The following is a 136226-nucleotide window of genomic DNA, read 5'->3' as shown; positions in this document are numbered from 1 at the left end:
GCTGTCTCTGCTTCCCCTCCAGGCTCACCCTCTGAGGTGCTGGTTTGTGAGGTCTCCAGAAGTATTTGTCAAGCTCAGGGTAGGCCCACCCTCTTAAATTATTTGGGAAATGGAAGAAGAATAAGCATTTTTACCACTGAGGAGATAGTGTATAGAACACGGTACCCAATGCTAGAGTGGCCTTGAGCTGTGGGAAGGGGCAACATGGGAAGTAGAGTCACTAACTATGTTCCTCCTGCTCCATGTCACACTGTCCTGCCTCTGGGCCTTTTGCCTGGAACCCACTTCTTCCCCCTGCTTCTCCATGTCCAAATTCTCCTGTCCTCTGGGTTCAGCTTTTAAAGTTATGGTATTTTATCCTATTTGTGCATACACCTGCTCCTAGCCAGGACTTGACATCTGTATCACTCAGCAGGTGTCTGTCCCATGAACACCTCTGCTGGTCTTACCACTCTGACCACTTCCCACCTGGAATATGCTTATGTGGACTGTCCACTGGACTGTAACCTCAGAGAACAAGGCAGGCTCCAGGTCTGATGCTGCTTGAGGTTCATACAACGGCAAGCAAAGGCTTTTTAATTGCATGAATGGTGAATGATGAGCAGATGTGTTTGGTTCCTGCCCTTGCAAACTTACTCCTAATTAGAATGAGAGTATGGATCCTGCTGAAAATTCACAAAGTTAGAAACTAGCTTTTATGGGATGCCTGGATTGTGCCAGGCTTTTACAAATCCCATTTACCAGGATGAGACAAAGGCTTGGAGAAGTTAAGAAACTTCTCTAAGATGGGAGGGCTAATAAGTAGCAGAATTGGAATTTAAACCCAAGTTTGTGAGAGTGTGGTGTGTATGTGTGAGAGAGAGAGTGGTGTGTGTGTGTGGGAGAGTGGGGGTGTGTGTGTGTGTGTGTGTGTGTGTGTGTGTGTTCACGTGTGTGTGCTCGTGTGCAGTGGAACCCTGAGCCCTTTAGCTCCACTTGGGAAGGGGGGCTTTCTGAGGCTGATCAGCTGATCGTTATGAGTCAACAGAGCCTTGGCGACCTGTCAGTGACCCCCAGAAAGAGAGGAAACATCTGTAGCTGGAGCTGTGTGGTGGGGCCTGCTGGGGGAGCAGGTTGTGGGGACTCAGCCACGGTTTCCCACCACAGGGAGACCCTCCCTGAAGCAGGTCACAGAGTCCCTGCCATGTGTCCCACGCACCCTCTTCTCCTTTTGAGCCCCAGGTCCCACAGGGGGCTGCAAGCCTAGGGTGTCCTGTGGCTGGACTGCCTGACAGGTCTGAGCTACCTCTCTGTCCCTTCTCTCCCGCCTGTTCTGTCTCCAGGCTTTCTGCCATGATGGCCCTGAGCAGGATGATTTGAGCTGCTTTCTCGGGATCGTTGTGGGGCTGGAAATGATGGAGGAGCCAGGGCTGGATGGGAGGGAGGAGGGTAGGCTCGGCCTTCGAACTTGGCTGTGAGTCCAAGAATGTGAACATCGCAAGGAGCCAAGCACGTTCCCAGTTCTGGGCAGAACTTCTTCAAGAACAGGGAGACTGGGCTTCACAGCCTCCTTCCTTAGTGTCTTCCCTCTCTGCTCACAGCTCCAGGCATGTGTCTCCCTCTTGCCCCTAATCACATCTTTCCAGCTCTGTCCTCCTGGGGGACCTCAAACTATTCCAGTTTCTTTCCCTGGCCCCAAACTGTGGTCATAGTCTGACTTCTTGCCTCACTGCATGCCTGTGACCACATCCCACCCCCACCCCCCATGCCTCACATCACTGCCTCCCCTACCTCACCTTCCACACAGACCCACATCACCTCTGTCATTGTACAGGAGAGAATGTAAAATACTGTCCAAAGAGTGTGGGATTTAGAGTCAGACAAGCTTGGGGTTGAATTTCAACTCTGACATCTTCTAGCTCTGTGGCCTTGGACAAGTTACTGAATGTTTCTCAGTTCCTTATTCATAAAATGGGGATCATATTGTCTACGCAATGAGGCTGGTGTGAAGAATATATATTATCACTGAGGGGAGATAAGATGGTATAATTGGTAGGAATAAAGGCTTTGGAGTCAGGCTGATGAGGATTCAAATTCCAGCACTTCACTTATTAGTGGTGTCACTATAAGTGAATTTCTGAACCTATTGAACCTTCATCTCCCTATCTGTATCTTATATATAGCATTGCTGTAGTAAATGAAATGATACAAGTAAAGTGTTCACTTAGTGCTTGACCCATAATACATGCTCAATAAATGAGAGCAATTGTTACTATTATCATAACAGCAGTAAATGTCTTCTCCCTTTTTCTTTCCTAATTTTCTTAAATTCCTCGCCCACACCTCCCAGAAGAATGTCAGGATTCCCAATTGAGAAAGGAAGGACAGTAATCAGGGTGTTCTTTTTCCTAGTTTAGGGTCAGAGGGAAAGAAAAAGTCCAGCCCATGAGAGCCTTACTGGGGATGGATAAAGCGCTCTTGAGATTCTAGGGAGTGGTTGCACTCATGGGGGACAGCGATTTGTCAGGTGACCAGGAAGGCAGCTGGGTCACCCCCACCCATGCTGTTGTTTGAACAGGCTGGTGCTGGTGGTTTGATTCCCAGTTTAGGGTGGAGGAGCCCCTGATAGTTGGGATTGTGAGGACACCTCCATTTCTACCCCAGAAAGCTCATTGACAACCTCCCTTTCCCTGCAGAGTGGTGAAGGAGGAGATCTCAGATGACAATGCCAAGTTGCCCTGCTTCAATGGCCGGGTGGTGTCCTGGGTAAGGATCCTTTCTCAACCCTCCCTCCGTCCACAATCCTGCCATGGGCTGGACGGAGGAAAGACATCGCTAAGGTTATAGCTGATGGTTTTATGTTTCAGTATCTGAACTGTCCCTGAGTTTCTAACTGAACAGTTTCTGCCCCAAATTCTATAGCCTTGGTGAAAACTGGGGGAGTGGTGTGAAAGGGAAAAGGCAGCTACAGAAACATACATAGGAGGCAAAACTGGTTCCTATGCCCTTGGAGGCACTTTGCCTCAGGTTCCCTTCTGTCACCTGCTGAACTCTGCCTTGGACCCTTACTTTCTGCCCCCATCCCACTTCACCAGCCCATGCCTCCCTGACACCGTCCACCTGGCAGTGGGTCTGCTCCTCAGGTCAGCTGTCCTTGCATAGTCCTGTCTCTTTTCCCTCCGTGTCCCCAAGTCTGCTTCATTCTCCCCAAGTCTTCATGCCCTGCCAGAAGCCAACTATCCTACTCTCCCTGGTGCCCTCGTGCCATACTACCTACCCATTTCTCTCCATCAGCTGGTGTCAGCTGAAGGCTCACACCCAGAGCCAGCTCCCTTCTGTGCTGATAACCCATCGGAGCTGCCACCTCCCATTGAGCGCACAGGAGGCATTGGGGACTCCCGGCCGCCATCCTTCCAGTGAGTGTGACCTGAGGGTAGGCGGGGCCTGTGGGGAGGGCCAGGTCAGCTCAGCCCAGGGCTGGGGGAGGGAGCCCCCAGCCTGCCCCCTCCCCCACCAAGTCCTATCTTCCCTGCAGCCCTCATGCTGGTGGGGGCAGCCAGGAGAACCTGGACAATGACACAGAGACGGACTCCTTGGTGTCTGCCCAGCGGGAGCGGCCTCGCCGGAGGGACGGCCCGGAGCACAGTGCGTCTTCCCTGAACAGATGCCTTCCCCATCCCGGTGCCCTCCCCACAGCTTCCACTCAGCTGACACCTCTTTGCCCAACTTCCTGAGCTCTGGATAGGACTGGCCCCAGTGCAGCCCCTAGCCTGCCTCTCCTCCCTTCCCTCCTACACTGGGCACTGTGAACCCAGCTGCCTCCATCCCCTGCAGCAACCCGGCTAAATGGAACTGCAAAAGGGGAGCGGCGGCGAGAACCAGGGGGTTATGACAGCTCGACTACCCTCATGAGCAGCGAGTTGGAGACCACCAGCTTCTTTGATTCCGAGGAGGATGACTCCACCAGCAGGTAGGGCCTTGGTTTCATGAGGACTGGTGGGCAGGTGATCCCTGAGGAGCCCTGAACCCTGAGGATACTGGGCCCCTGGGAGGGATGTGGGCTTTGTGCTGGGGACCTGGGCCCTGCAGTGCCTCTTACGGGGCAGGGCTAGGTCAGCCTGGTGGGGAACGACTGTGGGCCCCACAGGTTCAGCAGCTCCACAGAGCAGAGCAGTGCCTCACGCCTGATGAGAAGACACAAGCGGCGGCGGCGGAAGCAGAAGGTTTCCCGGATTGAGCGGGTATGGGACCTGGGGTGCTAGGGATGAGTGGGGCAAGGCCAGGGCTTATCCGTCCTTAGATCCCCTCCCCTGGGTCAGTGTCTAGAACCTTAGAGGGAAGGTGGTGGCTGAAGGCTCACCTTGAGGAGGAGCTAGGGGAGAGCAGTGAGTCCTGCCACCCCTGCCTGCTGCTCAGAGTCTCTATCTATTCCAGTCCTCATCCTTCAGCAGCATCACGGACTCCACTATGTCACTCAACATCATCACGGTCACTCTCAACATGGGTGAGTCTGGTGAAACAACACTCTTGAGTGCCTACTGTATGCCAGACACTGGGCAGACTCAAAGAGTTTAAAGAGACACAAGCTATGTTCCCTGCCCTCAAGGAGCTCTCTTTCATAAACCTAAACTGATTATTTCAGTATCTCATGATCAGGGCTATGACAGAGAGAAGCACACAGAGCTATGGAAGCAGAGAAAAGCATCAGGGAAGACTTCCTGGAGGAAGTGATTTCTGATTGCTTCCCATTTCCCATGTTTTATCTGTTGCCTTCTTGTTCTCTGATTTCTGCCCTACCCACTCTTTCAGGAGATAGCTGGGTATAGTGAAAAGAGCCCCAACTTTGTCTGGAATTTAAATGAATTTGAATACTGGTTTTGCCATTTAATGGCTTAGAAGAGTCACTTAAATCCTCTGAACCTCAGTTGTCTACTCTGTAAAATGAGACTGAGCGTCCCTGCCTCACATCCAGCAAGGATTAATGGAAGCCTATTGAGCATGCTGAACCCAGTGCCTGGTTCCAGTTCAATAAATGTTAGCTCTTGTCGCTTTCCACTCTTTCTAATAAGGGGCTCAGAATTTGGTTAGGAACCTTGCTCCCATCTCAAGGTCTTATTACTCCCTGTAGAAAAGTATAACTTCTTGGGCATCTCCATTGTGGGCCAAAGCAACGAGCGTGGTGACGGAGGCATCTACATTGGCTCTATCATGAAGGGTGGGGCCGTGGCTGCTGATGGACGCATCGAGCCAGGAGATATGCTGTTACAGGTACCATTGTTCACTGTGGCTGGTGGTGTAGATAGGGAGTTGGGGAGATGTACCCTCTGTTCCTTCTCATTCTTCCTACCCTCTCTACCCTATTCAGAGGCCCTTTCTTGGTGGGGAAGACCTCCTGATCCACCAAGTTTCCCTAACTCCCTCCCCAGCACAGCTGCTTATCCCATTCCTGGTCCTATTTCCCAGGTAAACGAGATCAACTTTGAGAACATGAGTAATGACGACGCAGTCCGGGTACTGCGGGAGATTGTGCACAAACCAGGGTATGGATGGGCTGAAGCATTACGGAGGAGGTGCCAGGCATTTCTGGCTATCAGGCAAGGGGCTTGGTCTCGCCTCCATACATCCTGCCCTCACTAGGGACACCCTTGCTTTCAGGCCCATCACCCTGACTGTAGCCAAGTGCTGGGACCCAAGTCCACGTGGTTGCTTCACATTGCCCAGGAGTAAGTGGATGGGGAACTTGGCCCTAAAACTGGTGTCTGGCATACACGAGCTCTGTCTCTCCTGCCTTCTGTGTTGCCCTGAACCCTCACACCTACCCTGTTGGGCCCAGCACTGGGCAGGGTGGGCAGCCCCTAACTCCTCATCCTCCCTGCAGGCGAGCCCATCCGGCCCATTGACCCTGCGGCCTGGGTCTCCCACACTGCAGCCATGACTGGCACCTTCCCTGCCTACGGCATGAGCCCCTCCCTGAGCACCATCACCTCCACCAGCTCCTCTATCACCAGCTCCATCCCTGACACAGAGCGTGAGTGTCCAACCCTGTCCCCTGGGCCCAGCAGACAGGGCCAGGTGAGAGGGACTGATGAAGGCCCATGTGGAGACTTGCTTGAAAGGCAGAGGGGCTGGAGGGGGCTCGGCTCATTCCAGCTACTCCACACTGCAGCTTCCCTCAGGGGACACCCGAAGCTCACTAAACAGTGTTTGGTTCTGAACTGGTATTGAGCACCCAGTGAGCCTCAGTTTCCTCTTGTAAAATGGGACTAAAGATGTGCACTTTACCAGGCTCCTGGAGGTTAATGAGAGGATATAAGTGAAGCAGTTATCACAGTGCGTGGCATAAAGTAAGCACGTAATAATGACTGCCATTTTTATTATCATAACACTCGTTATGCACTATACTAGGCACCTTCGTTTACATTATTTAATTATCTTCAAACATCCCTATAAAGTAGACGTGAAAGTCCCTATTTTTACAGGAGAAACTGAGTGTCCAAGAAGTCAATAATTTGTCCAACACTGGTCCATATTTATTAGGCGGTAGAACTGGAATGCAAACTCCCGTCTGCCTACCTCCACAGCCCCTTTCTGCCTGACCATTTTGCTTCCCACCCCCAGGCCTAGACGACTTTCACCTGTCCATCCACAGTGACATGGCTGCCATTGTGAAAGCCATGGCCTCCCCTGAATCCGGGCTGGAGGTCCGAGACCGCATGTGGCTCAAGATCACTATCCCCAACGCTTTCATCGGTGAGAGGGCCCCATGGTGGGATGAAGGATGGGGTGGTGGGCAGTGAGGGAGCAGGATAGGCTGGGCGCCCAATAACTCCCTTGAGCTGGAACCAGGCCCACCCTCATGGCTTCTGTGAGGCCAGATGAGCCCAAGGTGGGCCTCCCAATCAAAGGTAGCCTTGCTCCCAGGCTCGGATGTGGTGGACTGGCTGTACCACAACGTGGAAGGCTTTACTGACCGGCGAGAAGCCCGCAAGTATGCAAGCAACCTGCTGAAAGCTGGCTTCATCCGCCACACTGTCAACAAGATCACCTTCTCCGAGCAGTGCTACTACATCTTCGGTGACCTCTGCGGCAGTACGTGCCTCCCCACTTCCTTGCCCTGTCTTCTGGCTGGGACTGGGGCGGTACCCAGGGGTGTGGCAGCAGATTTCAGGGAACCCAGAGGAGGGGGCAGCAGAGCTGGGCTCCCAGCTCAAGGCCTGAGTTTTGTGGTGGAAGCAGAACCCAATTCAGCCTCTTCACCTTCCTTGCGTCCCCTGGAGGGGCTGGCATTTTCTAAGTGCCTGGCACCATGCTGATTGTTTCTAAAACATCATCTCACTCTATCACTCCTCACAACCTCCTCTCTGCCCTTCGGGAGATGGATTACTATCCCTGTTTTCAGATGAGGCAACTGAGATATATAGACAGTAAATAGTCCACCCCAGGTTTCACTACTAGAAGCAGAGAAACTAGGCCATGGTTCCAGGTCTTTCTGGCTCCAGAGCCCTTGTTCTTCCCACCATCTGGGTTTGACCAGGTGTGTAGTGGTGCAGAAACATTGTGTTAGCAAGGCCAGAGTTCCTATCCTTGGGCCCTGCTTAGCTTCCCAGCATCAAGCAGGGTCCACCAGGGTAGGACCTAGGATTTGTCTGAGGCCCATGTCCTCAGCTTCCTCAGACCTCTGTGGAGGGACTGTGCTTCAGGATGGAGCTAGAGAAGCTATCAGGGCCAGGTTGTAGAGAGGGGTGGGGAATGTCCAGCCTGTGGGTGATATAAGGCCCTCGAAATCATTTGGTCTGGCCCTGCCAAGGCATTAGGGGTGAGTTAATGAAATGTTTGAGTAAATATAACAGGCTAATTTTTAAGTTGATAATTTTGTATGGCCTGTGAATGATGTTATAAATATCCAAGTGGCCTTTGGCAGAAAAAAGGTTCCCCACCCCTGTTGCAGAGGATTCTACAAGCTATAACAGGAGCTGGACTTGCTCTTGAAAAAGTGCAAAGCCAGTTGGGGTTAGTAAGCAGGAGAGGTCTGCGTGGAAGCCCTCTTCTCTTTCTGAAGCCCTTTGGAAGGGGAGTCTTCGGAACAGGACAGCATCACTCAGTGTTGGGAGCTGAAACCCTCACCCAGCAGCCACCTCTACCTGAGGGAACCTTCTCTGAGCCCAGTGGTGCTATCTGGAGTCCAAAAACTAACTCTTAAAATGCTTCAGATTAGGTTCTAGGGACCAGAAAAGCTGTTTCTTCAGAGCACAAGTCCTGGTGGAGGGTGGGTCCCTGGCCCTCAGCTGCTCCAGCATGGCCACATGGAGTAGATGCACAGAGTTTTGGAGTTAGACAGTTCTGAGTTCAAATCCTAGCACTACCCTTACTGTGTGAACATGAGTGACACAGCCTCTCAATGCCTCAATTTGTTGATCTGTAAGGTGGAAGTAATAGTGGAATCTATATCATAGAGCTGTTTTGAGGACGATGTAATGTATATAATGCTTTCAGCACCATGTTTAGCCCACAGAAAGTACCCTTTAAAAAGTTGTCCATTCTTCATATATTTAATTGATTCTAAGATGAACACTTACCACGCATTTCAATGTCTGAAATTGGAGTGCATCTTACAACCAGTGGCTTCTTAGACTCAATCAAGTGTGATATTGTCATCCTTAGCAGAAGTCAGCCCTGATCCCAAATTTCCAGAGACACATAAAGCTTTTCAGAAGAGCTCTAGTTTTTGCTCAAGAGACATCCTTCCATCCCTGGGTCCTCCTGGATCTTCTACCCATGGACCTGGCACCAGAGGCCCAGCTCAGGGAGATACTGACATAACAGGTCTTTTCCTTCTCACTGACTGAGGTGTCCTAAGCTGGGAGAGTGGCAAGCTCAAAGGGAAAAGCCGAGGACCTGGGTAGCCCCAGGAACACATAGTCACTCCCCTTGGGATGATAGCCTGGAAGTTGAAATAGTCACCAGCTCTTGGAACATGAGCCAAGGCAGGCCCCTGCTTACTACCACCACCACCACCCTTCATGCTAGCTGCTGGCCGTGACAAGTTCATGGCTTGGCTGGAAGACTTCATTGGCTGCTTGGGCCCCCTTGGGCCCCCTCTCCTTATCTCTTCTCCCCTGGAAGGTTGGGCTGGCTTACTTAAGGGCTTGGAACAAAGGGCTCAGTCTATATCTGGCAGGCCTCTGGGACCTGGTACAGATGGGGTGTGAGTAAGGTGTGTCCAAGGCAGGTCATTAGTCCTAGTGGCCCCTTAAACTCCCTTCCAGGTAGTTCTAACATTAGTGGGGGCATCCTTATCCTTAACATTTACTGGGGGAGCCAGAGTCGGGAAAGAAGTAATGTTAATACAATGAAGAACCACGCCTCCCTGGGAATGGGGTGGAGAACACAGACGAGGCACCTAACTTGTTCTCTTTCTGGGCCCTTCCCACCCCACTTCCACCCTCCCCAGCAGCACCAGGAAATTGATTCTCCCAATGGCCTTCTGTATGGGAAGGTTCTGAAAGGCCCTATGTTCATTCTGATTTTTAATGGGTATTTTTTTTTTAGTGTTAGGTGAGAGGGGAGGGCACAATTTCACCAAACTGCTCCCTACTCCTTACTAATTTCCTCATCTGGAAATGTAAAAAAGTTAGCAGCTTTTAGCTTCTGTTCTGGCTGCAGTTTAGGTTGAACTCAGGCTGGTCATTTAACCTCTCTGGACTGCACTTACTTCATGTGGAAAAAATGTGCCTAGCACCTTCTTCATAGGGTTGGGGTAATATTTGTATGAGATAGTGTTTTGTATTGTGCCTAATGAATTGCAGGTATGCAGTACCTACCTGATCGTTGTCTGAGGTGTCAGCCTCCTACATTCCTCTACCTTTTACCCTCTAAAGTCAGCAATTTTCAGTCTTTTTCATCTCATGGCACATATAAGTTAAATACTAAAATTCTGTGGCGCACACACACAAAAATTGTTTTGCCAATCTGACAAAAAAGATCGGTATAACTTTGACTCACTCACATGGGACCGTTATTGTTGTGTTGGCCACTCTTTTTATTTGACAGTCTAAGGAAAAAGAGGTCAGAGCCCCTCACTAGTCAGGTTCTGCCTGTTTTAAAAATTCTGGTGGCACACCAGTTGAAAATCACTGCCCTAAGTGAACAGAGTGGGATTTGTCCCTTCCAGTCCACTTAGGAAGGAGGAGAAACTGCCAAAGGCTTTTCTGGGAGGTGGGTGTCAGGATTTGGCATTGAGGCTAGGAATGGTGACTGGGGCCTCCCTGAGAAGGGTTTTCCCCGGGCTGTCTGCAGGGGCTCCCTCTCTACCACCTCTGCGGGGTGGTGGAGAGGGTTTAAGAAGGAATGTGAGCTCTCTGGCCTATGCCTCCTCCATAATGGTGGGAAACTACCACTACTGTTGTTATCTCATATGCATTCAATGCAGCCTAGGCTGGGACCTCCCTCCTGACAGAGGTGCAAAGGTATGGGGGAGTCCCAACATCCGGCCCTCTCCTGCCCTCCACAGACATGGCCAACCTGTCCCTCCACGATCACGACGGCTCCAGCGGTGCCTCTGACCAGGACACACTGGCCCCTTTGCCGCACCCGGGGGCTGCCCCTTGGCCCATGGCTTTCCCCTACCAGTACCCGCCACCCCCGCACCCCTACAACCCGCACCCAGGCTTCCCGGAGCTGGGGTACAGCTACGGCGGGGGCAGTGCCAGCAGTCAGCACAGTGAAGGTAAGGTGGAGGAGACAGGTAAGGCGGAGGAGACCCAGGCTTCCTCGGCGAGCTCTTGAACATCCACCACCCTGCCCCTGCCTGTCCCCTACAGGCAGCCGGAGCAGTGGCTCCAACCGCAGCGGCAGCGACCGGCGGAAAGAGAAAGACCCGAAGGCTGGAGACTCGAAGTCAGGTGGCAGCGGCAGCGAGTCGGACCACACAACCCGCAGCAGCCTGCGGGGGCCCCGGGAGCGGGCGCCCAGCGAGCGCTCGGGGCCTGCCGCCAGCGAGCACAGCCACCGCAGCCACCACTCGCTGGCCAGCAGCCTGCGCAGCCATCACACGCACCCGAGCTACGGCCCCCCTGGCGTGCCCCCTCTCTACGGCCCCCCCATGCTGATGATGCCCCCACCGCCCGCGGCCATGGGACCCCCAGGAGCCCCCCCAGGCCGTGACCTGGCCTCGGTGCCCCCCGAACTTACTGCCAGCAGACAGTCCTTCCGCATGGCCATGGGAAACCCCAGTGAGTTCTTTGTGGATGTGATGTGAGCAGGGCCCCTCCCCCACTTCCATCCCACCTCTAACCTGGCTGGCTGCGTCCCTCTCTCCATCTGTCCAGTCTTTTTTACTTTGGTACCTGAAAGGGAAATAAACGGAACTAAATCCAGGCGCGCTAACTGCTCGCTGAGCTCAGCGAGGGTGGGGTGACCCACATAGCTATTGCAGCCCCTAACCTGCCAGCAGCCCCAGTTTGTCCCTCTGCCCACTAACTGCTGCACGGGACTTCTCAGGATCCTTCATGTCCCTGGGACCCGACTTGCTGGTGCTGCTCCTGACTTCCTTCACCTGTGCATACACTTCAGGAATTCAACTGTGCCCTTGAGGGCCTGCCCAGCCCCTTATCCCCACCATTTCCCCACCTCAGGTCCCTTTCACCATTCATTCAGCTACACCATCTCCCTATTAACCTCATCGCCACAAGCATGTGTCCCATCTCTGAACTGCTCCACACACGCAATACTGACACCAAAAAAATACTTGCTCCATCTGCCCCTCCTCATTGTTCCTTGCCTGCTGCCTGACAGTCTCTTGCCTGCTGCTTGCACCCTAGAGTTGTGGGTCACCTTTAGTACATATCCATGCTATCCCTTCCTGCACTGAGCCCTTACCAGGAGCCCAGTGGGGGCCTTCCTTGCCTGATCTCTGCCCTACCCCACCCTTTGCCTGCAATTGTGTGCTGGTTCCTTCAGACCCCTAACCCTACTAACCAACAGGCTCATCTCACCTCTGGGCCTGAAACATTTCTTTTCTTTCTTTTTTCCTCCCCAATTTTTCCTGGGCGTGGAGCAGCCAAGAATTTCGGGCTGTTTGACTTTCTGTGAGCCCCCAGCGAGGGGAGGCCCAGCCTCCGAGGAAACCAGGAACCCTGCTTCAACAGCCCCTCAGGGCTTCTCGAGGATATGCAGCCCCCACACCCACACTTCAGCATGTTGAGTCACTGGGCTTCTGGGGAGGGCTCCAGCCCTTTGCCCATATATGAGGGATTGTTCGCCTTTCCAGAGAGTGTGCGTGCTCTCTCTTTCTCTTTCACACACGTGCACACACACAGGTGCCTATGCAAGTCCACTTAAGCCTCAGGGCTGGTCCCTGCCCAGAGGGCTGGCCTCTCTCTCCCAATTTTCTCCCAGGTTGTGGGGCTGGTCCCCTGACTTACCTCTATCCTTTCTCCCCTTCCTCATAGCCCTTAAGCCTCCCCGACATGTCCCTATCATCATCCTACCTAGATAAAGCCCATATGTGGGGCTCATCAGAGGGCTCCCCAGACAACAAGCAGGCTGTTCTCACCTTGCCCCCTGCATTGCACACTTTTTCCTGTTTTCACATCACCATGGTACCCCAGAGCAGCGGTTCTCAACCTGTGGGTCACAAACAATGAAAATACATCCTGCATATCAGATATTTACATTAGGATTCATAACAGCAAAATTACAGTTATGAAGTAGCAACGAAAATAATTGTATGGTTGGGGGTCACCACAACATGAGGAACTGTATTAAAGGGTCGCGGCATTAGGAAGGTTGAGAACCACTGCCCCAGAGCATGATTGGGCAGGGGGAATTCTGCGAGTGCCAGGTTTTTGTTTTTAACCTGTTTTCTACTCTAAACAAATTATGACTGTAAGCCTCTTCTATAAATTCTTTTGGCTCACTTGGGCTCCCATATTTTCAGAACTGGGGTGTTAAGAGATGAAGTACTAAATTCCAGGCTTTGGGGCAAACCAGGGAAGGGGCATTTGGCATTCATTTAAATACTTCCTGGGTTTTTTTGTGAGTGAAGGCTACCTTGGAAATTTGACTCAGTCTTGCCTGCCTTCTAGCAGCTCTAGTTTGCTCCCAACCCAGACCGTGGCTTCTAGCCACTGGGAGGAGGGCTGCCTCCTATACTTCTCTTTTTTTTCTGACTCTGCCATGTCCAACTTTCTTGAGAATTCTTCCACTATTGCTCCTGCCTTCAGTGTTGGTGCTCCCTGTGTTCTGTCTTCAATCCACTTCTCTTTCCTATTTACTCCCCAAATGGTATCATCCATCAGGAGGTCCTTACCTGCCTTTGATATGCTGGGGATTCTCAAATCTATCTCTCCATCCCCAATTTCCCTCCAATCTTTAGATTTGTGTTTTTATTATTCACCGGACATCTTCATGGACATGTCCATATGGACTCAATGCATTTCCCCCACTTCATGAATTCCAATTCTAGTTACTTTCACAATCTACATAGGCTCATCAACTAGACACATCTATGGACTTAAATCCCTTCCCAAATCTTACTATTCAGCAGAACATATTCATTCTACTCCAACAATCTTTCTTAAATTCAGTCCTTCTGCCCTCTGCCTCTGCTCTAGTTCACAGGAGCATGGGATTTGGAGTCAAGTTGTTCTGGGTTTGAATCCTAGCTCTACTACTTTTTGGTTGTGTGATAGGAGAGTTATTTAATCTCTCTGAGCCTCAGTTCCCTCATATGTAAAATGACGATAATAATACCTACCTCACAGGGTTGTTGTGAGGATTTAAATTAGATATTGTACGAAAAGTGCCTAGCACAGTGCCTGGCACACAGTAGAATAGGTGCTCAATAAATGGTAGCTATTATTATTATTATTATTATTATTATTATTTGCTCTAAATTGGTAAGGATTTAGGGTATTAATTGAAGATAAATTTTTGGGAAAGGTTAGGAGTGAAGCCTTGTGTGCTGATTCAAGGATCAGAAATGCCTGTATTTGGTCACTTGATGGCTTCAGGTTATGACCACGGTTTTAATGAAGGAGGCCAACTCTTCATCCTGCCACATCTTGGCTTCTGAAAGAGGATGCTAGGGACAGTAAGGCTTGCAACCAGGTTCGCCCTTTCTTATCCTTCCTTCCTCCCATGACGGGCTCAGCCCTGACTAGCGAAGGCATCAGGGTATCTCTCTGTATAGAAAGAGAAGAGCTAACATATTTCCTTCAGGTCCTGCAAGAGCCAGGCATGCCTTTCATGTTTGAGGGTTGGCTCTGTCTTCTTGGCTTGGATGTGAAGATTAACTCTGTTCAGAGAGGGAATTTCAGATCCCATGTCCAATTAAATTAAATTCACCAATGGTTTTCTAAACAACATATCTGCCTCTCACTAGAAGGCACACAGGTTCTGGCCTTGAGGAACTGACAGTAACATAGGTATAGATGAAGTAGAACACGGACATAGTTTTGAAAAGATTTATCTAGTTTCTTCTGAGTATTTTCCTCTTCACTCCCTGTTTTCCTTCCTTGGGTCTTTCTTGATCCCTGGAGAAAGGCTCACGTCTGGCAAATATATACGATGAAAAATTAAAATTTGGGAGAGTCAGAGGTGGTGTGAGAAAGCAGTAAATTCAGCACAAACACTTCTACTGCCAAGTCGTGTGTTGTATGGAAAGTGAGGACAGCCGGTCCTCGGACTTTGGAGACACTAAAGGCCTACAACGATCCAAGACTTTGAACAGATGGACTTCTAATGGTAGTAATCCTCTGAGGCTCTCCGAAACACTGACATAGGAATGGGAGGGACCTCAGAGACTACAATTCCCAGAATGCTCAGTGGGGGGGAAAGGAAGCGAGCGGAATCGGATAGGCTGGGAAGTGCTTTTCGGCTAAGGCTGGATTAGGCCACTCCTAGCCCTCCCCCAAGGAACTCCTACTCTCCTTTTCGAAGGTTCCCGAAGGCAGTCGGTAGTTGTAGTTTTGCTAAATCTTGAGAGCTTAAAATTGTAAGCGACAAAGCCCGAGGACCTGACGGGATTTGTAGTCCGTGCGGGAGACCGGCGCGCAGGCGCAGCCGAGGCCGGGGCGGGGCCGCAGCACTGCAGTGAAAGCCGAGGCAGCGGGCAGGCGAGCAGGGGGCGGGCGGACATCTTGGGATCCGGAGAGCGGCCGGGCGGGCGGAGCAGGGGCCGCGGACACCAGGTAAGCTCGGGGCCTGGCCTCATGGGATGAGGGAGGACGCCTGCCCAACGGCAGCTTTGCCCTTGCCTTCCCTGCACAGCGTCGGCGGAAAGCTGCCCACACCCGGGAGCGGCCTCAGCCTCTCAGATCCCGGAGGAGCTGACGGCGGGCGGAGACGCCCGGGGCGCGGTCGCAGGACGGGCGGAGAGCGCGCCCTCCACCTGACCCGCCCTGCGCCTTCCTGGGGAGGGAGATCCACTAGAACCCTCCCAGGGCAGGGACCCCGCGCGGCGCCCCCTCCCTGGGGCGGCGACAGCGCCCCTGCCGCTCGACGCCGCCCCTCGGCGCCAGGACTGTCTCCCCACCTCCCCGGACAGTGACACCCCCCGGGTCGCCTCCTGTGACAAGCCTCCCCCCCCCCCCCCCCCCCGTGGAGTGACAGCCCGAGGCTCTCATTCCTCAGGCCGGTGACAGCCCCGCACTCCGCGCAACCATCTTCTTCCGCGGTGTCGTCCTTCCAGGGCAAAAGCCCATCCTCCGTCCCCTCATGCCTCTACCCCTGGACCCCGCCGCGGGCCCGTCTCCCAGCGCCCCCAGTCGCCATGCCGGGCTCCCCCTGCCGTCCTTCCTCCGCAAAGCCCCGACCTTTGCCGTCCGAACCCGCTCCCTGGGCCCCACCCGCTGCTGCCGTGGGCACCTGAGCATTCTGCCCGCCGCCGCCGGGTCCCCGGGTCCCCGCTTAGGCAACATTCATTCCGCGCCTGCCCGGGGCCCGAGCTCCCCCCGGAGCCTTGATGCCTGGGAACTTGGTTCCTTGCCCGGGCTCCACCTCCATCTTGCCTTTCCCCTCCTGGACTCGCAGGGACCGAGGCCTGGGTCGTGTCCGCCACCTCCGGAGACCTCTCGCCGAGTCTGGGAGACCTCGGTGGCCATAGGAATGGGCTTTATCTTACAGTTTAGAAAAGCCTGCTGAACTACCCCCTGTGCAATGAACACCAGGGCTCAGCCGGGACATCTAGAACTAAACGAACCCTTTTTGCCCTCGCCAACAGCCTGCGATAGTTTGACCCGAATAATTGGATAGTCTGGGCATCCTGCCCCTCACATGTAGGCACCCAGGCCGGAAGTGGGTCTGGAATCGCAGAATTCCCGCTGGAAGGATCTCTTTAACTTTTCGGACCTGCATTCCCCCCACTCCCCCCCCCCCCCCGCCTTATTTTTATTGTACTTGGGAGCTGAGAGGGAGCCTCCCTTTTTGAAAGGCGGGGAGGTCGCCAAGAATAACTACTAAGCAGCTTGGGTCGTGTAAGTGTCGTCTGCAGGGCCGGGACCTTTCTCCTCTGCCCTTTCGCCTGCTTATCTGACTGCCTGGGGGAGGCTGGATCCACACTGGGGTCTACTAGTCAGTCAGGGCCTAAGGCCGCCCCTTCTTTCCTCCTCCGCCCACCCTGCACACCCTTCCAGGGAATGCCTAGATTCAGGCCCTGCCCCTTCTCGGAGGGTAGTGTAGACTGAGACTTGGTGCTCCTGGGCTGTCCCTGAGCCCCAGGCCTGCCCCACGGGAGTCCTTGCTGCCACCATTCCTGCTGCCACCATTTCAGCAGCCACGGGCAGGCCTTCCCGTGGACTCCCTGTGAGAGCCTGAGAGTCGGAAAAGGATCCTTGCTGAGCTCAGTTCTGTGAAGAGGGGGCGGGGCCACTCTCTGGGCTCAGCCCCAGAAAAGGGAGGATCAAAATGGCCTTAGTATCCTGGGCCCAAGTCCCTCACCATTTCTTTCTCCCGTCCAGTGTGGGATAAACAGGAACTGGAGCCTGGCTAAGGGGAGGAGCATGCCTGCAAGGGCTGCAGGGTCACTTGCTGGAGGTTTGAGTCAGGAAAAAAAAACACAGATTGTGACCTGCACAGCCCCACGGTGGATGTGGGCAGGGGTTCTGAGGCCTTCCTTACCCTGCCTCTGCCTGTCCTAGGTCTGTTCTCAGAGCGATGGGCTGTGGAGACTGAGCTGCCGCCATGATTGGAGGCTTATTCATCTATAATCACAAGGGGGAGGTGCTCATCTCCCGGGTCTACCGAGATGACATCGGGTGAGTCCCCTGGCTGAGCCAGCTGTGCCCCACCTCCGTCCCTCCTCCCCAGCATGCAGGATTAGGTCTGTTCCTCTCAGTCACTTGACTTGGACCACCCCCACCCCAACCCCCACCCCTTCTGCATCATGGAAGCTCAGCATGTATGGCCTGGCTCCCATGAGGTCTGGTAGTATTGGCCTGGCAACCAGTGCTGGCCCCCAGGGGGGACCTGTGGAATGACGGGGCCCTCACTGTCCTAGGAACTGCTGCCTTTCCTGCCTCCTGTTTCCCTTAGTGATAGACCTGGTTGCTGGGATGAGTGCTTTTGCCTGGGCAGGTTGATTCCTCCTTTGAGGAGGAGGGAGACGTCTCCTGGGTGGAGTTAGTGGCCAGGCTGGAGGTACTAATCCATCTAAGTCTTGCTTTTAAAAGCCCTTCTCCTGACGAGAACCTTCACTGGATTCTTTTGAAAGCCTTTCCAGGCTGCCAAATCCTCTTCCACTCCCTTTCTCAGAAAGAGGCAGGCTGCTGACTCAGCTGTTTTCAGTTCCTCTGGGCCATTCCTAGAGGAGAGATTGTGAGCACTGAGGCCCTCCCTGGGTCACGGAAGGAAAGGCACTCCCTGACCTATCAGAGGAGACCCAGAATAGCGTCTTGTTCTGGGTCCCACAGACCTTACAAGTGGGCACAGCCTTCCTTTTCACTCTGCCCCATCCTGCATGCTGCTGTTCTTTCCTGAGGACATGGCCCAGCCTCAGCAGTCTAATGAGGCTAGGCTCCTCGGTTTGTTTTCTTAGGCCCTATTTTCCTTCCTCAAAGATCTTGGGGATAGACATCAAAGAGTGGGCTTGCTGCAGTGCCCCAGCTCGTTGGCTTTTGGCTCCTAGGCTGATGGACTGGCCTTTGTGGCTATTTGTCCACTGGCTGGTGGTGGGGCATGAGCTAGAGATGTGGCAACACCTGGCTTGCCTGAGCCTGGCTGGCTACACCCATCCGCACCCTGCTCCAGCCCTGCATGGACCTGGTTAAGCCAAGGCCAGGGCATACACCATCATGCATGCCTTGCCGTGCTCTCCACCCCTTGCCTGTTGTCTGTTTTTACCTCATGGTGTGTGCTGCCTACCCCAGTGTGTTGTGTGTCTAACCCTCTCTCTCGTTGCTGTCACTCTCCTCTTCTTGCTGGCGTCATTTCTCTCATCCCATCTCATTGGCTGCTGTAGCAATAGGTAAGCAGCCTGTTAAGCTGCCGCTCAGGCACCGGTGGGTGGGGTGTCCTGTCCCCCCATCATTGTTTTCTTCATCCTTTTTCATTCCCTGAGCTTGCCCTGGAATTGGATCCCAGGCAGAAATGGGTGGCCCAGCTCCACAGCTCCTTGGTGCTTCTCCCTCAGTAGATTAGAGCCTCCTCTGAAGTCATGCAGGCTTTGTCTAACTTGTGGGGGAGCCAGCCTTCCCCATTGGTGGGATTACTAGTGCGAAGACTGGGTCTCTCTCATGTGGGCCTGGAGCTCACTGAGAAGCTAGAGAAGTGGTAGCTGGGAAATTGGGGGCATCCCTAAACTTGATGGACCGACCTCACTTTATTCAGTTTACATCTGTCTTCCTATCATGGCACTTTAGAGTATGTGTCAGACTTCAGCAGTGAAGTGGGGATCTGTTAGTAGCTGTGATTGATCCCTGTAGAGTGAGGTTTGCCTGAGTACTGAGCAGCCCGTCTGCCCTTTTCCTCAGGAGGAATGCCGTGGACGCTTTTCGGGTCAATGTTATCCACGCCCGGCAACAGGTGCGCAGCCCTGTCACCAACATCGCTCGCACCAGTTTCTTCCATGTTAAGCGGTCCAACATCTGGCTGGCAGCTGTCACCAAGCAGAATGTCAACGCTGCCATGGTCTTCGAATTCCTCTATAAGATGTGTGACGTAATGGCTGCCTACTTTGGCAAGATCAGCGAGGAGAACATCAAGAACAATTTTGTGCTCATATATGAGCTGCTGGATGGTGAGACTGGCGGAGTGGTGAGCCTAGGGTGGGGATGAACCTGATGGGGCCTGGCCTGGAGGTGGGAGCAGGTCTGAAGCTCCAGTGCCTTCTGAACTTTCTTTCCTGACTATGTGGTCTTTTGAGCCCTGGGAAGGCTAATCCAAATCCAGACCTAAAGTCTGCTCTGAAGTAGAACACAGAAACAGGCACTAGTGAGTAGAGGAGGTCTTTCATGGGGCTGGGAACCTGACTGGGATTTGGTGGCTGGGACTCCTACAGTAAGCACTTTTCACCCTCTTACCTTTGTGGTTTGGACCTTAGTTCATGACTGTCCCTCCAGCTTTCCATCTCAACACCTGCCTCAGAGCCTGGAGGAGGGTGAGGTATTATAGGCCCCTCAAGTGCATTGCATTGTTACCTTGGCTCCTCTGTAGGGTATGATTTAAGTGAACAGAGTCATTCCACCTTCCCAACATCTCTCCATTTTCTAAGGCTCAGTGCTTCTTGACCTCTCACCCACTGACCACGTGACTCTTCTACTGATTTTCTCCATTTGATAAAATCTGACATTTTAGAGAGAGGAAGGGAGGAGAAAGAGAGAGACATAAATGTGAGAAAGAAACATTGTTCGGTAGCCTCCCATATGCATCCCAACCCCAGGGACTGAACCCAGAACCTGGGCATGTGCCCTGACCAGGAATTGAACCAGGGACCTTTTGGTGCACAGGATGGTGCTCTACCAGCTGAGCCACAGCAGCCAGGGCAAAATATGACATTTTCTTATGAAGAACAAATCCCAGAATAAATACTACAAAGCTAGAAGACTTTACTGCAGGTGATCCCACACCCTTCTGGGCCTGTTGGCTAGACATGTCTAGGCCAAGGAAGGGACAGGAATGAAGGAGCCTTCAGCTTTCTCCAGGATCTGATGGTTCCCTTCCTTTTGCAGAGATCCTGGACTTTGGCTATCCACAGAACTCAGAGACAGGCGCGCTGAAAACCTTCATTACCCAGCAGGGCATCAAGAGCCAGGTATTCGAATTATACAGCTACAGTCCGGGTGGATCCCAACCCCTTTATCCCAGCTGGGCCCTGAGCCTTGTCCTAGCTGACTCATGAAGCTGCCTTTGACAGGAAGTGCTGGTCTGATCTTTCTGCTATGACTGCAGGCTTATTTTCCCATGTGGCCCTCTCCCAACCGAGGTGCAACTGACTCAGCATCTCTGTTACTAGGAATACAGATCAAGCAGTTTCCTTCTACACTGGGGGAAGGAAGAATGGGGGTTGCTTTGGAGGCCTTGGTTCCTCAGGAGGAGAGAGTTTGGACCCTCCTCTAGGATCCAGGCCTCATAGCCTTCTTTTCTGCCTGTCTCTTCCCATCTGCGCTACCCTACGGCTTCCTGTGGGCTCTACATTGGTCCTGTGGCCTCCAGCATCAGGTAAGGTATTCCCTCAACTTCTACCCTGGCAGCTTTGCTCCCTTTCTCTAAGTCCTGCCCCACTGGGCCTCTGGGGGAAGATGGGTTTCAGGGCGGGACTTAGAAGGAAAGAGGGATGAGGATGGAGTGGGGATACAGACAGGATGATTAAAAGTGGAGAGGAGTGAGGCCATTGCTGTTTGTCTCTATTTCCATGTAGACAAAAGAAGAACAATCCCAGATCACCAGCCAGGTGACTGGGCAGATTGGTTGGCGGCGGGAGGGCATCAAGTATCGCCGGAATGAGCTGTTCCTGGATGTGCTGGAGAGTGTGAACCTCCTCATGTCCCCGCAGGGTGAGAGCCCTCTCATGGCAAAGCTGGAGGGGAACTGGGGCAAGGTCCTGGTCCTGATCAGCTTTTCCATTTGTCTGTCCATCACCAGGGCAGGTGCTGAGCGCCCATGTGTCGGGGCGGGTGGTGATGAAGAGCTACCTGAGTGGCATGCCTGAGTGCAAGTTTGGGATGAATGACAAGATTGTAATTGAGAAGCAGGGCAAAGGCACAGCAGATGAAACAAGCAAGAGGTGCCTGAGTCAGGGGAGCTGGTGGGAGTGGGTGGACCTTGGAGGGTTGAGGGGGGCCTGGTGAATCACAAATTCTTTCTGGAAATTTCTGTAGTATTGCAGACTCCCTCTTCCCAAGGATGTACTTGGCTAGTTGCTCTTGACATCTGTGCTTAACACATTGCGTACCACATAGAAATCTCTAAGACATACGCCAGGGACCACACGTTTCTGGGCAAACTGCATGTTATTTAAATCATCATAATGCACTTTAGGTGTTGTTTTTCAATAATTATAACATTTTTATTTACAAAAACAATTAAACAATTAAAGTTCCTAGTACTTTTTTAATGTATGGTACTGCGTAAAACATTTTCCTCTATGAAGAGGGACCAAAATTTACGTAAGTATCTAGATTCGGTCCTTTTTCCATGGGCGTGAAAAACGAGAACACTCGTGAGCGGTCCTTAACAGATGGCGCGCGAAACACGAGAAAACTCCTGAGCGGTACAAAATGTGTTAAGCAAGATGAGGGAATTGCCGTCATCCTACTCAGAGAGTAGGCCCCTTTATTTGGTCCCCAGGACCGAGGCTTTTCAGTATATACTGATGGCCTCTGCTGGCCTCTGCCCAGTGTACCTGAAACCTCTAGGTCCTAAGCAGCAGAGCACTCAAGAGATGATGAGCTTGCAAAGCTCCCACAGATCCCTAATCATGGGGCAGGGACCCCTAAGTCAGAAAGCTGTATTCTGACAGGTTTGGGGTTTTTTTTTTTTAACCTTTATTGTTGAAAGTATTACATAGGTCTTCCTTTCCTGACAGCTTTTGATAGTGTATAGTGGAAACCTCACCCAGGCTCTGAAAGCCTTTGTGGGTGGGGTAGCCTTCCAGCCTAAATCTCTCCTGCCACTCCCCTGTACCTATGACACTTTGTGCCCCTTCTTGCAGCGGGAAGCAATCAATTGCCATTGATGACTGCACCTTCCACCAATGTGTGCGACTCAGCAAGTTTGACTCTGAACGCAGCATCAGCTTCATCCCACCAGATGGAGAGTTTGAGCTCATGAGGTGCCATTGGGATGTGAGGAGGCAAGGGCAAAAAGTGGGGAGAGGAAAGAGGACACACTCTGCTATGCCAACCTTGCTCTCTACTCCTAAAGGTATCGCACCACCAAGGACATCATCCTTCCTTTCCGGGTGATCCCACTGGTGCGGGAAGTGGGGCGCACCAAGCTTGAAGTCAAGGTGGTCATCAAGTCCAACTTCAAGCCCTCACTCCTGGCTCAGAAGATTGAGGTGAGGACAAGGGACTTGGGGAGGAAGCAGCACTTGTCTTCGGGAATAAAAGCAGCTGATGTCAGGGTTTGACAGAGCTCCCTGACAGGGGTGTTACTTCTAGGTGAGGATCCCAACCCCGTTGAACACAAGTGGGGTGCAGGTGATCTGCATGAAGGGGAAGGCCAAGTACAAGGCCAGTGAGAACGCCATCGTGTGGAAGTGAGTCTTTCCTTCATGAGGACACAACAGGGCTTAAGAAGCCTCGATGTACCCTCTTACTCAGTTTTACTGTTCGTCCTCTGAGTGTGTATGTGTTTTATTCGGGGAGGGAGGGGATTGCCTATTTGCTTCTCCAGGAGCTTCTACTTGCTCTCACCCTGTACCTATGTGAATGTGCCACCTGTTTGCACTTGGGTGCACGCCTACACTTATTTATCAGGATGCTTTAACGTTTTCCCATGTCTGTGAAGTAAACAGTAAGGGATGGCACGACCATGTATCTCAGCAGAACCTGCAGCCCACAGTGCTAAAGGAACAGCAGGCCCAAGGTTCCGTAGCAAGTGGTAATCAAGGTCCTCACTGCATTGTCTTGTCCTAACACCTCCCACAAGCTCCTGGGTTCTTTCCTCCCCGCCCCCTTCGAAATTCCTCCAAGCTTCCAGCAGCACTTGCTGCCCATGGCTCCTGTGTTCCTAGGATCAAGCGCATGGCAGGCATGAAGGAATCGCAGATCAGCGCAGAGATTGAGCTGCTGCCCACCAATGACAAGAAGAAGTGGGCCCGACCCCCCATTTCCATGAACTTTGAGGTATGGTGGAGGAGGGGCCGAGAGCCATAACAGGGTATGCTGGGAAAGATCTTGGAAGTCATTCAGATCAATCTTTATACCTACTACCTGCAGATGAGCAAACTGAGGCCTTGAGAGGGGAAGTGACTTTAATTCATAGAGCCATTTCTTCCCCCTTCAGGCTTCCAACTAAAATTGCTATTCACACTAACAAAAATCTTTACCTTCTTTTGGCTTGTTGTAAGATAATTCTTTGGAAAGCTTTAGATTGCTTGAATGCCAAATAAGATACAAAGTTTACTTTCAGACAGGAAAATGGGCTGACTTTGCTTTGTGCAAATTATATGTTAGACATACAATTTTCTCCACCTTATTTTTTAAGTCCATAATATTGAGATGTTCTAAGTCAGGTCTTTGGTTGCTGCTTTCTGCAGATTAAAGGAATTGATTCAAGTTATCACAGGCAGGGCCTGACTTCAAACCCAAATGATTACTGGTTACTCTTGGATATGCTTTATTCTTTAGTAACCTTTTAGAGGACCCCCTCACTACCCTGACTTCTTTCAGGACACTAATCATTCAATCACCTGTAGTAAGGAGGTAAAGGTAGGGCGGGGCTACAGAACTTCCCAGAAGAGAGAGACTGACTGGAAGGCCACATTCCTAACGAGCTGTCCCTTGCCCAGGTGCCATTCGCGCCCTCTGGCCTCAAGGTGCGCTACTTGAAGGTGTTTGAACCGAAGCTGAACTACAGCGACCACGATGTCATCAAATGGGTGCGCTACATTGGCCGAAGTGGCATCTATGAGACACGCTGCTAGCTGCCTAGTGGCAGCTAGCCCGCCTCCCCACCCACCCACCCACCCTCTTCCACAAGTCCAAGTGCCCCGGCCACCACACATCAGTGTCTCCTCCCTCCTGCTTTGCTGCCTTTCCTTTGCACCAGCCCCTGAGTCTAGGTCTGGACCAACCACATCGCAAGTAGGACAGGTGGAGCTGTCCCTGGGCTCCCTGGGCAAGGTGGTTTGTGGGGCTCCTGTTTCTCCATCCGTCTGTCTTGGCCCAATGCCAGGCTCGATGAGTTCTGTGACCAAAGTCAGGTGGGCTTCTCCTCCCCTCCCCTGTGGCCACATCTCTCAAGTGGGAGGGTTGGCTGCCCTTCACCTCAGAGCTCCCCCAACAGCTAGTAATGGATCCCTAGCCCTCAATCCCTATTCTGCTTTGGGATAGTGTGAGCTTCATTTTGTACACGTGTGACTTTGTCCAGTTAGACCCAATAAACTATGTAGAGTGGAGTAGCTGGCTGTGTCGATGCAGGGGGGATGGGAACTGGTGGGACGGCTCTTCCTATGTCTTACACTACCTGCTTTGAGTACAATTTTCTGTTTTGACCTCTCTCAAGGCTTCTTCCCTTGTCTTGGTCTCAACTGTTAGGCCCCTCCAAGGCCATCCAGTCCCTAATCCTGATTTGTGTTCACCCCAGGTCTCCTGTCTTCTCTGAGAAGAAAACAGCTTCAAGGGCCAGCAGCCCCACCTGGCCCCAGGTCCCTAAGGGTAGAGATTCTTTCTCTAATTCACTCCTAGCTTTAGGCAGATAAAAGAGCAGATTTACCCTCACCAGTTTTTCCTTGCTTGGTTTCAGCCTTTTTGAATCTAAAAAATCTATTAAAAAGTTTCAAAAAAACAGAAGTAGCAAAATGAAATGAACGCTCATGTCCCATCATCCAATTTCAACAATCAACTCATGGCCGGTTCATGGATAGCATGTCCAATCTGTGTACATACCTAATTCAAGTGTCCTATAAAATTTTTACAGTTTGCATCTGGATCCAAACAAGGTCCATTGTAGTAGGTGAATGCTTCTTAAATTTTATAAACCACAGGTTCTGCTCAGTTCTTGCAATGTTGAAGAAACCAGATATTTCTGTACAGTACATAGTTTCCCTCCTCCGAATTTCTCTTTCCCAGTGTTTCCTATAATGTGGTTATAAGCTCTAATAGCTTCTATAGATTTATTTTAAATATTAGGATTGACTGATTCCTCACAAGGATGAATTAATGTAATTTTAGAGCAGGATTGGAAAAGTGTTCACATTAAATGTAAAGCAGTAGCATCATTAACTTCTGAGAGAATCCGGGAAAGGAAGTAGTCCTTAGAGTTACTTACTGAGATTCAGGCCGCAGAGAAGTCTGCTTTAGGTTTAGGTAGAATTAGAGAATATCAATGAATTTACACAGGCCGTGTTCACCTGGTTTTCTCGCCCTCTGGCAGAGTGAGGCTGTGCCCTGGGGTGGTGGAATAGGCATAACTTGTATTGAGTTGCAAGACACGAGCAGAGCAGGCGAGCTTCCAGGCTGAGACCAGCCCATAAAGGTTGGGAACCATAATAACCGCGGCTGCACAGAACTGCGCAGGGGGCTTCTGAAAGCTCGGGAACCAGCGTGAGTCAGCAAACATCTCGGCTGGCTCCAAAATGGACCCGCTCAGGCGTGCAGACTGGCAAGACCAGTGTGCCGGACCCACCGCCGGTCTCTCGCGCGGTTCCCACCCGCTGAACCTTGGACATTCGAGCTCTCCGCCTTCCGGATCTCCACCTCCCAGAAGGCAGCGAGGGCCGCACGTGCGGCTAATTTCTCAGCGGAAAAGGCGTTGCGCAAGCGCAGAGAGCAGCTCTGGCGTAGACACAGTGGTGCTCGCGCACGGTTCTTTCGGCCCCGCCCACCGGGTTCGGCGCAATCCACGCTTTACTTATGTCACCACTACGCATGCGCCATGCAAGGAGGGACGCGCTTTGGGGGAAGGGCAGGGGTGGGCCTTGGCCGGGGTCTCACCGCGACTGCGCGGAAGGGAGCCGGACTGTAACATGGCGACTTGCGCTGAAATCCTGCGGAGCGAGTTTCCCGAAATTGACGGACAGGTCTTCGACTACGTAACCGGTGAGCCCAACCGAATCCGCGGGCTGGGGAGGCCAAAGGGGAAGTCGGGTGGGAAAGACTAAGGGAGGGCAGGGCCGGGGCCGCTGCTGGGCCTCTCCTCTGTGTGACCTCTTGTCCCGAGGGCGGGATGGGTCCGGAGCCCGGACTCGGGTCGCGGTCCCGGGGTTAAACTGCTTGTGTGCCCACCCTGCCCCGTGCCTTCCTGGACCTGCCCCGCCCCGCCCAGGCGTCTTGCACAGCGGCAGCGCGGACTTCGAGTCCGTGGACGACCTGGTGGAAGCTGTGGGGGAACTGTTGCAAGAGGTGTCCGGGGACAGCAAGGATGACGCGGGCATCAGAGCCGTGTGCCAGCGCATGTACAACACTCTGCGCCTGTACGTGGCGGGGGGCGTGTGGGGAGGGGGGGAGGGTCGGTCGGGAGGCAGGAGGGAGTCAGGTCTGATGGCCCAGGAGCTTTGTCCTCCCCCCTAACTGCGCTTGCCGTCCCTGCCGTGCAGGGCTGAGCCGCAGAGCCAGGGAAACAGCCAGGTGCTGCTGGACGCCCCCATCCAGTTGTCAAAGATCACGGAGAACTACGGTGAGAATGAGGGGAGGTTGACTAGCTACCCGCTCCTGTCCTCCGCCGCGAGGCCCCGGCCGCCTGCCTCCTGGAGCTCAGAACTCCCGGCACCTCTTTTCCATAGGACAAGATTGTAGAAGCTAGTTGATGTCTTTACTGAAGGCAAAAGAGCCCATTGATGCAGGGAGTAGGGTTGGAGGGTTCTCCAAGCTCTTGGCAATGGTATGAAGCATATGGGCTTTGGAGCTGGACAAACTTGGGTTCACCCACTCCCACCCCCTATTTTGTGACTTACTAACCAACTGCATGCTCGTGTTAGAGTTGCCTATCAGCTTTGTGTCTGGCTTATATTAGTTACTCAAAATATTAGTTTCCCTTCCCTCAGGGAGAAGGTGACTGCTTTTCTTCTCATCTACAGACTGTGGCACCAACCTTCCAGGGCTGCTGAAGAGGGAACAGTCCTCGGTGAGGAGGAGGACGAAAGGGAGGGGGCTGTGTATGGTTGGGGTAGGAGTTGACGGTCTCTAAATACTGGAATATCTTTCTGGGGGATTTCTGAATCTAATTCTGTTCATCGTGGATAAATTGAAAGGGTAAACTTGAGTTGCTCTCTCTGAGCCTACACCTGAGGGTGAAATGGTTTTGTTTGGACCCTCAGACAGTGAATGCAAAGAAGCTAGAGAAGGCTGAGGCTCGACTAAAGGCAAAGCAGGAGAAACGTTCAGAGAAGGACACACTCAAGACCAGCAACCCTCTGTGAGTTTAGCAAAAAGGGTTAAGAGAGCAGAACAGTCTCTACAGGGATGAAAGGGTGGTTGGGAGTGCCAAAAGCCATCCATTTCTTCTTTTAAAAGAGTCTTGGAAGAGGCATCAGCCAGCCAGGCAGGCAGCAGAAAGGAGAGTCGGTTGGAATCATCTGGCAAAAACAAATCCTACGATGTGCGAATTGAGAACTTTGACGTGTCTTTTGGCGATAGGTGAGGGAGTGGCAGTGGGGGGTGTGATGTTTCTCTTTTTCCAAATAAAGGAGAATTTGGAGAGATTAAATGGGGCTAAAAGTAATATTAGGTTTCTGTTGTTAAACTTGCAGTACACCGATGTCTAGAGCACCCTTTGTCTTCTTCCTGCTGCCCCTGCAGGGTGCTGCTGGCTGGTGCAGATGTGAACCTGGCATGGGGCCGCCGCTATGGGCTAGTGGGCCGGAATGGGCTGGGGAAGACAACACTGTTGAAGATGCTGGCCACCCGGAGCCTGCGAGTCCCAGCCCATATTTCCCTGCTGCACGTAGAGCAGGAGGTTGCTGGAGATGACACCCCTGCCCTGCAGAGTGTGCTGGAGAGTGACACTGTACGAGAAGACCTCCTGCAGCGAGAGCGGGAGCTCAGTGCCCAGGTTGCTGCTGGCAGGTGAAGGCTCTGTGCAGCTGTCCTTCACAGAGTGCCTGCCATAGTGTCATAATCCAAAATTCACATGCCCATCCTAGTGAGCAGGAGAGCTTAGAACTTAGCACTCTCAAGCCCTTGTTCCTTCCACAGTGCCCAAGGTCCTCAATGCTGTGAGCACGTCCTTCCTGTACTCTGTTCTTGTCCCAGCAACAGGGCAGCCAGTGGTCTGCTTTCCAACAGCATGCGGTGCAGGACATCCTCTCGGACTGCCCCTACTCAGGCTGATTGCTCTGCCCTCCATTTCCTTCCCAGGGCCGAGGGCTCAGAAGCTGCACAGCTGGCAGAAATCTATGCCAAACTGGAGGAGATTGAGGCTGACAAGGCACCTGCCAGGTATTTGAAATTCCCCCTTTCTTCACATTTCACCTTTCCCTTCTGTTACCTGTTCCAACTGGGTTCTTCACTTCTAGGGCATCAGTCATTCTTGCTGGACTTGGCTTTACCCCTAAAATGCAGCAGCAGCCCACCCGGTGAGTGGCCCTTGCCATTCTTGACTGTGAATACTGTTGGCTCTGCCCCTGTGCTGGTGAGCACCCACCTCTCATGCGGCTCTTCCTTTCTTTAGGGAGTTCTCAGGTGGCTGGAGGATGAGACTGGCCCTGGCCCGGGCCCTGTTTGCTAGGTGAGTCTTCTGGGCCTGTATGTGGATATTATGGAGGATGGGCCTTGGCAGTTAGGGGTTTGAAATGGATCTCTGAGCTAAATCCTCAAGCTTTGCATTCTTTTTCTCCATAGGCCAGATCTTCTGCTGTTAGACGGTAAGTTTGAAATGTGACACCCTAACTTCAGGGTGGGGAAAGGTGGCAACACCCAAGTTCCTACATCTCTAGCCCTTCAATCCCAAATGTGTTCACTTTTTTAGAACCCACAAACATGCTGGATGTAAGGGCCATCCTATGGCTGGAGAATTACCTGCAGGTGAGTGCCTATAGGTGCCAGAGTAGGTTTGGGGGAAGTCTGCCTCCAAGACATCTAGGGGCTGGGTGCTGACTGCCCTCCCAAACTGGGCCTGCTGTCCTGTGACCCCTCAGACGTGGCCCTCCACAATTCTGGTCGTCTCCCACGACCGAAACTTCCTGAATGCCATAGCCACAGACATCATCCACCTGCACAGCCAGCGGCTAGATGGCTACCGGGGAGACTTTGAGACCTTTATCAAAAGCAAGCAGGAGCGACTACTCAACCAGCAGCGTGAATATGAGGCACAGCAGCAGTATCGCCAGCATATCCAGGTGTGGAGCCAGCAGGGCTGAGGGCCCCATCTCGTGGGTATTAGATTTGCAGGGAGTGAGGGAGCCTGACCAATGCCTACACTCATCCACCCGCAGGTTTTCATTGACCGTTTCCGCTACAATGCCAACAGAGCCTCTCAAGTACAGAGTAAACTCAAGATGCTGGAGAAGCTGTGAGTACAATGTCCAATGGCCCTGACTCCTGTTCTCTTAATTTCTGGCCTCATTTTGCAGGCCATCCTTGCCCTCCCATTATAGGCCCCCCCATTTTCTAGAAATCAACTTGAACTTCCTCCCCCGCAAGAAAGAAAGAAGTTTTATACTGTTCTCAAAGAGTTAATCTTGTCCCCAGGCCCTAGTAACCACTAATCTGCTTTCTGTTTGTGTATATTTGTTTATGCTGAACATTTAATATAAATGGAAATCATACAATGCGACCCTTGTGTCTGGCTTCTTTTGCTTAGCATAATGTTTTTGAGGGTCATCTCTGTACTAGCACATAGTACTTCATTCCTTTTTATGACAGATAATATTCCATTGTATGGATAATACCATATTTTGCTTATTGATGCATCAGTTGATGGACATTTATGTTTTCTCCTTTTGGCCCTTATGAATAATGCTGCTATGAACATTTGTGTACTAGTTGTGTGGACATATGTTTTCTATTCTCTTGGATGCATACCTAGGAGTGGAGTTGCTGGGTTATATGGTAATTCTATGTTTAACTTTTTAAAAAATACATATTTTTCTTGGTTTCAGAGAGGAAAGGAGAGGGAGAAAGAGATAGAAACATCACCGATGAGAGAAAAATCATTGATCAGCTGCCTCCTGCAAGCCTCACACTGGGGATTGAGCCCACACCCTGGACATATGCCCTGACCGGAATTGAACTGTGACCTTCTGCTTCATAGGCTAAAGCTCAACCACTGAGTCACACCAGCTGGGCTGTCTTTTTTTTTTTTTTTTTAATACTCACATGAGGACATGCTTTGAGAGGAATGGTGAGAGAGAAACATCAATGGGTTGCCTTCTGTATGTGCCCCAAACCCACAGCCCAGGTATGTGCCCTGACCTGGGATCAGCGGGCAACCTTTTCTTTCAGTGCACACACTCAACTACCTGAGCCGCTCTGGCTGGTTATCATCTTTAATTTTAGCTACCCTAGTGGGTGTGGCATGTTATCTCATTGTGGTTTTGATTTGCATTTCTTAATGACTAAGGGTGGTGAACATTGAAGGTTGAATCTTTTTGTTTTGTTTTTGTTTTGCTAATCTTGAAACATTTCTAGAAGTGCTGGTGTTGGAGAGCCTAAAATCATAAGACTTAGGATTTTTATGACATTGAAACGTACATCATGATATGTTAACTAGAAGGTCAAAAAGCTGCAAAAAGAATAACACTATTTTTTTCCAGCATTTAGTAAACTAAAGGAATGTACAGTCATGTGCTGCTTAATGTCAAGGATACGTTCTGAGATGTGTTGTTGGGCAATTTTGTCATTGTGCGAACATCATAGAGTGCACCCACCTAGATGGTATAGCCCACTACACACCTAGGCAGTACGTTATAGCCTATTGCTCCTAGTCTACAGGTCTGTACGGCATGTTATTTCGCTGAATACTGTAGGCATTTGTAATACAATGGTAACTATTTGTGTAACTAAACATAAAAGTTACAGTAAAACCCAGCTGGTATGGCTCAGTGGTTGAGCATCAACCCATGAACCAGGAGGTCACAGTTCAGTTCCCGGTCAGGGCATATGCCTGGATTTCGGGCTTGATCCCCAGTAGGGGGCATGCAGGAGGCAGCTGATCAATGATTTTCTCTCATCATTGATGTTTCTACCTCACTCTCTGAAATCAATAAAAATACGTATTAAAAAATGAGAGAGATGCAGTAGACAAAGGATATTTACAACGAAAAGTATATAAGTAGCATAGTCATTTATTATCATTATCAAGTATTATGTGCTGTACATAATTACATGTGCTGTATTTTATACAGCTGGCAGTGCAGTAGGCTTATTTATACCAGCATCACCACAGACATTGTGCTATGACATTATGACTTGGCTCTGATGTGACTAGGTGATAGGAATTTCAGCTCCATTATAACCTTATGGGACCACCCTCATGTATGTGGTCTGTTGTTAAACTTGTTATGTAGTACAAAACTGTCCTCGAAAATAAGAATGTTATCTGGGTGGTGGGACTACAAGCTTTTCTAAGTTTTCTCTGAGCATATATTTCTTGTGTGATGGAACACATGAAAGTCATACATCTAGAGTGCCCCCTCTTTCCTCAGGCCAGAGCTGAAACCCGTGGACAAGGAGCTGGAAGTAGTGATGAAGTGAGTGCTGGGCCAGAGGGGCTGGTTGGAAGTTCTTGTTTCTGACCACTGCAGTGCTGTTCACCCCCACCCTCCCTCCCACAGGTTCCCTGATGGGTTTGAGAAGTTCTCACCACCAATTCTGCAACTAGATGAGGTGGATTTCTACTATGATCCTAAACACGTCATCTTCAGCCGTCTCTCCGTCTCTGCTGATCTTGAATCCCGCATCTGTGTGGTATGGTTGTTGTTTCTCTGTTCCAGGAGTTGGGACTCTCCCACCCCAACACATGCTGGGGATTGGCCCAGATCCTCGGGTTGCAGGGGAAAGAGGTCCACTGGGCAAGAGACAGGGCCTGAGCCAAGGACTTGCCTATATTTATACTGTCCCCATGCTCCAGCCTCGCAGGGCTGCCCTGCAGAGGTGAAAAGAAAGCCTGGCATCTGGTACTTTATGAATACTTGAAGCAGTATTCTGTCTTGCTCGTCTCTGCTCTCAGTTTTCTCAAACCATGGAACATAGAGGAGAGAGTATAGGCTTCAGAGTCAGACTTCAGATCCTGATTCTGCCATTTCCCAGCTTTATTACTAAACAGTTTTCTCATCTTTAAAATGGAGATAACGTCTACCTCCCTTGGTTATTGGGAGAATTAAAGCCCCAGCACTTAGTAGGTACTCAGGTATTAGGCTCTCTTTACATATTTATTACCTCCATTTTTCTCTTGAGTTTCTGAAAAATATTTTAGTTGTTGAAAGAGTCATTGGGACTACCCAAGTCCAGTTCTCATTTCCTTTCCTTGTGTCCTCTACATGTACACTCTAAAGGTCTCATGTTTCTTCTTATAGGTTGGGGAGAATGGGGCTGGGAAGTCTACCATGCTGAAGCTGCTTATGGGGGACCTAACACCTGTTCGAGGCATCAGACATGCTCACCGGTAGGGCCCACACCTTCACTCTCCAACTACCCGTACACTTGTAGCTACATTCTTTATGGTCATGCCTTTCATCCCCTCTTGCACCTTCATTGCTGACTGCAGGAATCTGAAGATTGGCTATTTCAGCCAGCACCACGTGGAACAGCTGGACCTGAACGTCAGTGCTGTGGAGCTGCTGTCACGCAAGTTTCCTGGTGTGTTAGGGCTTGGGATTCAGGAGAAAGTCCCAGGGCTGCTGCCTACAGTTAGGCCTCCTTGGGGAGGTGCTGAGCAGCCCAACAAAGTCTAGGTGTAAGGACAGAGGTATTTGAAGGTGGGGCTGGGGAGAAGGTGAAGGGAGGGAGTTGGGCCATGATCGAATGGGGCCTATTCCAGGACGGCCTGAGGAGGAGTATCGTCACCAGCTGGGCCGGTATGGCATCTCTGGAGAACTGGCTGTGCGCCCTGTTGCCAGCTTGTCTGGGGGCCAGAAGAGCCGGGTAGCCTTTGCTCAGATGACTATGCCCTGGTGAGGCCTTATTTTCTAGAATTCTTGCCCTCCCTGTGCCCCTCTAGCCTAGTAGAAAATGATTCTCTTGTCTTTATATCAGAGGAGTTCATGATTTCTCCAACTCCCCATAACTATCCACCTTCCTGGGTTCTGCCTTCCAGCCCCAACTTCTACATTCTGGATGAACCCACAAACCACCTGGATATGGAGACAATTGAGGCTCTTGGCCGTGCTCTCAACAATTTCAGGGTGAGTGTGTCTTCATAATGCCCACTCCTTCCCAGGCCTCAGCACTCCTTAACCCCCCAACCCCCTGAGTGCCTCTGGTCTCCTGTCTTTCAGGGTGGCGTGATTCTGGTATCCCATGATGAGCGCTTCATCAGGCTGGTGTGCCAGGAGTTGTGGGTGTGCGAAGGAGGCGGCGTCACCCGGGTCGAGGGGGGATTTGACCAGTACCGTGCTCTTCTCCAGGAACAGTTCCGCCGTGAGGGCTTCCTCTAGGCCCAACAAGCTGAGGGCTATGCCCAGGACATGGACTGGTCTCCCAGACCCCTGGGCCACCACATAGGCCACGGACCTCCCCTGACTTTGGGGACAGCCTTATTCCCAAATCTCTCCTTTTGACTGGAGCATGCTCTGCACAATCCAGAGAACCACATCTTAGGGTCTGTGAGGACTGGTCTTCTAAGTGGAAGGGGTAGGAGGGTACCCTCTGGGGTTATAGTTCCTCCACTGCCCCAGCTCTGACTGGGCCCCAAGTGGCTGCTGTGTAAATTAAATCTTCTTGCCTCATCTCTGCTGTTCCCTGGCAGGGCTGCAGTGTGTTAAGGGGTGTGGGCTCTCTGATTTGTTATTCTCCTGTGACATTTGTATCAATCACAAAGAGGAGGTTATAGCATCACCAGCCTGGAAGGAGACATCACTAAAGCCGCTGGGGCTCAGAGGTCACCTGCCTGACCTTGCAGTGGGCTGGGCTGTTGAATGAAGGGCAGTGTGTTACATCACTGTGGTGCTTGTCCCTGTAGCGTGGGCTCGGCCTCACTGCTTAAGAGAGTGAACTGATTCTGTAATCCTGCAGCTTAAGACATGGTTTGTCATCTGCTTTCTCCCGTGGTCTCTGGCCCAGGCTCACCCTGCTTCTCTGGTCTGGACCTTCAGAAGGGTCTGAAGAGAAATTGTCTTTGTCCCTGTTTTGCTTGGGCGGTTTCTTTATTTTTCCCTCTAACCATGTAAGAGGGGCCTGGGAAGAAGTTGAAAATGGGAAGAAATAGAGCACTTTGTTTTCAAATTAAGCAGTCTTAAGTGTGGGGTGGGATGTTTCACTGTTGGGGTCCAGCTCCCCACATTTCACAGAGGTAATAGAATTTATAAATATTGCTTCTCGAGGGCTCAGCTGCTATATGTAATTGTTATACAGAAGACACTGACATAGAGACATTGTGTTGCTCTCCGTGATGATGGAGGAAACCAGTCAACAGAAGCAACTTGCTGGTTTCATGGAGAATTATAGTCACAAAGCTCAACCAAGGAATGTTAACTCAGCTGGTGAGGTTATTATAGTGCAAGTAGGTGGAGGGAGATACCTGTTTTTGGAGTAAAGGAGAATAAAGACAGGAAGTCTCTGCTGATTTACTATAGAACAGGCAGTGATGGATGAATGAAAACAGCAGAAGAGCCACTAATCAGCCTGCTTCCTCAGCCTCTCTCACTCCCTTTCAGAAGTCCAGAGGAGAGGTTCTTCCAACTGTGTGTGGCTTTGTGAATCCTCATGCTCCTAAGAGCCTTCTCACAACCCCCATCACTTCTGCCAACCTCAGACCTGCAGATGGGCCAGTCAGGGGCCATCTGGTGTGTGATTTGTGTCTACCTGTTTGCCAGGCTCAGCCCCTTCACCTCACACAAGCTTGTGAATCCTGATATGAGTTCTCCCAAGTCCTTAAAGTTGTGGGAGTGCAGCTGAAGGGCTCTGACAGAATCTGCTGCTTTTGGAGGTAGGTGACTTTATACAAAGAGCACTGGAGTTGGGCCTAAGATCAGTCCCAGTGCCATTACTGGTGATAGAAGGAGTCACCAGACTAAGAAATACTAGCTGTGTAAGGAATCACTTAACCTTTTTGAAAACCACTGCCTGGTTTCTTGATAGGATTGTGTTGAGGATTAGCTGACAAGCACATTATGCATGTGATTCATAAAGTGATTTTTTTGTCTGTGGCCAGTCTGATTTGAAGGGAAGGACGATCATGGGAAAAGCAGATTTTCTGAGTGATTCCAGAGGTGGACAAGTTTGGGTTCGAAGGAAGGAAAATTTGTAATAGTTCAGGTTGCCTCCTGAGAGTAAGTTTCCAGTCTCTGGGACTGTTCAGCCCTGCCAGGCTCTCAAGAAGACCTCTTTCAGGTTGGTTTCCAATGTCATGATTCCATGAACAAAATAGGAAGAGCCTGTATATGACAGTACAGGCCTACATATCAGGCCTTGAGAAAATGAATTGTAGCAGCTGAGAAAGACTACATTAAGGTTTGGGTGAACTTCTGGAGGTTAAAAGAGGAGAGCTGGCAGAAGATAGTTGTCTTGAGGGAAAATAGAGACAATGTCAACTCCATTCCAGAAAGCACAGGGCGGAGAGAAATTTGATATGCATGAGTAGGAAGCCACCCTTGATCACAGACTGCCCATCACAGTAGCCACCCCTTTCACACTGGAGAGCCCATATAACCCAACCATTGGGAAGCTGGTCCTTCCAACTGCTGAGGTTGGAGCTGCCCTGCTGACATCAGGCTAAGTTCTCACTGTTTTCCAGGCAAATTTTAGAATGGAATAGGGGAAAAGGTGCCGTTTACCCTTGCTGGCTATGCCCCAGGTTAATTTGTCATTTTAGAATGTAAAATTCTAGTAAAAGCCACTCCACAGCCTAGGCCTGGCCCGTCCACAGGTGCAAGCCAAACAACACCTCCAGCATCATCAGCTTATGGGTCTGCACCAGCCTGAACATGCAGACTGGATTATGGAACCTGGGGAAATCCCAGCGGGCTAGCAGGCTGGGTTCACAACCTGGCTGAAGGGCCTCTAGGGTTCCCTGAACCTGGAGCCATTGACTCCCTTCAACCTAGCCTCCCTCCAACTGGGCTTCATTGCACTTAGTGCTTCCCACATTATAAACTGCTTGCCATTATTAAAGTTGTAGATCCCACTTTGCCTTGTTAACCTAGAAGGCCAGACCATGGCTTGCTCGTCTTTGTGTCTTATGTGCCTGCCACAGGTTGGGTTCCCTGGGAAGCAGTGTGAAGAAATCATCATGCAGGGTGTTTATGGGGATATGCTGCTGGGACCAATACCGGGATTGAGCAGAGGGAGAAAATGGGCAGCATTAAAGCCTCAGCCCCACATTCTGGAGCTGGGTAACTCTGCAGAGTTGTCCTGAGTTGAGGCAATGGCTCAGGCAGGCCTTTATCTGCTGAGTTCACTAGTCTTTGAATGCTGGCTGCTACCAGAAGATGTGAAGTTGAGAAAGGAAGTTTTCTTCAGCTGAGACAATTCCCCCAAAGGGACTGACAGCTAAGGACTTTGCCATCAGCACTCTGCAGCTAAGGCAGCAAGTCCATTCCTGAAAGGGCGTCCGGGCAGCTCATCACAGCATCTACAGTGCCTAGCCTATAGACATGTGCTCAATAAAAGTGCTTGAGAAATGAGTATTTGGGGGAGATTATTTGAGAAAAAGTAGAGAATAATATTGGAAGAGGAAAAGGGGATAAACCAAGAAACCAGCCAGAAGGTCATAATCAAAATCCAGTCCTAAGGGCACGGGGTCAGCACAGTGCAGGTGGAGACAAGGCTAGGGAGGATGGTGCGCAAACTCGGCAAGGGGCTGCCCGCCCTGCCCAAACAAGGAAGGACTCCTTTTTCTGGGCCAGTCTTGAAAGCTTAGGGACCTAAGGAACAGGTTTATTAGTAAAGGGAACCTTTTTGTTTTTAAACCTCACCTTGTTTCCTTTTAAGACAATGCTAAGGAATAATGACAGTACTAAATATTTATTGAGCTCTTACTGTGCAATAGGGACTTTTCTAAGTGCTTTGCCCACACTCACTCAGTCCATCTTCACAAACCTGTTATTCCCATTTCACAGATGAGGAAACAGGAAGTTGACATAGTGGGTGGCAGGACTGGGATCCGGGCCAGTCTGGTTCTAGAGTGCAACCTTCACTGTCAGGCTGTACTACCGCTCAGCTCCTCGTGTGACCTGCTCGATGGTTTTGTTCATTCCGTCACTTAAAACTCATCAATTGCATGGGGCAGGGTGGGAGGTAGGGGGTTTGAACAAGCTCTCAGGAGAGCAGGCTGATGAGTAGGAGTACCTGGCATTGGCTGACACGCTGGGTGGTCAGTGAAGTTGTTTGTTAAATTAATAAGAAAAAAACGTGGAAAAGTCATGCACTGGAATTAGCACAGCTCTCCCACTAATGGCATCTTGGGCAAGTCAACCTCTCCTGAGCAAATTATCCTTATCCATAAAACGGGTGTAACCCAATTTGTCTTGCCTGCTTCTTTGGGTAGTTGGAAGGATTAAATGAAACAAAGCCCCGTGTAAGCTGAACAAATATTTTTGTGAACTGTAAAGAGCTGTGGATCCAAAGGGTGTCATTTTCATGGATGGAATGAGGGGGCGGCAGCCTGGGGCCTCCTCTGGAGACACATAGACTACCACGTGTACAAACACTCCAGGCCATCATCAAGATGATTGCCCCAGGAGGGCCATCCACAGCCCTCATCTGCTGAGCCAAGCATCAGAAAGTGTGCTTGCAGGAGCGCAGCATGAGACTGCCTGGCACCTGCTGAGTTACATGGGGTAAGGTAGAAATCATGCAATTTAAGCCCATTCTAATAATATGTATAGGTCATGTCCTGTTGGTAATTCTAGGTTTCATTTTCTTTATGTTAAATAAATGGATGGTTTGGATTTCTGCTTTACTGTATATAGAGAGGCCTTTGAAACCCTAAATTAAATATTTGTCAACCCATGCTACAGCATTTTTAACACCGAGGAACGCTTTCACTAATGTTCTCCTTTGCCCTTGTCTTCTCCATAATCCGTTAAGTGGATTTTGATGAGTTATTCCCATTTTACAGAACTGGAGCTTGAGGCAGAAAGATGATAAGTGTCTTGCTTAGGTTCAGATACCTCTGTGTGTGCAGAGATGGGGCAAGAACAGAGGTATCTGGGTCCCTAGACTTCTCACATCTCTCCAGATCGCTGTTCTCAACTTTGTTCCATATTTATTCATACAATGGATGGCATTCTCATGTCACACATGCCCATGGGCATACTCAGGGTCATGCTACCTTCAATCCTTTCAAGCAGGTGTTTTAAACCTAATTATTCAAGATGGGAGATGTTCAAGCAGGGTGTCAGAACCTAACAAGGCAAGGGGGCCATCTGTATAGGAAGGTGGTCCAGTATGAGGTCAGAACCTGAGTGAGGTGAGGACATTCATGCATGGGCATGGCCTGCGCTCTGGGTGGGAATGCAGCCTGCCTGGGGAATCAAAGCCCAAGCAGGGTGAGGAGGACATTATTTTTTTAACTTATCTTTATTATTGATAGTATTACAGATGTCCCCTTTGTTTTGTTCCCCATTACCCCCTCCACCCCATACTAGCCCCTCCCAGGCCTTCACCAGACTATTGTCTGTGTCCATCGGCTATGTACATATGCATATAAGTTCCCCAGTTATTGTCTCCCGCCTTCCCTCTAAAATTCATCAGTCTGTTCCATATCTTTTTTTTTTTTTAAGTTTTTATTGATTTGAGGGAGAGAGAGGAAGGGAGAGGGAGAGAAACATTGGTGGCTGCCTCCTGCATGCCCCCTACTGGGTATCAAGCCTGCAACCCCGGCATGGGCCTTAACCGGGAATCGAACTAGCAGCCTCTCAAGCACAGGATGACACCCAACCAACTGAGCCACTTTAGCCAGGGCAAGGAGGACGTTTTGAGGAGGGGAAGACCCAGGACAGGGTGTTGGGCAAGTTTAGGGTGAGGAGGGTATTTACTGAGGAGGCAGGTGGAAGCAACCCAGTGTAGAGTATTGGAGACGAGTGAGAAGGGCATGTGAATGCAGAAGAAGGCAGTGGTGACAGGGATAATTCATATGGATAAATGTGTTAGGGAAAATGGGAGCCCAGTTTCTCACAGTTGGAGAAGGAAATTATCCTATCTAATTAGGAGGGGATATGCTAATTGACCCTCACACCATTGCAAAGATGGCAGCACCCACAGCCAACAAGGAGGGAATATGCTAATTGACTGCCCCGCCCTCAAAGATGGCGGCGCCCACAGCCACAAGATGGCAGTGCCCAGTCCCCTCAGCCCCCCAGCCACCCAGGGCCAGCCTGAGCGCAGGCAAGCCTCAGATGTTGGCTGCCCAGCCACCCAGGGCCTCTCAAGACACAGGTAACCAGGGCTGGCCGAGGCTTGCACTGCCAGCAGTGGCAGCAGCAGAAGTGTGATGGGTGCATTGCCTTCCCCTGATCGCAGGGTCGCCTCCTGTCTCTGCGGGCTCCTGGACTGAGAGAGGGGGCAGGCCGGGCTGAGGGACACCCCCTCCAGTGCATGAATTTTCTTGCACCGGGCCTCTAGTAAATATAGAAAGGGAGAAAGACCTAGCTGGTTTGGTTCAGTGGGTAGAGTGTCGGCCTGCAGACTGAAGGGTCCCAGGTTTGACTCCGGCCAAGGGCACATGTCCAGGTTGTGGGCTCAATCCCCAGTGGGTGGGAAGGTGTGCAAGAGGCAGCTGATCAATGATTCTCTCTCATCATTGATGATTCTATCTCCCTCTCCCTTCCTTTCTGAAATCAATAAAAAATATATTTGCAAAAAAAAAGAAAGGGAGAAAACTAGAATGAACCTTGTGATATTAGGTTAAAATTGGAGATATTGGTGTAAACTCATATTTTTCAATACATAGAGGTAGATTTAAAAATCAATATAGGGAGAAATAGGGAGAAACCAAGATGGCGGCATAGGTAAACACCTGAACTTGCTGCCTCGCACAACCACTTCAAAACTACAACTAAAGACAAAACAGAAATCACCCAGAACCACAGGAAGGCTGGCTGAGTGGAAATTCTACAACTAGAAGGAAAGAGAAAATCACACTGAGACTCAGGAGGTGCGGAAGTAAAGTGCAGAGGTACGGAGGCGCACACAGAAAGGGCTGGCATTGGAGGTTGCCGGTGTCTTTTTAAATCGGGAGGGAGTCTCAAGCTCCCGATGGCCCTGACTGCAGTTCTGGGCGAGTCTCTGGGGACCCAGACTCACACGGGGAGGAACTGGACTGTCTGGCAGTGGGCGGAACTTGAGGGCAGCTTTCTCAGAGGTGCTTGCAGCGATGACCGTGGGACACTGAGACCCGGGGGGCCTCGTAGGGCGGGGCTGAGGACCAGCCATAGCTGTTTGCTCCGCCCTGTTGATTCCCTGAGACCCCACCCCACCCAAGCTGTGAGCAAAGGCTTTTGCATATGAATGGGCTGGCCCTTTGAGATCTAAAATTGCCTAGCAAGCTGCAGCTGGGTCAGAGAGAATCAGAACATCCAAGGGAGGGCTCAGGGCCCCACAGCAGCTTGCACTGCTTCGCGGCTGGGCCTCGCCTGGGTGCCTCCGGACCCCAAACAAGGAGGATCAGTCTGCAGATTTCTCCATAGCTCCTGCTGGGTAGCCTCGGGCGGAGGCTGAATTGGCACCTCCTTGGGGATCCAGGGGCCCGTGTGCCTCGTGGTTGGAGTGGGACCGTCCAGATTGCAACTCCTCAGATCCATAAAGGACACACTAAGGGGCAGACTCAGTGAGCACCAAACCCCACTGAAGCAAGTCTTGCCCCATAAGGGTGACTTCAGCACAGAAGTTCTCCCACTGTAGACACAGCTGATTCTCACTGCCAATTGGCCTGGAGGTCAATTCCTCCCAGTGATACCAACAACAATCAAAGCTTAATTACAACAAGACTGCACACAGCCCACAAAGGGGTGCACCAAGAGTGTCCACCTCAGGTAATTGGGAAGGCTGAGCCACTGGGCCCTATAGCACACCTAGCACACAAAGCCATTCTATCAAAACAGGGAAGCATAAAAAATGCGGAGACAAAGAAACAGATCACAAATGACAGAAATGGAGGAAAGCAAACGACTGGATATAGAGTTCAAAAGCATGGTTATAAGGTTTTTCAAGAATTTTCTAGAAACCGCTGATAAATTTAGTGAGACCCTCAAGGATATGAAAAAGGACCAACTAGAAATTAAGCATACACTGACTAATAAAGAATAATATACAGAGATCCAACAGAAGACAAGAGGATCCCAAGAATCAAGTCAAAGATTTGAAATATGAAGAAGCAAAAAATACCCAACCAGAAAAGCAAAAAGAAGAAAGAATCCAAAAATATCAAGATAGTGTAAGGAGCCTCTGGGACAACTTCAAGCGTATCAACATCAGAATTATAGGGGTGCCAGAAGAAGAGAGAGAGCAAGATATTGAAAACTTATTTGAAGAAATAATGACAGAAAACTTCCCCTACCTGGTGAAAGAAATAGACTTACAAGTCCAGGAAGCGCAGAGAGCCCCAAACAAGAGGAATCCAAAGAGGACCACACCAAGACACATCATAATTAAAATGCCAAGGGCAAAAGACAAAGAGAGAATCTTAAAAGCATCAAGAGAAAGACAGTCAGTTACCTACAAGGGAATACCCATACGACTGTCAGCTGATTTCTCAACAGAAACTATGCAGGCCAGAAGTGAGTGGCAAGAAATATTCAAAGTGATGAATAGCAAGTCCTAGCCAGCTTGGCTCAGTGGATAGAGTGTCAGCCTGCGGACTGAAGGGTCCCAGGTTTGATTCTGGCCAAGGGCACATGCCTGGGTTGCGGGCTTGATCCTCAGTAGGGGGCATGCAGGAGGCAGCCGATCAATGATTCTCTCATCATTAATGTTTCTCTCTCTCCCCTCTCCCTTCCTCTCTGAAATCAATGAAGAAATATGAGAAAAAGAAAAAAAAATGTGATGAATAGCAAGAACCTACAACCAAGATTACTTTATCCAGCAAAGCTATCATTCAGAACTGAAGGTCAGATAAAGAGCTTCACTGATAAGAAAAAGCTAAAGGAGTTCATCACCACCAAACCAGTATTATATGAAATGCTGAAAGGTATTCTTTAAGAAGAGGAAGAAGAAGAAAAAAGGTAAAGATAAAAATTATGAACAACAATTACATATCTATCAACAAATGAATCTAAAAATCAAGTGAATAAAAATTCTGATGAACAGAGTAAACTGGTGAATATAATAGAATCAGGGGCATAGATGGGACTGACAATTCTCGGGGGGGGGGGAGGGTGTGTGGGGGGTGGGGGAAGAGACTGGACAAAAATCGTACAGCTATGGATGAGGACAGTGGGTAAGGGCAGAAGGTGAGGTGGGAACTGGGTGGAGGGGAGTTATGGGGGCAGGGGGAAGAGGAACAACTGTAATAATCTGAACAATCAAGATTTAATTTAAAAAAATAAAATAAAAATTAATATAGATTTAAGTGTGTATGCTCTAACTGTTGAGAAGTGACACCCCCATTCCAATGGCAAGGAGCAGTGCCCAAGTCCTAGCTTCTACATAACATTCTACACTGTATGGTGCCAGTGCTCCCTAGTGAATGAGCTGATTCTAGGGCTGAGAGAGAAATACAAGATGAGCCTAGAAATCTTGTACTAAAAGCAAAAAAAAAAAGTGTAATTGGGACATATAAAAAGGACAGAAAAGTTAGCTTGAAATGCTCCCACTGGACAAATTAGACAGTTTGAACATCAGTATACTAGCATATTGATTATAACCTCTGAATAAAACAGTTGATATTAATATACATAATTATATGAATAAATTAAAAATTTAATGAGGAACAAGACACATTTTCAAAGTAATTCCACCCAAAGATTTATTTATTATAAAGGGAAAGGGAATTACTGTACAGTAGAGAAGCTTAACTGATACCACCTTGATCAAGTGATCAAAGTCAACATCAGCAGAACAAAAATAGACCCAGAGACATAGAAGCATGAACAGACTGTTGAGCCTCAGAGGGAAGGCAAGGGAAGGTGTGTGGGAAGAGATCAACCACTGAACTTGTATACATCCTTTTTCACCCTTTCCCCCAAAAGTCCCCCTTCTGGCAACCAAATCTCAGTCTGTTCTCTGTATCTGAGTCTGTTTCTGTGTTGTTGGTTCATTTATATTGTCCTTTAGATTCCACATATAAGTGAAATTATATGGTATGTCTTTCTCTCTGACTTATTTAACTCAGCACAATACCCTCTAGGCCAGCGGTTCTCAACCTGTGGGTCGCGCGGCCCCTTTGGCGGTCGAACGACTCTTTCACAGGGGTCGCCTAAGACCATCCTGCATATCAGATATTTACATTACAATTCATAACAATAGCAACATTACAGTTATGAAGTAGCAACGAAAATAATTTTATGGTTGGGTCACAACATGAGGAACTGTATTTAAAGGGCCAGAAGGCTGAGAACCACTGGCCCATCCATGTTGTCGAAATGGTAAAATTTCATCCTTTTTTTCTTTTCAATCCTCATCCAAGGATATGTTTTATTGATTTTTTAGAAAAGAGGAAGGGAGAAAAAGAGAGAGAGAAACAGGGGTGTGAGAGAGAAACAATGATCGGTTGCCTCCCATATGTGCCCTAACCAGGGATCAAACCTGCAATCTGGGTATGTGACCTGACAGGGAATTGAACCTGTGACCCTTTGGTGCATGGGACAACTGTCCAATCAACTGAGCCACACTGGCCAGGGCAGATTTTGACCTTTTTTATGGCTGAATAAGATTCCATTGTATAAATGTACCACATCTTCTTTATCTAGTCACCCGCGGATGGGCAGTTAGGCTGCCTCCATACCTTAGCTATTGTACTGATGCTGCAGTGAACACAGTGATTTCTTTTTTATTTTATTTTATATTTCTTACGATAAATACCCAGAAGTGGAGCTGCTGGGTCCTTCTTTGTCTCTTATGATAGCCTTTTTCAAAAGTCTGTTTTGTCTGGTATAAGTATTTCTACTTCAGCTTTTTGTTTTGTTTTGTTTTGCTTCCATTTTCATGAAATATCTTTTTTCATCCCTTATTTCCAGTCTCTGTGTCTTTCCATCTGAAGTGAGTCTCTTGTAGACAGCATATGTATGGGTCTTGTTTCCTTATCCATTCAGTACCTTGTGTCTTTTAATTGGAGCATTTAAAGTAATTGCTGCTGAAACCGGTTTGGCTCAGTGGATAGAGCGTCGGTCTGCGGACTGAAAGGTCCCAGGTTCGATTCCGGTCAAGGGCATGTACCTGGGTTGCGGGCATATCCCCAGTAGGAGATGTGCAGGAGGCAGCTGATCGATGTTTCTCTCTCATCAATGTTTCTAACTCTCTATCTCTCTCCCTTCCTCTCTGTAAAAAATCAATAAAACATATTAAAAAAAAATAAAGTAATTGCTGATAGATATGTATTTATTGCCATTTTATTATTCATATTTTTTATCTCTTTTTTCCTGAAATAAAAACAACAACCCTTTAACATTTCTTCTAATATTGGTTTGGTGGTGATGAACTCCTTTACCTTTTTCTGGGAAGCTCTTTATCCTTCTAGTCTAAATGATAGATTTGCTGGTAGAATTAACTTCCTGATTTTGACAATTGTGTTGTGGTGATGATGTAAGAGAATGTCCTTGTTTATAGAAAATACACATTAAATAAAGGGTTATGGAGAGTTGTTCTTTACTTCAAATTTTCTATGTGCTGAGATTGTTTTCAGATTTTTTTTTAAAAATATATTTTATTGATTTTTTACAGAGAGGAAAGGAGAGAGAGAGAGTTAGAAACATCGATGAGAGAAACATCGATCAGCTGCCTCCTGCACACCCCCCACTGGGGATGTGCCCGCAACCAAGGTACATGCCCTTGACCGGAATCGAACCCGGGACCTTTCAGTCCTCAGGCCGACGCTCTATCCACTGAGCCAAACCGGTCCCAGCATGTTTTCAGATTTTTCAAAATATTTTAAAAATATAAAAGTAATACATGAGTGTTGTAACAAGTTGAATGCAAATAAAGCTAATACCCCCTTCATCCCAATTCTAGCACCATCTTTCCTAAAGAGACCATTATCACCAGATCTATAGATATCTTTCCAAGCTTTATCTGCAATCATATGAACATGTAGTCCCTGGCTGGGTAGCTCCGTTGTTTGGAGTGTCGTCCCAATACACCAAAGTTTTGGGTTTGAACCTGGGCACATACAAGAATAAGTGGAACCACAAATTGATCTTTCTCTCTCACACCTTCCCTAATCAATTAAAGAAACACATATGAACATCTAAATCTTTACCTTCTCTCATTGTGTCAGCTATTAACTTTCCCCTTAGTGTCCTGCACTAAACAGAAATTCTTAATTTTTATAACATTGTACTTTAAAATAATTTCAGACTTAAAGAAACAAATAATTTTTATAACATTTTACTTAAATAATTTTAGACTCGTAGAATATTACAAGGAATTCTGCTCTTCCCTTCCTCCAGATTCCATAAATGTTAATATTTTGCACATTTGCTATATCATTCTCTGTGTTTTTGTGTGCATGTGTGTGTATAATTTTTCCCAAACAACTTGAGAATAAGTTGTAGACATAACATTCCTTTATTTCTAAATACCCCAATATGCTTTCTAAAAACAAGGACTTCCCTTATATAACCACAGTACAATGATCAAAATCAGGATATATACACTGAGTGGCCAGATTATTATGACCACCCCATCAGTACTTCGTTGGGCCACCTTTTGCCTTCAATACTGCGGCGATTCTTCTTGGCATTGACTCCACGAGATGTTGAAAGGTGATGCGAGGAATCTGACACCATGCCTGATGAATAGCACTGTCCAGTTCTGTGAGATTTGATGGTTGTGAAACCAGCTGCCTGATGGCTCTTTTAACTTCGTCCCACAAATGCTCAATTGGATTGAGATCTGGTGATTGTGGGGGCCACCTAAGCAAGGTAAAGTCTCCCTCATGTTCTTGAAACCACTCGTGCACAATACGAGCACCGTGGCATGGTGCATTGTCTTGTTGGAAGAAGCCATCTCCATTTGGATACGCCATCAACATGATAGGATGAACTTATCAGCAACAATACTTAGGTATGTGGTGCTATTCAGATGTTTATAATGGTCTGGCCCTCTAGTTACTTTAGCGGGAAATTATAGCTAATATGCCTACAAACGTCAGGTGGTCATAATAATCTGGCCACTCAGTGTACATTGATACAGTATTATTATCTAATCTATAGAGTTTACCCAATTTTTGCTAATTGTACACCAATTTATTTTATTTTATTATTAATTTTTTAGTTTTTACCTGAGGATATTTTTTCATTGATTTTTAGAGAGTGGAAGAGAGAGGAAAAGACAGAGAGAAACACTTCAATTGGTTGCCTCCTGCACGCACCCTGACCAAGGCCCGGGCTGGGGAAGGAGCCTACAACTGCAGTATATGCCCTTGACCAGAACTGAACCCAGGACCCTTCAGTCCACAGGCTGACACTCTAACCACTGAGCCAAACTGGCTAGGGCACCACCAATTTATTTTATAAAAAAATTTTTAAATATAGGATCACACTAAATTGTATTTAGTTGTCTTGCCTCCTGTAATCTGGAATAATCCATCGGTTTTTATCTTTCATGACCTTAACATTTTGGAAGAGTACAGGACACTTTTTTTGTAGAATGTCCATTTCGGTTAGTCTGGTGTCTCCTCATGATTAGATTCAGACTATGCATTTTTGGCAGGAATGTCATAGAAGAGAGGCTGTGCCTTCTCAGAGCATCTGATCAGGAGGCATGTGATGTCAATTTGTCCTATTACTGGTGATGTTAACTTTGATTATTTGGTTAAGGTGGTGTCTGCCAGGTTTCTACGCTGTAAATTGCTGTTTTTCCCTTTGTAATTAATAAGTATCTTGTGGAGAAGCAATACTTAATTCTTATGTAATCAAAATCATCAGTGTTTGGCAACGTGATTTGTTCTTTTGAAGTGTTTGAGTCCTTCCCTACCACCAGTAGGTGACAGAGATTTTCTGCAACTTTCTTTTTCTTTTTTTATTGAATTTCTTGGGGTGACATTGGTTAACAAAATTATATAGGTTTCAGGTGTACAATTCTGTAATACCTCATCTGTATATTGTGTGTTCACCACCCCAAGTCAAGCCTCCTTCCATCACCATTTATCCCTCCTTTACCCTCTTTTACCTCCCCCAGCCCTCTCTCCCTCTGGTAATCACCATACTGTTGTCCGTGTCTATGAGGGTTTTCTTGTTTCTTTTTGTTTTTTGTGTGTTTGTTTTTGCTTAATCCCTTCATCCTTGTCACCCAGCCCCACAATTCCCCTCCCCTCTGACAGCTGTCAGTCTGTTCTATTTCTAATTTTTTTTGTTTATTTTGTTCATTAGATTCCACATGAGTGAAATCAGTTCAATCCATCTAGAATTCATCCTTATATGTGTGGTACAGCAACACAGTCTTCATCTTTCTCCATATAGTGAACCAGTTTTTCCAACATTATTTACTAAACAACCTATCTGTTCTTCAATGATGGTGGTGCCACATTTATTGCATATTGTTTTCACTTATACATTATGTATTACATATTATATATAATATATTATATTACATTATTTTTATTAATACATGGGTCAGGTTCTCTATTGGTCTACTTTTTCTTGTACCAGTACCAAATCTGGTAGGGTAAGCCCCACTCTTTTATTTTCATTTTTTGTTTAAATGTATTTTTATTATTGATTTCAGAGAGGAAGGGAAAGGGAGAGACAGAAACACCAATGATGAGAGAGAATCATTGATCAGCTGCTTCCTGCACACCCCACACTGGGGATTGAGCCCGCAACCTGGGCATATGGCCTGACCAGGAATCAAACTGTGACCTCCTGGTTCATAGGTTGACACTCAACCACTGAGCCACACTGGCCGGGCTGAATATTCTGAATACTTGGACTTAGAAAGCATATGTTGTCTAGTTTGTTGTCTTTCACTTGGACCCTTTCAGGTGTCTGGTTGTTTTGGCCTAGAAGTTCATATTCCCCTGGGGGTGTCAGCCATCTGTCTGGCAAGGGTGTTGGGAAAGGTCTGAAGGCCTACAGTTCATATCCAGTCCTTTGGGACCCAGAAAGCATACAACATCACAATGGATCACTCCCATTTGCTGCCTCCCACCAAGCTGTTTAAACCCTTTAAGCTCTTAGGGAGAAGCAGGAGGGGAGGAGGTAACTGACATGCCCTCAGGTTTTGGAAAGAAGTAATAAAGGGGTGGCTGCCAAGGTGATTCAGTGACCTTCTCCTCAATTCCTTTCCTAGCAGGAATGTTGCACTACACTGATATTATCGCTAGAGAACTTTGATAATTACTTATTTTTATAGAAATTGAGTCACATCATTCTGCAATCTGCTTTTTTTCTTTCACCGATGTACATTATTGTTTAATAGCACACAATGTTCCATGATGTGGATGCACCATCACTCATTCAACAGTTCTCTTTTTGGTGGACATTCAGGTTGTTTCCCTCCTTCTTTTTTGTCCCTTAAAACAGGTTTGTTTGTATCCTCTTAAAGACTTATGTATTTATACCTATAGGATAACTTCTCCAATGTATGGTGAAGGAACATAAGAAAACAGTGGTGCCCTGGCTGGTGTGGCTCCGTGGTTAGAGCGTCTGCCCTGCTCACTGAAGGGCCTCGGGTTCAATTCCTGGTCAAGGGCACGGACCTAGGTTGCAGATTCAATCCTCAGCTCTGGTGGGGTATGCACAGAAGACCACAATAAATGTGTCTCTCTCACATTGATGTTTCTTTCTCTTTCTCTACCCCTCCCTCCTGTCCACTCTCTCTAAGATCAATGGAGAAAACATCTGTGGGTGGGATAGAGGAAAGAAAGGGAGGGTAACTTTTTACTGCCCACTGAATACCCATTAAGACTTTATATCCTAACTATGCATTAATTTTACAATATTAAAAAATAATTAAAGCACAACCATGTGACCACACTTAATGCCACAGAACCGTGCACTTATAAATGGTTAAGGTAGTAAATTTTGTTATGTATATACCTTACCACAATTGAAAAAAAGATATAATTAGTCCGGACCGCATGGCACAGTGGTTGAGTGTCGACCTATGAACCAGAAGGTCATGATTCAATTTTCCATCAGGGCAAATGCCCCAGGATGCCCCAGGTGCAGTAGGGGGCATGCAGGAGGTAACAATCAATGATTCTCTCTTATCAACGTTTCTATCTCTCCCTCTCCTTTCCTCTCTGAAATCAATAAAAAAATATATTTTTTAAAAGATATAAATTGAAATAAACCCTGTGTGATCTCATCATTCCCTAGCTTGAAAGCCCTCTAATGACTTTTCAAAAGTTTTCAAGTAAATTTGAAAATCCTTAATAAGATTCTAAAGCCCTGAATAATTCAGTAACTTTCCTTTATTCCCTGTAAGGCTCCACACTTTCTAACTCATGGTGTCTGCACACACTGTTCCCTCTGCTGGAAACCTTCTCCCTCATCCCCTGCTTAGCGAATTCTTAGTTCTTCGGTTCTCATTGTTCTTAGTTCTTCGGTTCTCAGAGCAGCTATCTGTGCCCCTTCCCCCAGGATGGTCAAGTTCCCTTATCATAATAATTGCATTGAAAAATGTAGTTTCTTATAGCTATTATCATAATTTACATTTTAAATATCTAAATAAGCCCTAACCGGTTTGGTTCAGTGGGATAGAGTGTCGGTCTGCGGACTGAAAGGTCCCAGGTTCGATTCCGGCCAAAGGCATGTACCTTGGTTGCGAGCACATCCCCAGTAGGAGGTGTGCAGGAGGCAGCTGATTGATGGATCTCTCTCATCGATGTTTCTACCTCTCTATCCCTCTCCCTTCCTCTCTGGAAAAAATCAATAAAATATATATTTTTTAAATATCTAAATTAAAAAATGAATAATAGCCCTAGCTGGTTTGGCTCAGTGGATAGAGCGTCAGCCTGCAGACTAAAGGGTCCCAGGTTTGATTCTGGTCAAGGGCACATGCCCGGGTTTCAGGCTCGATCCCCAGTAGGGGGCATGCAGGAGGCAGCCAATCAATGATTCCCTCTCATCATTGATGTTTCTATCTCCTCTCCCTTCCTCTCTAAAATCAATAAAAATATATTTTTTAAAAAATGAATAATAAAGATCTAAACAAGTGGAGAAATATACCATATCTGTGGATTAGAACATTCAATATAGTAAAGATGTCAATTCTCCTCAAATTGATATACAGGTTTAATGCAATTCCTATAAATTTCCCAGCAAAACATTTTGTAGATCTAGACAAGATTATTCTAAAATTCATATGGAAAGGCATAGGAACTGGAATAACTAAACCAATTTTGAAAATAAGAATAAAGTGGGAGGAGTCAGTCTACACAATTTCAGACTTATATAGTACTAGGGGCCCAGTGCACGAATTTGTGCACCTTGAAAGGAACTGTGGGCCGCGAGGCTGCAGTGGGCACAGGGGCAGGTCTCGGCCCATCCTCTGCGCCCCCACCCGGCCCCTCCCCAGTCCTGTCTACTGGCAGCCCTGTTCCCACCACCACCGCTGCCACACGATGACAGCGCCACCCCCCTTACACCCACTGACAGCACGGAGTGATTGGGGCTGGAGCCAGCAGTGGGTGCAAGCAGCAGTGGCTGCCGGCCCTGATCGCCCCTCAGGAGCAGGGGAGGGGGTGGAGAAGCCTTGAGGGGCAATTGGGCCGGCTGCCACTGCTCACACCTGCTGACAGTGCCAAGCAATTGGGGCCGATGCCGGGTGCTGGCAGTAGGTGCGAGTGGGGCCGGCACCAGCAGCAGGTGCAAGTGCCAGGCGGGACCATGGTGCACGGGAGCAAAGAATTTTCAGTAACCACCAGAGGCTCGCCCCAATGACAGCGACCAGCGCCCTGCCTTAGTCTGGTGCCCCCGCTCACCTGCTCCACCATCCCACCACAGCTGACCCACGCCATGTTCCATGCTCTGCCACCTGCTGCCGACGCCCACCATGTTCCACATGTTCCCCCTGGTGGTCGGTGCATGTCATAGCGACCAGTTGTTCGGTTGTTTGGTTGTTTTGCCATTCAGTCTATTTGCATATTAGCCTTTTATTATATAGGATGTCTTCAGTAAGCAAGGTTATTTGATACTAGCAGGACAGACATACAAACCTATGGAACAGAATAGAGAACACAGAAACAGCCTTGTACAGGTACAGGCAACTGATTTTTAAAAAATGTTTGTTTTTAAAAATATATATTTTTTATGTATTTCAGAGAGGAAGGGAGAGGGAGAGAGAAGAGAAACATCAATGAGAGAGAACATCAATCTGCTGCCTCCTGCACACCTGGGGATTGAGCCTGAACCCTGGTATGTGCCCTGACCAGGAAGCGAACTGGGCATGAGATGATGCTCAACCAACTGAGCCACACCTGCCAGGGCTCAACTGATATTTAAAAAATGTATTGATTTCAGCCGAAACCGGTTTGGCTCAGTGGATAGAGCGTCGGCCTGCGGACTGAAAGGTCCCAGGTTCGATTCCGGTCAAGGGCATGTACCTGGGTTGCAGGCACATCCCCAGTAGGAGATGTGCAGGAGGCAGCTGATCGATGTTTCTTTCTCATCGATGTTTCTAACTCTCTATCTCTCTCCCTTCCTCTCTGTAAAAAATCAATAAAATATATATATATAAAAATATTGATTTCAGAGAGGAAGGGAGAGGGAGAGAGAGACAGAAACATCAGTGATGAGAGAATCATTGATCGGCTGCCTCCTGCACGCCTCCTACTGAGGACTGAGCCCACAACCCAGGCATGTGTCCATGACCGGAATGGAACCTGGGACCCTTCAGTCTGTGGGCCAATGCTCTATCCACTGAGCCAAACTGGCTAGGGCCCAACTGATTTTTTACAAAGGTGCAAAAGCAATTCAATGGAGGATGGGTAGTCTTTTCAACAAATGGTGCTGGAGCAATTGGCTATCCATAGAGGAAAATTTTAAAAACCTTGACCCAAACCTTGCACCTTATTAAATTTTTTTCAAATGAATCAAAGATTTAAATGTACAACTTTTAGAGGCTAACATAAGAGAAAATCTTTGGGATCTAGGGCTTAGTGAAGAGTTCTTAAAATGGTACCAAAAGCATGACCCATAAAAGGAAAACACAATAAACTGAGGTTTTGATGTGTTGGCAAAATGTGAAAAAGAAAGGAACACTTGTATATTGCTGATAGGAATGTAAAAATTTTCAGCTGGTAATGAAAACCTCACTAAGTTAATATAGAATTACCATATCACCTAGCAAATCCACTCCTGGGTATGTACCCAAAAGAATTGAAACTAGATATTCAAGCAAAAACTTTTATACAAAGATTCATCGCAGTACTGTTCATAATAGCCAAAAGGTGGGAAAAAACAATTTTTATAAGCTGATGAGTGAATAAACAAAAGTGATATAGCTATACAATGGTATATTACTTAACCAAAAAAGATAATTAAGTACTGATACATGCTACAACATAGATGAACCTTAAAAATATTAAGTGAGCCGAAACCGGTTTGGCTCGGTGGATAGAGCGTCGGCCTGCGGACTGAGGGGTCCCAGGTTCGATTTCGGTCGAGGGCATGTGCCTAGGTTGTGGGCATATCCCCAGTGGGAGATGTGCAGGAGGTAGCTGATCGATGTTTCTCTCTCATCGATGTTTCTAACTCTCTATCTCTCTCCCTTTCTCTCTGTAAAAAATCAATAAAATATATTTAAAAAATAAAAAAAAAATATTAAGTGAAAGAAGCCAGACACAAAAGTCCACATATTGTATGATTCCATTTATATGAAATCTGCAAAAATATGGAAGTCTATAGAAATAGAAAGCATATTAATGGTTTCCAGGGATTGAGGGGAGGAGGGAATGGAGAGTGACTTTTTAATGGATATGGGGTTTCCTTTTGGGGTGATCAAAATCACCCCAATCAGTTAGCCCTAATCAGTTTGGCTCAGTGGATAGAGCGTCAGTCTGCAGACTCAAGGGTCCCAGGTTTGATTCTGGTCAAGGGCATGTACCTTGGTTGTGGGCACATCCCCAGTAGGGAGTGTGCAGGAGGCAGCTGATCAATGTTTCTAACTCTCTATCCTTCTCCCTTCCTCTCTGTAAAAAATCAATAAAATATATTTTAAAAATAAAAATAAAAATAAAAAAATGTTCTAGAACTAGATAGTAGTAATGGTTGCATAACATTTTGAATGTACTAATATAATTAATGGTAAAATTTACTTATCTGTATTTTACCACAATAAAAATGGTGAATTCTATTGTATATAAATTATACCTCAATAAAACTGACATAAAATATTAATTGTGACATTAATGGATGCTAAAACTTGTAGGTAAGATTTTTTTTGATGAAGATTGGATACTTACATAGATTCAGACTATCTCCCCACAAATGTACTTATTTATTTACAAAAAGAAAAAATAGCATTACAGTTGAAAAACCTAGAAACCTTACCTGTGATAGTTTATTTCATGTGTCACCTTGGAGTATGCTTTGGATGAGATTACCATTTAAGTGGGTGAACTGTGGCTAAGCATGCTGCTCTTCATAATGTGGGTGGGCCTCGTCCAATCAGTTGAAGGCCTGAGAAGAATAAAAAGACCAGCCTTTCCAGCAAGGAGGGATTCTCCAGCAGACTTCCTTCAGATTTCACCTGCACCAGTGGCCCTCCTGGGTCGCCAACCTGCTAGCCTGCCGGGGTTCTTGTTCCGGCATCTAGAAGGGTTCAGGAAATCTGGGGAAGGCTGTGCGTAGATTAAATAGGAGTCCAGAGACGAAATATAATTTTGAAAGGCATTTGGGGGTCAGAGGAGCCTAGTTTGAAGAAAACTAAGTTGTAAGTTCTCCTCGTCTCAGGGCCCCATGCTTTTTATTAACACAATTTGTCCTGAGGCAAGGCAGAGATAAACACTTCAAAGGGTCAGGGTTTCCTACAGAGTCCATTGTCAGAATGGGGGAATTAGCCTACGGCTGTTCAGGCGTTTGGCCAGTAGGAGGCAATAACATGTAGATTAAGATGCCCTGCGCTGTCTGGCAGCCAATAATTATCCCTTTTCAGGTTTGGGGAAATGCCCTCAGCCATTCCCAACAGGTGACTACATGTGTGACTCAACCCTGTTGAGTCCCCAAGTTCCATCAACCTTTTGATGAAACTCTTGAAATTATGACATGCTAGAATTGGCTTCCGGCACTAGCCCACACTGCAAATTTGAATTTGCCAGCCTTCGTAATTGGGTGAGCGAATTCCTTATAATAAATAAATAAATGAAAACATAAGTAAGGACATAAACACACACATAGCTAAAGATACATCTCCTATTGGTTTTGCTTCTAATTGGAGAACCCTAACATACCACTTCAATCCTATGATCAAAGTTAACATCACCAGCAATAGTAACTGACGTGCACATCCTAATGTAATATAGTGAGAAGGCTACATTACTTATGTGGTAAACCTGCCAAAAATTAATATCCTGAATCTAATCATGAGCAAACAACAGATAAACCCAAACAGAGGGACATTCTACAAAATAACTGGCCAGAACTCTTCAAACATGCCAGTGTTGAGAAAGACAAAAAGGAACGAGAATTGACTTCTGATCAAAGTGTGAGCCATTTTCTCACCAAAGTATCAGCCTTTCAAGACAGAGACTGTCTTTTTAGCTCTGTACTGCCCACCCCCTTCCTGATGCCTGGCACACAGCAGACCAGCCAAGCTCCATGCCATTCCTTAGCCCTGTCTAGGATACCCTACCCCGGCTGGAACCTAATTCTGGGCCCTCTGGGGCTGAGCTGTCCCTTCCTGTCCTCAACTGCCTGCCATGCTACAGCCCTACCACCAGAGTGCTCCCAGCTGGGCTTTAGAGACCCATTTGCTGTCCCCACAAAGCCCCTCTTCTCCCTTGGTGTCACAGCCTGAACTGCCCTGCCCCATCCTGCAGGATGCTTTATGCCTCTTGCAGAGCTGGAGCTGCTGACCTGTCTCTTCTATGTTTGCCTCAGGTAAGACAGCCTTCCCAGCAGGATCTCAGGGCTGGTCCAGCTTCCCGGCAAAGCTTGGCTACTACAAGTGTGTTATCTAGTCTCTGACAGGAACGCCATCTTCCTGGGACACTGTCCTACATGCAAACTCTTCTCAGGACCAAAGGGGACCTCTTTGGCCATTTCTGTGTGTTTGAGGCCCCCTAATGACTGCTCCCTGCAGCTTCAGGTTTGGCCCAAGGGCCACATATAACGTTTGGTTCATTTGCAGAAGGGGCAAAGTACAAAACCCCCTTGGGCTCCTGGAGGACTTCCCTGAACTGGTGCTGCCTGGAGACCTGGAGCACCTGGATGGCCTATCCGCCCACTCACCAGCTACTGTTTCTCCCTAAACCTGTAAGAGGGAAGCTCACTCAGCATGAGGCTGAAAGCAGGTTCAGCAAAGAAAGGAGGACAGGTGTCAATGGAACCAGGGCTCAGGTGGTGTGGAAAGAACGGGTAGAATGCAGCTGGAGCTCGCTGTGGGCTGCGTCATTGTGATGGTGGCTATGTTTTCCGTGTCATCCTCGTGCATTTCCACCCATGAAGTTCCCTGGGGAGAGGCCAAGGGAAGGCCACCATGCTAAGTGGTTTGAGCAAGGGAAAGGGTGTGGTTAAGGGCTCCGGCGCTCAAGGAGACAGGGGATCCCCCTGGGCAGAATGGTGGGGGTGGTGACTGGATAAACTGGGGAGGGATGAAACCTGTCTGGCTTGAAAGCCCACTCCCCACCTGCTGCCCCCTACTCTCAGCTCTCCTCAAGTTCTCTTTGCAGAATCTGAGTGTGGCCTCTGCAAGAAAGCTTCCAGGGTGACTCTCTAACACAGTCGCCTCCCCAGGACTCACAGACTCTCTGTCAGGGACTGGGGAGAGCTTTTGCAGCACAACACTTTCAAGTCGCAGGACAAGTCTGCCAATTATCAAGGAACCTGTTTACAAACAGAAATGTTTTTGCCTGTTGCAGTGATGGGGTGGGGGGGGTCATCGTCGCGGGGGGGCGGGGGGTAGTCTGCCATCACTAGAAGGTTCTGCAGGCTGGAAGGCCTCACTCCCAAGGTGGTGGGTAACTGAAGCACAGGGAGTTAAGTCCTGAGGGGGCGATCCTGCCCACTCTCCCCACCGCCGGAAAAAGTGGGGAGATGGCTCTGCAGTGGTGGGAAGGCTGATTGCTTCCTGGTGGTGGGCGGGGGGAGTCGCTGCGGTGATGAGGACCCCTGCTTGGAGTGAGTGGTCACTGAGGGGGTCAGACAAGCTGAGGATGCCTGCAGGGCAGGGGAAGGTTCTGCAGCGAGGAAGGAGCACTTTGAAAAGGAATGGGGGTGGCTTGCTGGGGCTTGGGGTCCAAGGGTAGCAGGGAGCTGGGGTTCGCTGCAGTGAGGAGGGAGGGTGACTGCAGAGACGGAAAGCCGAGCTCGGGCTGGCGCGGGGCGGGGGCTGATACTGGGAAAGCTGTGGTCGCTGCAGTGTTGGGGGGCGGCAGGCTGAGCAGCTCGGGGGCATCTGCAGGCCGCCTCACTTCCTGAAGGACAGAAAGGGTGGGGCCTCGGGGGCCCGTCTCGCACGGATGGGGGGCTGTGCGGCGGCGGGGACGCGGTGCCTGCAGTGCGGTGCGGGTCTGGCTGGAACGGCCAGGGCTGGCGCGGAGGCGGTACCGCACACAAAGAGGCGGGGGTTGGAAGACGGGGAGCACCAGCCCCGCCGCAGCGGCAGGCGGGGCCGAGGCGGGCCAGGGGGCGGCCTTTCCGAACGGGGGCGGGACCAGCATCCTTGGGGCCGACGCCCCTGCGCGGACAGAGAGCAGCCGCTGCGGGAGTCCGGAGCGGGAGCCCCGCAGGTGCCCAGACCGAGTGCCCCCCGGGCGCAGAGGCGGCACCTCACCGCTGGTCCCGTCGCGGCGCCCAGAACTCCGCGGTGGACGCGGCGGTGAGGCCGGGGCTGCCTGCGGGACGGGACGACCCCGAGAGCCGGCCCGCCGCATCCCAGCCAGCTCGGCCGGCCGGCTCCGGGTGGGGAGGGGCGCCCCGGACGGACTCCCCCCGCCCTACACTTCTCCTGGCCTTGCCGCAAGGACCCCCTCCTTTCGCTTCCGACCTCGTTCTCCCCAACCCAGCCCCCTACCCCACTCCGGCTGCAGTCTCTCTCCGCATCCAGGTCAGTTAAGGCGCCGGAGAGAGAAAGGGGGGCAGCCCTCCGGCTCCCCATCCCGCCTCGCCCCTGCTGTCCCTGGCTGGGCTGGGGACACCCAGCAGGATCCTCGCCCTTTAAACCCTTCCTCCCCACCCAGAGCATCTTTCCTCTCCCCACCCGCGCCACTTCCGACAGCTGGCAGCCGCGGGGAGCCCTGGGGGGCCGGCAGGTACGGGCGGCGGGGCGGCTGGGAGCCGGGGATGGAACAGCTGTGACACCCCCCTCCGCCCCTAGAGGAGCCGCTGGCGGGACTGCTCGGCGCCCCGAGCGCCGGTTAATCATTAACCCTCCGCGCCCCGGTTCCGCGCTGCCCGGAGCTGCGCTCGCCCGGCTTCCCAGGTAACGGGCGAGGGTGCGGGTCTCACCCCCTGCCTCCTTCCGCCCTCCCCTCTGCACCCTCGGCCGCCCGAGCCCGGCAGCCGGACGGCCCCTGCAGGCCCCGCGCTCTTGCCCGAGTTAGGAAGCGGCGGGCTTTCCCGAGCGCGGAGGGTCCGCGCGCCCCTCACCGGGCGCCCTCCCCAGGCACCATGCCCGGCCTGTACTGCCCCTCCAACTGGACGCCGCTGCCCCTCACCGACTCCTGGGTCCGGGCCTGCGCCAACGGCCCCTGCCTGAGCCTGCGGGCCCGGCTCACCTACCGCAACCCGCAGCCGCAACCGGTGGACGGTGAGGCCGGGAGGGGCGCGGGACGGTGGGGCGCGGGCGCCGCGCGAGATCCGACGCCGCCTGTGCCCCCACCCAGGTGTGTTCGTGTACCCGCTGGCCGAGGCCGAGGTGGTGTCGGGCTTTGAGGCGGAGGCGGCCGGACAGCGCGTCTCCTTCCAGCTGCAGAGCCGGCGTCGCTCGCAGGCGGCTTGCTGCCGCGCGCTGGGGCCCGCGCTGGGGGCCTCGACGCCCCGCCGCTGCGCGCAGGGTGAGTCCCGGGAACCCCGGCCCCGCCCCCCAAACCCGCCGAACTGCCCGGCTCTGCGTCCGCCCCTCCCCACCCCCCCACCCCCAGCCCTGATTTTTTTTTTTTAATTCATTGATTCATCCCTTTATCCAACAGCTGTGGTTTGGGCACCTGACGTGCGCCAGGTGCTGGGGGACTGTGACCCAGGCCTGACCCACGGTTTTCAGCCAGGGAGACAGACACAGCAGGCGTCACACATCTGTTTCCCCCGCCGGAGCAACAGCTCCTGAGCCTGGGGCAGGGTGGTGGTCATGTCCACGTCCCAGCATCTTAGGGGTTCAGTGAGCGCTGGGTGAGAGGGCAGCCCACCCCTGTGTTAGGTTCCACGGCTTGCAATCCATTCTTTTCTTGACTTTGTGTACATTCCTTGGATTTCTGCGCATGGGATTTACCGTCCGAGTGAAAAGAGGGACCGAATCCAGTGGTGCTGAGAGTTGGCATAAGCCCAGCAGGTAGTTAGAAGCCAGAGTGAGGAATGTTCCAGAAGGAAGTGGAGCCAGCATTTGACTGAAAGGAAGGAGGAGGCGGTGAGGTGGAGGAGAGGGGGGAGGCACCAGGCGAGGGCAGCGGCGTGAGCGAAGGTTTGGAATTAAGTTGTCCTGGGTGATGTAGTAAAACACCTGGTGTGTGTAGAGATTGATTGACACTTCGCAAAGCCCAGTCCCTGGTCGCATCTTGTCCGAGTCCTGAGAGGTCTGAATGCGATTGTTGTTCTCCTTCTCCCTCTTATAGGTGATGAAAAATAACAGCAATGGTCTCTTACATGTTAGATGCTTTGCACATATTATTTCATTTATTCCTTGACCTTTGAGATAAAGTTATTATGGCCCCCACATGGCGGAAACTGAGGCCCCTCAAAACGAGAGAGTTACCAACAGACAGAGTTAGAAGCCACAGAGCCGAGACTCACACTGTGCTCTCTCCACACCATGTGGCAGCGGGCTTTCTTCCTTCTTTTCCTCCCATCTCCACCCCCCCCCCTTCATTTATTCAGCAAGCGATTCTCAAAAGAATGGATAAGTGATGATTGTGGGAACGTGAGGTGACGTAGGGCTGTAAAGATAGTCTGGGGCCAGACCATGGAAGGCCTTGACTGTCACGGCGCACTCCTGGCCATTTTTCCTGTAGCAACCGTGGTGACCCCACGACACCCCACTCAGTCCCCAGATAGAACTATGATCTAAGTAAAATGGTGTGCTTGGTATGCAAATACAGCTTTATGTCCTTAGGCAGCTTCCAAGCAGATTACTGCTCCTGAACTCCTCTTGGGTAGACAATCCTGGAGCCACTCCCAGTGGGCAGTCGGGAACTCCTTACTATTCATGAGCAAGGGGTTTGTGGGTCCCAGGCTACAGGAAGCGTCAGTCCACCAAGATGGTCCTTTAGGAAGATGATGTCCAAGGGTTGAATAGACAGGGGCAGAGGTCCAGAGGGCATGGGTCCCCAGAATCTGGGCATCATGTGAATATGCCCTGTCCTCCTCAGCTTCCGTTAGCAGTGTTGTCACTGCTCCCTTCCTGAGGACAGCCAGACCCTTTTACCATCCATCTACCTCTTTCTACTGTCCTTCGTCCCATGCCTCCATCCTGTATCACCAATGCACTAGCCCCGTGGTCCGCAAACCGCAGCTCGCGAGCCACATGCGGCTCTTTGGCCCCTTGAGTGTGGCTCTTCCACAAAATACCATGTGCGGGAGCGCACATACAGTGCGATTGAAACTTTGTGGCCCATGCGCAGAAGTCGGTATTTTGTGGAGGAGCCACACTCAAGGGGCCAAAGAGCCGCATGTGGCTCGCTAGCAGCCGTTTGCCGACCACTGCACTAGCCCATTGTCTCTCCAGTACCCCTTGCCCAGGCTCCCCTGACTCAGTGCCCGCACCCACCCCTACCTTCCCTCATCCTCTCTGCTTCCAGCTCCCTCTGACCCCTTTTCTCACTCATCATAGGTCATCTTGTCTTGGATCTGGCCCAGGCCCGGTCCACACTGGTGCTGCCCACCGGCCTCATCACCCCGGCCGGCACCATGACAGTGACCCTGTGCAGCAGCCGGGAACTGCCCTCAAGGCCTGATGGGGTGCTGCATGTGGCTCTGCCCTCCGTGCTCACCCCACTGGCCCCGCCAGGTCCGCCGGGCCCCCCCAGACCTCCGGGGCTCTGTGACGACAGGTTGGGCCTATGGTGATTCTCTTCGTCCCTCCCTCGGCTTCTCTGGGTCTAGTGCGGGTGAGGGGGCTTTGGCAGGGTGCCCCTGGGCAATGGGCAGGGTGGAGACAGGCTGGGGCCAGTCAGCCAGAGGGGCTAGGGGCCTTGGTAGTGGCCAAGTGACCCTCCTCGTGCTCCCTTCCAGCCCTACCAGCTGCTTTGGGGTGGGCAGCCCTCAGGAGGAAGGTCTGGCCTGGGAAGAGCCAGCTGCCCCTCCGGACGTGTTCTTAGGCCCTGCCCGCTGCCCTGCCCCATACACCTTCTCCTTCGAGATGCTGGTGACTGGGCCATGCCTGCTGGCAGGTGGGTGCCCCTCTCAGCATAGCTGACTGGGAAATAATTCAAGGCTCAGGGATGGGAGGAACACAGAACAAAAAGGAGGGACCTAAGACGTAGGAACCTCGTCTCACAGTGCGAGCATCCTCTGGACACTACTATACAAGCCCCCCCCTCGGTTTGTCAGTGTCATTTATTTACCTACCACCCCACTCACCCGTGGGAAGAGAGAGGCTGACTGTGAGGCCAGTACAAGAAGTGGGGGAGGGTGCTAAATCAGCAGTTGGGTTGACCAGCCAGGAACAGAGCTGGGACTCTGCCTCCCAAACCACGAAACCATGCAACCCCCCTCTTGTCCATTGGAGCCTATGGCCAGGTTCTGAGAGCTGAGCTTAATCAGTTGTGATTCTTGGGCCCTCCTTTCCCCCCCAGCCCCCATGGTCTGGGAAGGTGGTGTTTATGCTCTTAGTGCTGACTTGGGGTGGAGCGATCATCACCCCTCCCTGCCTCTATGTCCCTCAGGCCTAGAGAGCCCCTCTCATGTTCTACGGGCAGATGCCCCACCTCACGCCAGCTCTGCAGCCACCATCTGTGTCACACTGGCAGAAGGCCACCGCTGTGACCGGGCCCTGGAGATCCTGCTGCACCCCAGTGGTGAGGGAATGGGGCACACAGTGGGCCGGCCCTGACCAACTCCGGGGCCACCTCAGTAGCATTTTTCAAGCATAGATTTCTGGTTCCCTAGCCAGAGGGGCCAAGTCATCTGTAAGGGTGAGCCTGGTGGTGTAGGGAGGCTGGACCTACAGGGTCCTCCCTGGACAGCAGAACTGGGTAGTTAGGGTCCAGAAACAGGGATTCCCCTGCCAGAGCTGTGTCCCCTCCTCCCCAGAGCCCCACCAGCCGCACCTGATGCTGGAGGCCGGCAGCCTGAGTTCAGCAGAATATGAGGCCCGAGTGAGGGCCCGCCGGGATTTCCAGAGGCTACAGCGAAGACACAGTGACGGGGACCGGCAGGTATAGCTGCCGGGGGGCCCGCCTTGGTCCCTGGCCTGGCTGCTGGGTGCCTTTGTGCATGAGGAACAGGCAAGCAGACTCATGTTGGGATGAGTAGGGGGCTCTGCTCACAGTAAGAACTCTTAGTCCCACCACCACCATCCCAAAGGGCTGGTGAGTATTGTCTCCGGAGGGCCCATACAAGCCTCCCTGGACTGTGTCTCAGAGAACGGGGGCTCAATCTGCCGTAGGCAGAGGACGGCCACCTGCCTCTGCCCTGGCCTTTATTCACGTGACCACAAAAAGGTGACTCATTGGGTGGATTAGACAGAAAAAGGCCCGAGGGCTGAGTCCCGCTGCCAGTCCAGGTGGGAGTTGCACTAAGCCCGGCCTGGGGTGACTCTGGGCTCCCATCTTCAGGTGTGGTTCCTGCAGCGACGCTTTCACAAGGATATCCTGCTGAACCCTGTGCTGATGCTGAGCTTCTGCCCGGACCTGAGCTCCAAGCCTGGACACCTGGGCACAGCTACACGGGAGCTCCTCTTCCTGCTGGATGGCAGCACTGTAGCACACAAGGCCTGTGGGGGGCACGCGGGGCAGGCCTGGGGGCAGTAGGTCTGAGGTGGGCTGCAGCGCGCGCGCACACACACACACACACACACACACACACACTCAGAGGTGTCTCTCCCAGATCCCAAGAGCCTATCTCATACATAAAGTTGGGTTGTCACCTAATCTCAAAGCCAAGTGTCATACACACCTGCAGAGTCACAGACACAAATGTCTCCCTAACACTCTCCATTCTCACTCACAGCCTTTCTCACACAGTCTCTCACACACAGGGCCTCTCCCAGATCCTCATCCAGGCCCTCATTTTATACACAACCTGCAGAGGCGGGTCATCTGTGTCCCTTTCTCTCTACCAGTGCCCAGGGGCCTGCCTCACACCGTCCTCTCTGCCCCTCCCCAGGATGCCCTTGTCTTGGCCGTGAAGTCACTCCCGTCCCAGACTCTCATCAACCTGGCTACGTTTGGCACGGCAGTGCAGCCCCTCTTCCCCGAGAGCAGGCTTTGCAGTGATGTGAGTGTGGTCCAGGAATTTGGGGGCCTAGTGGAGATGCTCAGCTCAGCGCACCCAGCCTGTGCCTTCTCTCTGCAGGACACTGTGAAGCTCATCTGTGAGAGTGTTGAGACCCTGCAGGCTGCGGGAGGTCCCCCAGATGTGCTGGCTGCACTGGATTGGGCCATGAGGCAGCCCCAGCACAGGGCCCACCCTCGGCAGCTGTTCCTGCTCACTGCGGCCTCGCCCGTGGCCGCCACTACCCACCAAACCCTGGAGCTCATGAGGTGGCACAGGGGGGCAGCCAGGTACGAGGTGGGCAGAGACAGGTGACTGAGATGAACGCCCTCAGAGGCTCTGAAGGTCACACTGCCTCCCTTCCTTCCTCAGGTGCTTCTCCTTTGGGCTCGGGCCTGCCTGCCACCAGCTGCTCCAGGGTCTGTCTGCCCTCAGCAGGGGCCGGGCCTACTTCCTGAGGCCTGGGGAGAGGCTGCAGCCCCTGGTGAGCTTGAGCCTGGGCCCTGTTCCCTACTCCCCAAGTCCTTCTCCCAAGTGACACTGAGGCTGAAGCAGAACCCAGTCCCGTTGTGGGGTCTCCTGGCTTCTCCCCCACTCCAATCCCTATTCTCCCTTGAGATGCCAATCAGGGGAGGAGCTACAGGTGTTGCTGTGGGATGCTTCAGGGGGCTAAAGGTGAGGGGAGCACAGCTTCTGACCACCCCCCAAATATTCTCAGTTGTGTCCTGGTACTGAGTCATAGCCTCAATAAGCCTTTTCTCATTCACATGGTAGAGCTCAGGCCAAGAGACAGACCAAGCCCTGAGGCCTGAGCTCTCAGTCCCCTTGCTTGTTCCTGCCCCCATTCCTTCCCCTGACCCCAGCCTGACCCTGCTCCCCTCAACCAGAGACTAGGCAGATGGGAAGGGCAGCCTTCCTGCTCTTTCAGCTGAGTGGCACCTCTCTCTCCCCCGTGGCCGCTCCTCACAGCTGGTGCGGGCTCTGCGCAAGGCACTGGAGCCGGCTTTGAGCGACGTCTCTGTGGACTGGTTTGTGCCAGACTCGGTGGAGGCCCTGCTGACGCCCCGGGAGATCCCAGCACTCTACCCCGGGGACCAGCTGCTCGGTTACTGCTCACTCTTCAGGGTGGATGGCTTCCGGCCTCACCCCCCTGGGGTAGGCCTGGGCTGGGGTGCGGGCAGTGGGCCTGGGATGGCTGAAGCCCTTGCATCTCTTCCAAACCCTTCCTCCATTTCCCGTGCCTCTCTGCCAACTCTCCTACCACCTCCAGGCCTCCTCAGAGACCACACTGGGCCCTCCAAGGTGACTGCCACCTGCCTCCTCTTGAGTCTTCCACTGGGTTGTCCTGTAAAGTGTAGCCCTGGGCTTTTACCACAGGTCACTAAGCCACACAGACGCAGAGAACAGCTCCAGCATTTGCTATGAGGTTTTTGTCAAAATTTGCTCACTCCTTCCCTCAGTGCCCTACAGAAGGCACCATCCGATTATTTCCTGTAACATTCAGGGACAGGCGCAGCACAGTCTAGACCAGTGGTTCTCAACCTTGGCTGCACATTAGAATCACCTGGGAATCTTTTTTTTTTTAATCCTGATTTCTGGGCCTCGTCCTCTGGAAATTCTGTTTCTTTGTTATGGGGTGAGGCCACAACATTAGTAACAAAGAAACAGAATTTCCGGAGGATGAGGCCCAGAAATCAGGATTTTAAAAAGATTCCCAGGTGATTCTAATGTGCAGCCAAGGTTGCGAACCACTGTTCTAGATGAAATCTCAGATCCCAACTCTGCCAGGTACTAGCCATTTGATTTTGGGCAAGTCACTTCACCTCTCTGAAGACCATTTCCTCAAACGGGTTTTTTTTTCATAGGGTTGTTGTAATTCGAGGTCATAATACTAGTATACACGCTCTTGGTAGAATACTTGACACATCGGAGTGAGAGATGTGGTAGTTATTTTTATTATGAAAAGCTTTCTCTCTTTAGAAGAACTAAGCATGCTTCTCCCTTTCTGATAATGGACTGTTTGCCTTTTTGCCTGGTTGCCAGGAAGCTCAGGGCCAGACCTGAAGCTCAGCCACAGAAGCCCTATTAACCCCGTGGTTAGCATGGATGCTTCCTCTTCCTGAGTACTGGGCTTTCATTTCTGGTTTATTAACTTCATTGCCCCTTGCCGTTAGCCATCTTAGATCCTGTTTGGAAAGAGGTAGCATAGAGCTACAATCTGGCTTTCCCCCAATGACTATTCCTCTCTAGGGCCAAGAGCCTGGCTGGCAGAGCTTGGGCGGCTCCATGTTCCCATCCCCAGAGGAGGTGCCTTCTGCCACCAGCGCTGGCACTGAGCCCACTGGCACCTCAGAGCCACTGGGAACAGGCACTGTGCCAGGAGAGCTGTCCAGTCCATGGGCTGCTGGAGACTCAGAGCAGAGTGAGTGCTGGGTGTATGTGTGTGGCTGTGCTGGAAGAATGGGCAAGGGGAGGGGCCAGGGCTGGGTCCATTCTCCTGCCTCCATTAGGTACTGATGCTCTGACAGACCCAGTCACGGACCCTGGACCGAACCCCTCTTCTGACACAGCCATATGGCGTCGCATCTTCCAGTCCTCGTACATCCGGGAGCAGTATGTGCTCACTCACTGCTCTGCCAGCCCAGAGCCAGGCCCAGGCTCCGCAGGCAGCAGCGAGTCCCCTGGCTCCCAGGGCCCTGGCTCCCCCGAGGGCAGTGTTCCCCTGGATCCCCCCTCGCAGCAGGGCTGCCGCAGCCTGGCCTGGGGAGAGCCTGCGGGTTCCCGCTCCTGCCCCCTGCCTCCACCCCCACTGGCACCAGTCAAGGTGAGGTTCAATCCACATCCATTTACCATACATCCAGCAACACTTCTCGGCCATCTGCTGTATGCCATACATGGTGCAGTGGTTACATTAAGTCTAGCTGAAGAGCTGGGCGGGTAAATCTATAATGATGCCATGCAACATACAGGGATGAGCACAGGGACATGGTGCTATGGGGACTTAGAGTTCAGGTGACTAACCCTGTCTCAGGGAGTCGGGAAAGCAAGAGTCTATCTGGAAAATAAGTAGAAGTGAGCCAGACAAAGAGGGACACGGGCTGAACAAAAACAAAGACAAGTCACCTCAAGTGAGAAATAGTGTGTAGAGTGACATGACTGGGAGGGGACCGGGGGCAATGGGAGCCTGGCCTTTTTCCTAACCGCCACTCAGGGTTTCAGACAAAGGGACATGTGGCCAGTTGTGTGTGTATGCACGATGGCCAGGAGCTCTGCATTCCTTGGCCAATGGATCCCCCTTGTCACATGCAGACTGGGGCCTTGAGTGCGGAGGTGCTGAACCGTCGACACAGAGCGGCTCTGGCTGGCCGAAGCCTCTCATCACCCCCCGGCCAGGCGAACCCAGTCCCTGGCCGTCCCCGGCACCCCTCTCTGGGTGCAGCACCGGATGGGCCAGGCCCTGAGTCGGGGCAGCAGCTGGGACAAGGCCTGGATGACTCAGGTAAAGGTTGGATGGCGAGTTGGATTCTGACACCAAGGAGGCCTTGGGAAGGGGGAGCCCAGGGCACCACACCGCCTGTCCCTGCCATTGTCTCCTCAGGAAACCTGCTCTCCCCAGCGCCCATGGACTGGGACATGTTGATGGAACCACCCTTCTTGTTCACGGCTGTCCCCCCTGATGGGGAATCCGCACCCCCAGCAGTGCCACTGCCTCCGCAGGCTCCACGCTGCCACGTGGTGATCCGGGCCCTGTGTGGGGAGCAGCCTATGTGCTGGGAGGTGGGTGTTGGGCTGGAGACACTCTGGGGGCCTGGGGACGATGGCTCCCTGCCTCCATCACCCCACGAGAGAGAAGGTGCTTGGGACCAAGCACTCCACCGGCTGACAGCAGCTTCTGTGGTCCGGGACAATGAGCAGCTGGCTCTCCGAGGGGCTGAGACCATGGCTGACTGGGGTGAGTTGCTGGTGGGCCCAAGGGACCTGTATGGGGCAGAGGGGCAGAGGTATGGGCCTGTTTGGTCACTCTCTATACCCCACCTTGCACATAAACAGTTTGAGATGGCTCATCCACATTGACGAGGGGAAAAATTAAGCAGGGCAATGGGATAAAAAGGGTAACAGGAAGAAGAGAATGAGGTTTTATTAAAGACGAGAGGCCTGGTGCATGAAACTCATGCACTGGGGAAGTGGGGGGTGGGTCCCTCAGTCCGGCCTGCGCCCTCTCCCAGACTGGGAGCCCTTGGGGGATGTCCGACTGCCGCAGAGGCAGGAGAGGCTCCTGCCACCGCCTCTGCGCTCGCCAGCCATGAGCCCAGCTTCTGGCTGAGTGGTGCTTCCCCTGTGGGAGCACACTGACCACCAGGGGCAGCTCCTGCATTGAGCATCTGCCCCCTGGTAGTCAGTGTGCATCATAGCGACTGGTCGTTTTGCTGTTTGGTTGATTTGAATATTAGCCTTTTATGCCTGTGGGATTGAGCCAAAACCAGCTCTCTGACGTCCCCCAAGGGGTCCCAGATTGCGAGAGGGCACAGGCCAGGCCGAGGGACCCCACTGGTGCACGATCGGGGCTGGAGAGGGACCACGGGAGGACTCCAGGGCATGTCCGGCCTGTCTTGCTCAGGCCTGATTGGCTGGACCCCAGCAGCAAGCCAACCTACAGGTCAGAGCATCTGGCCCCTGGTGGTCAGTGCACATCATAGTGAGTAGTTGAGTGGCCTTAGCATATCATTAGCATATTATGCTTTGATTGGTTGAAAGAATTACTGGACACTTAGCATATTAGGCTTTTATTATATAGGATGCACACCATAAGGTTATGTGCCTTTGCAAGTATGCGACCCAAAATTGGCAAGCTTCTTAGCAGCCAATAGAGGGAAATGAGATCTTGTAAGGATTTCTAGGGCCCATAACATAAAAACAAATGTCACTCAGGAAGACTGTTAAAACCAAATAAAGTTAAAATTTCAGTTCCTCAGTTACACTAGCTACATTTCAAGTGCTTAATGGGTACACATAACTAGTGGCTACCATATTGAATCATATAAATATAGAACATTTCCTTCCTCACAGGAAGTTCTATTGGACAGTGCTGAAATGAGCGGATGGAAAAAGCGCTGGTCCATGCTTCCTGAGTGGTGTCCAGAATGTTGAATTTCTGGGTGGCCAAGAAGCCTAGCCCTGCTATGGATTAAGGCAGTGGTTCTCAACCTGTCGGTTGCGACCCCTTTGGCGGTCGAACAACCCTTTCACAGGAGTTGCCTAAGACCATCCTGCATATTAGATATTTACATTACGATTCATAACAGTAGCAACATTACAGTTATGAAGTAGCAATGAAAATAATTTTATGGTTGGGTCACAACATGAGGAACTGTATTTAAAGGGCCAGAAGGCCCTAGCTGGTTTGGCTCAGTGGATAGAGTGTCAGCCTGTGGACTGAAGGGTCCCAGGTTTGATTCCGGTCGGGGGCATGTGCCTTGGTTGCAGGCACATCCCCAGTGGGGAGTGTGCAGGAGGCAGCTGACCGGTGTTTCTCTCTCATTGATGTTTCTAACTCTCTATCCCTCCTCCTTCCTCTCTGTAAAAAATCAATAAAATATATTTTTTAAAAAAATAAAGGGCCAGAAGGTTGAGAACCACTGGATTAAGGGTTCAGCTTCACCACTTCTTACCACAGTTGGAGAGTTCAAGCTGGTCCTGATCCTGAGAAACTCTACTCTGTTCAAAAGTGCACAGAGAAGCTATGGGAACACTGACGTTTTTTTCTGTGAAGCCCTAAGTAGAGGGTGGATGGTGGGAGTGCAGCCCCTCCTGGTCAGCAAACTGCTCCTTGGTTTCACAGGCCACGCCCGGAGGTCCTGGCTCCGCGCCCTTCAGACAAGCAAGGTCAGCTCTGCCCCTTCCTGCTTCACCTGCCCTGTAGCTGTGGACGCTACCACTAGGGAGGTCCTGCCCTCAGTGCTGCAGGTGCGGAGCTCAGGTAGAGTCCCTCCCAAGTGACCTCTCAGGTGCTGGCTCTCACCTCACTGGCCACACGCCCAGACAAACCTCAGCCCTGTCTTCTGTGCCCCTGCAGAGCCAGTAGAGCCCCCAGGCACCCCTCCCGCCTCTCAGGGCCACCGAGATGCAGCTCTGCCCACAGCTGTCCACTGTAAAGGTAACACTCAACTCTGGGCAAACGGCAGGGAGCGCCCAAGCTTAGGGATCACCACTGGCACTGACTGGCTCCATCGCAGGCCTTCAGGGAGGCTCTCTGGCAAGTGGCTCACATCCAGACCAGAAGGACAACTCCAAGTCTGCTGTGGAGGACCCTGCAGCCCCTGCCCGAGGGCCTCATACCGTGTCCCCTCAGCCGCCTCTGAAGCTCAGCCTGGGCCATCGGAAGTCCAGAGGCCCAGACAGCCGTAGACTCTGCAGCCCCCACACAGGCCAGGCCAGCGACGGCAACAGTGAAGGCAGCAACCATGACTACTTGCCCTTGGTGAGGACTCGGGAGGTGGAGGGTGGTGTTGCCAGGGCCAGGGCACTGTCTCAGCTCACTCCTCCCCCCACCTCCTCTCTCCTCAGGTGCGACTGCAGGAGGCACCTGGCTCCTTCCGCCTGGATGCACCCTTCTGCACTGCGGTGCACATCCCACAGGAGCGCCTGTGCCGCGCCTCACCCTTCGCCGTGCACCGTGCCAGCCTTAGCCCCACCTCAGCTTCGTCTCCCTGGGCACTTCTTGGCCCTGGTGTCAGCCAGGGAGATAGTGCCACGGCCTCCTGCAGCCCGACCCCCAGCTCAGGCTCCGAGGGTCCAGGCCAGGTGGACAGTGGGCAGGGTTCAGACACTGAGGCCTCAGAGGGGGCAGACGGGCCGAGTGGTGCCGACCTGCGGGGCCGGACCTGGGCCACAGCAGTGGCACTTGCGTGGCTGGAGCACCGCTGTGCCGCTGCCTTCGGCGAGTGGGAACTGGCAGCGGCTAAGGCGGACTGTTGGCTGCGGGCACAGCACTTGCCCGATGGCCTTGACTTGGCCGCGCTCAAGGCTGCAGCCCGGGGTCTTTTCCTGCTGCTGCGTCACTGGGACCAGAACCTGCAGCTACACCTGCTGTGTTACAGCCCGGCGAACATGTGAAGGCTGCCCACTGCTGGGGTGGCGTCCCCCAACAGAGTCAAGTCACTGCCACCCGGGCCGGCTTCTCGGTGCCGGTGCCGGGAAGGAGTAGGTTGGTGACAGCCTGCCTCCCACTGCTTCTCATCCCCTTCCAAAACCCTTTATCTCCCAAAGTGCCTGCCTGTGCTCTCTCCCACTCCTGCCCCCTGCTCCTTCCCCTCTGAGCTCTGTACAGTGCGGTAAAAGAGGAGAGAGCCACAGCCCCCAAATCCTATGCAATAAAGTGCCTCTTAATACCACCTGAACGAGTTCTTTATCTGCCGCATGCATACCCCTCACTAGTTGGTCTAGGCACCTCCATGTAGGCTGCACAGAAGTGGACTTGGTAAAGTTTATTGGGAAGGGCACAGAGTCCATCCACGTCCAGGGTCCTGAGAAGGGGGCAGAGGTGGTCTCAGTGGGCTTTCTTGCTGTGCTGGATGCTCTTGGGGAAGGGCTGGGGGCCCAGCCAGAGCTGCAGCAGGATGACAGCATGGCACACGTGCAGAGCAGCAGAGCTGCAGGACGTGGATGGGTATGTGTTCCAGGAGAGCTCGATGAGCCCCAGCACCAGCAACCTGGAGATGAGAAATAAGCTCCAGGGTTTGTCCAGTTTCTAGGCCCCAGCCCCTCCATGGTCCCTAACCCTAACCCTTACCCCCCCTCAGGTTGTCCCAGCCGGTACCTGAGCAGGTGTGTGAGCCAGCGTGCAGGCGTGGCCCACAGGAGGTAGGGCAGTGTGTGGAAATACCAGACGTAGAACTGGTAGTGGAGAGAACGGCTGAAGCAGATGCCAATGAAGTTGGAGGTGAAGAGGGTGGAAACGATCTGTATGCAGTGGTCAAGGCCAAGGGCAGGAGCAGAGGGGACAGGGGCTGGGGGTGGGGTCAGGCAGGGAGGTTCCAAAGCAGAGGGGTAACAATTTTGGGGTCAGATCGCCCCCTGGCTCTACCATTCCCAGATGTGTACCTTTGGACAAGTTTCTTAACCTCTGGACGTGCTCCTCAATCTAAGGTGGACAGTGATACCGAGGGCCATAAAAGCCGAGTGAGTCCACCCTTCCTAGCTGGGTGACCTTGGTAAGTTATTTAACCTCTTAAAGCCCGAATGTTGTCCTCTGTATGTGAGGATAATAAATACACCTTCCTGTATCAGGGTCTCCTGTGAGCTTTAAATGTTAGAATGTACATAAACCTCTGAGCACAGCACCAGGCAGAGGATGCGCACTCATAATAACTCAATGATATTTAAAATTATGAATAACTATGCTTAATACGTCAATGCTCAGCACAGTGTCTGGTACAGAGCAGGAACTCTAAGAATAAGCCCTGTAGCTATTGCTGGCGCCTCCTTTTCCCTCCCCAGGTCACCAGCCATCCAGGGCCACCTGACCAGGGACCCTGTCTGCACCTGGAGAGGGCAAGACTTACCTTCCCATGACTTAAAGGATATGATTGGCTGTGAGGGGCTGGGGTGGAACCTTCCTTTTGGAGGGATCCTTCAGCAGCGACAGGATACTTTCCCCTGTCCTGGGGAAAAGCCATTCAGACATTTACCAAGCTCTCATCATGGGCCACGCTCTAAAATTCACCACCATGAGCTCAACATCTCCCCTCAGCAGCCCCTAAGGCCCAGGCCCTTCACTCCTTCCCCTACATCTGCCCTTGGCACTGCTCCCCTTTCTCACCTGTGCCACCTGCAGAGAACAAAGAGCAAGAGCAGGGTGAGGTGGGTGGCCAACAGAGCCAGGTGGAAGGCGCGATGCAGGAAGAGGGTCTCGGGGAGGAAGCGCCAGTTCACTGTCCAGCGGAAGAGAAACTGGCGGCCCAGGTCAAAGGAGCGGGACAGGTACCCGATGGGGTTCTCCAGCAGGAAGGGCAGCCCCAGCAACACCTGAGATGGATGTGACGTCAGCAGAGCTGCGCAGGCTCACCCCAGCCTCATACTTGTCAGGAGAGTGGGAATTGGATGTAGGTCTCAGAGGTTCTTTAATTCCCAAGGATTCCTCCCCCACCTCCACCCCCAACCCCTCCCCTGTCAGAGCCTGGGGCCAAAGAAGCTGAGGAGGCAGGTAATGACAGCGCTTTAAGTCATAAATGGGCAGAGCTAGAAAGGCCCTAAGAGACCATCTAGTTCAACAACCTTATATTACAGGGGGAAAAAACCCCAAAACAACCAAACAAAAAAACACAAAGCCCAGAGAGGTAGTGGCTACCCAGTCCAGAATCAACTCCAAAACCCTTGCCCCTTGGCTGTGAGGAAGTCTCAAGGAGGGAAGGAGTGAGGCAGGAGTACCTGTAGGACGGCACAGATGCCCAGCTTGGGGAGGGCCCCACGGAGGCCAAATTGTGTGAGGAGAAGAAATAGCAATCCAGGGGCGAAGAGGAGCACGTTCATCTTCACAGAGACTGCCAGGCTAGGGTGCGTAGAAGAGATAAGGGTGGAAATCAGCTCGAGGGCTATGCACCCGCACCACCATCATCACAGCAACTCCTCCCCTCCACCACCAAGTTCCAGGATAGCTTGGTGTGCAGGGCAGCAGAGCTGCAGGACGTGGATGGGTATGTGTTCCAGGAGAGCTCGATGAGCCCCAGCCCCAGCAACCTGGAGATAGGGCCCACACTCAGAACTGCGGGAGGGAGGGTAAGGTAGCCTGGGAGGAAGCTGGGGGTAGGGAATAGATACCTAGTCTCTAAGCCCAGACTGAGCAAACAAATATATACTGAACAGTGAGAATATTAATGACCAACTCCAATACAACTCTGTGTATTATGGGTTGGAGGGGAGACTTTCTACAGATCCTGGACTCACCTGGTGGGGCCTAACTCACCCACATTGTCTGGCCACTCCCTTGCTGCAGAAATTTGGGGGAAAAGTGATAGAAATACAAAAAGTAAGAAAGGGGACCAGAAGGGAGGGATGCTGACCTGAAACAGCAGCAACCCCAGCCCCAGCGCTGGGCCAGCAAAAGGTTGATACTGAGGAAAAGCAGCGCCATGGCCACTGGGTCATTGAAGAGCCGCAACACAAAGATGGAGTGGACACGGTAAGAGGCACAGCACATGAAGAAAAAGACGAAGGGAGGTACCTACGAGGTGGGCACAGGTGGGAAGAAGGTCAGCTCACCAACCCTGAGCCATCACCAAACCTCAGCCCTCCCAGGGTGGAGACCCAGGTCCCGGTACTGTGGACTCACCTTGCAGGTCTGGTGGTAGATCAAAAAGACAAGCAGCAAGGTGGCCAGGTAGAGCACAGCAAAGATATGCTGGGCCATGCGGATGTCAGTGCCATGGCCAGTGACATAGTATAGCCCCATAAAGATGTACACAAAGCCGGCTGGGTATCTGAAAGATGAGAGAGAACAAGAATCTGGGTCAAGATACCCCGCCTTGTACCCTGGCATCCAGTCAGCCCCCCTCACATTCTTGCTGAACCTGCTATCCGCACTCACACAAGAGGTCCGGTGTCGCCCTGTAGTTGGGTATAGTCGTAGGTGCCGTTGATGACGCCCTCTACCTCAGCCATGTAGGCCTTCCAGTCAATCTCTGTATCTGGAAAAGGAAAGGATGGTGTGGTTACTTCCAGGTCCAAAACTTGTCTGCCCCCAACACCTCCAACCCATCAAAGCACACAGTTCCAGGTCACCCTCAGGGCTTCTATCACAACCCCTTACCTAACTGCCTACTTGACATTCTTTGGGTGAACCCAGGCATCTCAAACTCAACATGTTTATAATTGAACTCATAAGCTTCTACTCTAAATCCGCTCCCCTTCCTGAGTTCCATGAATGGCACCATCAACCTCCCTGTTGCCCAAGTCACAAAACTGAAACTTCCTTCTCTCTCATTTCCAACCCCTAGTTACTATGTCCTGTCTACATTCTACATATCTTTACTGTCTCATCCTTCGCTACTATGATATAGCAACATTTGGGCCTACTATAATCTCTAGCCTCAATGATGCAACAGCTTCCTTATTAGGCTTCCAGCTTCCACTTTCCCCTCACCACAATGTATTTGCCACCCTGCAATCAGGAGCTCTTCCTATAATAGAAACACATCATATCTCTCTGCTTAAAATCCTTCAGTGATTCCCTAAGGCTGTTAAGATAAAGACCAAACTCTGTTACTGACATTTTAGAAGAGGAACCTATGAATTATTGAGCTCAAGGTGAGCGAGCTAGGAAGAGCAGAGCTGAAACTGGAATTCACAGGATCCTAGATTCTTAACCACTAAGTATGCTACTATCTCCTTAACACAGCTTACTGACTCCTTTATAATCTGGTCTCAACTTCTGCAATCTCATTTCAGTACTGGCCTCACTTGAGTTCTACGTTCCAGCTCTAAAAAGCCTCCAGGCCCAGCAGGCGCGGCTCAGTGTAGAGCATCACCTACGAACCAGGAGGTCCCGGTGGGATTCCCGGTGGGGGCACATGCCCGGGTTGTGGGCTCGATCCCCAGTGTGGGATGTGCAGGAGGCAGCAGATCAATGACTCTCTCTCATCATTGATATTTCTATCTCCCTCTCTGAAATCAATTTAAAAATATAATAAAAATTAAAAATAAATAAACCCCAGAATTGAACAGATGAGACCCAGCTGGAGAAGTGACATGTCCAAAGCCACAGCGACAAGCAGCAGCAGCAGGACATGAACACAGACCCAGGTCTTTGCCGTCCAGCTGGTTTGCTTTCTTAGCCTGCCGGGCTGCACCTTCAGGGCTGAGGACCAATCTCTGGGGTCGCCCCTTTCGTCATGGGGGCGGTGGGTGGATTAAGATCGGGTTTGGTTTTCTGTGGAGCAGGCTTGGAACTTGGGTACAAGATATGGGTCTGCAATTGGTGACTAAGTGGACCTGGGGTCGGGTCTGAGCTCCGAATCTGAGTCCGGGTTTGAGTAGGGCATTCGGGTCCACCTCCCTCCCGACTTTTCCGCGCCCCTCCTCTCCCCTCCCCCGCGGCGCACTCACATGCCACCCTGTGAATGACCCAGAAGGTGATGCCCACCTCCGCCAGGCAGAGGCAGGCAGCCACCAGCAGCGTGTAACGCGGCTCCAGCAGCAGTAGACGCCGCTCTTGCCAGGCGCGCCGCAACCATTGTCCGCAGAGTCCCGCCAACCGGGGTGGGGGTCCCGCCCGGGCGCGTTTCCGCACGCCCGCGGCCATCTTGTCGGTGCACCGTTCATGTGGGCCCGCCACCCTGGAAACCGGACCCTTTGGCACTTAGGTTCCGCTCTGCGCGCCAGTGTCCTAACCGAGTTGCCAGAGTCCTCATTTCCTAAATGTACTTCTACATAGGTCTCTCCTGATGGACTGCACGCTCCCTAAGAGCAGGAATGGTCTTACTCTTCCGTATATACTTACCCCTGGGTACCCAGGAGCTAAGATGGATCGAACATTTGCCCAGAAAAACAACCCCCTCCCCCCCTTCCCCCCATCCCTCCCGGCCCAGCATAACACTTCGCCGGTGTTGATAATATCTGTGTTCATGCCTGTGTCCACGCCCCTCCCGCCACCCCTCCGGGTGCTCAAAACGGGGAAGAAACAAATCTTTCACTAATTTTCATATTTAATGTAAGGAGCCGGTCAAATTGTAAATATGAGAAGGGACAGTGATGAACCAGAGTGAGTCTAACGCTCTGAGTGTGGTTCTCAGCTGTGAGTGACAAGTACAGCCGGAAGCTTCCGAGTTTGGACGACCTGATTAACCAGCCGGAAGGTTCTTCGAAGAGCGCTTAGCAGAGGACGGAAGTTCCACGTGTTTATGTTGAGCAACCTCACTGGGGGGGCGGAGACTTAAAGGCCACGCCCCCCACGATATTACCATTCAGACTGGCTGCCCGGGGGAGCCAAGCCCCGCCTAAAGGTGCCGGCCGACTGCCCTCCAGGCCCGGCAGCAGCAAGCATGGCCTCTCCCGGGGCCCCCGAGCCCCGGCCGGAGTTACCGGAGCAGAACTCCGGGTACCGAGAGGTCCAGTACTGGGACCAGCGCTACCGGGACGCGGCCGACTCTGCCCCCTACGAGTGGTTCGGGGACTTCTCCTCTTTCCGTGCCCTGCTAGAGCCGGAGCTGCGGCCCGAGGACCGTATCCTCGTGTTAGGTGGGTAGTCCCGGCGCTGCCCAGCCAGGTGGAGCTGGCGGGACCAGCTTCGCCTCGGCGCCCCCGTCCGCTTTCCTCGCGTCTGTCTGCCCCTGACTGAGGATGCCCAGGTCAGGAGCCACGATCCAGTACCTTCAGAACCTGGAGTCAGTTCCCGGCCCCCCCACAACTCGACAGTGTCTCTGAGTCTGAGCGTGGTAGGTGAGCCGGGGCCCCGTTCCGCACCCTCGGAAGGCACCGCGAGCACTGGAGAGCTCAGAGGTCTAGGAAGTCCCTACGCTAGTTGGCTCTATGACTAGGACAGGTCGTAAACCCGTCCTGAGCTTCGGAGTCACTTCTAGAAATGGAACTGCGAGCTCAAGTCGGATAAGGCACATGCAGGCACCTCGAGCACAGTGCATAGCATCTTTCTGTTTGCGCCAATGGGCACCGGGAGCTGTTGTCACCTGGAGAGAGTTACCACTTTCCGAACTCGGAAACTCGGTCTGATGCCCCGCGTGCAGTGAGGAGGACAGCGCCCTCCGAGGTCAGAGGGGATATTGCAACCGAGATTGGTGAGATTCCAGGAAAGAGTACTAGGATGCAAGATGGGGCTTAGTCCCAGTGCCAGCCTGGGGGGGGGGGGGGGGGGGGGGCGGTCTAGAGAAGTTGGATTGAGCAACGGGTTTCCTTCCAATTATAGTTTTTATTTTGGTATTTGTAAAAGCATTTATATGTTTAAGTGAAATATTTCATGTGCTCGCTTCGGCAGCACATATACTAAAATTGGAACGATAGAAGATTAGCATGGCCTCTGCGCGAGGATGACACACAAATTAAAAAGAAAAAAAGAAAAAAGTATTTCATATACATGTCATCTGTAATACAGTATATGAAAGGTATAAACAGTAAATCTAATATGTATGTGTATACCATACTCAGTTTGAAAAATAGAATATTCCTAGAACTAGAAAGGAAGAATAACCTAGTGCTTAAGAACTTGGACTCTGGAGGCAGCTAATTCTGTTGCAATCTAGGCTCATGTAATCTTAGCTGTGGAATAATGGGCAAAACCACAGAATCTTAACGATGTAGTCCTGGAAAAAAGACTTGAAATGTCTGTGTCTCCATTTTCTCAGCCTTAAAAAAAAAGAGATGACTTACTTATTGGGTTTTTATGATGATTGAGTGAGTATGAAAGATACCCAAAACAATGCCTGGCAAAATAAAAAGGCCCATCTATATTCAAGGTTTTCTGCGTAGTCCTCCCAAACCTCTTCCCCCCGCCCCCCCAGAAGTAAAAACTCAAATTTTATGCTTTTAAGCCATTACATTTATTTATAGATTTACCATAGATCTAATTTTTTAAAGCTTTAGTGTGCATCAAAATCACCTGGAAAGCTGGACCCCATCCAGGGACAGTTTAAGGTGGGTCCTAGGAGTCTGTAGTTTTAGCAAGCCCACAGCAGATTCTCATGCTGAGAATAACACTGCCTTAAAATCTCCTAGACAGGAAGGTATTCTTTTCTGGAGAGGGGAGAAAAGTCTAAAAATAAAAAAGGAAAACTTTCCAGACATTATTCCCAAGATCTAAAGAGAGGACCCAGCCCAGCCTGTGTGGTTCCGTGGTTGAGCATCGACCTATGAACCAGGAGGTCACAGTCCGATTCCTGGTCAGGGCACATGCCAGGGTTTTGGGCTCAACCCCCAGAGGGCATGCAGGAGTCAGCTGATCAATGATTATTCTCATCATTGATGTTTCTATCTCTCTCCCTTCCTCTCTGAAATCATTAAAAATATATTTTAAAAATAAATAAATAAAAAGAGGACCCACATCTTGGGGAATACCTATGTTACATTCCACTTTAACAAACAAGCTGAGCCCCGGTCGGTGCTAGGGAATGTGCTGGGTGGGTCCTTTCTAAAGTATTTAATATTTATGACAACCCTGAGAAGTGAGTAGTAAGTATTACTAGACTTACTGTAGATCAGGGGTCAGTACTATTTCTGAAAATGGCCAAATAGTAAATATTTAGGGCAGTGATGGCGAACCTTTAGAGCTCGGCATGTCAGCATTTTGAAAAACCCTAACTTAACTCTGGTGCCGTGTCACATATAGAAATTTTTTGATATTTGCAACCATAGTAAAACAAAGACTTTTATCTCTGATATTTATTTTATATATTTAAATGCCATTTAACAAAGAAAAATCAACCAAAAAAATGAGTTCGCGTGTCATAGGTTCGCCATCACTGATTTAGGGCTTTGTGGGCTATACAGTTTCTCTGACAACTAGTCAGTACTGATGTTGTAGTAGAAAAGCAGCCAAAGACAGTACCTAAATGAATGAGAATAGCTGCATTCCAAGAAAACTTTATTTACCAAAACAGGTGTCAAGCTGAATTTGGTATCCCCTGCTGCAGGTCATTGTCTCAGGCTGGGTCTAGAAACAAATCCTAAGATTACGATTCATCTCCTAGTTATCTGTTAGGGATGTGCTCCCAGAAGAAATCAGTCAGAGAGTGAGGGAATAGGGAAGGAAGAGACCAAGCAGGATTGTGATCACAGGCAAAAGTTTCCCTGAGGGTAGTTCAGCCTGAAGAGTCACAGATGCAAACTGTCAGAATCGAGCACACACCAAAACCTAGACACACTTCAAATGGATCTGATCAGAGCACTGACAGTGTCCACGGTTGTCATGTAGCAAGTAAGTGGTAAAGTAAGGGTGCCACCTGACTCCAGAGCTTCTGCTGCTGCACCATGCTTATGGGCATAGAGACATCTAGAACTCGGTTACAATTGGTAAAATGACTAAAGATGGAATGTCACAACTGAAGGTGAGTGGACCTCTTGAAAACTGGTAGACAGTTTCGCGTAGTGGTTTAAGAGCTCTGATTCTGGCATGAAACAGGCCTAGATCCAAATTCTAACTCTGCCACTGGACTATGTGACCTTGGGAAGTTTCTTATATACTTTGGGCAGCCTCAGTTTTCCCATCTAGAAAATGGTAATGATAATAACAGTTACCGTCTATATGAAGGTAGTGTGAAGATAAACTGAGATAATGCTTAGAAATGCTTAGCAGAGGGCCCAGTGTTCAGTGACTATTAGCTATCATTATTATTATTAAAAATGGGAATTAGAGGGGCAGTTTATCACAGACCATTCAGGGGACAGAGAGTACCCTGCCTGGGAACTTGTGTGTCTGGTCCCTATGGCTAGAATATCCTCATAACAGATGAATGCATGTGGCTGTCCTTGCTTTGCCATCATTATACATCTCTGATTCTCCATGTTCCGCAGGAATCTTATAATTTGGCTTCAGTTTGTATTTTCTATATATAGAGAAGGGACTGACCAGGGGATTGACTGTCAAGTCCCCATGGTGGCTATTTTTCTCGTTATAAATTAGTGAATTGGCGTTCTGGCTTACACCTCCTTCTCTTGGTGTTGTGATAGCATCCACATAGCTCTGGACTCCCAAGTGATGGGTTCTTGGGGCTGGCTCAGTTCTCTGGGCTCTACTTCCCTAAGGCTCCACCTAGGGAGGCAGGGCCTTCCCAAACCCCACCTTCGGTACTAGCCCCAGATCACTGAGGCAGCAGGATCAGAAATCACTGCTTTGTAAGCATGACTGGCCCTGTGGTCAGATTTTGTTCTTCCTTCATCTTTAGTGAAGTTCTCTTGGGAGATACCATTCCTTTACGAAGGGAAATAAAGGAAGGATATTTACCAGCTGCCGTGGCTCTGGTTGAGCGTCAACCAAGGAACCCAGAGGTCACTGGTTCAATTCCCAATCAGGGCACATGCCAGGGTTGTGGGCTCAATCCCTAGTAGGGTGCATGCAGGAGGCAGCGGATCGATGTTTCTCTCTCACATCAGTGCTTCTTTCTCTCTCCCTCTCCCTTCCTCTCTCTGTAAGAAAATCAATAAAAACATTTTAAAGGAAAAGCGGGGGAATGATATTTGCATTTGTCTATAGTTGGGCAGATCTCTGCAGGCATGAGGTCAAGTGTAGGGTGGTAAAGGGTTTGTGGGTCAGAGAACCCAGTGGGGTATCAGCCTGCACTGAGTTAGGGTCTCTTGTTCAGCCACTCTCACCACCCATCCCATGTAGTGTATCTGCCAGAGCTTGCTATAAGGAAGCACACATTAATTTTTTTCAGGTGTGACAGTCTGCCTGAGCCCCGGGACCTGAGAAAGAACACAGGAGCCCTACCCAGTTTGGCTCAATTGGTAGAGCATTGGCTTGGGGACTGAAGGGTCCCAGGTTTGATTCTTGTCAAGGGCACATGCCCAGGTTTCAGGCTCGATCCCCAATAGGGGGTGTGCAGGAGGCAGCCGTTCAATGATTCTCTCTTATCATTGATGTTTCTATCTCTTTCTTCCTCTCCCTTCCTCTCTGAAATAAGTAAAAATATATTAAAAAAAAAAAAAAAGAACACAGGAAAGGTCAGCTGAGGACCAGCCAGCATCCTCTGGGTGCTCTGGCCTGGTACCAAGCCCTGCTAGATTAGGGCTATCCCCACAGCTGATCCTGTGATCCTCTTAGAGACACAAATAGGGATTAAAGGCAATCTAATCCCAAGAGCTGGGCATCCCCATGTGAGGCCAACAAGGGCTGTCATCCAGCCCGGTCTCAGGCTGAGACTGACCACAAGAGGGCCTGGAAGAAACCAACAGGTCTTCGAAGAAAGCCATGCTGTCTGGACTATGGATCCACATCCGTGCCTCTAACCTCCACCTATTCTTTCACCTGACCCAGTCCTCTTTGGGACTGCTTTTCAGGCACTTCCCACCAGTATTATTATTCTTCAAGACTGACTGGTTTGTCAGCTTCCCTGAAACCCTTGCCCAACCCCCCTGAAGTGGGGACAGGGATCATCCTATGTGCTCCTGCAGCCTGTCCCTATTGAAACACTCATCATCACATGGCAATTGCCTGATTACACATCTGTTCCTCCCACCAAAGCATGAGCTCCTTAAGGTCAGGGACTCTTACTCAGCAGAGTACAATATGCAGTGCTCAATCACGCATTGAGGAGTTACGAGGGATCAGCTCCACTGTGTCCCCACCTAGTTTCCCCTTCACTTGTTAACAAAATAGGATAATAACCCCAACTTGAAGTTTTCCCAGAGGTTCTTTGGGAGGTCCGGTATTAGGGTAATATTAATATCCTAATGAGCCCTGACAGGTTTGGCTCAGTGGATAGAGTGTCGGCCTGCGGACCAAAGGGTCCCAGGTTCGATTCCGGTCAAGGGCATGTACCTTGGTTGCGGGCACATCCCCAGTAGGGGGTGTGCAGGAGGCAGCTGATCAATATTTCTTGCTCATCGATGTTTCTAACTCTCTATCCCTCTCCCTTCCTCTCTGTAAAAAATCAATAAAATATATTTTAAAAACAATATCCTAATGATAACACTATGAACCTAATGATGCCAATATTGTCCCATTCTGAGTCTGAGAAAACAGGCTCAGAATTGAGTGACTTGCCAAGGCAGTGGGACTAGGAGTATCAGAATCCAAACCTTATGCCGAGACCGGTTTGGCTCAGTGGATAGAGCGTCGGCCTGCGGACTGAAAGGTCCCAGGTTCGATTCCGGTCAGGGGCATGTACCTGGGTTGCGGGCACATCCCCAGTGGGGAGTGTGCAGGAGGCAGCTGATCGATGTTTCTCTCTCATCGATGTTTCTAGCTCTCTATCTCTCTCCCTTTCTCTCTGTAAAAAATCAATAAAATATATAAAAAAAAAAAAATTCAGAATCCAGACCTTTGAACTACGTTCAGAGCTTCTTCAGCTGTTTTAGTTCTTAAAATTCAGTGCAGCTTATCCTGCATGCAGGCTTGGTCTTGTTATCTTCCTTTTTCTGAATAGGAAACCCAAGTTCCTAATTCACGCATCTAGGAATGACAGAGCCAGGATATGTGCCCACGTCTGCATGACTCCAAGCCTCATGCTCTTTTCTGTACCATGCTGCTTCTTCCTCAGCACAGGAAGATTTGGGCTGTGAGAAAATGGGCCAGTTGTGGATGGATAATTGGGGAGGGGAGAATCAAAGCTAACCTAGCTCACCTAGCCGTCGTGGCTCAGTGGTTGAGCATCAATCTATGAACCAGGAGGTCCCGGTTCAATTCCCGGTTGGGGCACATGTCAGGGTTGCAGGCTCGATCCTCAGTGTGGGACATGCAGGAGGCAGCCAATCAATGATTCTCATTGATGTTTCTATCTCTCCCTCTCCCTTCCTCTCTGAAATCAATAATAATAAAATAATAATAATATATATGGAAAAAAATAAAAGCTAACCTAGCTCTTTTGCTACCCACCTTTTCCCACCCAGGCTGTGGAAACAGTGCCCTGAGCTACGAGCTGTACCTCGGGGGCTTCCCTGATGTGACCAGTGTGGATTATTCATCAGTAGTGGTGGCCGCCATGCGGGCCCGCTACGCTCATGTGCCGGAGCTGCGCTGGGAGACCATGGACGTGCGGGCACTGGGCTTTCCCAATGGTTCCTTCGATGTGGTGCTCGAGAAGGGCACGCTGGATGCCCTGTTGGCTGGAGAACGGGATCCCTGGACCGTGTCCTCTGAAGGGGTCCGCACTGTGGACCAGGTGCTGAGTGAGGTGAGGGAGCAACAAGAGAGGAGGGCAGACCAAGAGGTGGGGGTGAGGGGCTGAGGTTTCAGGAGACTGGATGAACTTGGAAGCCAGAGGAGGCATGGTTTGGAGGGTCACTTTCAGGACTGTGGTTACCTGAATGAAGGGGAGCGTTACACTGGTCAGGATTATAGGAGGCTGGAGTGGCCAGCTGCACAGAGCTACTGGGATGCCATAGGGATGGCATAGCAGCCAGGTTCCAGATAGGTAACAGACTGAGAGGGAGGGCAATTGGCAGGAAAGCAGTACCCCCTGGCTTGACATCACTCCCATGCTCCTGCCTGTCTAGAATATAGCCCTGCCCCATGGAATGACCGGGGACACAGAAGGAGGCTCAATTTGCCACGGAGAGCTGGATGTAGAGTAGTATCTGGGAAGTCAACTGGGACAATACTGACCTTTGAGAACCTGAAGATGCAGTCCTCACCATTGGCTTCTCTGTCTGCCTTGCAGGTGAGCCGAGTGCTGGTCCCTGGAGGCCGGTTCATCTCGCTGACCTCTGCTGCCCCCCATTTTCGGACTAGACACTATGCCCAAGCCCGTTATGGCTGGTCCCTAAGGCATGCAACCTATGGCAACGGTTTCCACTTCCATCTCTACCTCATGCACAAGGGCAAAGAGCTGAGTGTGGCTCAGCTGGCTCTTGGGACCCAGATCCTCTCATCCCCCAGACCTCCCACCTCACCCTGCTTTCTCCAGGACTCAGATCATGAGGACTTCCTCAGTGCCATTCAGCTGTGAGGCCAGAAGCATGGTCCTTGAGTCCTCCTTACCTTTCTGCCCTGGACTCCTCAAGTTGTTGTAATTCCTGATTCAGGGCTTAGGGTTGGGTCCATGGTGCTCACATCCCAGGGGCCTGATGCCTAAGACAGAGCTGATGAAAGCAACCCCACATGAAACAATATAGCCCAGGCTAAGTTACATCTCAAATCACAGGTTTCTGGCTTCCTTCTTGGGTCTCAGATCTCCCCTGGGCTCCCCAACTTCTTCTTCCACCATATTGAATCCACCACAGCCCCTCTGCTTGCCAGCCAGACTCAGAGACCTGCATCCCCGGGGCCTGTTGTTGCCTCCCCACCCCCTTCAACCTGGATTTATCCACAGGAGGCTGCAGACTTTGAATCTAGATTGCTTTACAATTCTGACCCTAACTCCAGCCCCAACTCTGGTGACCTATCCTGTTCTGGTTGTATATTTACCCAAGAATGCTACATGGTAATGTTCTCGGGCAAGGCTGCCTGCTGTGTTTTCTTGGCAACTCTTCCCTGCCAGTAACATGCACCTGGGATGCTCAAGTACCCACTCCCCTCCCCAAAAGGGACTAGAGCCATTTTTGCTTGACCCCTGAGCAAGCCGAAGCAATAGGCACACACACACAGGGAGGTCTGTGTTTATTACACACTCCTGGTACAGTGAGGATGGAGGAACATTTACAAAGGACATCTCTAGGGCCACAGGTGTCATCCAAGGGTGCAGATCAGTCCCCATTTGGGTTCCCAGGGGCAGGGCGCAGGGGTCCAAGGTAAAATCACACCTGGGCCCTTGGAAGGTGATACCTGGAGGGGAGGGGTCTGCCAGAGAGCCGCCTGGGGTCGGGCCTGGGCAGACTGGCCACATGTTGGTTACCATGTTGGGGGCTTGTCCATGCCCACCCTCAGCACTCGTCCTATCTGCCAGGCGCAGAAGAGCAAGGACGAGACCGAGGGGGGAGGGCACTAATCATGAGGGGAGCCAGTAAACAAAGAGTCGGATATAAAAATACAAATGTGCTGAGGAAGTCCCTTAGAAAGAGGCCGAGGCTGGGGTCACGCCAGACAGGGGTGAGGGTGAGGAGCGGCCTGGAGGGCTGGGCTCAGGTGGGTGGGAAGCTCATGCAAATACGCAGCCAAACATCCCTGGCCGCGCGCGGTCCGACCCGGCTGGCAGCCAGTCTGCAGACCAAACCGGCCGGAGAGGGGCGGGGCTGGGGAGCCGTGCGGGAGGGGGCGGGCCGGGGGCTGAGGGCCGCGGCGCTCGGTACGTTCTGGTGTGCGGGATGGGGCTGCGGCCCGCGGTTCTAAAGTGCATGAGCGCGGCGGTGGGCTCCGGGCGGTCCACGCCGCTGCTGTTGCTGCTGCCGCCGCCGCCGCCGCCGTGGTGCTGAAGCGGACAGCTCCGGAGTGCCCGGCGGCGGCGGCGGCGACTCCGACCCGGAGGCGGCGCGGCCCTGCAGCCCCCGCCCGCGGGCGCCTGGGCCGGGGCGGGGGTCGCCGGCAGCTGCATCGCCTGCCCGCGCTCCCGGCCGCTGCGAAGCTGGGCCCGGAGCCCGCCGCCCGAGCCGGCGCGTCTACACTCCGGACGGCGGCTTCTCCCCCATCCCCTTCAGCACGTCGTCTATCCGGTCATCCTCGATCACCACTGCACGGGGAGAAAGCGCGTCAGCCGCGCGGCCTGGGGGCGGCGGCCAGGATGGGCCCGCGTCCTCGAGCCCCGCGCAGAAACGGCCAGCAGCCCAGCAACGACCCTCGACCCCCAAGCCACAGGGGCCTCCCCACCCGAACTCTCCTGCCGACCCAACCCCCGGCCGAGCCTCGCTCCACAGACCCCTCCTCTCCGCGTGGAGGAACGCCCCCTCGTTATAAGGCTTCAGCCCCTCCACCTCGCAGTCTACACCCTCCCGCCCTGAGCTCTCCTCCAACCCGGCAGATCAGAAACCTTCCTGCTCAGGGGACCCGCTCGCCAAACCTCACTGCAACTGAACCCCCTCCTCCAACGGAACCTCCAGCCAGCCCCAGCCTCTCCCCAACCTAACCCTCCCGCCCCTTGAGCCCCTCTTCCGATCCTGGCACCAAACAAAGCCCCCTCCCCATGCAAAGAACCAGGATGTCCGATTTCCTGCCCCCCCCGCCCCCGCCCTGCTCTCCAGTCGGACGTCCCTCCACATCCGAAGGTTCTTCCGTAGCATCCACCGACTCAGCGTTTGGTCCTGAAGAAGCGGCCCGTCTCCCCACGTTCCCACTTCCAGGTAACCCCAAAAGCCCCGGCCGGTGCCTCCCCCTCGCCCGGGTGCCAGGGCTCTACTTCCAGAGGTGTTGAGCATCGAATCCGGGGCACTGCGCTCCCGGGAGAGGGGGAGAGGGGGACGGCACTGCAACGGGGACCCCCCCACACACACCGCATCCCAGCCTGCGAGCGGCTGGCTGCGCTGGTCTGCGGCAAGAGCTGCGGGAGGCTGGCGGGGAACTGCCGCCGGGAGGCGCCCGGCGGAGGGTTTCTGGGTCAGGCGGCGACTCCGGGCCCCGGCCGCGTACCTCTCTTGGCTCGGCCGATCTGGCCCAGCTTCGGGGGTCGCTTGGCTTGGTTGCCCGCAAAGAAGGAGTTGGTGTCCTGGAGGCGGCAGCTGAAGGAGAGGTCGGAGCCCTCGGGGTCGGCGCCGAAGCGGCCCATCTTGTCCTCACTGTAGGGCAGGATCTCGGACATGGCGGGCGCGGAGTGGGCGCGGGACTGCGGCGGGGCGCGGGCGGCGGGCGAGCTGCCGGACCGGCCCTAGCTCAGCGGGGGAGCCGGCGGAAGGATGAAGTCATGCAGCATCCGGGGCTGCGGAGCCTAGCGGGGCCTCCTCCCCCGCGCCTCCGCCTCCCGGGCCGCTGGGCAGGCGGCGGCGGCGGTGGCGGGGACCGGGCGGGGGCGGTGCGCGGGGGCGGGGATGGCGGCGGCGGCGGCGGCGGCGGCGGCGGCGGCGACGGGAGCGGAATGACGATGAGCGCCCGACTGCCGCAGAGCGCGGCGGGCTGGGCGCGGTGGAGGCGGGGCGGGCACCGGCCAGCGGAGAGGGGCGGGGCGGGGGCGGGAGGGCCGGAGAGCGCGGGACTCTCCGGGGAGGAGAGGGCGGGGCGGAAGCGGCTGTGGGCGGGTCTTGCACGAGGCGGGAGTGGCGGCTGGGCGAAGGATTCCGGCCAACGGGCGCAGCACCGGCCCGGGAGCGGGGAGCGGGGGAGGGGTGTGGTGGGAGGTCTGGCAGGGAGGCTGAGAGCCGAGCCAGGGGGACTGGGAATTGGCGGGCTGGCCTTGGATTTGGGGGGGGAGGGGGGCTGGCTTTGGATTTGGGGCGGGACACCCGAACGCGGCGTGGGGAGAGTCGGCTGCCGGGCGCGGTGTGCGGGACTTGGCGAGCCCGCAGGACTGGGAGACGGCTCCGAGCGATGGGTGGCGTCCTCGCCGTCGGCGGGCTTGTATTGGTCTGCTCTTCGGGTTTTAAACTGCACCTGCATCTGTGTTTCTCTGACTGCCCCCCTGTGTCTGTCTCTGCCTGTCTGCATGGCAGTCCAGAAAGTGTCTGCCGGTGCTTGCCTCCGTGACCTCTTTGTGTGACGGTCTCCGTCTGTGTCGGCCTTCAATGCCTTTGCCCTTCTGCATCTGTCTCCGTGCTTGGCCCCTGTACTCATGGACCGCTGTGTCTCCATCTCCCGAGTCTCAGCGTGCCTCGGTCTCGCCTGGGAGAGGTCTCGGTAACGGTAACGGGGCCGACACGCGAGCACCAAGGCCGATGCCCGCCCCCAGCCGTAACGCTGGCGCCTGAACTCGGGTTCAAAGCGTCCGCCGCGCCCTGCGGTTTCCCGGCCCGGGTGCCCGCGCTGCGCCTGCCTTGCGAGAAGAATGAATGGTGGTGTCGCGAAGGGCACCCTGGCGCCAGGTGACGCAGGGAAGCCCGGAGCGCCCGAGGACGCGCTGCACTTCTGCGTGTGTCCACAAGTAGGGGGGGCGGGGCAGAGGGCGCCCCCCTGCCCTTGTTGAAGTGCCTCACGTGACAGTTCTCGCCGAACCAACGGGAGCACTCCTCTCACCTTCCACCCCCAGCTGGCCGTCCACTGCGCCGTCACCTGCTTGCTTGCGCTCTGGGGCTATGTCTAAATCCTTGGCCTTGAAGGAGAGGGGTGATGACAGCGCTGATGAGGGTAATAATCATTTCCTACGTTCAGGGCACGATTGAGGCGGAGGGGGTCTCCACTGTCAGTGAAGCGTGTCTCCCCCTCTCCCCCTCCGCCGCCTCCCACCAAATTACGCAGCCAGTAAGGCTGCCAAGTACTGAGTGTCCTTCCTCCAACAACTCACCAAGTGTTAGTCCCTGGAACACAGAGGCGAATGCAATAGTGGCTGCCCCAGGGACCGGGACTGGTTGGGGGGGGGGGGGGGCGGGTGGCGGGCAGAAAGAGAGGGAAGAGGAAGGGTTGCCGGAGGATGCCTGTGTGCAAGCCTCACTCAGAGCCCCAGATCTGGAGGCCCATCCCTATCAAGTCCTCCCCTGCAGTGTGCTAGTCTGAGATAAGGTGGAAGCTGGAGGTGGAGGTGGAGGCCCAGCTGGAGAGAGAGCCTGGAGACCTGGAGGGATAATAGAGGCTGGAGCTCAGGAACACTAAGGAGAGAGGCCAGAAATTTCACCCCCACTGGAGGTCGTCCAGCAATGGGTTCCAATCCTGGTTCTGCCACTTTCTCCATGAACTTGAATGGAAGGCCCCATCATTCTAGATTTTAAAAAACTAATTCATGCCCGGCCAGTGTGGTTCAGTGGTTGAGCATCAACCCATGAACCAGGAGGTCACGGTTTAATTCCCTGTCAGGGCACATGCCTGGGTTGTGGGCTCGATCCCCAGTGTGGGGGTGTAGGAGGAAGCTGATCGATAATTCTCTCATCATTGATATTTCTCTCTCTCTCTCCCTCTCCTTCTCTCTCTGAAATAAATAATATATACTTTTTAAAGGTAATTCATTTGTACTTGTAACATTTTACAAGTACAAATTCCATATTTTAGGAAAATATGGAAAATCACACATATTTTCCGTATATAGGGGTGGGCAAAAGTAGGTTTACAGTTGTGAGTACAGGAAAGTTTATTTTTCTTTTTTTAAAATATATTTTTATTGATTTCAGAGAGAAAAGAGAGGAAAAGAGAGAGAGAGAAACATCAACAATGAGAGAGAATCATTGATTGGCTGCCTCCTGCACATCCCACACTGAGGATGGAGCCTGCAACCTGGGCATGTGCCCTGACCGGGAATCGAACTGTGACCTCCTGGTTCATAGGTCAACAACCAACCACTGAGCCACACCAGCCGGGCAGTTTATTCTTTTACTGTTTATTCATTATTATATATTTGACTTACAACTGTAAACCTACTTTTGCCCACCCCTGTACATATGTCCTTCCAATCCTTGCCAACGCATTTGAATAATATGCATACATCTCTGCACCTCCATTTCCTAGTTCAAAGCATAGAGATGATAGAACCTATATTAAGGAACGTTTTGGAGGTGAGATTGTCCTGAGGTGAAGTGGGTTGTCTCAAGAGGTAATGAGCTGCCCCTCACCCAAATGCTAAAGGGGACATAAGGTTTCTTACCAAGGATGAGATGAGGACACTGGGTGGGGAATTGAAACAATTCTCTTTTCTTCCCCCAGAATGAGGGAGATGGAGGAATGACAATTTAACTTGGAATTCATTTCGTTAGCTGCTTCTTAAATAATCTTATTCCTGCCCTTGCTGTGCATGCTGGATCATGATTAAAGCAAAAAACCTAAGTGCAAAATTGTAAAGATATAGCAATATATAAGCTTCCATTATGTGTTAAAAATGTGTGTGTGGGGAGGACTTTTTAAAATTGTGATTCCCTATTTAAAATTCTGATGTTCTACACCCCTGCCTATGAGACAAAAAATCATTTTCACAGCTAACATGAAAAAAAAATTGTGTGGCATTTTGTGACCATCTATTGGATTTCTCAATTGAAAGCCCCTCAAAACCCAGTGGACTCAATCCATATGTTCTAAACAGAATAACATATCTTTTGACATTTGAGTATAAATGGCACTTTTATTCAAGTGGAAACTGTAGGCCTGTGCAGTAGGTTGAATAGGACCCCCCTAAAATTCATGTTCAGCTGGAACCTCAGAATGTGACCTTATTTGGAAACAGGGTCTTTGCTGATGTACTTACTTAAATTAACACATTGCGTACCGCATAGAAATCTCTAAGACATACGCCAGGGACCGGACGTTTTGGGGCAAACTGCACGTTATTTAAATCATCATAACTACAGATCATAATGCACTTTAGGTGTTGTTTTTGAATAATTATAACATTTTTATTTACAAAAACAATTAAACAATTAAAGTTCCTAGTACTTTTTTAACGGATGGTACTGCGTAAAACATTTTCCTCTGTGAAGAGGGACCAAACAAAATTTACATAAGTATCTAGATTTGCTCCTTTTTCCATGGGCGACACAAACTCTGCAGGCTCTCATAGAAAATGTTTTCTTTCCACTCGCTGGAATACACACAGGTTCATGCTGCTTCATATCACCTGACAACCTTTTGGGTGGATCTTTACGAGATGCTCTCCTTGCACCCGCAAGGGAAGGGCTGGACAGATTTGTCTCTGGTTCCGGAGAGCCTTCATTATTGTCATCCGTTATCTAGTCTCTCGCCACCGATAGCAGAAACTGTTTATACTTCATTTTTGCTTGTGGATTGAGGACGTTGTACACTCTAAATGAATTGAAAAGTCCACAGTTTATAAGGTACAGCACTACTTTTTTTTGTCCATTTCATCGTTTTCCTTAGAATGGAACAACACGAAAGGAATTGATCCTCATGGTCAACGCCTTTCATGTGGGCATTGTATTCCTTGATGCAGGTAGGTTTTACAATATTCTCTCCCGTTTTTCTTTTTTTTTTTTTTTTTCCTGTTGTCGAGACAGAAGTGTCATGGATCGTTGATATCATTCGGACAACCCGCTTGTCTTTTCATGCTAGGAGAAGAATATCGCCTTTTCTGGAAAATATTATGTCACCTTTCTTCATTCTTGATGTTTTCATTTTCAAACTTGGCGGTAAACCTCCACTCTCCCTAATAGTCCCACAGACTCTAGTTTTGTTCTGTAGCAGCAATTCAGCAGTAGATGTAGCATTGTATTAATTATCCTGGTAAATATGGTGCCATATGCCAAGATAGGGTCCAAGGACTGAAAGAACAGTTTCTTGCAATTTCCTTCCTTCAGCAGTGTATATCTCCATATTGTAGATATAGCCGGTGTCACTCTCGCACACCATCTGAACAAGTAAACCGTATTTTGTTATTTTTGCTGGGTTGTACGTGCGAAATTTTAAACATCCTCTCCATGGAATCATTCCCTCGTCCAAAGACAACTGTTGCTTTGGTTTGTATATTGTTCGAAATTTATGCAGGAAATAATCCAACACAGGTTGGATCTTGAAAAGTCTCCCCGATGCCCTGACCGGTTTGGCTCAGTGGATAGAGCGTTGGCCTGCAGACTGAAGGGTCCCAGGTTCAATTCCAGTCAAAGGCATGCACCTTGGTTGCGGGCACATCCCCAGTGGGGAGTGTGCAAGAGGCAGCTGATCGATGTTTCTCTCTCATCGATGTTTCTAACTCTCTATCCCTCTCCCTTCCTCTCTGTAAAAAATCAATAAAATATATTAAAAAAAAAAAAAGAAAAGTCTCCCCGAGCGACTGTCCATTTTGGCGTTATCGTTGAAATGCCAGAATGTCCATATTTGCTCAAATTTATGGTGACTCATTGTCTGTGGAAATATTGGGGTACATATCAAAGGATCTGTTGACCAATAGTCTTTCAAGCTATCTTTTCTTGTTTGACCCATCAGAATAATTAGGCCAAGGAATTTCTTGATGTCCTTCTGTGTAACCGGAGACCACTTTAGTGTTCTAGATGGTGTTTTGCGTTTCATTATGGTTTGATCGTGATAGTTGGACAGCTCTTTGCACAACATCTCAAACAATTCATCACCAAAAAAGAGATTGGTCACAGAGGGTACAGAGTCACACTGAGATGGAAATGTAGTGACCCCAGCATGACCTTCAAACATTTGTAAGCGTGGTGGCGTGTCAATTTCAGACCAACAATTATCAGTAGCTTCGTCAGTGTCGGAATCACTTGAAAGCACCGCCCCTTGCGCTTCCTTACAGGTCTAATAATTTCACTGTCAGTAGAATCAGTAGAATCGTCTCCGGAATCGTCAAAACAGTCATCCGCATCTTCGATTTCACTAGGAATATCTGATAAATTATCGTTAAATACTTCCGGAAGTGTATCAGTTTCGTTGGTTTCCTTCCTTTTTCTGAGAGAGGGCATTTCTAAAAACACCAGGAACTTGAAGACGAAGACTATTCGAATGACCAAATACAATGTAACTGCAATGCTTTATGGGTTCGTGCAATTATATAGTTTTTCATAGATTGACCTGCACGGTTTCCACCAATGAGATCGCTTCATTCAATGTGGACTGTGCCGCGCCAGCACGGCCAACGGTGTCTCTGAGTGGGGTGGTGAAAGGATTAAGGAAAGACAGACAAGAGAATAATAACTGGGTCTCGGTGGGACGCTGCTCCCTGAAGAGGAGACAACGCCAGCGCCCACAAGCCATGTCTTTATTTTATAGCAGATGCCACCAGGCAAAGTAGGGGCGTGATCACGTTGTTTACAGCATTCTCATGCATCTCAACCCTACTCAACTACATGCACCTAAACTCTATCACAAGGCACGGACCATAGGTTCAAGCTTACAACCACAGCCATTGCTATGATTGTGCTGGGAGGGCCCTGCCCTCCAGCTGGGACTTGCACGTGGCAGTGAGAGGACCCTGTCCTTTCATTAGTCCGAGGCTTGAACCTGGCCAAAACACTGTAACCGTGCCCCACAGTGGACAAGACAGTGTGTTGACATCTAAGGTCCATAACAGATGGGGAGCGAAACACGAGAAAACTCGTGAGCGGTACGCAGTGTGTTAAGAGGAGGTCATACTGGATTTGAGGGGGCCCTAAATTCAATCACTGGTATCTTTATAAGAAGAGGACAGATGCACAAAGACACATACACACAGGGAAGAAACCAAGGAATGCCAAGGATTGCTGGGAGCCACTAGAAGATGGAAGAAGCGAGGAAGGATTCTGCCTGCAGACTTCCAAAGGAATATGGCCCTGTCAACACCTTGATTTTGGACTTCTCACCTCCAGAACTGTGAGAATAAGTTTCTGTTGTTTTAAGTCACTCAGTTTGTGGGACTTCGTTACAGCTGAACCTAGGAAAGCAAATACAACCCGTTACAAATATTTTGGGGCAATCTTACATCTCTCATGACCATGTTCCACCTTCCTTAAACTCTGTCCACTCAAAGGAAGCCCACCTCATGAGGGTATTTCTGGGACTCCTTCTATTTGGCAGAGGCTAATAAATCACAAAAAAGGAGACATATATGAGTGGATTGACATGGTAAGATATCCAAGGTCTGTCAAAGTGCCACTAACAAGTGTAGAGTATGATTTTATATATGTGAAAAAAGTACATACATATACATATGCATATATACCCATATACATACATAGTGTGTGTTTAGGTATATAAATGCATATAAAAGGAAAATCTGGAAGGATACACACCAAACTGCTAAGCAGGGTTACCTTTGAGGATGGAACTGGGATCCCAGCAGAATGAATTTCATCTTTTATGTTTCTGGAGTATATTACATTTGCAATCAAAAAGTTTTAATGATTTTTTATTTTTTTTTAAATATATTTTATTGATTTTTTACAGAGAGGAAGGGAGAGAGATAGAGAGTTAGAAACATCGATGAGAGAGAAACATCGATCAGCTGCCTCCTGCACATCTCCTACTGGGGATATGCCCGCAACCCTGGTACATGCCCTTGACCAGAATCGAACCTAGGACCTTTCAGTCCGCAGGCCGACGCTCTATCCACTGAGCCAAACCGGTTTCGGCGATTTTTTAAAAAAAATGTTTAAAACCAATGATATAGTCCATTTACCAAGCATCACACTCTGGCCCCAGAAAAATCAGGTGACTTAGAAAGGAGACTAATAGGAGCACAGTTTAGATTAAATTGAGGATCTGTCTTCTACCTGTTGTGTAACTTTGGGTATGTTATTAAGTTTCCCTGTATCTTAGGCTCTTTGTCTGTAAAACAGGGACTGTGATACTGATAGAATCTATAGAGTGGGTCATTCTGATGATTAAATAAGTTAACATATTTAAATAAGTTAACATAAGTTAAATAAGTTAACATAAAGTGCTTAGGTAAGTGCCAGACAATAGAACTGTTAGCTATTATTATACAGAAAATCATAAAGAAGTGAAAAGTAATCTCATCATTAGATATATTCATATAAACTCTTAGATGTTGAATTTCCCCTCCATTTTTTTTTTTTGTTATCATAGACAGTGCTGTGATGAACAAATGTAGGGGAAAAAATGGCCCATATATTTTGTAGCTCCTCCAATCAAGAAGTAGTATCTATTTCTCCAACCCTGAATCTGGGCTTAACCTTCTGGCTTGCTTTGCCCAATAGGGACATTAGCAAATGTATTGCAAGCGAAGACTTAGAAAAGGTTCATGTACTGGGCCTTACCCTATTTTCTGGTGCTGGGAATGTTGAGCTACCATATGAAGAAGCATGGGCTAGCTTACTGGAGAAGGAGAGACCACACAGAGACAAAGCCCAGTCATCCCAGCTGGAACCCAAACATGTAAATGAGGCCATTCAGCTAGACCACTCAGCTCCTGCTGAACTGACCCAGACCTGAAGAGGACCCAGTCAACCCCGCTGAACAGATAACTAATAAATGTTTGCTATTTTAATCCACAAAGTTTGGGTAGGTTTGTTATGTAGCAAAAGCTAGTATCATCCTAAAGAGGTAGCCATTATTAGCAGTTTGGTGTGTATCCTTCCAGATCTTTCTCCTGTGGATAATGATTAGTTCCTGGAACAATTTCCTAGAATTAGACTTCCTGGGGCAAATACTGTGTACACTTATATCTATTCATTTATATTTGCCAAAAACATCAATTTGTAAGCCACCAGCAATATATGAAAGTGACATATGCCCTGGCTGGTTTGGCTCAGTGGATAGAGCATTGGCCTGGGGACTGAAGGGTCCCGGGTTCTATTCCAGTCAAGGGCACATGCCCAGGTTGTAGGCTTGATCCCAGTAGGGGGCATGCAGGAGGCGGCCAATCAATGATTCTCTCTCATCAATGTTGTTTCTATCTCTCTCTCCCTCGCCCTTCCTCTCTGAAATCAATAAAAATATCTTTAAAAAAAAAAAAAAAGAAAGTGACATATTCCTCACCTTTGTCAACACTGAACATGGATGTTTCTTATCTTCATGACTACTTTATCCTTGTAAATGTAACACATAACCCATTGTTCATTCCCTCTCAATTTAAAATCAATGTAGAGAAAAGATTACTCCTGTAGGAAAGAAGAACAGAAAAGGGAGAGAATAATAGAACGAGAAAATAAAGCAGGGTCAAAGATTATAAACACAGAGGAAAGAAAGTAGAATTGTAGAATCAAGCAACCTCCAAGCTTCTTATAAATAGGATACTTAACATCTATTCAGGAATAATTATGAGCCTAATAAATGACTTGGGCCATGAGAGAGGCATGGAAAGGAACTGTCCATTTAGGCCAAGCCTAGTGAAACTGAGAACTCTACAAAAGTAGATACAGGGTCTTTCATATGTGGCTGCATTTCTCAGAGCAACTCTCTGAGATACGGATGACTGTTCCCATTTTACAGATGAAGAAAATGAAGGGTCAGAGCTTTCAAGTAACTTGGTAAAGATCATACAGCTGATAAAGAATTGAACCCAGATTTGAGTCCACGTCTGTCTCCCTTGAAAATAGATGTGTGTCCCCTAACTCTTCCAGAGAGGATATGGCAGAAGACAAGCAACTACTTAGGAGGAAGTATATCCTTGAGCCAGACCCCTTGGGTTTGAATCCCAGCTCTGCTACTAACTGTGTGACTCGGCCTCTCTGTGCCTCAGTTTTCTTCATCTGCAAAGTGGCTTCATAAGTGCCATGAGGATAAATGAGTACATAGGTGTAAAGCACCTACAACACTAGCTGGCACATAGTAAAGTGCTGTATAAACTTGCTATTTCCAGTATGGCATTGCAGCAGCCGTGCGACTATTTCTTATGAGCGTGTTGCCAGGAAGTCCTTACATAGCAGCTTTGTTTACACTCACATGGCCACGTCTTGGTGGAATTTCCCGTGGGGCAAGACCAACCCGGCTGCCATGTTTCTCTTCATCCAGGCTTGGGGGGAGAGGGAGAAGAAGTAAGTGCTGTGGTGCCACACTGTCATCAGAAAGAACATGAACAGCCGAAACCGGTTTGGCTCAGTGGATAGAGCGTCGGCCTGCGGACTGAAGGGTCCCAGGTTCGATTCCGGTCAAGGGCATGTACCTGGTTGCGGGCACATCCCCAGTGGGAGATATGCAGGAGGCGGCTGATCGATGTTTCTCTCTCATCGATGTTTCTGACTATCTCTCTCCCTTCCTCTCTGTAAAAAATCAATAAAATATATTTTTTAAAAAAGAAAGAAAGAACATGAACAACTCCAGGCGCTTGTCCCAAGTGGCCACGCCAAGTCCTTGCTGCTGCAGACCCCAGTATTCTGGAGGTGAAAGCTCCTTGCTCAGGGAACCAGACTAATCTAGAACCCACCTGCCTTCTCTACTATCTGGAAAACAGAACAGGCTTTCTCCAGCCTTTTCAATTTTCATTCCTACCTATAGGATTTTATTACTACAGCAGCAACACGAACAGCAGGTAACACAATGGGTGCTAGTATGTGTCAGACACTGTCCCAAGCATTTCACAAGTATTGTTTCATTTGGTTCTCACAACAATCCTTTGGAAAAAGGTACTATTCTTATTTCAATGTTATAAGTGAAGAAATTCAGCCTGAATCCAGAATCTTTCATCTTAACTATGACACCGTACTGTCTCCTGTTTGAGAACATGGAGTTATGGGGTGGAAAGTGCCAAAGAAAACAACCCAGCATTTCTCAGCCTGATTCATTCGGCACCCACCTTTTCTCAGCCACAGGCGCATTCCATGCGAGAACCATTTGCAGCAAGATGTTTGAGATTATGGATGTGCCACTTCTCAGGTCAGATTTATGTCCTGTGTTGGGGAGGAGGGTGGAGGATGACGCACTTACACACACACACACACACACACACACACACACACACACACACCACACACTGTGGTAAAAGAAAATACGAGACACTCAGCAGGGTAGCAGACTGCAACACCTCCAGGCCTGATTAAGGAACGACAATAAGGAAGGCAGATGGCAGATACATAGATGCCACACTATTGCCTTTCAGTTACGTAGCCCTTGGGTTGTGTGTGTTTTTTCTCTCTGTCTCTTCTTGTAAATCTCCCAAATAAAATGGTTTGCTTTCCTCAAGTTAGAAGTGTGAACACATCTTTAAATATCTGTGGATGGCTGTTTTACCCCTGCCAATTTGTCACCATCTGTAACCCTCTCTTTGTGCGATGATCTGATGACAGCAGTTATGTTGGAGAGTAAGAGTGCAGTCTTACAGCAACATGCAGGAGCCGAGTGAGTGTGGGCCCTGTGGGTGTTGTATCGGTGTGTGGCGTGTGTTGGGCCGGGAGCCCTGAGCATGTACACACTGTGTGTGAGTGGGCAGTGTGTACCTTCGGTGAGCATCCTGTGTGTGTACGGCTGTGTATGGGGCTGGGTGCTCGCCTGCGTCCTTGGGATCCATGTGCTCTCTGGGAACATCATGCGGACACGCTGTATGTGGGTCATCGCCTGCGTGCTGCTCTGTGTGTGCGGGCTGAAGAGCGGCTGTGCGCCCTGCCGGGGGAAGATGTTCCTCAGTGGAGTATAATTTCTCAAAGGTGTTTAAAGGGGATGGGGAGGGCCTGCAATCTGGGTAATTGGGCCGAGAAATAGCGGCAGAGTTTGGGCCTGGGTCAAAGGAATGTAAATGACGGGTGGCTGGTGAAAGGATGCTGCGGGGATGGGGACGGCTGACCCTTAGGAGGCGCGGGTTCCCTGCGGTTCAGGAGGGCGGCAGGTTCCCCAGCTCAGCGGGGCGGCCGCGGTCGGTCCCGGAGCGAGGTCTGGGCGGGCGCTCTTCCCCTCCCCCACGTCCCCGTCCCCAGGCGCAGCGCCGCGGGAGGCGGGGGGGAGCCCCCCACCCCCGGCAGGCGGGGGTGGCGGCGGCCAAGTGAAGGGCTGTGGCAGCGGCTACGATGGCGCGCGGCGGTGGGGCCTGGCCGGGGTCCGAGGCCGCGGCCTGGGCGAGGGCCAGCGGCCGGGAGCCCTAAGGTGCCGCCTGCCCGGACTCCACCATGAACATCGCGCTGCAGGAGCTGGGCGGCGGCGGTAATGTGAGTGGGGCTCCGGGCTCCAGGGTGGAGTTGCCCCCTCCCACAGTGGCGCGAGGGGGGCTGACGGACAGGCTCGGGCTGCGGGGCAGGGGTCGGAGGGGCCCAGGTCACAGGTCCCGGGAGGGGAAGGGGCCTCGCTGCAGGCGGGAGACGCCCGGCCTGGTGAGAGGCGCTGGGGCTTGGCCGTGGCCGAACAGCCCTATCCGCCTGACCTGGGTGGGCGCCCCATCCGCCTGACCTGGGTGGGCGCCCCAACTGTCGGGCAGATGGTGGAGTACCGACGGGCCACGCTGCGGGAAGACGACGCACCCGAGACCCCCGTGGAGGGCGGAGCCTCCCTGGACGCTGTGGAGGTGAGCCAGGGGTTCTCCCTTCCTCACCGCCCCCGCCCTGGCAGGAAGCCTGGCATACCCAGCGGCTTCTGGTTGCCCTGGAGGGTCCCCTGCACCTGCCCCCACCCGCCTCCGCTCTGACTCTGGCCTCTGCGCTAGGACTATGGCGAGGCGATGCTAAGCCATGACGTTGCACAAAACAGGCTCAAGACTCAGTTCAGCCTGCCTCATTGCCTCCGTGCCCAGAGGTCACCCCAGTGGCATCTTTACGCCATGGCTCTGAAAACTGCCTGTGCCTTCACCCCCGCCCCCCCAGGACTTCTGTGATCTCAGATCCCCCACCCCCACCCCCACCTGCAGCTGGCTAGCTGTGTCACCCTGTTCCCCAGGTGGGATTCCAGAAGAGGACAAGACACCTCCTAGGCTTGCACACCCAGCTGGAGCTGGTCTTGGCAGTGGTCTCTCTGCTGCTGGCTGCACTGCTTCTGGGCTGCGTTGTGGCCCTGGGGGTCCAGTACCACAGAGGTAGGTGGGCTCATACCGGCCCCCAGCACTTCCAGCTGTGGGGACTCTGGAGCTGACGGGCCTCTAAGATATCCTCTGGGTGGGCCACCTTCCCCGGCTTGTCTCCCTCCTTCCAACCTTCCCGCTGTCACGGCCCCTCTCAAAGCATTTGCCTTTCTCAGACCGACTGACAGCCCCCTATCCTGGCCATGTTCCCTGCCACAGACCCTTCCCACAGCACCTGCCTCACAGAGGCCTGCATTCGAGTGGCTGGGAAAATCCTGGAGACCCTTGACCGCGGGGTGAGCCCCTGTGAGGACTTTTACCAGTTCTCCTGCGGAGGCTGGATTCGGAGGAACCCCCTGCCTGACGGGCGTTCTCGCTGGAACACGTTCAATAGCCTCTGGGACCAGAACCAAGCCATCCTGAAGCACCTGCTGGGTGAGTGCGCCTGTCCGGGGCCTGTGCCAAGTACCTGCTTCGTGCCCAGCATAAGGCTTGGCACTCAGTAGGTACTTAATAAATGTCCACAAATGAAGAAATGACTGAGAACACTCCTGGGGTAAGGGATGCAGAGAGCAGGGGACTCCTGAAAGGTGGAGATGGGTTTCAGGGGGCAGACCTCTGAGTAAATGGAGGAACTCCTCTCTGCATTCTGTCTGGAGGGCTGCTGAGCTGTGGTAGGCACCAGGGAGCCTGTAGTGCTCAGAGATCTTGGATGGTCTTCATGGACAGGGGAGAGGAAGCCACACTTGGCTGTTTCACCCAGTCTTCCTGGGTTTGCATTAGGAGGGAAGCCCCATGATCAGAAGGCAAAAGAGGGACCAAGTAAGGGCCCGGGAACCTGCTCAGCAGTCAGCATAGTTGCCACCTGGACCTTTATTCTACTCCACAGAAAACACCACCTTCAATTCCAGCAGCGAAGCTGAGCGGAAGACACAGCGCTTCTACCTATCCTGCCTACAGGTGGAGCGCATCGAGGAGCTGGGAGCCCAGCCGCTGCGAGACCTCATTGAAAAAGTACAGCCCCTGGGTGGGCTGTGGGCAGGGAGAGGACAGGACTTGGAAGAGGGTGTGGCCCCCTGGAAGCTTTGGGGGCCCCTGTGTCATAGGTTCCACGATGGTCTCTACTCAGATTGGTGGTTGGAATGTTACGGGGCCCTGGGACCAAGACAACTTCATGGAGGTGCTGAAGGCAGTAGCAGGGACCTACAGGGCCTCTCCCTTTTTCACCGTCTACATCAGCGCTGACTCTAAGAGTTCCAACAGCAATGTTATACAGGTACACGGCTGGGGAAAGGTGGGGGAGGACTTATGGACCATTTGCTGAGGCCAGACTCTCCTCCCTTCTGACCAGCAGGCTGGGAACGCCCCCCTGCACAAGAGTCCAGGTTTAGGTGGGGGTGGGCTTACTCCTTTACCTTGCTATTGCAGGTGGACCAGTCTGGGCTCTTTCTACCTTCTCGAGATTACTACCTAAACAGGACCGCCAATGAGAAAGTAAGGAGCATCCTGAGTCCCCATCCCTGCCCCCTGTTGAGCTGGGCTGATCTCTGTTTACTTTTCCCAAGGTCAGGGTGGAGAACTAAGATGAGCCTGTCCTATCACCTAGTGAGCTGACTACCCTTCCTTCCTCCTTTTCCCCTTCATTCTTCTTTCCCTTCCCTTCCCTTCTTCCTTCTTTCCTCTCCTCTCCTCTCCTCTCCTCTCCTCTCCTCTCCTCTCCTCTCCTCTCCTCTCCTCTCCTCTCCTCTCCTCTCCTCTCCTGTCTTCTCCTCTCTCCTTCCTTCCTTCCTTCCTTCCTCCCTTCCTTCCTTCCTTCCTTCCTTCCTTCCTTCCTTCCTTCCTTCCTCTTCTTCTTCTTCTTCTTCTTCCAGGAAAACATTTTATAGGCACCTACCATGTGCCTGTGCAGTGGGGGAATTCTGAGATGTACCTTTCAGAGTTACAAGAAACTTTCAGTGTAGATGGGATCATGGACCTAGATATCTGAGAATAAGACTCCAAGAGGGTTTTGGGGACTCAGGAGAGACTTGGGTAGCCAGAGAATGTTTCCTAATAAGATTACATTTGAGCCCCACCACCATGGCTTGGTGGTTGAGCGTAGACCTATGAACCAGGAGGTCATGGATTGATTCCCAGTCAGTCGGGGCACATGCCCGGGTTGCAGGCTCGATCCCATCGTTGATGTTTCTCTCTCTCCCTCTTTGAAATCAATAAAAACATTAAAAAAAAAAAAAGAGCTTCAAAAATTTTTAAAAAAATTACATTTGAGCCAGGCCCTGTAGAATATCTAGGGGTGAGTGATATTATGCTGGGTAAAAAGAACAGTTTAAACAAAAGTGTTGAAGAAGGAAAGGCTATGGTGTACTTGGACCACGGGAAGGGGTCCAGTTTGGCAAAATGAAAGCTCAAGCAGATGAGAGGCTGGGAAGATGGACAGGGTCTAGTTCTGGAAGGGACCTGCAATGGCACCCTAAGGAGTTCTTGTATAGGCCTCGGACCAGTGCATGCTCCAGGGCAGGGAGGGAGTGACCCACTGAGCAGTGCTCTGGGAAGCCAGTTTGGCTGGGGTGTGAAAAGTAGATGCAAGAGAGGGAGCTTGAAGATCAGTTAAGAGTTGCTGCAGTACTTCAGGCTCTGAGTCTGTAAGGATCCAAATGGGGGAAGAGGCAGAGGGACTGTTAGGAAGGGAAGGATGCAGGAGACATAAGTCCCAATTGTGAATTGTTGGTGACTGGATGTTAGAAGAGAGGAGTGGGAGGAGGAAGAGTTGAAGCAAGTTAAGGCTACCAACCAGAATGATGGCGGAATGGTGGGGTCCTTAGAAAGTCAAGGGTGCCTGGAGGAGAACCAGCTTAGGGCACATTGGGTCAGAGGAAACAATGTGATGTCACAGGAAAAGGGCAGATGCTGAACTCAGACCTTGAGTCCAGTCCCAGCTCTGCGGCTTGGTGCAGGTTGATCCAGCTCCCGGAGACTTCATCTGCAAAATGGGATCATAGCACCGACCTCATATGGTATTTTGGGGGGGGGGCGGGGCAAGCTTATGCTCCTGCATGTGGCAGACACTCAGGGAGTGGGAGCTGCTGATGTTAGACGTGTGAGTGTGAGGGACCTGGCACCATCTGTATGGAGAGGTCAGCAGGCAGCTGTAAAAGCTGGGTGCATTCCTGGAGAGAGGATGAGGCTGGAGGGAGCTGTGGGCTTGAGGGGCATCTCCTTGGAAACGTAGACAAAGGCTCTAGGAGAGAGGAGAGAAAGGGGGAGAATAGGAAAAGGAGAAAAGGAAAGCCTTTCTCAAGGACAGTGGGAGAAGAAGAGCCAGAAGAGGAGGCTGCTATGGAGTAGGACAGCCAGGAGAGCCATTTATCCTTCTTTCATTCATTCTCAAACACTTACTGAGCATTCCTCAACCAGACCTCTTCTAGGCCTGTGGTGAACACGACATTGCCACTGCCCTCCAAGTGGGGGAGAAGACATGAAATAGCTGGGTACGTCCTGTTTACAGTTGCCAGGACTGTTACAGAGAAGCATGGCATTCTGAGAGTGAGTGTAACAGGCAGCCAGCCTAGTCCTAGGGTCAGGGTAGACTGCAGGGAAGAGAGAGTGTTTTAGGCAAAGGGAATGGCTAGCTTATGTCCAGGCTCTGAGGTGGGAAGGAACATGGTCCATTGACAGACTAGAGAGAGAGCAGGAAGGGAGAGGGGTCCGAGTCCTTCTGGACAGCTATATAGATTCATATATTACATGAACATTGTGGGTCAAGTTTAGCATTTATCCCAAAAGAAATAGAGACTCAAGTGCAGGGAGTGGTGTGAAGAGATGTGTGGTTTTGACATCATCGGAGTCAGAGGAAGAGAGAATTTGGAGAATGCAGGAGAGAACCACGTGGTCCAAGACTTGGGAAAGGGAAGGAGAAAGGCTCTTACCGTGTTGCCAGTAGTCATGGGTAGGGAGTCTCCTATGCCAGCATCTCTGGGAAGCTGCAGTGCAAAAGGTTCAGAGAGGATAAAAACTTAGCAGTAAAGCAAAGTTTAGCAAAGTATCAAAAGTCAGTCTCAAGATGAAGGTAAGGAGGTAGAGAGAGGAAGGGGTAAGTCAGTGGGCAGGGTAGGGGTCAAGATCACTGGTTGAACTAACCATCCCCCTGAGGAGCTGGGTTGACTGAGATTGATACTCACACCTCTGCCTCTGACACCAGCAGTGAGGAAAAGGAGAGGTGGGGACCATGAGAAAAGCTGAAGTTTAGAGAAAGGGATTCTAAAACTTTTCAGTAGAAGGGAAGAGAAGATGGCCTTTGGTGATTAAGGGAGCTCCGGGTGAGAGTGAAGAGTGGTCCCTGGGAGGGGGACCACAGGGAGTCAGTGCTAAACAGTGCTGAGGGGCAGCGGAAGGAATGGTAAGCAGAGGTGGCGGCCAGAACAGACTCCCTCAGCCTTGGGCAGGACCTGTTGCTGGGCTGTAAGGATGACTCGGGTTTTGACAGGTGCTTACTGCCTACCTGGACTACATGGAAGAGCTGGGGATGTTGCTGGGTGGACAGCCAGCCTCCACACGGGAGCAGATGCGGAAGGTGCTGGAGCTGGAGATACAACTGGCCAACATCACGGTGCCCCAGGACCAGCGCCGGGACGAGGAGAAGATCTATCGCAAGATGAGCATCGCAGAGCTGCAGGTGGGGCCAGTGGGGAACAGGGACAACTGGGAGGCGCCAGCCCCTGGCGCAGACCTCTCAGCTTCTCTTCAGGCCATCTTCCTGAGGCAGCCGGTCCTTTTTTCACTTCCTTGCCTTTCTGAGCTTCCCAGCTGCATAGTTGCTATCCTGGAAAGAAAAGTGGTGACCACTGTAGGCCATCTTTCACTGGGCCATCCCTTGGTCCCTTTCTTGTTGCCTGGGCATGCATAGAGAGATCAAGTTAAAAACCTGTAACAACTTGTACAAGATATCCACGAAACAATCAGAAAGTGTGTGGAAGCATCTCCTAGGGGGCCCTCACTGTGCCAGGCATCAACCCTTCAGTTGTTGGATTATGGAGAAGTTGGGTCAGGGGGTTCTAGAGGAGAGGTCACCTATGTAGGGATGCTGGGTGGTATCAGAGGAATGGTGTTTTCAACTGTTATGAAAATCTGTGAATAGCTGTGCCCCAGCTAAATATCACACGTGGTGGTTTTCCTTGAATAAGTGACTGGGCTCCGAGATTGAGGGGCGCTCAGGCCTGGAAAAGGGTTTATTGAAGGAAGGGGCCACAAAGCAATTAATAGCTGTTACCTTGGTAATGGGAAGGACTCCCAGGCTCCAACATATCAGTGGGTGAAGGGTCTGCTGGGAGCCAGGTGAGCAAGCAGGGAGGCTTGAGATATATTTTGCTCCCAGGCCCTGGCGCCCTCCATGGACTGGCTGGAATTCCTGTCTTTCTTGCTGTCACCGCTGGAGCTGAGCGACTCTGAGCCTGTGGTGGTGTATGGGACGGATTATTTGCAACAGGTGTCAGAGCTCATCAACCACACGGAGCCAAGGTATGGGGGATGGGGCTCAGGGCTCCGTGCAGGTCCCGGGCAGGAACTGAGCATAGGGAAGTGGCATACCAGACACAGAAGGATTTGACAAGGCCCTGGACATTCCAGCCAGCAAAAAACAATGTCTGTGATCTACTCCCCTCAGCCAGGGCTTCAGGGGGTCTACATGTGATCTGTATCCCTGCTCCAACCTGACTTCTGCAGGCAGGTGTATGGTCCCAGGGAGAGAGAGAGAGAGAGAGAGAGAGAGAGAGATTGATTCTGGGACAGCTCCCACCTACGCCTCTCAGCCAGCTGCCTGCACATCTGTGGAGCTGGTTTAGGGTAGCAATGGTAACCCACCTGCCTTTTTCTTATGTTTTGGTCTGGACGCCAGCACCCTGAACAATTACCTGATCTGGAACCTGGTGCAGAAGACAACCTCGAGCCTGGACCGCCGTTTTGAGTCTGCACAAGAGAAGCTGCTGCAGACCCTCTATGGCACCAAAAAGGTGGGCTCTCGTCTCTACTCCCACTTTCCTGCCCGGCCTCGCCGAGGCTTCACGCTTACTGTGTCAGGCACCAGTTGCCTCATGGTGTGTTAGGGAGCACAGGATCAAGCGGGCTTGGGTTACAACCCCAACTCCTCCATCTTTTTAGCCAATGGGCCTTGGTCATGTCACCTAGCCTCTCTGAATCCCCATTCCCAGGTCTGTAAAGCAGGAGTATGTGCAGGAAGGATATATGCCGTTCTTGGATTCTAGGCGCCCTGGTCAGTGGGGAAAGTGGACATGTACAATTATTTAAGGGTGATAAGAGCTTGCATTGAATGAAAGAACTTCTTCATGTTATAGGACAGAGGTGGGGACAGCACATTATACCTGGGGGGATAGGTGGCATCAGGAAAGGCTACTCCGAAGAGGTGACATTTGAAGAGTGAGTTCTCCAAACAAACAAGAGAGAAGGGCAGTCCAGGCAGAAGGAACAGGATGTGAAAATTCCCAGAGGCCAGAGGGAGCATGGTGGGTTTGCATGTGTTCTGGTGTGAGCTTGAGGACAGGGCAGCCGAGGCTGAGGGTGGGGAGATGGGCCTGGGGCCATCCGTGACGGGACCCGAAGGTTGTGTTAAGAAGTCTGGCATTGTTTTATTTTTTCAGGGATGGGGAACCATGGGATGGTTTTAAGGAGAAGAGAAACGCAGTTAGATTTATGTATTAGATCATCTTTCTGGCAGCCAAATGGAAGATGGAGGAGAGTGGCCGAGGAGAGGGGAGGAGAATGGAATTAGAGTTTCCAGTTAGGAGAACACTGCAATCTTCAGGCAAGAGATGAGAGTGTTGTAGTGCAGGGCAGTGGCAAAAGGGTGGTCGGGAGAGATGATTAGGAAGTGGTTTGTAGGAACTGGTGATAAATTGAATGTAGGGGTAAGGAGAGGGGGGAAGCTGGTGACTTCCAGGTTTCTGGCGTGGGGGACTGAGATGTGGAGCTGAGCAAAGAAACCTCTGGACCCAATGGGCCTCTTAGGAATTTAAGAGGAGGAGAGCGCCAGGAACAGAGTGGGTAGCACACACGTTTCTCCCGAGGTTTCTCAGAGGGGGTTGGCACACCTTGTGATAGTGCTCCTCGTTGTCCATGGAGCCCAAGGAGAGATGGCACCCAAACCCAGGCCTCCATTGTCTCGAGCTGAGAGGGGCTGGCCCCAGAGATAGCATGGAGGACAGAGCCCTCTCTGGGAGGCCTGGCTCTTTGTCCCTTGCAGTCCTGCATACCAAGGTGGCAGACCTGTATCTCCAACACAGACGATGCCCTTGGCTTCGCTCTGGGCTCCCTCTTTGTGAAGGCCACATTTGACCGGCAAAGCAAGGAAATTGTGAGTTTTCAAGTTTCCTCCAACTCTACCCCTTGTTTTAGTTAAAATTCACTGTTCATATTTGTGAGTATGTATAGGAAAAAATGGAAGGAAATTGGGATTATGGGATTATGACGGGTTCCTTTTGTCCTTTAAAGTTTTCTGCATTTCCCAAATTTCCTATAATGAGTTTATGTTACCTGTTTCATAAGAAAAAACAATATTTACTTATTTTTCTCACCTGAGGATGTTTTTCATTGATTCAAGAGAGGAAGGGAGAGGGAGCGAGAGAAACATCAATGTGACAGAGAAACATCGACCGGTTGCCTCATGTAGGCGCCCCAACTGGGGATCGAACCTGCAACCTGGGTGTACCCTGACCAGAAATCGAACTCTCGACCCTTCGGTTCAAAGAATGAGGGTCTAACCACTGAACCACCGACCAGGGCTTTATTTATTTTTTTATTAAGAGATGATAATGTGCCGAGACCGGTTTGGCTCAGTGGATGGAGCGTCGGCCTGCGGACTAAAGGGTCCCAGGTTCGATTCCGGTCAAGGGCATGTACCTGGGTTGCGGGCACATCCCCAGTGGGGAGTGTGCAGGAGGCAGCTGATCGATGTTTCTCTCTCATCGATGTTTCTAACTCTCTATCCCTCTCCCTTCCTCTCTGTAAAAAATCAATAAAAATATATTTTTTTAAAAAAGATGATAATGAATGTGCTGAAAGTATTATCTACAAGAATGTTTATGGCAGTGTTGTTGATAATAAGAGGGAATAAAAACAGCTTAAATGTCTAATCATAGGAGAATGGAAAAATAAACTGTGGTTAGAATGGGCTATGAGGCAGCTTTAAAACTGATGATATATTTTTAAGTGAAAAAGAAGTTGCAAAATACACACACACACACACACACATATTGTACAATATAATTCCATTATATATATATGGAAAGACACTATAAGTAAATAATCAAATGTTAAATGAAGTTGTCTCTGAGTGAGGGATTATAAGTGGTCTATTTTCTTCTTCAATTCTTCTCAGTTTTCGCAATTTCCTGTTATCAATGCTTTCCCTTTGTCATCAGATAAAAATCAATGCGCTACATTAAATTTAATATTAATTCAATTGAATTTTCAGTTAAAATTTTTGATTAATTAGAACAAAAGACACCCACAATCCCAGCACCTTCACAAAGCATGTTTCCTTCTCATCCTCCCCAGATGCTCAGCCTTAGTTCAGGGATTTGGGCACTCCCACATGCTCCCCTGGAAGGACAGGGATGGGACACCAGGTGGACGGGGGAGAAAGGACTCATTAATGCGAGTGGGGGCCAGACTTGTGTCCCTTCCCTCCCAGGCAGAGGGGATGATTAGCGAGATCCGAGATGCCTTTGAGGAGAGCCTGGGACAGCTGGTTTGGATGGATGAGAAGACCCGCCAGGCAGCCAAAGAGAAAGTAAGCTGTGGCCAGGGTTGGGGCGCCATCTTGAGGTGGGGATGGAGGATACAGTTTTATGGGAGACTGGGGAAGGAAACCCATCACCTGGTCTCTTCAGGCAGATGCCATCTATGATATGATCGGCTTCCCGGACTTCATCCTGGAGCCTAAAGAGCTGGATGATGTTTATGATGGGGTGAGTACCTCTGCTTCAGCCCCATGGAGGGGCACTATTCCCTGGGCTCAATAGGAGCTCAAGCACTCAATAGGAGGGAAAGAGGTGCTGGTTAGTTCCTTTCAGAGGCAATGCAGGCAACCTACATTGCTCAAGTGCCGGCTCTGTGCTAGGCTGCAGGGCACACCTTAGTAGAAGGCAGTGTGAACCAGCAGGGATTTGCAGTCAAACCTGACTCAAATCCTGTTTCTACCTCTATCTGTGTAACCCTGGACAAGTTAGATAACCTCTCTCTCTCTCTGAGCCTCAGTTTCTTCATCTGTAAAATGGGGGTCCTATAAGTTCCTACCTCGTAGGGTTCCTGTGAGAACAAAAGGAGGGAGTATGTGGGGGGAAAAAAGCAATGTGCATAAGTGCTCACCAAGTATTGGTGTTTATTACTTACTAGATACTTTATGGTTGAAGGAACTGAGGCTCAGAGAGGTGCTAATTAGTAGCCAAGCTGGAACTTTATCTGCTCCAACATGTTCTCTTGCTTGCTTTCTCCTTCCCACCATTCCGGTAGTATGAAGTCTCTGAAGATTCCTTCTTCCAGAACATGTTGAATTTGTACAACTTCACTGCCAAAGTGATGGCTGACCAGCTCCGAAAGCCTCCCGGCCGGGAACAGTGAGAATGGAGGGCGGTAGACAGTTGGGGCAGCAAGAGAAGCAGGGGAGGTTTCCAGGGCTTGGGGGGATGGGCAAGACTGATCCAAACCAGTGACACAAGGTCCTTGCTGGAGGTAGGTCAAGGCTGCTGGGCTGGGAGGAGCATCGGGAGAGTCAGGAGATGAAGCCTCTCCCTTTCCCGCCCCCAGGTGGAGCATGACCCCCCAGACAGTGAATGCCTACTACCTTCCAACCAAGAATGAAATTGTCTTCCCTGCTGGCATCCTGCAGGCCCCCTTCTACGCCCGCAACCACCCCAAGTGTGTCTGAGGCAGGAGGGGCTGGGTGTTGGAGCCTGGGCCTATGGGTGGGCTGGGAGCAGGGCTGGAGGTGGGATCCAGAAATCCCCCTACCGTCTCCTCACTCAGCATTCCTCACCTGCCAGGGCCCTGAACTTTGGTGGCATCGGTGTGGTGATGGGCCACGAGTTGACACATGCCTTTGATGACCAAGGTAGAGGCCCATGGAGTTGTTCCCTTCAGCCTACAATTCCCAGTGGCTCCTGCAAGGCCTTGAGATGTTGGGAGCAGGTCGAACGAACCCTGGAGAGGGGAGCTCCTGACCTCAAGGGTTGAGCTCTGGTCCCGGTGGGGTGCAAAGGTTCATTCTCCTCAGGGCGTGAGTATGACAAGGAAGGGAACCTGCGGCCATGGTGGCAGAATGAGTCGCTGGCAGCCTTCCAGAATCACACGGCCTGCATGGAGGAGCAGTACAGCCAGTACCGGGTCAATGGGGAGAAGCTCAACGGCCGCCAGACACTGGGGGAGAACATTGCTGACAATGGAGGGCTTAAGGCTGCCTACAACGTGAGTGCCTGGCTATCCCTCCAGTGGCTGAGGCCCACCCTGTGGGGGGAGGAAGTGGAGGGCGGAGAGTGGGTTGGAGGGGGTGGGTAGTCCCTGGTGGACTTACCGCTCCTGTGTCCAACCCTAGGCTTACAAGGCGTGGCTGAGAAAGCATGGGGAGGAGCAGCAGCTGCCAGCTGTGGGGCTCACCAACCACCAGCTCTTCTTTGTGGGATTTGCCCAGGTATTGCCCTCCTGGGAGGCCTGGGGTCTGCCCCTCTCCCGCTTCTTCCTGGGTGTGTCTTTAGAAGTCTGGGACATGTGGGAAGTGGGGCCAAAGTTGTGGGGGTGGAAGGTGGTCTGGGGAGGCCTCTTGGCTGGGGCACACCCAAGCCTGTGAGGAAGCCTGGGGAGAGAGGATTCTTCAGGAGGCTTTTGCAGATCTCAGAGGGCAGGGCCGGGCCTGCTTGAGGGGGCGGGGTGGGCAGCAGGACTGATCTCACCGTGTACTGGGAGGTGGCAGTGGAGGAGGAAACTAAAGCTCAGGTACAGAGTGGCTCCTCCAGGGCTACCCAGGAATAAAGTAAGTGGCAGAGTGCGACTCAGGCAGGGTGTCCTCGAGGCACTTGGCACGACAGCAGGCAGCCTCTGGGGGTGGGCTTCTTCCCCTCAGATGCAGCAGCCCCATTTCCAGGACAGCTTTGAAGGGCCTTCAAGGAATTGGGGAGAGAGGGTGCATCCCCTCCCTTACTGCTGATAGCCAGGGGTTGGAGCTGATGCTGGCTGAGCCCCGCCTGTGTTCCTGAGGCCTCCTGAGCTGAGGGGCGGTGCAGTGGTGGTTTGTGTCCCTGGATGGCTCTGCTGCAGCCCAGTCTGTGACCTTGCCCACATTAGACACCGTATGTCCCCGTGTCTGTCCTGGCCCGCAGGTGTGGTGCTCGGTCCGCACACCCGAGAGCTCTCACGAGGGGCTGGTGACCGACCCCCACAGCCCTGCCCGCTTCCGTGTGCTGGGCACTCTCTCCAACTCCCGTGACTTCCTGCGGCACTTCGGCTGCCCTGTCGGCTCCCCCATGAACCCAGGGCAGCTGTGTGAAGTGTGGTAGACCTGGGTCCGGGGAGAAGTGGCCAGCTGTTGCTAGGGCCTGGGGCAGCTCGCCCAGCAAGGCTGTTTGCTCTGGAGTTTGGAGAAGGCACATGCCAGCTGGACTGGGTCTAGCCCCTCCACACCACAGGTGACATAGGTCCCAGTCCCTGCTCAACCACCACATTGTGCCTCTGCTTTGGGGGTGCCCCTGCCTCTAGCAGAGCCCCCACCACTCACTGTGACATCCTTCCATGTCACCTTGCCTGAAGGAGGCCTGGGTGGGGGGTGGGGGGCATCAGCTCCCCCAGGAAGGAGCTGGCCTTTCTAGCCCCAAGCTCACTTGGCTGGATGGCCATGGGGCCTGCTATGCTTCTTCTGGAGGCTCACACAATGCTCACTTGGGAGTGGACTTAGCTCCTTTAGCACCCCCCTCAGGGGCCGCCCTCCACCTCACGCTCCTCATACTGCTGCTTCCCACACTGCTGCCAACCCTCACTGACAGACCAACTGTGCTTGGCTCTTAGTGGAAGCCCGAGGGCCTCTGCAAGCCTCCCTGCTGCCTCCTGGTTTCCCTGGGCTCAGAGTGGAAGTGTGTATGTGTAGGGGATGCTAGTTCCTGTGTCTTGGGGCACAACTCTTAAGGGAGGGCTGAGTCTTCCCGGACCAAGCCGGAAAGCAGATAGAACAGGGAGAGGGAAGGACAGAGTTTATTTTTACAGGGAAGAGGGTGGGGAGGGTGTGGTCTTGGCCCTGTAGGACCCTGTGCCAATAAATAGACACGCATCAGTCAGCCTGTCTCTTCCTTTGGTCCTGTTTTCATTTATTTATTTACTCATCCCACCAATGTTTATTGAGCAGCTACTATATGCCAGGCACTCTTGTGGACACTCAGTAACTCACTCACCAGAAACAGGGGACTGACGTTTGAAGCCCCAAGAAGATAGAGAAAGAGAGGTGGGATGGAAGAATGGGATGAAGCTAAATCTGATAGGGCAGAGTACATCCTCTGCTCACTGGTGGCCATATCGCCATTGCCTGCTTTTCCACAGTTCAAAGGCTTTGCCACTGCCCTCCCCTGGTGCGTGCAACTGGGCCTGACACTGAGTTCAGGGTAACTACGGCACTAGGGTCAGCTTGAAAAGTGGGTGGCACTCACCCTGCAGTGGAGGGAAATATGCCATTCCCTGGAGCTCAGAGTACCAGCCGCTGCTTGCTGCTGAAAAGGCATGCATTTCCCTAGTACCTCAAAGGCTCAGTGCTCCTGAGAGTCACCTACATACACTCATCAGGGCCTAGCAAGTGCTAGGCACAGAGATGGCAGATACAGCTGTCACCCTCCAGAGTAAGGGAGGGAAAGAAGCATTTATTGAAAACCTCTTGCATTCCAGGCACCTCTCACTCAGTCATTTATTAGTTTATACATCCACAGATATATTTTAAAAAATGTATCAGTTACCAACAATGTTCCAGTCCCTGGTGCTGCAGAGATGAGTAAGATGGTTCCTTCTCTCAAGCGACTCTCCTCTTGACACTTTCACCTTCATGAGCTCGTCTAATCCTCATAGCAACGTTTTTTGTTGTTGTTGATTCTCACCTGAGGATATGTTTCTGTTGATTTTTAGAGAGAGTAGAAAGGACGGGGAGAGACAGAGGGAGAAACATAGATGTGAGAGAGACACATCGATTGCCTTCTGCATGCCCCAACCAGGGCTGGGGATCAAGCCTGCAACCAAGGTACGTGCCCTTGACCAGAATTGAACCAGGGACCCTTCAGTCCGAGGACCGATGCTCTACCCACTGGGCCAAATCAGCCAGGGCGCAACATATTTTATAAGTCCTTCAGTTTCCATTTTACAGATATAACCCTAACCACTTCACTGAATTCAAAGAGACCTGATTGAAATCAGCTTTAATAGCTGAATGAACTTGAGCCTATTCCTTAACCTCTATGAGCCTCAGTTTCTTTACCTGTAAAATGAGAACTAGAGCAAACTGTGGAAAGAGTCCAGTCTCAATTCTCTTTAAAATTCAGTGTTCTGCCCTGGCTGGCATTGCTCAGTTGGTTTGAGCATTGCCAGTACGCCAAAAGGTTGCAGGTTCAGTTCCTGGTCAAGGCACATGCCCAGGTTGCAGGTTCAATCCCCACTGGGGGTGAATGCAAGGCTCTCACATCCATATTTCTCTCCCTCTCTCTTTCTCTCTAAAAAGAAATCAATAAAAGCATGCCCTCAGGTAAGAATTAAAAAAATAAAATTAAAATTCAGTGTTCCCCAAGAAGGGGGTAGGTTTGGTTGAGTTTGGAAGGTTAAGAGCGAAACTTTGCCAGGGATTGGTGCTGGGGTCCCTGGTGATGGCACCAGCATGTGTCCCACAGTTTGTCTCCTGTCCCAGCACCAGGCTATCCCTATAAAGAGCTATATTTGGGCTGCTGTCAAGTTACCTGAAGTGCCGGCTGCTCACCAAGGGAAGGAAATAGCTGGCTACTCAGAAAGGAGCAAAGTGGCTTTGGGAACTCTAAGACCAAGGGAAGGCATAGCTTGAGCCACTGCGAACATGACTCTAGGAGGTACAGCAAAATGTATCAGAAAGAGGAGGGCCATCACATCTGGAAACCTGTTTCTGCCTCCAGCTGTTACCCCCTAAATGTGTGACACTAGGCATGGCTCATCTCCTCTTCAGGGCTCAGTATCCTTAGCAGTCTGTAAAATAAGTAGTGATTTGGGTGAGATGATGTCTGAGGACCTGTTCAGCTTTAATGTTTTAAAAAGGAATTCATGGCCCTAGCCAGTTTGGCTCAGTGGACAGAGCATCGGCCCATGGAAAGAAGAGTCCCAGGTTTGATTCCGGTCAAGGCATGTACCTCCATTGCAGGTTTGATCCCTGGCACATGCCAGGAGACAATCAATGTGTCTCTCTCACATCGATGTTTCTCTCTCTTTGTCTCTCCCCCTCCCTCCCACTCTCTCTAAAAAAAAAAGTCAATGGAAAAATATCTTTGGGTGAGGATTAACAACAAAAACAACAATAACAAAAAAGGATTTCATGGGCTTAGCAAATTCTGGAACCCAAAGAAATACTAAGAAATGATTTGTGAACTTTGGGTGTTGCATAGAGGATGAGATTTATATGTCAGAGAGCATAATGAGTAAGGAGAGAGGCTTGGCAGCATAAAGCCTTGCCCTGACATCTGATTTCAGAAGTCAACTTAGAATGCTGACCAGCTGACCTCTGTGACATAGAAATTCCATATCTGCAAAAAGGTAAAAGTGTCAAATAATTGAAATAATAAGTAGCAGCTTTCATTTACTGAGTCCCTGTTTTGTTTAAGCCTATACTAAATACTTTAAAAACACCATCTCAAGTCATGAAATTCCCACAATAATTTATAAGGTGGTTTTATCATCTCTGTTTTACAAGGAAGAAACTAAGGGAAAAGATTATATAACTTCTGCCTGGCTGGTGTGGCTCAGTGGTTGAGCATCAACCTATGAACCAGGAGGTCATGGTTCAATTCCTGGTCAGGGCACATGCCCGGGTTGTGGGCTCAATCCCCAGTAGGAGGCAGCTGATCAATGATTCTCTCTCATCATTGAGGTTTCTCTCTTTCCCTTCCTCTCTGAAATAAAAATATTTTTAAAAAGATTACATAACTTCCAATGTCAGGTAAGTCAGGCTGCATTAAAATAATATTTGGAACTCAAATGCTGTTAATCACCACCATTTAGTCTTCTAAGTCATGACAGTTTAGACTCAAGCACAGACAACTGTTCTCTGGGCAATTTCATCATACTTCTATGTGAGATCACCACCAGCAGGTACATTTCCATGCTACCCAGCTCCCTTTGGCCAGGCACATGTGACAAGTAGGCAGCTGCAGGAAACTTAGGCACATGTTGAGCTGAAATTAAGCCAGGTAGCACCTGTTTGTTGAGCACTCTGCAGGTGCTTGGTTCCAGAGGAAGGCAAGGTGAACAGGTGATAGACCTTCACCCTTAGTAGCCCCGCCATGCTAAACATGCATCTGTGATATGCTCTGGTGTGTTAAGGCAGAAGGGGGATTAAAGGATGGTGCTCCTGAGTGGACACATGAGAGCAATTATTGGTAAGGGCTGGATCATAATCTACACTGTCCCATTAGGAAGTATGAATAGTTCCCATACACAACTAGGCAACATGTCAAATAATATGCTTATACACTCGGAAGCATGCTGGAAATGTCAGGTTGAAGGAGAGTCCCTTATAAAATAAGCAGTTTCAGCCCTGGCCAGTGTTTCTTGGTGGTAGATCATTGGCCCACACACCAAAGGGTTGTGGGTTCAATTCCCGGTCAATGGCATGTACCTGGGTTGCAGGTTTGATCCCAGGCCCCAGTCAGGGCATGTGCAGGAGGCAACCAATTGGTGTCTCTCACACTGATGCTTTTCTTTCTCTCTCCCTCCTTTCCTTCTATTCTCTCTAAATATCAATGGAAAATATATCCTTGGGTGAAAAAAATAAAAGAGACAGTTTCAGTGGGTCTATCATGACTCACAAAGGAGAATCTGGACAGTTTTTCAATGCCCCACTCTGGCTCCAAAGAGAGCCCCAGGCCCTTATTGTATATAAAGATGACATTCAAGAAATATTTGTCAGCCCTAACCGGTTTGGCTCAGTGGATAGAGCATCGGCCTGCGGACTCAAGGGTCCCAGGTTCGATTCCGGTTAAGGGCATGTACCGTGGTTGCCTTGGTTGTGGGCACATACCCAGTAGGGAGTGTGCAAGAGGCAGCTAATCAATGTTTCTCTCTCATCGATGTTTCTGACTCTCTATCCCTCTCCCTTCCTCTCTGTAAAAAATCAATAAAATATATTTAAAAGAAAGAAAGAAAGAAAGATTTGTCAGCCTGGCTTGTGTGGCTCAGTGGTTGAGCATCAACCTATAACTCAGGAGGTCATGGTTCCATTTCTGGGCAGGGCACATGCCTGGGCTGCAGACTTGATCCCCAGTAGAGGGGGTGCAGGAGGCAGCCAATCAATGATTCTCTCTCATCATTGATATTTCTATCTCTTTCCCTCTCCCTTCCTCTCTGAAATCAATCAATATATATATATTTTTAAAAGAAATATTTGTCAAGGCCTACCACAAGGCAGGTATTAGGTTGGGGGCTATGGGCACAAAGATGGAGAGGACACAGTTCCTGTTCTCCGAGAGCGCAGAGTCTAGGGAAGGAGAGAAATATGTATCAAGCATGGTGGAAGTACAGGGAAGAAATGAGTCACTTGAAGGGTAGAACAGGAAGTGTCCTGGACAGGTGACATTGAGCTGGAGTGCGGACGATGGGAGAAATTTGCTATCTGAAAACAGCGAAGGGCACTCCATACGCAAGGATAAGGCCAATCAGCTTGAAGGGCAGGGCATGTTTAGAAATGGTGACATGTTTAGAATGAACAGAAGGGGTACATGAAATAGGCATAATGAGTGGTTCAGAGTCTGGAGAAGAGAAGTTATAACAGCAGGTATGAAAAGAGGGCATTGCAACATCTGCTATCCTGGGGATTAACAGTAACAAGGGCCATAGTGCAATGTGACTTTGAAAAATATCACACAAAGTAAGTAGCAACCTAGTGGAAACAGTGCAATGCCGTGTCCTGCCAAGAGCACTTCTGGTGCTGTGTTATTTAGGTGATGCTTCGGCTTGAAAGGTTTTCAGATGAACAGAGACATCCATAAGATGCATAGCTCTATATCTCAGGCCATGAGTTTGGGGGCAGCACGGAAGGCTGGTGGATGCAATTTGAAGGAAGGCGGTAGGAAGACAGGTGATGGGCTGGCCCTGTTTGGAGAGCAATTTGGCCACAAGGCTGGGAGTTTGGCCAAATGGTAGGAAGGAGTGCTTCTGGGAGGGCAATCTGACTGAAATGAAGTTGAGGCGGAATGTCAATGTTATCATAGGGCCTTGAAATAACTTCCATTTACCGCAGTCCTGCAGATTCTAGGTAGGTGGAGAATGACTACTGCCTGCTTTCCAGTTGTCAGGTACCTAGACAAGCACTTTATATACATTGTCTTATTTCATTCTCATAACAACTTATGAGGGAGGTACTCACAGAGGCAGAAACCAGGCTGAGAGAGGTTAGAAAACTTGTCCAATGGTCACAACTAGTGAAGGGCAGAATTTGGTTTTAAACGCCAGGCCTGCTGCTCTTGGAAGCTTCTGTTCTTCCCACCCCCAACTTTTTATTTTGAAACATTTCAAACCTACCAAAAAGCTGAAACATAGTATACAACAGACATTAACATACTCTTCATCTGGAGTCATCTGTTAACAGCCTGTGTCTTATGCCACATCACCCCATCTCCTCGAAGATGGGATATAATTGGTATCAAAGACAAAATCTGTGCTCTGATACAAGGAAGTCATGGATAAATGAGAGATTTAGGAGAAATACCTTTACGGATGACTGAAGAAAGCAGGACCATATATGGACATCTTGAAGTCAGAGACAGTATAGGCAGAACAGCTATAGTCTACTCAATGTCTGTCAGGAGTCATCCCCAGAATCCTAGCACTGAGTGGGAAAAAAGCAACAGGTTTTAAAATGGGCTTCAGACTGTTACACCTATATTTATACAAATATTTAGCCAACATTCATTCAGTGCTAACCACACGGTGCTAGTGTTGTTTTTTGGTTTTTTTTTAATATATTTTTTATTGATTAAGATATTACATATGTGTCCTTATCCCCACGTTACCCCCTACCCCCCCCCCCCCCCGCTCATGCCCTCACCCCCCCCCCCGTTGTCCATGTCCATTGGTTAGGCCTATATGCTTGCATATAAGTCCTTTGGTTGATCTTTCCCCCTTACCCCCACCCTCCCCTACCTTCCCTCCAAGGCCCGACAGTCCAATCAGTGCCTCTCCGTCTCTGGATCAGTCCTTGTTCATCAGTTTATGTTGTTCATTATATTCCACAAATGAGTGAGATCATGTGGTATTTATCCGCTCTCCAGTTCCATCCATGCTGTGGCAAATGGTAAGAGTTCCTTTTTCTTCTTCCTCTTCTTAAAGAATACCTTTCAGCATTTCATATAATGCTGGTTTGGTGGTAATGAACTCCTTTAGCTTTTTCTTATCTGTGAAGCTCTTTATCTGACCTTCTATTCTGAATGATAGCTTTGCTGGATAAAGTAATCTTGGTTGTAGGTTCTTGCTATTCGTCACTTTGAATATTTCTTGCCACTCTCTTCTGGCCTGCATGGTTTCTGTTGAGAAATCAGCTGACAGTCGTATGGGTACTCCCTTGTAGGTAACTGACTTTCTTTCTCTTGCTGCTTTTAAGATTCTCTCTTTGTCTTTTGCTCTTGGCATTTTAATTATGATGTGTCTTGGTGTGGTCCTCTTTGGGTTCCTTTTGTTTGGGGTTCTCTGCGCTTCCTGGACTTGTAAGTCTATTTCTTTCACCAGGTAGGGGAAGTTTTCTGTCATTATTTCTTTAAATAGGTTTTCAATATCTTGCCCTCTCTCTTCTTCTGGTATCCCTATAATTCTGATGTTGGTATGCTTGAAGTTGTCCCAGAGGCTCCTTACACTATCTTCATATTTTTGGAATCTTTTTTCTTTTTCAGTTGGGTACTTTTTGTTTCTTTGTATTTCAAATCTTTGACTTGATTCTTGGGATACTCTTGTCTGCTGTTGGATCTCTTTATATTATTCTTTATTTCAGTCAGTGTATGCTTAATTTCTAGTTGGTCGTTTTTCATATCCTCGAGGGTCTCACTAGATTTCTTGAGGGTCTCACTAAATTTATCAGCGGTTTCCATAAAATTCTTGAAAAACCTTATAAACGTGGTTTTGAACTCTATATCCAGTCATTTGCTTTCCTCCATTTCTGTCATTTGTGACCTGTTTCTTTGTCTCCGCATTTTTTATGCTTCCCTGTGTTGATAGAGTGGTTTTGTGTGCTAGGTGTCCTGTAGGGCCCAGTGGCTCAGCCTCCCCAGTTACCTGAGGTGGACACTCTTGTTGCACCCCCTTGTGGGCTTTGTGCACAGTCTTGTTGTAGTTATGCCTTGATTGTTGTAGGATCACTGGGAGGAATTGACCTCCAGGCCAATTGGCAGTGAGAATCGGCTGTGTCTGCAGTGGGAGAACTTCTGTGCTGAAGACACCCTTCTGGGGCAAGACTTGCTTCAGTGGGGCTTTGGTGCTCACTGAGTCTGCCCCCTGGGTGTGTCCCTTATGGATCTGAGGAGTTGTAATCCGGATGGTCCCCCTCTGACCACTGGGTACACTGGCTCTTGGAGGTTACCCAGCAGGAGCTATGGAGAGAACTGCAGATTCCCCTTCCTTTTTTGGAGTTTGGAAGTGCCCTGATGAGGCCCAGCTGTGAAGCAATGCAAGCTGCTGTGGGGCCTTGGGCCTTCTCTTGGAAGTTCTGGGTCTGTGACCCAGCTGCAGTTTGTTAGGTAATTTTCAGGTTGCAAAGGGCCAGGGCATTCATATGCAAAAGCCTCTGCCGCAGCCTAGGTGGGGCAGGGTCTCAGGGAATCAAAGGGCGGAGCAAGGAACTATGGTGGATTCTCAGCCCTACCCTAAGGGGCCGCGCACGTCTCAGTGTCCTGATAATTTAATTGCTGCAAGCACCTCTGAGGGAAAGCCGCCCTCGAGTTCCGAGTTCTGCCCGCTGCCAGACAGTCTAGTTTCTCCCCGTATGAGTCCTGGATCCCCAGAGACTTCCCAGAACCGGAGTTCAGAGCAGTCGGGAGCTTGTGACTCCCTCCTGATTCAAAAAGACAGCCACGTCCTCAGGTACCGGCCCTTTCCGCGCACTCTCGAGCCTCTGTACCTTTGCACTTTACTTCCGCAGCTCCTGACCCTCAATGTGCTTTTCTCCTTCCTTCTAGTTGTAGAATTTCCACTCCGCCAGCCTTCCTGTAAGTTCTGGATGATGTCCGTTTTGTCTGTTTATTGTGTTTTGAAGTTGTTGTAGGAGGCAGCAATTTTGGTGTTTCCCTATGCCGCCATCTTAGTTTCTCCTGTTTTTTTACTTTTTAAAATTGATTTCAGAGAGGGAGATAGAAACATCAATGAAGAGAGGGAATCATTGGTCAGCTGCCTCCTGCACGCCCCCTACTGGGATTTGTTAACATAAAAACCATTGAAACCTGTAAAGAATTTTTGTGAGTTTATTTGAGCCAAACTGTCGACATATGCCAGGAAGCAGAACCTCAACGAATTGAGATAATGCTTTGGAGAATGGTGGGTTTACATTTGTATTTATACATTTGCATTCAAAGGAGGGACATAGGTGGGTTACACGAAATTCATTGGTGATAGATTACGGAGGAGGGATAAAGCAAAGCAGGGGAAACCCCTGGGATTGGATAAAAAGTGAAATGATGGACACATACTTAGGTGGGTGCAGGATCAATTAACATGATAATGAAGGAATTGGTGGTATCTGTCCTGGCACCCAGTACATTTGGTTGTGCCCCAGGGGCTCCAGAAAAAGGGAAGTTACAAATTACCCAGACATTTCAAGGGTATGTTATCATAGATGCAAAAAGACAGATAGGCTCAGTTAAGGTTAAGGTTGACCTTGTCAGTGAAGATACTGGCCTAGGACGTAACTGCCCACCATAACTGTTTTTAAAGTTTAATTTCAGACCATCCTTTGTGGTTACTTTAGGTCTCTGAGTTTGCAAGACCGCCATGCAGGCCTCCCCTGAGCTTGTCAGGTCAGCATGTGGCCCCTCTCGTCCATAGATTCAAGCCCCCCAACCCAGGCATGTGCCCTGACTGGAATTGAACTGTGACCTCCTGGTTCATAGGTCGACACTCAACCACTGAACCACACCAGCCGGGCTGTTTTTGATTTTTTAAATAAACTTTCTGTGTTCTTTTATGCTTCAGAACCCATACAATGACTCCAGGCCAAATGGTGAGTGTTCTCACCAGATGAAGGGGAGAATTACTTCCTCCTTTCTCCCCTAGAGACATACACATAGCCCGAACTGAAGAAACTTTGAGGTTTGCCTGCAAGTCAGGAGCTTGGAAGACTGAGCAATCCTAATTCGACTCCTTACCATATATGATTTCCTCTGTAAAATGGACACAACCCTACCAAACTCAAAAGGCTGTGAGACAGTAGGTGATACTTAAAATCAGTCATGTCGGTGTCCGTCCTACCTGAGGAAGACCAAGACACACTGAGGGCAAAGACGCTGCCTTGCTCCGTTTTTAGCCCGACACAGCACCGGGGCATAATACTCCCCCTGGCTCCACAGGTGGATTTCAGACGGTAGCCACATTCTCATGGTAATATTAGAGCACACTCCTTCAACTGGGGGAGCGGGGAGGGAACGTAATAGGGTTAATACTCCACAGTGGAGTAAGGCTGCACATAGATTACACAAACTTCACACAGCAATCAAGTGTCCCGGCTTTCGAGAATTTCGTCCGTTTGTCCCACCACGGCAGCCAACTGGGGTGTCACTGTGGGTTACTATTCACAGCGCCAAGAGGAAAGCGATGGGCGGTCTCCAGGCGCACAGCCGGCTCACCTCCCTCCGCAGCGAGCACGGCCGAATCCCACACCCCAGTCTCGCGGCATTCAGGAAACTCCCGGTCCCAGCTTTGCGCCCGTGCCGCGCGGGCATCTGGGAACTGTAGTTTTCCTGCAGCTTCCGACCCAGGCCGAGGCGTCGTTTCCGGTCCCAGGCGGGCTCCGGAGCGGGAGGGCGGGGCACCCTGAGCGACGCGCGAGGCTCCCTGGGAAACGGGGCGGAGCGAGCGGGGTGCGCGCGCAGCTGGCCGGCAGTGGCAGTGGAGATGGAGGAGGGCGGCCGGGACAAGACATCGGTACAGCCCCAACAGCCCCCATCGACGACCCCGGGTGGCGCGGAGGAGAAGCCGGGCGGCAAGGAGCGGCAGGATGCCGGGGACAAGGACAAAGAGCAGGAGCTGGTGAGGCGTGGCTCCGGAACCCGGTGCGGGCTGAGTCACGGCGGCTCCGTAGGCCTCGGGCTAGACTCCCAACGGCCCCGCCGTCCCCGGGAGAGGGCGGATGGGTACCCCCCGGGCCCCGGGCACCCTGCTTCTCTGCCCCGCATCCACAATTCCGCGCTGTTACACCCGCCGCCCTCACTAGCCTTCATCACCGCCTCGTGAGGTGGTCCGAGGTGGATGGATCATTGTCATCCCCTGTTTTAAAGCGGCATTCCAGCGGGACTGGTCCAGAAGCCAGCTGCCTGCCCAGCAGGGCTCCCCCTTCCGCGGCCTTTCCTCGCCCACCTGATCTCTCCTGAAGAGGCAGGCTTACTGGCCACCTGCCCCAGGGGGAAGGCGGGGAGGATGTGTGTGCGATTCCTTCTCTTGATGAGCTTCTTCCTCCAACCCTCCAGTCTGAGGAGGACAAACAGCTTCAGGATGAACTGGAGATGCTCGTGGAACGGCTGGGGGTGAGTCACGATATGGTAACATGAGCGGGTGGGTATTTGCAGCTTTCCCACCTGTTTGCTTTACTCCATTCTGAGGCAACACGATGCGAGGCTTAGGGAAAGGTGGACCGTGTTAGGATCAGTGTTATGATGATGTTGTGAGGGAGGAATGTAACAAAAGACAGTTGAAGCATTTTGTATCTTTCTCTCCGGGAGAAGCAATTCGTGAACTTCTCGCCCAGGTCATTTGTCTTTGTGCCAGGCGGTGTGCAGGTGGTTGGGGAATCGCAGAGGAATACAGGCAGTGATTTTCCCAGGGGAGCCGTTAAACACATGCACTGTGACTTCAGGGACGTGCCTCTTTTTTTTTTGCCTGCCCCCCACATCTCCTGATCAGGAGAAGGACACGTCCTTGTACCGGCCAGCCCTGGAGGAACTGCGGAGACAGATTCGTTCTTCTACAACTTCCATGACCTCAGTGCCCAAGCCTCTCAAGTTCCTGCGCCCACACTATGGCAAGCTGAAGGAAATCTATGAGAACATGGCCCCCGGGGAGAATAAGGTAAAACCGTTTCAGAGGCTGGTGGAGGCCTAGTGTAGGAACTCCTTTTCACAGGAGCCAATGGTGCTCATGGAGGTCACAGGCAACCTGCTAGACCTGAGACCTGAGCTATCATAGTCAAAACACATAAGTGCTGATAGAAGGATTGCCTTCTCAGAAGATACTGTTCCTGTCATTTATGTCGGACATTGGGATTTTATTATCATGGCCTATTTTACTTGTTTAACCTTAACTTTTTCCTTTCCTTATATCCCCTGTACATTCATTTGTTTTATCTTTAAAATAACACCTACCTAGTTCAGTCACTTCTTTGCTTGTTGTAACAACCCAAAACTAGGAAGTCTTCAGCTCTCACCTGAATTACTGCAGCAGCCTCCTAACTGGCCTTCTTCTTTGTATTTTTTACTTCCTACACGGTTTGTCTTTCATACAGCAGTCATAGTTGTCTTTCTAGATTGTGAGTCTTTTCTGCTTAAAACCTTTTAGTAGTTTATTATTGTGAATAGAATAAAATTGAGTCCATCTTTCTCCACTCCTTCCTTATCACCATCCTTCAGCCATGTTTGTTTAAAAGGGAAATAGGGTCCTGGTCGGGTGGCTTCGTTGGTTGGTTCCACATACCAAAGGGTGTGGGTTTAATCCCCGGTCGGGTGTGTATGGGAGGCACTGATCCATGTTTCACATCGTTTTTCTCTCTCTCTAAATATCCATAAAAACATATCCTTGGGTGAGGATTAAACAAATAAAAGGGAGATATCAGTACTAACCCTGGAGTTACCGTGAGGCTTAACTTAGAAATTAACGTGTAAATTTCTAGAGGTTGGTGCATAGTTAATACTTAATTTTGGGGATAGTGACAAGTGATCTTGATTCCATAGTGTGATACTCCCCTTACCCTGGATTTAACTTTAAAGACTGGTTTCTTTAAAGCGTTTTGCTGCTGATATCATCTCTGTTTTGGCGATGACCATGAGTGGGGAGCGTGAGTGCCTCAAATATCGGCTAGTGGGCTCCCAGGAGGAATTGGCATCGTGGGGTCATGAGTATGTCAGGTAAGACCTTTTCTTGGGACTCTGAAGGGGGTTCTGAGACGTAATTCTGAGTTCGGTCCTAGAGTGTTATCTGTCTTGGAGTACCAGTGTATTGAGTTTCCCAGACACTGAATTCCTTGACCCACAGGGAAGTGCTTCCTATGAAGCTGTGTCCCCTAATGGTGTGGGTCTATCCATTAGGCATCTAGCAGGAGAAGTGGCCAAGGAGTGGCAGGAGCTGGATGACGCGGAGAAAACACAGCGGGAGCCACTGCTGACCCTGGTGAAGGAGATTGTCCCATACAACATGGCCCACAACGCAGAGCATGAGGCCTGCGACCTGCTCATGGAAATTGAGCAGGTGGATATGCTGGAGAAGGACATTGATGAGAATGCGTATGCAAAGGTCTGCCTCTATCTCACCAGGTGAGCAAGTGTGTTAGGGAATGATGGCAGGCCTACTGTCCCAGCACTTTTCTCTTAACTGTGCCTCCTCTGTTTTCTCAGAGCATTTGCATCATAGGTAGTGTCAAACTGTAGTTAATTTATTGATGTCTGTAAACTACTTGAGGACAGAAACATCATGTCTCCTTAGTAGTCCCAGCTTCTGGCATAGTGCCTGAATAACATATATATAGTATTTAGTATTTATTTTTGGTAAGTGAAGTAAATGGGGTATATGTATGTCTGAAACTTCTGATTCCTTTATTTTTACCTCTATAGCTGTGTGAATTATGTGCCTGAGCCTGAGAACTCTGCCCTACTGCGCTGTGCCTTGGGTGTGTTCCGAAAGTTCAGTCGCTTCCCTGAAGCTCTCAGATTGGCATTGATGCTCAATGACATGGAACTGGTAGAAGACATCTTCACCTCTTGCAAGGATGTGTATGTAGGGAAGAAGTCTGCAGAGGAAGAGATAAGCTCATGGGTGGGAGCATGTAGTTTCTGGTTAGAGCTTGAGGGGCTGTTCTGTGTCCTTAGTGGGTAGGCGCTGAGCAGTTGTGATGGCTCTCTCCCACAGGGTCGTACAGAAGCAGATGGCATTCATGCTGGGCCGGCATGGGGTGTTTCTGGAGCTGAGTGAAGATGTGGAGGAGTATGAGGACCTGACAGAGATCATGTCCAATGTGCAGCTCAATAGCAACTTCTTGGCATTAGCTCGGGAGGTGAGACTGCCCTTTTCTATCAAAGCTTTCTTGGTTGTGATTCTACCTGACTGTAACTGACTGGACTCCTGGGTTAGAATTTCCATTGAGTGGGATATCAGAAGGGACAGCTAAGGGAGGACTGGGGGAGCAGTTGTGACCCTCTGACTTCTCTTCAGCTGGATATCATGGAGCCCAAGGTGCCTGATGACATCTATAAAACCCACCTGGAGAACAATAGTGAGTAGCTATTTGCATGTGTGTGGGGATTGGAGGATTATTAATTATGCCCCTTGTACTGGAAGTGATAGGTTGGCCAAACACATTTATCCTGTAGAGCTCAGAATTCCCACATACCTTTCCTCCAGGTCACTGGTGGGAGCAAAGATAGAGGATCCTAGGTGGCCAGCTCAGAACCAAGAAAGCTTCCAGGTTTCTTTCTTGCCCCACTCTAAACCAGCCTTTCTTTCCTCTCCCTCCTGTGCAGGGTTTGGGGGCAGTGGCTCTCAAGTGGACTCTGCCCGCATGAACTTGGCCTCTTCTTTTGTGAATGGCTTTGTGAATGCAGCCTTTGGCCAGGATAAGCTGCTGACAGATGATGGCAACAAATGGCTTTACAAGAACAAGGACCATGGTATGATTCTGTTTCTACTTTATCTTTGTGTTGCTTTGGTCACACTTGCCCTCCTAGGTTCATCTGTTACCTGACAAGTGTTCCCCAGTGCAGTTCCTGGGAGACTTCTTTATAATAGTTTTCTCAGTGTAGGACCATTTTAAGACAGATTTTTTTCTTGGTATAGGAATGTTGAGTGCAGCTGCATCCCTTGGCATGATTCTGCTGTGGGATGTGGATGGTGGTCTCACCCAGATTGACAAGTACCTGTATTCTTCTGAGGATTACATCAAGGTTGGTCTGGGCATAGCCCACTAATGGGGACATCCCCCATCCCTGTTCTAGGGCCCACAGGGCCTCCCTTTCACTGGTAAGTTATCTGGTTTTTAACGCCAGTTTAGGCAGGTGCTGCTCTGAGGCCTATATTGCGTCTTTGTGATAAGGAAGGTAGAGTAGCCTGAGTGAAGAATCTCTTTGCATTTTTGCAGTCCGGAGCCCTCCTGGCCTGTGGCATTGTGAACTCTGCGGTCCGGAATGAGTGTGACCCTGCTCTGGCACTGCTCTCAGACTATGTTCTCCACAACAGCAACACTATGAGACTTGGCTCTATCTTTGGGTAAGGCTTATTGCTTCTCTTTCTGGTAGTGCTCATCCCGAAATCTCTGTGAAAAAGAGAATTGGCCCTTTTCACCTTTGTATTGCCAAGAACTATCATTATGCCTGTTGAGTACTTGGCTCTTTGTGACTGTTGAAATGATGAATGAATGACCATTCCTCTTTTTGTTCCTTCCTTGGATGTGTGTTGGGGACTGCATCTCCCTGGCTTTTGCAGGCTAGGCTTGGCCTATGCTGGCTCAAATCGTGAAGATGTTCTAACACTGCTGCTGCCTGTGATGGGAGATTCCAAGTCCAGTATGGAGGTGAATAGAGACTGTTGGTCATTTATGGGAGGTGGGGAAATACTCAAGTCCTACCACTCTCTGTAATAAATAGTGAAAGAGGAAATGGAGTTGGGGCTGGGAGAGTGGGGAATTATATTACTTTCAGTGAAATCCCTTGGAACTGGGATTCTAAGTCCCAGTGGTGTTGCTGCTAGTTCCAGCCCTTGGAATCCATGAGAAGTACCAGACTAGAGTGGCTAGTAACTTAACCCAGTTTGGGTGGGTTATTCTCACTCACTGGTTTAGTTATTGGCCAACCCTAAATTTTCTTACTTGTGCAGAGTTGTTTTAGTGATGGCTAAGTATAGCATAGGCTTTAGTCAGAAAGACCTCAGTTCAAATCCTCCCACCTCTGCTTATCAGCAATGTGATCTTAGACACATAACTTAACCTCTTTTGGCTTCATTTTCCTCACCAATAAAAGAACAACAACAGTAGGAACTGTTTCATGAATTGTTGTGCTTAAATGTTAATAGTATGCAAAGCAGGGGGCATAGTGGCTGACATAGCAAGTATTCAGTGAATTATTGCTACTGTTGTTATTTTGACCTACCATCAGAAAGGAATTTTTACCGAGTGCGGTTACAGCAGATTGTAGGGATTTGCTGTCTGGAGTCAAGATAGGTAAACAACTATTTTAACAACTTATGTGCAATACTGACTTTCCTGTTTCTAGGTGGCAGGTGTGACAGCTCTAGCCTGTGGAATGATAGCAGTGGGATCCTGCAATGGAGATGTCACTTCCACTATCCTTCAGACCATCATGGAGAAGTCAGAGACTGAGCTCAAGGACACTTATGCTCGTTGGCTTCCTCTTGGATTGGGCCTCAATCACCTGGGTGAGGGGATGTCTCTCTATTTGGGCAAAAGGCTGACAATAAATGGATACAACAGGGACAGTTTATGTGTCAGGCTGTGGTGTATGGAAGCAAGTGTCTTCTGACCCCTTGAATCTGTCCTGTAGGGAAGGGAGAAGCCATTGAAGCAATCCTGGCTGCGCTGGAGGTTGTGTCAGAGCCATTCCGCAGCTTTGCCAACACACTGGTGGATGTGTGTGCCTATGCAGGTGTGTGTCTTTGTGCTTCCCAGTGACTCCATTTCTCTCCTGGACCTTTTTCCAGATTGTTTCTCCTGGTTCAGTCATTCGGATTTGTATTAGATTGGTTAGCTTCTCCTATTCTTGGAGTAAGCTTTTCCTTGGTACCTCTTCATTTCTACCCTTCCTCACTCTTACCATCCTGCTACAGGCTCTGGGAATGTACTGAAGGTGCAGCAACTGCTCCACATTTGTAGTGAACACTTTGACTCCAAGGAAAAGGAGGAAGACAAAGACAAGAAGGAAAAGAAGGACAAGGACAAGAAGGAAGCTCCCGCTGACATGGGAGCACATCAGGTGCTGTGGGCAGCTAGGCCCTCTCTGAGTGAGCTCTGAGGGAAGAGAAGTTTGCAGGATGGAGGGCGGGGCTGGTTTGGGTTGGCTTTTGAACCCCTCTGAGTATGGCTGTGTATTGACATAGCACATGGCTGGGTTTCATACATGAGGGGGAAGCGTGTGCCCCACAGGACAGCTTTTTCTTTTCAGGCAGGACTCCATTCAGAGGTGAGTTTTTTGTTGCCTGAGCTTACTGGGTTCTGCTGCCTCTTCAATTGCAGGGAGTGGCTGTGCTGGGGATTGCCCTTATTGCTATGGGGGAGGAGATTGGTGCGGAGATGGCACTACGAACCTTTGGCCACCTGGTGAGTATCGCATGGAGAGGATGAGAATATACTGATTTTGATGCCTGGGGTTCCCTAGAGGAAACTTTCCTGATGGGTTTTCATGGTTGAGAAATGTTTTTTCTGTGCCCTTTCTATAAAACTTGTTTAAAGCCTCTTTTACCTATTAGTCTGTTCCTGTAACAAAGCTTATTTTTACTGTTTTCTGTGATGCTCTTGTTATTTTCTTTTATTACCAGCTGAGATATGGGGAGCCCACACTCCGACGGGCTGTGCCTTTAGCACTGGCCTTAATTTCTGTTTCAAATCCACGACTCAACATCCTGGATACTCTAAGCAAATTTTCTCATGATGCTGACCCAGAAGTTTCCTATAACTCTATCTTTGCCATGGGCATGGTGGGCAGTGGTGAGTATCAGTCAGAAAAAGATCATAAGCAGCTTGGGGGAAGGTTTGAGGATCCTTTTTTTTTCAATACTCTGTGATGCTTGACATTTCCAGGTACCAATAATGCCCGTCTGGCTGCGATGCTGCGCCAGTTAGCCCAGTATCATGCCAAGGACCCCAACAACCTCTTCATGGTGCGCTTGGCACAGGTAAAGAATAGAATTGTGTTCCTTAGAGTTTGCTAAGGGACATATCTCTGGGGATGGGAGACATGTAGTGACATGAAGGGGACCTTGAGTTCAGTCTGGAGGGAGGATGTGAATGAGTTGGATTTCTGTGTAGCTAAGTTAGGTGCTGTCTTTTCAGATGTGACTCTTCACCTCTACTTTCTGTATTTTTCAGGGCCTGACGCATTTAGGGAAGGGCACACTCACCCTCTGCCCCTACCACAGCGACCGGCAGCTTATGAGTCAAGTGGCTGTGGCTGGGCTGCTCACTGTGCTTGTCTCTTTCCTGGATGTCCGCAACAGTGAGTTCCTGTCAGGAATCTTATATGGTGGCACCTGGTGCCCTGTCTCCATCCCTACCAGGGCCATCTTGATATTTATGAGCAAGGCTTTGAGTTAGCTCTGTACCATTCTAAAAGTTTTTAGGGTCTGTGATGGACCTCATGAAACTTTTATCTCCCACACTTTTTTTTTAAATCCTCACTCAATGATTTTTAAAATGTATATATTTTTATTGATTTTAGAGAAGAAGGGAGAGGGAGAGGAACTTCAACAATGAGAGAGAATTTTTTTTTTTTTTAAATATATTTTATTGATTTTTTACAGAGAGGAAGGGAGAGGGATAGAGAGTTAGAAACATCGATGAGAGAGAAACATCGATCAGCTGCCTCCTGCACATCTCCTACTGGGGATATGCCCGCAACCCAGGTACATGCCCTTGACCGGAATCGAACCTGGGACCCTTCAGTCCTCAGGCCGACGCTCTATCCACTGAGCCAAACCGGTTTTGGCAACAATGAGAGAGAATTATTGATTGGCTGCCTCCTGCACGCCCCCACTGGGGACTGAGCCTACAACCCGGGCATGTGCCCTGACTGAGAATCGAATTGTAACCTCCTGGCTCATAGGTAAAATGCTCAACCACTGAGCCACGCCGGCTGGGCACCCAAGGATTTTTTTTTTTAAATATATTTCATTGATTTTTCACAGAGAGGAAGGGAGAGGGATAGAGAGTTAGAAACATTGATGAGAGAGAAACATTGATCAGCTGCCTCCTGCATACCTCCTACTGGTGATGTGCCCGCAACCAAGGTACATGCCCTTGACCGGAATCGAACTTGGGACCCTTCAGTCCGCAGGCCGACACTCTATCCACTGAGCCAAACCAGTTAGGGCAAGGATATTTTTTTCCATTGATTTCCAGAGAGAGTGGGGGTGGGGTGGGGGGAAAACAGTTTGAGAGAGCCACATTGATTGGTTGTCTCCCACATTCGCCCCTACTGGGGCTGGGGAACCTGCAACCAAGGTACGTGCCCTTGACTGGGAATCAAACCCGCAACCCTTCCATCCAAGGTCCAATGCTGTAACCACTGAGCACCGATTAGGGCATATCTAGCATACTTTTGATCTGGCCCAAAGATATTTTCTTTTGAGAAAGGAGAACTGAGTGCAGTTTCTGCTCCTGAGTGCCTGGGGGAAAGTGATTATCAAGTTTGAGGGCTGTGAGCAGAGTAAGGTGGGGGCATCTCTGGTTTATAGTAGGTTATATGAGGAGAGGAATGTGGGTGCAGCTATATAACGGGTTAAAGAGTCAGGGCTGGAGTGGGGTCCCTAGGTTCAGATCAGGCTTGTGCTAATGTCTCTAACTATGTTTGTCATGTGTTCTTCCCTCAGTCATCCTAGGCAAATCTCACTATGTATTGTATGGGCTGGTGGCTGCCATGCAGCCCCGAATGCTGGTTACATTTGATGAGGAGTTGCGACCATTGCCAGTGTCTGTCCGTGTGGGCCAGGTGAGGGGTTAAGTGGAGAGGAGGGCTCAGACTGTATTCTATAACTTGGAGAATGCACATATACCTGCTTCTCTGAAACTGGTACGGGCTCTGGGTTGTTGCTGCATTGCTATGTGGGGTCACTTCATCTCAATTTTCTCACCCTACAGGCAGTGGATGTGGTGGGCCAGGCTGGCAAACCTAAGGCTATCACAGGATTCCAGACACACACAACCCCAGTGTTGTTGGCCCACGGGGAACGGGCAGAATTGGCCACTGAGGAATATCTTCCTGTTACCCCCATTCTGGAAGGTTTCGTTATCCTTCGGAAGAACCCCAACTATGACCTCTAAGTGGCCACCAAAGGTTCTGAGCTGCAGCTGATCTGTTAGTGGGCCATGCTCCCTGTGCCAGAGGTGGACACTGCTCCAGACCTTTGGTGGAGTTGATACCTCCTGTTCTTTTGTTACTGAATGAGATCACTTTGTTGAATAAAGACCTTTATCCCCAAGGTCCCTCTCTGTCTGTTTTCTGGGGTATGGTGGACAGAGGCCAGATTGGGGTGGGAAGTAGATGTGAGCCAGTATTGTTTGCAGCAACTCTGAGCCTTGGCTAGCAGCCCTGAATGGAAAGAACTAAACCCTTTTTCCTTCTCTCTTTCCTAATCATCTTAAGACAATGGTTCATCTTCAAATCCTTGAGATGCTGATAAATGTAATGGACCTTCTTTCTAGGAGATGTATATACACAAATTTTTATACAAACTCTTACAAATAACTTTGTGAGGGCTTTGTGGACCCATACACCTCCTACCCCAACCCTGTCAATGCACACCCATCTCAAGCCCATCATTCCCTGACGTTGGACTAAACTAAGGATCCCTGCTCTAAGAGGCAGCAGAATTAGCCCCACTCTATAATTTGACTTTTGTGTTGATGTACGGGAAGGACATCTTTAGCTCCTATGACCCTCTGTCACTCTTGGGAGGCTGCTGTTTGAGAAATTTGATCATGTTAACATCTATTGGGCTGTCCTTTCAGAAACAGTATAAGAAACTTGACCCTGACCTTCCCTTGGTGTGGCAATGGGAAAGAGAAATGGCCTCCTTCCTGGGATGTAATCACTCCTGATCTGCAGTACTTGTGGGGCTGGTAGGAGTATTGTTGCACTGACTATTGGGGCCTGGGCCTCTGTGGATGCAGTAGAGAACATGTGGCCCTGGCAGTAATTGCTAGCATTTTATGCAATACTATGGGATTAACCTCTGAACAGTGACTGGCACTTAATAGGTCTATAAATGTTGAAAGAATAACTCTACATACTCTGAGACCTCACAACAACTTTGAGAGAGGTATTACTCTTACATTTTGATGAGGAATGTAAAGTAGAGATTCAGTAACTTATTCAAGGTCATGTAGTAAGTGGTGGAGTCAGGATTGGAATCTAAATCCATCTGACTCCAAAACCCGTGCCTGTAAATTCACTATATTAATCTGTCTATGTAGCTTTGGAGACTTGTGGACCCCATTGTAGTCCAAGCTCTTGGCTAGCTGGAGAAGCAGCAACTTTGGATTGAGTGTCTCCATTGTCTTCTCTGCTTTCACTTGGCAGCCTGTATAAAACCTGTATAAGAGGTTAAAGCACTGACGTTGGGAGAGCAGACCTGTCAAACCCCTTTCATGAGACCTGTTGTAGTTTGAGCAAATCGGCATGTCTGATGAGCCTGTTATCTGTATAAGGGGGATATAGTAATTGCCTTACCTGGTATCCAATGGTGGTGATGTTAAAATAAATTAGAAACTGAAAACAAAAGGATAATTCCCTCCCAAATCAAGGATTACGCTTTAGAGTAGGAAAGTTTCATGGTGGCTCTTAATCTTTTCACATTCAATTGTTCATTCAGCAAGAAATAATGAATGGAGCCTTATTCTGCATTAGTTATTCTAGTTTGTGGGGATGCAAAACTTGGGGGAAAAAATCCTATCCTCAAAAAGCTTACGTAATGGCCGAAACCGGTTTGGCTCAGTGGATAGAGCATTGGCCTGTGGACTGAAGGGTCCCAGGTTCGATTCCGGTCAAGGGCATGTACCTGGGTTGCGGGCACATCCCCAGTAGGAGATGTGCAGGAAGCAGCTGATCGATGTTTCTCTCTCATCGATGTTTCTAACTCTCTATCCCTCTCCCTTCCTCTCTGTAAAAAATCAATAAAATATTTAAAAAAAAAAAAAAAAAGCTTACGTAATGGAAAGAAAACAGTTGTGATCAATACTGTACTAGGTTGTGAACAAGTTACCCTGATAACATTGAAATAGGGCCTAAGTGCCTGGATAAGAGGGATTTTGAGGAAACAGAATTGGAAGAAGATGAGTTTGTCCAGAGGAAAAGAGGGTAGGATATAGCTAAAGGAGTAGCAGAAGCAGAGAGGTGGAAAAGCTATTTGTTTTCAGAAACCATGGATAAGTGAGTGGAGCCAGGGAAAGCGTGGTCAGAGGTACAGTTCTAAGCCTTCTCTGATCAGGTTTAGAAGAGCTTTGCTGTGCTAAGAAATTGACAATATCTCAATCACTGAATAAGAGCAGGAAAGTGACATGATCAGCTAGCTACCTGGGTGGGAAAGTGTAACATGGAGGCTCAGAGACCACACAAGTGAAATGAATGCCTAAATTGGGGCAGTAAAAATGGGGAGATAGGGGAGAGTCGAAGAAAGATTTTAAAAACATGCTTTTATTGATTTTAGAGATAGAGGGAGAAATAGAAACATGCCTCCTGCATGCCCCCTACTGAGGATTGAGTCCACAACCTGGGCATGTGTCCTGACCTGGAATTGAACTGGCGACCTCTTGGTGCATGGGACAACGCTCAACCAAATGAGCCACACCGGCTGGGCAAAGAAAGATTTTTTTTTTTAAATATATTTTATTGATTTCCTACAGAGAAAGGGAGAGGGATAGAGAGTTAGAAACATCGATGAGAGAAACATCGACCAGCTGCCTCCTGCACACTCCCTACCAGGTATGTGCCCACAACCAAGGTACATGCCCTTTACTGGAATCAAACCTGGGACCCTTGAGTCCACAGGCCGACGCTCCTATCCACTGAGCCAAACTGGTTAGGGCCAAAGAAAGATTTTTTAAATGAAAATCAACAAGACTGGATTTTGGTCCAAACACCAGTAAGACCTGGTGTCTGATTAGATGTAGTATGTGGATGGGAAGGAATGTAGGATGAATCCCATATTTTTTGGTTGGGCAGTGTTTAATACAATACATGAGCAACAACATGTTTAGGGTCGAGGTGGAGGACTCTATTGATTAGGGAAAGATGACAAATTTCTATCTGGGCATACACAATTTGAGATGCCTGTGAGATGATTAAGTGAATATATCTTTTTTAAAAAACATTTTTATTGATTTCAGAGAGGAAGGGAGGAGAGAGAGAAACATCAATGATGAGAGAGAATATTGATGGGCTGTCTCCTGCACGTTCCTTACTGGGGGTTGAGCCTGCAACCTGGGCATGTGCCCTTGGCCAGAATTGAACCCGGGACCCTTCAGTCCACAGGCCGATGCTCTATCCACTTAGCCAAACCAGCTAGGGCAGGTGAATATATCTTTTAGAGTCACAGTTCAATTCCCGGTTGGGGCAAGTGCCTGGGTTGTGGCCTCAGGCATTTATGTCTGGGGTTCCCTAGACATAATAATAGACAAACATGTAAATTGACCGTCCCTCTGCTAGGCTCACCAGCCAATCAGGAGTATGCAAATTAACCCAACAAAGATGGCAGTTAATTTGCATACGTAGGTGCAAAGCGGTGGAGCAAAGGCTGAAGGCTTCTGCCGGAGCAGCGAAGACTGAAGGCTCTGGCCAGAGCGAAGGCCTGGGTCCTGGGTGCCGGAGGAAAACCGGTGCCAGCAGCCAGGGGAAGGGGAGGCCTATTGCACGAATCTCTTCGTGCAATGGGCCTCTAGTATATATATATTTTAAAGATCTCTTTTAGGTAGAATCTTGTTCTAACTGGAGTTCAAGAGTGGATTCTAAGGTAGGAATGGATTGACATGTAGGTAGTAATTGACTTCTTAAATTGAATCTTTATTGTTGAAAGTATTACATATGTTCCATTTTTTCCCCTTCTAGCATGCCCCTGCCCAAGGCCTTCACCATCCTATTGTCTGTGTCCATAGGTTATGCATACAAATTCTTTGGTTGATCATTTCCCACCCACCCACCCTCTCCTGCCTTCCCTCAGATTCGACAGCCTGTTCTATGCTGCCTTTTTTTTCTTGTTGTTAATCTTCACTTGAGGATATTTTTGTTGTTGTTGTTGTTATTGTTAATCCTCACCCTAGGATATTTTTTCTATTGATCTTTTTTAAAGAGAGAGTGGAAGGGAGGGAGGGGGAGAGACACAGAGAGAAACATCGATGTGAGAGAGAAGCATTGATTGGGTTGTCTCCCATATGTGTCCTGACCGAAAATCAAACTTGAAATCTTTTGGTGTATAGATTTCACCAACTGAGCCACCCCATCCGGGCTAATTTTCTTAGTTTGCTCAGGGACAAAGAGAAATGAGAAGAGTAGAGTAGGGAGCCCTATGTGACTAAGTCACAGCACTTAAATCAATGAATACTCCAGATCTAGATTGGTATTTTCATTCTCACTGTAGTTCCTCTTCTATGTATCTATTTTGCTCTCCTACCTTTGGAGCTTTAGTTCCTCATATGTAATGGGAATGATAATACAATCCATTCTGTAGGCAATTGTGAGGATTGAGGTCACATAAGTCATACATATTAAGTGGCCAGTTCATCATTTGGTGCTGAGATACTTTTCTTCTGAGATTATGTGTACACACAGGGAGAAGGGAGTGAACAAAAACCTATGTACTGTTTTAAGCACTTTTTAAAAAATATATTTTTAGTGGTTTCAGAGAGAAAGGGAGAGAGAGAGAGAGAAACATCAAAGAGAATCACCGATCAGTTGCTTCTTTGCATGCCCCACACTGGGGATTGAGCCCTCAACTCCGCCCGACCTGGAATCAAAACCATGACTTCCTGGTTCATAAGTCAATGCACAACAACTGAGCCATGCAGGCTGGGTTTAAGCACTTTCACATGAATTAACTCCTTTAATCCTCACAATCCACATTATCATTGTGAGATTAAAAGCATGGCAGTTAAAAGCTTAGACTTGATCCAGACTGCCTGGTTTCAAATCTTACCATTTTATAACTGTACTAGAGGCCTGGTGCATGAAACTCGTGCACGGATAGGGTCTCTAGGCCTGGCCGGGGATCAGGGCCAATCCGGGCCTTTGGGGTGCTGGCTGGGACCTTCCTTCATTCCGTGCTGCCCCCTGGTGGTCAGCACACATCATAACGAGCGATTGAACTCCAAGGGGACAATTTGCATAATATATATATATATATATATATATATATATATATATATATGTATATAAAGTAGGTATATTGCCAGGTATTAAGTAGGAGAATTTGGATTAAAACCCAGGCTACCTACCTGACTCCTGGTATGTGGATTTGGCTTTAGTATGGTCCCTTCTGGGGTCTCAATTCTTTTGACTGCAGGGCAGTGGTTTTGGGGTTACTTCTTCCATCATTCTGAATTTCCCATGATTGATTTTTACTCTCTGACAGTGGCTGAATGTTGTGAAAGACATATCCCTTATACTAATTTCATAGTTAGAATGTTGCAATTCTTTTAACATAGCACTCAGTTTATATATTTTTAAATTTTAAATTATATAGACTTTTTTTGGAGAGAGGAAGGGGTGAGAGAGAGGAGAGAGAGCAAGACAGACATCAATTTGTTG

The 136226-nt window shown here is 50.2% G+C and overlaps 8 protein-coding genes and 1 non-coding gene across 25 annotated transcripts in view; 7 read left to right on the top strand and 2 right to left on the bottom strand.

Moving 5' to 3' along the window:
- Positions 1–12331, top strand: part of DVL3 (dishevelled segment polarity protein 3) — a 15268-nt gene extending 2937 nt beyond the window's left edge. The window contains exons 2-16 of one of the 4 annotated variants that reach the window (XM_036352863.1): positions 2676–2745; positions 3274–3395; positions 3515–3624; positions 3814–3949; positions 4127–4220; positions 4414–4483; positions 5108–5247; positions 5443–5519; positions 5635–5702; positions 5858–6007; positions 6598–6729; positions 6901–7068; positions 10490–10705; positions 10800–11210; positions 12038–12331. In XM_036352863.1, coding sequence (XP_036208756.1) covers positions 2676–2745; positions 3274–3395; positions 3515–3624; positions 3814–3949; positions 4127–4220; positions 4414–4483; positions 5108–5247; positions 5443–5519; positions 5635–5702; positions 5858–6007; positions 6598–6729; positions 6901–7068; positions 10490–10705; positions 10800–11210; positions 12038–12069 — 1996 coding nt within the window. In that variant the 3' untranslated portion in view covers positions 12070–12331. Of the gene's footprint in view, positions 1–2675; positions 2746–3273; positions 3396–3514; positions 3625–3813; positions 3950–4126; positions 4221–4413; positions 4484–5107; positions 5248–5442; positions 5520–5634; positions 5703–5857; positions 6008–6597; positions 6730–6900; positions 7069–10489; positions 10706–10799 lie in introns of those variants that run through there. The other 3 variants (XM_036352864.1, XM_036352866.1, XM_036352865.1) reach the window with 3 other exon arrangements.
- A 2684-nt stretch (positions 12332–15015) lies between these two features.
- AP2M1 (adaptor related protein complex 2 subunit mu 1) lies at positions 15016–24538 on the top strand. Of its 2 annotated transcripts, XM_036352867.1 has the most exons (12): positions 15016–15170; positions 17118–17234; positions 18948–19213; positions 20145–20227; positions 20629–20634; positions 20834–20969; positions 21058–21199; positions 22127–22246; positions 22339–22474; positions 22578–22675; positions 23153–23264; positions 23930–24538. In XM_036352867.1, exons 2-12 carry the CDS (start codon positions 17161–17163, stop codon positions 24062–24064), a joined length of 1308 nt encoding a protein of 435 aa, XP_036208760.1. In that variant the 5' UTR covers positions 15016–15170; positions 17118–17160; the 3' UTR covers positions 24065–24538. The 2 variants fall into 2 exon arrangements, with proteins under 2 accessions (XP_036208760.1, XP_036208761.1); XM_036352868.1 differs by lacking the exon at positions 20629–20634.
- A 155-nt stretch (positions 24539–24693) lies between these two features.
- On the top strand, positions 24694–38125 carry ABCF3 (ATP binding cassette subfamily F member 3). Of its 3 annotated transcripts, XM_036352860.1 has the most exons (21): positions 24694–26180; positions 26407–26554; positions 26678–26757; positions 27158–27204; positions 27398–27495; positions 27594–27716; positions 27879–28145; positions 28437–28517; positions 28595–28654; positions 28750–28806; positions 28920–28942; positions 29047–29102; positions 29216–29416; positions 29513–29589; positions 31724–31768; positions 31853–31985; positions 32594–32682; positions 32785–32876; positions 33058–33190; positions 33334–33421; positions 33515–38125. In XM_036352860.1, exons 1-21 carry the CDS (start codon positions 25718–25720, stop codon positions 33671–33673), a joined length of 2520 nt encoding a protein of 839 aa, XP_036208753.1. In that variant the 5' UTR covers positions 24694–25717; the 3' UTR covers positions 33674–38125. The 3 variants fall into 3 exon arrangements, with proteins under 3 accessions (XP_036208753.1, XP_036208754.1, XP_036208755.1); XM_036352861.1 differs by lacking the exon at positions 33058–33190 and having other exon boundaries at positions 33515–33658; XM_036352862.1 differs by lacking the exons at positions 24694–26180; positions 26407–26554; positions 26678–26757; ... (1 more) ...; positions 27398–27495; positions 27594–27716 and having other exon boundaries at positions 28046–28176.
- A 19044-nt stretch (positions 38126–57169) lies between these two features.
- On the top strand, positions 57170–70470 carry VWA5B2 (von Willebrand factor A domain containing 5B2). Of its 4 annotated transcripts, XM_036351284.1 has the most exons (20): positions 57170–57917; positions 58101–58244; positions 58321–58491; positions 60477–60696; positions 60878–61035; positions 61531–61662; positions 61898–62022; positions 62422–62577; positions 62972–63082; positions 63161–63369; positions 63452–63563; positions 64049–64234; positions 65330–65501; positions 65590–65903; positions 66389–66578; positions 66678–67031; positions 68919–69056; positions 69153–69233; positions 69313–69557; positions 69644–70470. In XM_036351284.1, exons 2-20 carry the CDS (start codon positions 58106–58108, stop codon positions 70190–70192), a joined length of 3762 nt encoding a protein of 1253 aa, XP_036207177.1. In that variant the 5' UTR covers positions 57170–57917; positions 58101–58105; the 3' UTR covers positions 70193–70470. The 4 variants fall into 4 exon arrangements, with proteins under 4 accessions (XP_036207177.1, XP_036207176.1, XP_036207174.1 ...); XM_036351283.1 differs by having other exon boundaries at positions 69313–70470; XM_036351281.1 differs by having other exon boundaries at positions 62972–63369; positions 69313–70470.
- Positions 70286–75391, bottom strand: ALG3 (ALG3 alpha-1,3- mannosyltransferase). Of its 4 annotated transcripts, none has more exons than XM_036351286.1 (9): positions 75179–75391; positions 73662–73761; positions 73407–73554; positions 73138–73298; positions 72506–72626; positions 71898–72103; positions 71641–71734; positions 70896–71085; positions 70286–70788 (listed from the first exon to the last, which is right to left on the bottom strand). In XM_036351286.1, the coding sequence occupies exons 1-9, from the start codon at positions 75372–75374 to the stop codon at positions 70313–70315; spliced, it is 1692 nt and encodes a 563-aa protein (XP_036207179.1). In that variant the 5' UTR covers positions 75375–75391; the 3' UTR covers positions 70286–70312. The 4 variants fall into 4 exon arrangements, with proteins under 4 accessions (XP_036207179.1, XP_036207180.1, XP_036207182.1 ...); XM_036351287.1 differs by having other exon boundaries at positions 75216–75391; XM_036351289.1 differs by having other exon boundaries at positions 70549–70788; positions 70896–71040; positions 71663–71739; positions 75179–75374.
- A 640-nt stretch (positions 75392–76031) lies between these two features.
- LOC118676757 (endothelin-converting enzyme 2) lies at positions 76032–111465 on the top strand. Of its 4 annotated transcripts, XM_036351188.1 has the most exons (20): positions 76032–76309; positions 82628–82911; positions 98473–98559; positions 98928–99063; positions 99268–99483; positions 99938–100062; positions 100178–100324; positions 100477–100542; positions 103532–103720; positions 104420–104562; positions 104939–105053; positions 106301–106411; positions 107750–107848; positions 107949–108026; positions 108571–108674; positions 108865–108975; positions 109101–109168; positions 109331–109521; positions 109649–109744; positions 110430–111387. In XM_036351188.1, exons 1-20 carry the CDS (start codon positions 76114–76116, stop codon positions 110604–110606), a joined length of 2739 nt encoding a protein of 912 aa, XP_036207081.1. In that variant the 5' UTR covers positions 76032–76113; the 3' UTR covers positions 110607–111387. The 4 variants fall into 4 exon arrangements, with proteins under 4 accessions (XP_036207081.1, XP_036207080.1, XP_036207078.1 ...); XM_036351185.1 differs by lacking the exons at positions 76032–76309; positions 82628–82911 and adding an exon at positions 97391–97711 and having other exon boundaries at positions 110430–111465; XM_036351184.1 differs by lacking the exons at positions 76032–76309; positions 82628–82911 and adding an exon at positions 97723–98206 and having other exon boundaries at positions 110430–111465.
- LOC118677865 lies at positions 77045–77152 on the top strand. Its single transcript, XR_004974588.1, has one exon. It is a non-coding gene; the product is annotated as a U6 spliceosomal RNA (small nuclear RNA).
- On the bottom strand, positions 84319–86625 carry CAMK2N2 (calcium/calmodulin dependent protein kinase II inhibitor 2). The gene is made up of 2 exons (XM_036351189.1): positions 86235–86625; positions 84319–85341 (listed from the first exon to the last, which is right to left on the bottom strand). The coding sequence occupies exons 1-2, from the start codon at positions 86401–86403 to the stop codon at positions 85271–85273; spliced, it is 240 nt and encodes a 79-aa protein (XP_036207082.1). The 5' UTR covers positions 86404–86625; the 3' UTR covers positions 84319–85270.
- Positions 111466–121367: 9902 nt separating the features above from the next.
- PSMD2 (proteasome 26S subunit, non-ATPase 2) lies at positions 121368–130908 on the top strand. Of its 2 annotated transcripts, XM_036349852.1 has the most exons (22): positions 121368–121533; positions 121782–121878; positions 121971–122027; positions 122404–122568; positions 123499–123620; positions 123801–124025; positions 124323–124481; positions 124618–124762; positions 124921–124981; positions 125229–125375; positions 125542–125648; positions 125843–125970; positions 126187–126274; positions 126972–127134; positions 127260–127361; positions 127543–127688; positions 127949–128032; positions 128251–128419; positions 128513–128607; positions 128801–128927; positions 130300–130418; positions 130568–130750. In XM_036349852.1, exons 1-22 carry the CDS (start codon positions 121502–121504, stop codon positions 130748–130750), a joined length of 2721 nt encoding a protein of 906 aa, XP_036205745.1. In that variant the 5' UTR covers positions 121368–121501. The 2 variants fall into 2 exon arrangements, with proteins under 2 accessions (XP_036205745.1, XP_036205744.1); XM_036349851.1 differs by lacking the exon at positions 121782–121878 and having other exon boundaries at positions 121399–121533; positions 130568–130908.
- Positions 130909–136226: the final 5318 nt, after the last annotated feature.

This window comes from Myotis myotis, unplaced genomic scaffold, assembly GCF_014108235.1.
Source record: "Myotis myotis isolate mMyoMyo1 unplaced genomic scaffold, mMyoMyo1.p scaffold_m19_p_2, whole genome shotgun sequence".
NCBI classification, from domain to species: domain Eukaryota; kingdom Metazoa; phylum Chordata; class Mammalia; order Chiroptera; family Vespertilionidae; genus Myotis; species Myotis myotis.
This window is presented reverse-complemented; position numbering and strand designations above follow the sequence as displayed.

What these genes read in the sequence shown, in the direction of transcription:
- AP2M1 (XM_036352867.1), top strand. Translation starts at nt 17,161, where the DNA reads ATGATTGGAGGCTTATTCATCTATAATCACAAGGGGGAGGTGCTCATC. An exon ending in GTCTACCGAGATGACATCGG is followed by an intron (nt 17,235 to 18,947) that starts GTGAGTCCCCTG and finishes CCTTTTCCTCAG; the next exon opens with GAGGAATGCCGTGGACGCTT. An exon ending in GAGAACGCCATCGTGTGGAA is followed by an intron (nt 22,676 to 23,152) that starts GTGAGTCTTTCC and finishes CTGTGTTCCTAG; the next exon opens with GATCAAGCGCATGGCAGGCA.
- ABCF3 (XM_036352860.1), top strand. Translation starts at nt 25,718, where the DNA reads ATGGACCCGCTCAGGCGTGCAGACTGGCAAGACCAGTGTGCCGGACCC. An exon ending in AAAGATCACGGAGAACTACG is followed by an intron (nt 26,758 to 27,157) that starts GTGAGAATGAGG and finishes TCTCATCTACAG; the next exon opens with ACTGTGGCACCAACCTTCCA. An exon ending in GACGTGTCTTTTGGCGATAG is followed by an intron (nt 27,717 to 27,878) that starts GTGAGGGAGTGG and finishes CTGCCCCTGCAG; the next exon opens with GGTGCTGCTGGCTGGTGCAG.
- VWA5B2 (XM_036351281.1), top strand. Translation starts at nt 58,106, where the DNA reads ATGCCCGGCCTGTACTGCCCCTCCAACTGGACGCCGCTGCCCCTCACC. An exon ending in TGGGCCATGCCTGCTGGCAG is followed by an intron (nt 61,036 to 61,530) that starts GTGGGTGCCCCT and finishes TATGTCCCTCAG; the next exon opens with GCCTAGAGAGCCCCTCTCAT. An exon ending in ACAAGGCCTGGATGACTCAG is followed by an intron (nt 66,579 to 66,677) that starts GTAAAGGTTGGA and finishes TTGTCTCCTCAG; the next exon opens with GAAACCTGCTCTCCCCAGCG.
- ALG3 (XM_036351286.1), bottom strand. Translation starts at nt 75,374, where the DNA reads ATGGCCGCGGGCGTGCGGAAACGCGCCCGGGCGGGACCCCCACCCCGG. An exon ending in GTTCTCTGCAGGTGGCACAG is followed by an intron (nt 71,735 to 71,897) that starts GTGAGAAAGGGG and finishes TCCCCAGGACAG; the next exon opens with GGGAAAGTATCCTGTCGCTG. An exon ending in TGGCTCACACACCTGCTCAG is followed by an intron (nt 70,789 to 70,895) that starts GTACCGGCTGGG and finishes TCTCATCTCCAG; the next exon opens with GTTGCTGGTGCTGGGGCTCA.
- LOC118676757 (XM_036351188.1), top strand. Translation starts at nt 76,114, where the DNA reads ATGGCCTCTCCCGGGGCCCCCGAGCCCCGGCCGGAGTTACCGGAGCAG. An exon ending in GGACCGTATCCTCGTGTTAG is followed by an intron (nt 76,310 to 82,627) that starts GTGGGTAGTCCC and finishes TTTCCCACCCAG; the next exon opens with GCTGTGGAAACAGTGCCCTG. An exon ending in ACCGGCAAAGCAAGGAAATT is followed by an intron (nt 106,412 to 107,749) that starts GTGAGTTTTCAA and finishes CTTCCCTCCCAG; the next exon opens with GCAGAGGGGATGATTAGCGA.
- CAMK2N2 (XM_036351189.1), bottom strand. Translation starts at nt 86,403, where the DNA reads ATGTCCGAGATCCTGCCCTACAGTGAGGACAAGATGGGCCGCTTCGGC. An exon ending in GATCGGCCGAGCCAAGAGAG is followed by an intron (nt 85,342 to 86,234) that starts GTACGCGGCCGG and finishes CTCCCCGTGCAG; the next exon opens with TGGTGATCGAGGATGACCGG.
- PSMD2 (XM_036349851.1), top strand. Translation starts at nt 121,399, where the DNA reads ATGGAGGAGGGCGGCCGGGACAAGACATCGGTACAGCCCCAACAGCCC. An exon ending in AGGACAAAGAGCAGGAGCTG is followed by an intron (nt 121,534 to 121,970) that starts GTGAGGCGTGGC and finishes CCAACCCTCCAG; the next exon opens with TCTGAGGAGGACAAACAGCT. An exon ending in TGGGGTCATGAGTATGTCAG is followed by an intron (nt 123,621 to 123,800) that starts GTAAGACCTTTT and finishes TCTATCCATTAG; the next exon opens with GCATCTAGCAGGAGAAGTGG.